Raw genomic sequence first — 102,823 nt, forward strand, 5'->3', positions numbered from 1 at the left:
AGGAAAGATTTTAATTCGAAGCATGAAAAAAGTTAATCATTTATAGTTATACCTGAATATATCATAATGTAGCTTTAAAACAAATATAATCTCATCGTAGAACGATTCAACATTTCTGAGATACCTGTACTCTAAAACTTCCCTTTTTATGTTCATAAATTATTTATATGTTAAACTACATGTTTATATGTCAGTTCATAAATTCACATTATTAAAACCATGCAGAATATGGTACTTTAGCGATACGAATAAAAGAAGTAGTAAATTGCTTTATACACCAAATTAGAGATAAATGGTCTCAGTTAATGAATGCATATTAAATTCATTCTAATTATTCTAATTTGTGAACGATAACGCTCTGAAAGTTACTATGCATACACATATGCATATGCACGCGAGACAGTATGAATTTATTACATCCGTTTTTGAGTTTTACTATATGATTTCAAAGCATCAATTTATATATGTAGATTTATGACGGTTTCGTGCATAAATCTTGTTAAAATGTCAAGACTGACACTGTGATTTTCTCTTTTTAATAATATTTAATTATCGATCGAATTATTACTTCCTTTTATTGACGATTCTTTTATTAGTTTCCACTTTAATTCAAACCAGTAGTAGTTACTTTAAATTCATTTAATATTTTCATCTCTGTAAACACTTTGTAATCAATGTTTCGATAATTATCACTTCGTTAATAATTATTTCTCTGTTAATTTCTACTGTAACAAGTACATGCTCAATAGTAAATTTAAAAATTACGTTGATTATCAGTATAATCTCACGTACAGATATTGTTACTGCTGACGTTGAAAACGAAAGTTATGTAGTCTAAAGTTATTCTACTATGGAAGAGTGTAAACGTGCCGTATAGCACGTTCTTCGAACAGATTGTTTCATGTATGTACGGACAAAAATTTCCATGTCCCAAATAACAGGATTCTCGTTTCATAAGATGTACAACAAACTTGCATAAATCACTCACAGTGAAAGTTGCCCAATTGAGTAAATTATTCGCCGAAGAAATTTGTAGGTTTCCAAGACTCTCGTTTTCTCGATTACTTTTTAAATTAATTGCAAATGTTTTGAAAACAAAGGAACAGTATGTTAGAGAATAAGGCTCGAAATTTGTGACATATCACATGTAATCTAACCAATTAAAGTTAACATTTCACTGAGCTACGTAGACGTTGAATAAATGCGAAGTACAATGGAATTCTACAGGGTGTGCAAAAATTATATTACAAGATGATGCAACATTCTAGTACCAAAAAAATGCGAAAAAGTTCTTTACCAATTTGCAAGTTGAAGATCAAGCATTTTCGACCAACGTTTAAAAAACTTAGACTTGTATAGTTTGAAAGTCGTTGAAGATTATGCTGAAAATCATTGAAGCTTATGAATAGATAAAAAAGTAACATACATTTTTTTAAAATACTTCTAAATTAAACTTTTTGAATTATAGATATAATGATACGTTAATTTTTTAGGATGATCCAATCTTCTAACCGAAGAAGTTTAATAAAATATTTGAATGAACTAATAATTCGAGAATAAATTATCAGAGTATGAACTGAAAAACTGTGATTAAACAAGTAATTCTTACTTCTTTCGGGTATATATATCTAACGACATTCGAATAATTTTAAACGATACTATATATGGAGCTGTTATAGGTTGCTATTCACTAACCAACTTTGTAAAACAGAAACGTGTCAAGTAAACACCAACACGTTACGCGATGTGTTCGTGACTCGTAACTGTTATCGCTTTAAAATCTGTTACAATTGTCAAGGTCAGTGAGAACAAACGCTTGAACTTGTCACGGTTACTGAATAACAATTTTTCAGCGAGACAAATCAAGATCTGAGTAAAACTGGATGCTTTAAAACTTTAAATTGACGAGAATTGGCAATCATATTTTCTGCTGATCTTTCAATGACCGTCACAGAGTACACATTCACAATGAACTACATAGTTGACAAAAAGTGAGACTAGATAATTAGTCCTGCATCTAAACAAAGGATTGGATTAGGTCAGATTACTTTTCTGTAAGTGGAACTGTGCATCCGCAAATTGAAATTGCACTGATCTTTTTTAACAAAGTCGTATGTTTCTTTTTGCGCAAATAAATTCTCCATGTTTTGTAGGACATTCAAAATGTGAATAATTTACGAGTTATTTCAATCGTAAAACAAAAGAAGGGTTCCTCAAAATCGAATTTCACTCTTTTGAAGGCTGTCGTTTTGTTAATAATTGTCCCATATTGTTACAGCTTCGATTCCATTAATAATCATATTTGTATCATTGAAGAGTAAAATTTGTTCAAAGAAATACATAATCCGTACGGAACCCAAATTACTTCTACTTTAAATGGTTATTTTTCATTGACAAGAATAATCATAAAAATGGCCCCTCAACCCCGAGTGGCCCCTATTATTCGAGATAACTATTTAGAATTGTTTTCAAAGAAACACAACTATACGAAGCCTACATTATTCGTGCTTTCAATGGTTATTTTCCATTTCACAAAAGTAATCGTAAAAACGGTCACCCGTGGTCAATCGTAAAAATAGTCGTACGTGAAAGAAAAAGGCCAACACCGCGGTTTATCTCAAGAAACCGTAATTATTGCTCGCCCGTTATAAACGTTCCGCGAACGAGGAGAAAATATCGTTGCAGCTGAGAAACAGATCATTCGCAGCGACCGCGCCTCCAGAGGTCGTGAGCTCCCTTCCGTTAAGCAGGTATTACCTCAGCAACGAACTTTCACACCGGTCGTTAAAGTCTCCGCGGCCGAAAAGGAAAAGCGATTTTCATCTCCGCCGGTGAAGGAACGAAACGCTTCTGTCCGACGCGATCGTAACGGAGCCATGGCAAAAACCCGAAGAGAAAACACAGGTGGTTCCGTGTGCTTAACAAGTTAAGTGCCGACCCCTATCAGGAGAAAAATTCGTCACGAAGAGGGCTGTCTCTGACATTTGTAAAGAAAGTTGGCGAATGACCACGAGTACCTGCGTTTGCACAAACATACAGACGTTTAACAAAACGAGTGTACAAATATTTGAAGGTGAACAATACCGTCCCTGAAGAACGAGGGACCTAGAGATTACACGTTTCTATTCTAGCGTAATTACAAATTTTTTAACCTACTTTGAAAATCTATATTTTTCGAAAAATTATACTTGCGATACAACTCGATTCCGTTGGTAGAGTTTCTAATTTAAATTTATCATTGGAATAATATGTAACGATTCTAAAAATACATTTTAAAAAAATTGAACGTTTCGTGTAGTGGAATTGTGTTCGGTTAGTTTTTATAACATTTGGAAATAAGTAACAATAAGTGGCTCGTTTGCTCGGGGCTAAGAAGAGCGACTGCGCGAACGTACATCTGCGACGTTTGACAAAACGATGGGTGTATAAATGTTAAAACGTGACCGTCGACAACAGAAAATTGCTATGGTGATTATTGCTTTTGTCGATTGCGAAAGGAGAAACTTGTTGTTCGGTGTATTACTTGTATGCCATTTAATAGCTCCGTAGGGTTTCGCAAATTTAACGACGCGTGGAGGTCGTAGGAATTTTAATAACCGTTTGCTTACGATGACTTTTAATAGAGTTAAATAATTTGTTTAACTATTTTGTCGTAAAATATACGAATAATCGGTTAAATACTACAGAACAATTTTTAGCTATCAAGCAATTCAAATTTTTTATTTATGTGGATAGGTAGTGTATGGATGAAAGTTGATCGCTTTCTTTTTTACCAAAGATTTATAAATAATAATGAACGTTACGTTCATTTACAGGTACTCATCGGACGATCTATATCCTTTAATCTTAAGTGTAATTTGTATTAGACATCAACTGTTATACTTTATATATATTCTTCATTTAAAGAAAGTATGTTAGATCATTTAATTAGAACCTGTGGAGAGTTTCATTACGTTTGAATTTTGATTGATAAATTCTTACTATAATTAAAGTCACTAAATTTTGTTTATACAGTGGATTAATTACGGTAATTATAACTTCGCAACAACGATACGTTTGACCTCAAAAATTGCAGTAATTTATACAATACAAACTCAAGAACACTAGAAAATCAGTATGCAAACTAAAATTGTACAAATTACCCAATCTTGTTTTCTCACAATTTATCATACAGTATTATTTCTCTGATAACAATTTTCCACAGGATTACAAGTTGTATTTTGTCACTGGGACTGAAAGAAAAAATTGTTCTTTTGAAAAACAAGTTCTTCATCGTTAAAGAAGACTGTCCAAATAGACCGACTAACAATCAATAAAGGACAAGATATAGAAATTAACATCATACGAAAGAATAAAAGTTGCAACGAGAATTTTCTAAATTTCAAGATCACCATTACTTTTACTTACGAATCGTAGCCTCTTTCACATAGCACTATTGCTTCGTGAAAAACAAAAAGAGTGATCCATATTTGTAAAGATTCATTCTAGAATCTTCACATTTACTCCAAAGATATCCTTTCAAGTTTCAATGTCAAGAAGAATTTATCCAATGTGTATCGTCAAATTAATCCTTAGTAGAATTAGAAATTGTTAAACATTTCTTTATTAACTACAAACCCTTCACATATTTGGAACATCATCTTTCACAATGATCCATGACCCTATTCTTCTAAATTGAGAATCAATTTATCGAACCAAGATGGTGGCAGGTCGAGAGAATTAGTGAACCACTGGTCCAAAGACTATTAACACAATTTGTACAACGATTCTTACGAGTTTTCGAAAAAAAAGGTTAAGCATCAAATTCCTGGTTTTATGGCTGCGCAAATTCGGGGTGCTTCGGGTGTTAACGAAAAAGAAAAGGATGGACACCATCGAAAACTTTCTAAACCGCCGAATAATCGTGCGAACATCTTAATCTTGTCTGGTCCAACATCTCATTAACATGTTCGGAGGACGCTGAAAGAACATGTTCCCCGTGTGTTACGAATCGACTCGTCTGCACTTTCGGCGCGAGTTTCACTTTCGAGAATCGTGTTCGTTGACTGATCGTTCGACACGTGTCATCCTTGGTACATTCGCGAACGATAAAGTCAGCGACTCGTTGGTATCGTTAAAAACGAAATTGCTCTGCACAATGCGGTCATGAGAAGAGAGTCGCGCAATGTCTGATCTCTAATTAAGACAACGATTGCAGATCATTTTCTTCGAGTACTGTTTTACATTTAGATTAAATAATCTCCTCGGGCAATAAAATAACCGTGCACAGAATGTCTGATTAACGCCAACGTTCTGGTCTACTTTAATCGAAATAATTTTCATTCGTTCGCTTATACGAGGTCGTTTATCCTTTTCAACGGAGTCATCTAACAATGTCAATTAGAAATTTTACACGGATTTCTTGAGCGGTACTTATCGAAAGAGAGAAGAAATGCAAAATTGAGGAAAAGTAGTTTACGGATTCGAGAAGTTTCGATGTGAAATTCCCGATGTATTTTACGACGTTATCCGTGAGTGACGTCTTCATCGTCAATCGGCTTTCTACGAGCCGATTTTCCAGAAGACAATTCCCCCGACTCGTCATTTTCCAACATGTGAATGTATCCAGCGTGAATTTCTCCGCGACGGTCGGCCTATTAGAAAATAGCAACAACGCGCAAAAAAGTTAACGGTTCGTAATCGTTGTTCGAAAGTATACTACATATGCAAAGAAAGATGAATGTTACCGATAACGGGAATAGAATATTCGTTAAATGCGAATCTGTGCCATTGAGAACAAACTTAGAACATTGTATAACGATGAAGCGTAATTTCTTAAGAAATGTATTCGTAAAACACTTATCGTACAAATTCTAAAGTAACGTTTCCATGAGAATAATTTTAGAAAAAAGTTCCTAATGACAAAGAATTGTTTCCATGAAAATACCTCAAAAAAATGTATATTCTTTTGAACGAAAAATATAAAATGTAAGCCAACGTTAAAAGATAAAAGTTAAACGTCTCTTTCGATCTCTACTATATATGTGCTCTTTCCTGGTTCAATGGTGGACAATCCACGCGTAACAACAGGTAGGTTAACCTAATCGTCGTGATTCCAATGAAGCGAAAGACGTTGAGATAATGTACTTCCTGAATCTGACATTCTTGGCATCGAAAGCCTTAGTTCGTTGCTTGAATACCTACAAGCCTTTGAAAAAAATTGTCCTGTTGCATCAGAATGCGTGTTCTTGCGTTCTTGCGATACATCATTAACGAGTAATCTGTAATAATTAAACAGGTATCATTGAGCGATTCGCTGACCGATTGGATTAATTATCACGCAATAGCAATCACACTAAACCAGTCAAGATTTTGTGCGACACTTTATGTCGCGCGATGATATCCCACGTTCAGTTTCTTATTGTTGCGGTCGCACTTGGATTTCTTTAAGAGATCATTCTACTGCATCTGCTTCCCACGATCTACTTACGTATGTTTTATTTATTAAAAAGAATAATGAAAAACATTGTTACGTTTATTAATTTCGTAGTACACACAATTAGTCTCAGCGAGCTTCATCGTTATTATTAGAACGCTTTCGAACGTAATTTTTATCTCTTCAGAAGTGTAAAATAATTAGTAATTATGAATAATTAATGAACATAATACATGAACATAATTTATATTAAGTTACTTTACTTATTTATGTACGTAACACGTAAAAATGTTTACATTTGTAGCGTGAAATTGCAACATTATTATTATTATTATTATTATTATTATTTTACGAACTGAGCTTCTTTCTAATAGCATAAGATATATTTGTCTTCTTTGTAAAAATGAAATTTCTCGTAAATGCTTTATTACCACTTTAACTATCTTCATTTATTATTTATAACTACTTATTATTTTTACTTTACTGGAGAGGACCTAACACGTATAATCCAAAACGTTTTAACAATAAAAATAAAATTGTTGAAACTGAATACTATGAAATTTATTTGTTCCATGCAAACTACTTATTAACACTTATTAATTATTTTTCTACGAATGCAATTTTTCTTACACAGAGTGTACAAAGTACATCTTACTTTTATTGATTTTATTTCAGTTTTTTAATTAATTTCATACTGTTATTACAGACATGTTTCCATTGATTAAAAATTTAAGCAAAATTGGAAATAAAGTTGTAGAACACGGTACTCTATATTTTAGCAAGAACTAGAAACAAGTTTCTTAAACCTGATAGAATATTTTTTACATACTTTTGAAATTGCAACAGACATGACTAGAAAGCTGTCCCAAAAATTCATAGAATGACAAATATCTCAAGAGGGAAAGTGAATAGAATATATTTTTCACATCAGTATTATACAGGAAGTTTCAAAATTATAGTTGCAAACTTAAGGACACTCTTACTTCAGTACTTTAGAACATATGTGTATTTTCTCACTATAGTTATACCAAGAATTAGAGCGATAGAAAGATAACAAGTACATGACACTTATTGAAAATAGCTTCTATTACTCAACATTTTTTTCCCAAGCAGATTTAGTTGACACCTATAAGAAGACTTACTTTTTATGTGCACAAATTTAGCAATACTATTATTTCTGTATTCTTTCCACAATCCTCTTATTAACTCCTACATTTTCTTATACAAATGCTTTCAACAGAACTCACAAAATAAAACTCATTGTAAGATTATACACATTGTAAAATGTTTGATACTTTGAATCATCAGTCTGTCAAATAGAATTCCCAGTCTGCGATGGCTTGCATGCTCTCCAGATTGCAATATACATAATAGAAAAGTTAGAAAGAACTTTCTTGAGCACTCTATGCAAATGCAAAGCAATGTGAAAATTTACATCAACTGATACAGCGCATCATAATATAAGATTATTATGAATGGATTAGTGACCTATACCTACACAATGAAAATAAATCTAAACTCGACCTACTCCAACTATTTTCAATTATACATTTATTCAATTTTCATTATAAATACGAATGACATTTAATTAAAAATAACCCAAATGAGATACTGTTTGCACTCATTTTTGTCAAAAAAATCTCATTGCTAATAGCTTTATGAAGATATAGCGAAAAATACAAATATTATAATTTTCGTTAATTAATGACTCGTTCCACGAACACGCATACCACTCTCGATGAATGTAATTCACTTTCTTCAGTTTGCAATCTAAAGTTTGTTATCGAGATATAAACGATCAGCTGACTAAAATACAATAATAACCGATAAATTTTAACTGCTTATATGTTGATAGCAAAGTTTCAGATTATAAAATGATACAAAACGACTTTTCGATTCACCTTTGCACGAAGATTTCCGAAAAGACACCATATTTTCGATAACACCTTGTATACAATCGAGCAGGCCCAATTAAATTTCATATAACGAAGAATTACTATATTTCGCTAACTTCTATTTAGTCTCACTTTGTGAATTTCATTAACCATTTTATCTTACAATCAATTCTTAACTGCCTAATTTCTAAAACATCCCGTGCGTCGCAAACGTTTACCAACTGCTAAAGCTTCCGTCTGATCTTCGATCGACATTGAATTCAATATTTTCGGTCACATGACCGTTACCAAGCAACGCGTTCAAATTGGACTCAATGGACGTGCAACGACCAACTTTCGGGATTCTTGTGGTGGTTCTTGAGATTAAGAGGTGAACTTCGAGTGGTTAAAGGACGGTTAGTGCGGTACGATCGGAAACAAAATACCGTGAGAGATCTTCCTCGTCTTTACACCACGATGCTAAGAGATGGAAGACGTGAAAGAGAAGCCGCCGCGGGCTGAAGGCGGTACTTTCACTCGGCAGTGTGTCGAGGATGCCCGCGCTCATGAACTTGCCAGGCGTCCTCGTCGCTTGTGACGAGCGTTTAAGCTCGATATTACGAGCTCCGGGGTTCAAGTTTTGTCACGTGCAAGCCCGTGTTGCTTCGATGTAACGCCTCTCGACCGCGTTTTTTCTACGATTGTTCGACCAACGAGACTCCGCGGAATTGACACCACGACGCAAGAGCCCCAATTAACACATGTGCACGGGACCGAGATGATTTAAAGACCGGTCTAGATTCTAGACCACAAGATTTTGCGCAAATCTTGCGGAACTTTTTCAAAGTAAATTGTCTTGTTTCAAAATAAACCGATGGAAAAGATGTCCAGAGAGATTTGGCCGAGATTGTGACACCGCAGAAACTAAACGCGCACTTTCGATGAACAAATACAGCAATCCCTCAATACGACAAGTATTTATCCTCACCACTGTTTATCTTTAATTATCACAAGTTACCCATTGACTCATAAAACTGACGGCTAAATAAATCAGTAATGAAAATTAACATTTTATAGATTTGACGATGTACTTTCACGATATTATTATCGATGAGTAGTACTTTCGTTAAGGCCTCGTGAAAAATATAAAATTAAAATATTTATTTTCATTAGCGGATGAACCGATGTGTTTCGGTCTTGGATTGAGAATAAAAATGTCGATTCCTGCAATAAAACCATTATCCTCCTCCGATATAACAACACCTGTGCGCTATTTTATCAAGAGGTTACTATGTTTCGTATTACAAACAGGTTCAGGCAGAAACGCGGAAATCTCGTCTCGAGAAAGTGTGTTTTGACAGTGTCGCCAAGTACGCGGCGATTATACAATGAGTCCTTGGTGTTGAATAATGCATAGTTTCAACAGGGTCGGTAAAAAGATGAGCGGGCGCAAGTCAGATGCAATTTAATTGCAACGCGCGCTACTACGCACCGTATCGCGAGCGACGAGTGAAAGTCGAGGATGACAGGTTTGTAACAACGCCGAAGGAACGTCCTCATTCGGAACAATTTATTGGATAAGGCGTATAACTGGCGGAGAGTACTCGTGATCGATTTGGTCCGTCGAAACACCGATGGAAAGTGATCGAAAAAAGTCGCGAGTGAGAAAGGGCGAACCAAAAATAAACCCTGCATAAAAGTCGTGCAATATTCGAACAAGTCTTTTTAATACAATTGGACAGCTTTGTACCGATGATTGACAACCATTGAATTTACTTACGTATAAAAGGTTATGTTCTACTTCTACGGAACTTGAATTAGGGATTTGAATATTCTTTCACTATATTACTGATGGAATTTATTGATTTCTGATTTGGTTTAACAAAGATATAATATATTTCACTGGTAATTTTCATATGCAGAGTAATACACGTGTGATTCCATTAACTATCCAGAACGAGAATGTACAGGTCGAGCACGTGTGACGGAAAAAACTGCTAGATACAAAAGCACGTTGACTTAGATATCATGTGCTACGCAGTAATTTATACAACTAATAGATGTCGCGATTAGTACAGTTCTGAAAATTATTACCAACGGTTGTGAAGTCTCTTTGTCGCAAATATATCCTCCATCGTTTCGTAACAAACGCTTAGTATGTATTAGGCGCGATCGGTGGCGGCTGATCTTTCTTTAAGATTGGCTTATACGTCATCGCTGAACACGGAAAAAACTTTCTTCTCCGAGCACCGAAAAGATGCCACCTGCTTAAGGTGCAATGAACCTATCACCAAAGAAGACGCGTAGAGTATCCACACCCAATTCGAGGTTCGTCATAAATTCTTTGATAATTACTTTCTCTCAGACGGTGGTCACACAAGGGGCACAGATACGTCGGAACACACTTGGTTGGTACGACTACGTATTAAAACGAAACGGATCGGGATGTGTCCATTTTTCAAACGGCCCAAGTCATTTGTCTTTGCCGACCGTAAAAATAAACGGTACAAACGTACAGTTACGCTTCGAATCACGACTATAGCTAATCTATTTTTTGTTGTGGAATAAACCAAATCGTGAATAAAGTAAGTTTCAAATATATTGAACATCGGTGAAAAAGAAATCTATTGATTATTTCGAAACGAAAGTAATTCCTCAGGTAAAACTCGAAACGATAAAATCTGTAGAAACGCTACTCAAAACATTTCGAAGTTATAAAGAAAGTAGAAATTAGGTTATGGAAATTAGGTATTAGAATCGAACACGTTTCTGGATAATTCAGTGTAATGAACTATGTAGAAATTATAAAATAATTACAATAATATTACTGAATGCAAAGGTTAGAATTTAGTAGAAGAAATATAAGAATGCAATTTAAATACGCTCGATTTGTTAATCAATACCCTTATTGGTTACAAATCGCTTTGTGTTATTTCCTATTGGAAAGCTGTCTTTTGGCTTCAGGATTATACTTAATGAATTTACATTAGGCATACTTTTATTTTTTGTCTTGAAACAGAAACTTGTTTTTTAAGGACAAAATTTCACTTTAAAATTACGTTTTGTACGAGAGCATCTATTTAAAAAAAAAAAATAAAATGAACACTGTATAGATAGTTAATATCGAAGTGCATGCTTTCCACTATTTGTCAAGATTGGTGACAAACAGCTGCATAAACTTATAAAAATGTATTTTCAAAAGACATAGATTTTCGATTTGACAATATGTGATTAGAAAATTATTAATAAGCACAAAAATTAGTCTAGATTAAGGATATTCGCTCTCCACAGTTTTCAAGAGCTCTCTATATTTCTTTCACCAAGTATACGTTCAAGTACTTAAACTTTCAAAGTATTCGAATATGGGAGTACTAAAGCATTGAATATCTGTGCACTCGAATGCTCGAGTATGCAAACACCCAAGTATCTGTGTGTGTTGAGTACTTTAATGCCGAATATTTGAACAATAGCCGAATATTTGAACAAAAATAATCGAGTACTTTCGTGACCGAGTACACGTTCGAGTATTTAGACACTCGAATACTTAATACACGAGTTCAAATACCCGAGTATCCGAATACTCGAGTTCGAGTACTCGAGTACTTGGTCGTTCGAGTACACGAGTGATTAAATACTTGCGTGTTCGAATGCTCGTACACTTGGATTCGTGAATGCTTAAATATTTGAAACCTCGAGTACTTGAGTACCAGATCATCGATCGTTTGGAATACTTTGATATATCGGTTCGTTCGAGCGTTACAAGAAAGTTATTTCACAGATGACCCTACTTGAAAATTACACTCCTGTCGCATAAATCATTTCCGTTTTCGTGTTACAATTCCGTCCTCAAGGTAGAGATCAAGAGTTCCGCAGTTAATGAGACACTTTTCCTTGTTCACCGGTAAAACGACAAACCTAACCAACTATGGTAAGTGATAGATGAAAAGGCCGGAGCCTCAACCGCAGTATTAAGTTTCCATGGATATATACGTTACACGTATAAATTAATAGTATCTGTGTCTCGTGTGTCGGTTCATTAACTCCGCGAAAGCTGTCGTTGCAACGAAATTTATCGATGTTTCTCGAAAAAAATAGTGATCGTTTCGGATTCGAACGACTCGCGTGTTATACGACCGTCAGTAACTCCAGCGTAAAACTAATTCGAGTTTCAATTAACGCGTGCGGCTAATTGCGGGTGCATGCACTCGTACCACATAAGAAATGGGCTGTTAAAATCGTATATCCGCGAAACACGCGCATTGCAGCGATGGAATTCGAGACGGTTCTCGCGACCGATTCCACTACTGTAACAATTTCTTCTTTCGGCAATTAAGAAACGAAATATGTAAGATAGTCATAGGAACAAGTGTGACAAAATGAAAAGTGTCCAGGTAGCTTGGAAAATAACACGGTGGAAACGGAAGACACGTTACGGGAACACGGTGTGATGACCGAAAGAAAGTTTTTAATGATAAAAGAATAAACGTCGCCGAGCAGTGAAACTAAAAGCAATAAGCAATCAAAGGATAACCACCACGAGACATTCGTAGCCGCAAATTGTTTGTAGAAAATCCGATCGACGTTCCTCTACTAGAATTAATTTTCTAATTGAACGTCCCGAATCCTCGACACGCGATTATAAATTATAACATGCTTGTTCATACTCTTTATCTATAGAGGTCATCGATACCCTGGCTATAGAAAGACTTAAATGATACTTAATTAATTTCGAACGGTGACGCCGACATTGAATTAAATACCATAAATTAAACACTGAAAGAGGTGCCGCGTGTATGTGCACACCCGGAGATATCTGAACGCGAAACACACAAATACGGGAGAAGAAAGTCGACTGCACAGAATGCTCATCGGGAACTTCTTCTTGGTAGAAATCTGAATTTTTCCAGCAATGAGTCGCACGCCACAACTAACTTTCGATCGCTACCTCGTTGACGATATTTACATACGATTCTCGATACGAGAACATATTCTTAACAAACGATCGTGAAATTTGAAAATACCCCTATCGAAGGAAAATTCACTATTATCGTTCCGAGTGTTCTAACGAGTATAGTAATTAATGTTAAATCAAGTCCAATCGAATATCGACCTTTTGGAAATAGTAGGAACGTAAATCTTCTTAATACGGGATTATAGATTTATATCACAACCAGATAGAATTCCATTGATGTATTTTCTTTACACTTATTATTTCGGAAAAAAAAAAAAAAAACGACCAACACTTTTACACTTATCGCAAATGGGCGCGATTCACTGTCACACGACACGAGACGTATCCATAGCTGTTGGAAAACATGCGCGAATGTGATATAAAGAGAAACCGGGAACGAAGACGATAGTGAAAATAGAGAAACTTATCGTAGGAGAAGTACAGTGAATGAGTAGTTTCGTACTCACCAAGCTCATGATGCTGTCTGTGCCCACACTCGGTTAGCACGCGGCTTTTACTCGGGAAGATGATCTTCAGGTAGTGATAGTTTTGTGGAAAAGGAGGGGTCCACGATGTTGATACACGTGTATGGGACACATCAGCCATGGAAAAAACGACACGAGTAGGTGAATCCCTTTTCTTTTCGTTATTTTCCAAATATTGTTCAATGTGATCCATAATGTTGCGTTTTGAGACAGCTACTTGGTATTTGTAACATGAAACAAACATTGAATTCTAAATTAGAAGAATAATCGTTTTAACATGCCTTCAAATTTATCGAATAAATATTATATATTACCATGGTAAATCTACTGTAGTCATTTCTGAAATCTGATCTAAACTTAAAATATAATTTTAAAATTATTTGCTCGTGATTTAATTTGGTGTATAAATGTTCGAAGTGTGTATAGATTGAATGAAATAACATTTTGTAAGAGAATAATTGAATTAAAATAGATTTATAATTGGCACACAAATAATTAGAATAGTGTTCTTTACCATACATCGAGATGTTTGTTATTGAATAAATACGTACACTTTTTAAGGAGGGTTAAATAGTCATGTTGCATCATTGTAACCAAATAGGTTCATAAAGCAATCGAATGTTCTAGAAGATCAAGGTTTCGTATAGATCTAGTAATCCGGTATTAGTTGTACCTTTGAAAACATTTACACTATTATTTATTGTCTATGAAAAATAATACAGGATGTTTCTAAATGATGAAAAATACCGAAATTTGCATATTCCTTCTATCAAGTGGAATCAAAGAGTCTTTTACTATTTTGCAATTTGATGTTTCATTTTCGAAATACAAATAATTAAAGTTTAGGTATACTACTTTCGATGCGCACTGTTTAAATTTTAGACGGAAGATCGCGCTACGTTACATAGGTACATGTAACGTACACACACGAGAAATATACGTAAATATATGTCCTTATTCTCTCGCTTAATTTCGTAATAATATAGCATTATTTGTGTTTAGTGTAATAATAATAATTAAATTTGTCAAATTGTGGCATATACATGTACATACCTATGCAAATTGTATACAGTTCTAATTTTTCACTTTTCTAAAGAAAGGTTACACAAAGGTTTCGATTACAATAGCTGGTTCGTAGTAGCGACTCATTACCAAATATGCTAAAATTGTATCTCTTATGTAATGATGTAAAATTATCGTTAGTTAATGTACAATCGATTACTTCCGTATTCGATAATAAAGATCTACTTTAAATTTCCTTGATAAATTTCAAATTACTATCATAGAATTTTCATTTTATTTATTTTTTTAAAGACAATATTGTCGTAAATCGAAGTGGCAATTTTAACAATCCAAGCAAGCGATAAATATTTAATACATCTATCCAAATATATATATATATATATATATATATATATATATATATATATATATATATATATCAATTATTTAAATTTAAAGTTCCACGTTATCGGTACACGTGGTAACGTTTTTTTTTACTTTCAAGTATCTCTTATCTTTACGCTGACGTAATATTTGCATGTAAGGAAATTTGTTCTTCTAAAACATATTGTAACAGACTGTAACGTATCACATGATTCCTCTGAAACTATTACTTTTTGAGTGGTAATATTTTAGGTCTATTGCATCAACTGAAAATATAAGGAAATAATCCATAGCAGCCATTATGATCTTTAATTGAGTCGCAATACAGACAGACCAAAACCATGGCGGCGGTACTGTTGGCAAAATTGTACTTTCGCTGTGTTGTACGTTTTTCCGACCGAGAGTACAAACGTTGAAGGAATAACATTGTGAAAATTGAATCGGGCTAAAAATGGTATGTAAGATGTTGGAAACACTGACTGTCCTTTCATTGTTATTGCATAAAAAGTTTGCTACATCAACATAACCTAAACCAAAGCAGACAACGTCATTCTACGTATCATTTTTCAACGAAATATTTAATAGTTTGTACTATTTACCTGTTTTAGTTTCATTTAATTTTTGTAACGAGAATTCATTTAATGGTTTAAGTAATTTATGCCTATTTCTTTTTTTATTTATATCAATAGAGTCACTCCAGTGAATCTGGTGAATCGGATGACGGTGGAGACGATCAGGAAGGCTATTCTTTTTCGGAATCCAACATCGAGGATGCTTTAACATCTTTTAGAGAACAATGGCAACGCGAATTAGATTTGTCACCAAAACGAGATATAGCCAAAGCTCATTCCTCAAAAACGGTTAAAATTGATGTTGCTTATGATGATGAATCCATTGAAACCAGGGTATAATACTTGTTAATACTTATTTTAAAATAGTTATAAGGTAGAAGAAATTATAATGTAATTATAATATATAGAAGAAATTTTATATTTTAGGCAAAAAATTTATTTTTGAAAGGAGTTGAGTACGAGCAAAGTAGAAAGTTTTACGAAGCAACTCAATTTTACAAACGTGCTGTACAATTAGTTCCTGACATTGAATTTCGTTTGTACGATTCGACAAAACTAAAATCTAACGACGAGAGTCTTGAAGATTTGGATAATGGTGTGAATAATATTGATGATAACAGTGAAAACCACAATGATAAAAGTGAAGAAGAAAGCGATTTATTCATTAAGTTATGCAAAATTATAAATCTTAATAAATGTGTTTGTTTTCCTAAATTTGAACAAAATGTGAGTGTTTATTGTTTGAAATTAAAGAATAATTTTATAAATTGTGTTAAAGCACATTTGAACGCAACATTATTATTATCAAACATCATAGTAACCATTGCAATACATTTCTTATTCCAGACAACACATATTTCTGCCTTGCCTATAGAAATAGTGCTTTATATCTTGAGGTGGGTAGTATCGTCGGAACTTGACTTGAGATCACTTGAAATGTTTTCCAGAGTATGCCGTGGATTTTATATATCTGCAAGAGATTCAGAAATTTGGAGACTTGTCTGTGTTAGGTAAGCCATAAATATCTCTTATGAAATTTCTCTTGATAATAATGAAACAACTATGTAATTAATAAATTACATAGAGTATGGGGGGTAAACTGTGGAACTTATGCTCCGCAATACCAATCATGGAGAGAAATGTATTTACAACGGCCTAAATTAAGATATAATGGATGTTATATATGTAAGATCAGTTATATACACGATGGTGAAAATAGTTTCCAAGATCGATTTTATAGACCTTGGCATCTGGTGGAATACTTTAGGTACCTGAGGTATGAAATTGTATAACTTGATGTAAATGTCTGTTGCTACACGTTTTAATTCTTCTAATGTTTTCTCAATAAACAGATTTTTTCCCGAAGGAAAAGTTCTAATGCTAACTTCAACCGATGAAGCACAAAATTGTGTAAATTCCTTAAAAAATCGTATACCACGAGATCCGTCGATTCTTATTGGCTATTATAGATTGCACGATAATTGTGTTACTCTGGTGCTCAGAAAACAAGAAGTGCAAGAAATTACTACTTACAAAAGAAAGAAAAGAGAACCTATACATGACAATGGGGAACAAACGTTTCACATTGTAAGTATTTTGTAGTTGTAGTATTAAATTAAAATAGAGTACGTATTTTAGGACAATATTTTTGGATTGTTATAGGAATTTGAAATTCAAAATCACTTTAGACGGATGCATTCACAATTGAAATGGCTGAGCTACACTATATTTACGAAATATCGAAATGGACACGAAGTAAAGATGTGCTTAAAGGAACCATCTGTAAAAGAATGGAGGGTATCGGCTATTGGCGGGCGATATCCACCTCTTAAATTCACTAGGGTTAAAAGTTACATCCAAGAAAGTGAAGTTCCATTACAGTAATTGTAACAGAATATAAAATTATTACTCATCCACAGTACGTAAAAGTACAATAATGGAACAAAGATCTAAGAGAAGAGTAAATTCTGCTGGCCAGCGTTATTTCTATAAATTACTCTTGATGTACATTGTGAACACATAATATATTAACATATTTTTTGGCTTCTTATGTATGATAAATACGGTCGTAATAAGAAAATACTTTATTCTTAATTTGTTATTCTATTGTTTCATAAATAATTTTTATTTACCTACTGTACAATTCTCACATTACAGTTTTCTTTTAAATTTTATTACCTATGTTAATTTTTAAATAGATAGCATAGATAAATAATTCACAAATTTATTTTATTATTATGTTATGCACTTTATAGTGCCTTATGTGCTTTCAAAATAGGTGCTTGTATTGGAAAAATTATTTTTATATTTTATTTATATTTATTATCTATGACATTTTTCATAGAAATAAAACGAAGATTAATGGCTTTGACACAGCAGGTTTATTATTAATAATTAATTTTGGTCAAACTATATGCTACTGGAGCATGCAAATGTATATGATGAACAATCGGAACCGCAAGAACACATTTGCATGTCAAATTGTATACAAACAGTATGTATATCGATTCAGTACATGTACTGTTTATTGGTAATTTTCGTTAAGATAAAATATTGATTAAACTGTATTTCTTGCGGTTCTGTTCTATTCTAATTTTATATAGACTCTCACTTAGAAATGTATACACTCAGTCAAAGTATATGAAACAACCGAACATATGATTAATCAAATGCGTACTATTTACTTTGTAATTATGAAAACTATTGAATGGATAAGTCGATCTCTTTCTAATATAATTTCTCAATACTTTAATACGAGTAATTAATCTATATACGAATAATCGAATAGCGACGGAATGGAATGAATTCCGATCGATATTTTGGAAATGTTTTATGCTTTTAAATGGTAGTATTGACATTTATGAAACGATGTATCGAATTAAAGAGATGAGTGCCCTGGAACACATCTTGTATATTGCTATGGATGTTTATTATTACAATTACGATAATAAACGTATTTTTGATGTGCTTATTCCGTCTCACTTATTTCATTCGAGAGATCTTTTCTTTTGTTTACACTGCCTTTATTTACATTATTCTTTTGCCTCTTACCAATGTTTAAATTAGTTTGGGCACTTGTTACTTTATATCATTATTCTCGATATGACAAATTCACTTTTGTACTCATGATTGTACTTAAACTCTTCCACGTTTTTGTAAAAGACGCTCACAGCGTTTTTATCACTATGAAATTTTGATACAATCTTTCATTTCTGTACAATTGTACTTAAAAAGATTTCTCCGCTCTACGAGCGAAAGGCGTTCTGGTCATCGATTGCAAAGCACCTACACAAATAATCGTCGGCTGTCGTAGGCTTAAATTTATCACAGACTACAGTGAAAGGTTTTCACGATTCAATCACAGTTCATCGTGCATCGACGGAACAGAGCTCGACCCGTTGCACGCAGATGGATCGGCCATCCAAGTGAGATCCTGCAGTGTGGCGGCGTGCATGGAACACACTGCCAGGACAACTAGCACATGCATCAGATTGTGAGAATTCAATACCAAATCCAATTTTCCTGGGATCCACTTTTCAGGTATGCGCAAAGCTCCAATGGTTGCTCCAATAACAGCTATCAGGTCCTGAAAAACAATTTATGCGATTCTCTTACAATATTTGATTTCAAGTACAAGTTTCAAATTTTTGTAATGATCTATGGTGGAGGATTTTGGAGAATATTAGGTTCGTTAGAATGAAAAAAAAAAATACTCTCAACAAGACGTTTCAAAAACCATCACCATTTTAAGATCCTTTACACACTTTTTGTATTAATGTAGATTTAAAACAGACTTATATTATCTTGACATTTTTTAATTTACCTGTAGCACAATATGGTGTAGCGCATTTGGAGATCCACCGCCAATTCCAAAGCATCGTAGAGTCATTACCATCATTCTCATTAGAAAAGGAGGCGCGAAACATAATCTTCTCTCCCACGGAGAATACGCATTCATTGCCTATGGAATAAGTGGCGTTCAAAGATCACGAAGATTGGAAACGAGAATTAAACAAATTGCTCGAAATTACATAATGAAAACGGTGTACCTTAAGGAGTCCCCAAATGCTAAGAGAACAGTAGATAAAAATACAGCAGTACCAGAAGCTGTTGGGTAAACAGTGAACGGATGCTGCCATCATGGGTATTGCTCCTGAAAAGATGAAAGAAAGTCTCACGATTAGATCGATAATCATTTGCAGCTGCATTGTTTATCCCTTTCGAACCTGAAACTTTGACGTTTTTAACCCGGTTGCATTAGCTAATAATATTTTTTACGTAAATTTTAAATGTTTGGTGCAAAACATATTAAGATGGAGTATTTATTTATTTATTTATTAAAGAGGTAAAGTGTAGTCTCTACAAATTATAGAAATATAAAAAAAGAACGAAACTTGAATATTAAAGAATTAATAGAAAAAGAAACAAACGAAAGAGTTCATTACATAGTTTCATAAGATATTTAAATAGTATGTATACGCGTGTGTGTATGTGTATATATATATATAAAATACACAAATTTGTTGACTTTAAAATATCGTGCACAAATATGTTGCTATCAGGTTCGAAAGGGTTGTTCGATTTTGAATCGTGTTACCAAAACTTTGACACAGCCATATGCCAATCATGTCTAATTTCAGCAGTTTCTTGTAGAAGACGTCGTCGTAATTTAAGTTCATGAAGAGATGATAAATGAAAGATCCGATCCATGGACTAACGGCGCCGATTAAGTGACACCATGACAAAATTCCCGTGAAGGTACCTTGGGCACTCCATGGAAGAAGTTGCGGTATCGTCAGTAGCATGTATAAAATAGCGAATCCTGGGAAGTAATTACTCGTATAAATCAATTTAATGTCGACTCTCAAGTCAGGAAAGCATACTTATCGAAAATCGACTGTATGTAAACGCAAAAAATATCCACTGGTACTATTGTTACTGCAAATATCGTACAACGATCCCTGTGCAACAAGTGTCTGCTTTTTTTTTTTATCGTAAGTACGCGCGAGTAACGAGACGATTAGGAAGCAGTTCTGGAGATGTTCTCCGTTATCTGTAATCTCTGACTCGATAACATATTATTCCATCTCTTCTGATCGCTGTCACAGAATTTTATCACGTCGTATTGTGTAGGTAGAACATTGCGCACATAACTCAACGGTGTGTTAAATAAATAATTCATCGAATAATAGCGCAACATGATTTTACATTTACGTTCGGTTTCGCGATCACGCTTTCCTCTTTGATTATTAATGAACTTGAATCCTTTGATGTGATCGACGTACTGTGATATTTTCGTTTCAGAAATTTTCTGCACGATGTTCACGCAAATTACTTTCACACGTTGTTTTTTTCCTCGAGTGAATTTATCGATTCTATTAATACGGAGCACTGTTGTCATTTCCATGTATTGGTGTCAAGAGTAAATCCAGGAAGAATAATGTACGGCTTCGACGATCGATTTTTAGTTATCCCGCAATGCGCTGATCCGAATATGAAGATCTTTCGTGCTGGTTCACCTTGAAATCGCGTAACTCAAGGGTAATCCATTTTTCTATTTAATTCAATCAGACTGAACCACTCTCGACGTTCTATAAGGAGCTTACAAGCTACAGAAATCTATTAATATCAATACGAATGAATTTTCCTATTTTATCCTAATTTTCCATATTTTATATCACTATCTATCCTTTGTGTTTATCCTTCAAATTTCAGTGCTATAAAAATCCACCCTATAAACACACACTAACGTTTCTCTTCTAAGAATAATTTATATCATTAATGATACATGAAATTAATAATTTCGATATAACATTCATTTTTATCGAGTACATTACTTTTTTAAAATGTTTTTGGATAAGCACGAGCCCGGGATAATTCGGTTCCTCGAACGTAGCAATAATAAATTATAAATAATTTACTATTTAATACTGCGCATTCAATGTCGTTTAATATTTCATATGTCTTTCCAGGTTCCTCGAATAACACCGATTGAAGTAATCGTACCCGCCAATGGATTCGCCCGGTACAAACGCGAAAACTTTACTACATTCGGACCAGACTCGGTAGGTGGCTCAAGGTCACTCCTCCCTACTTTCACACCGCGTCAATTCGCCCTGCAGTTTGAGGGGGAACGACCCTTCGGTGACCTTGAGCAGTCAATTCGCTTCCGATTCTCGCGTACAACGACTTACCGTGTGTCATGATATTGACAGTCTCATTGTGGATATAAAAGAGGCTACCGAGGCACTGGCGGACGGTCATGAGCGGTCTGTACCCGGTGCGTATATGGGGGTTGAATTGCAGGTGTTTGGGCATGTCGCTCCATCGTCGCAACAGGAGAATTCTCGGTTTCTCCTGGCGCGATGGTTGCTCGTGCATCCCGCCGTTTTTGACGTCCCGACGCTCGAACGAGTCCTTGACGTCGACGTCCTGTAGCGGAGGGTTTGACGCCTCCGCATGATGCTCACCGTCTCGTAGCGACGTCGTGCGGTCTGAATAATGCTTGAGGGATATTCGAAGCACGGGCACACACGCGGGGTAGAGCGACGCGTCCGCGAGCAGCGTCCCAGCCCTCGGTGACGGCGACGGCGACGTCGTTACTGCATCAGTTCTGTACTCGAGGCTCTGTCCACCACCATCCGCGATTCCGGCCTCTCTGACGGTGCCGTTACCACGGAGACCGCATCGATCCTTTTCATTGCCTGAGAGAAAGCGGTACCGCGAATATACACGGCCAGTCTCCACGAACCCGCCAATCTACTCTCTCCCCACCCTCTCTAGGAATGCTGGAGGCGCAATCCCTTTTGCGCCCCCACTTGCCCAATTCGCTGGACGATACCACTTTTGTAACTGGCGTCGCAACGGGGAGAGTGACGCTTTGAAATATATTTCAGAAGGATACATTCGCTTTCTAAATATTTAAGAAGATATTTTAGAAGAAAATACTCGCTTTCTAAGTATGTAGGAAGAGTATTTGAACGCGCACTTTGCCCGATTACGAAGCGCGAAGTATGCGGAAAACGGGTTAAAGAAAGACAGTTCTTTTTGTTCGCTAGGACTTGATGTTGTATGATGACAAATTGGAGGAGAGAGAGATTGCAAGGTTTGCGTTTGAATTTTTAACGGTATCGTTAACAGGATCGTTTTCTTGTAACGTTATTTTTTTTTTTTTTTTTTTTGTTACAGCTCCGTTGCCGCAATCTTTCACAAATGGGTAATGGAAAATCGTATACCTACAGATCCAGTTCCCCAGTATTCTTCGAGTCTGTTTTTGGCGCTTGAGGGATCCGCTCGAATGCCTTTTATAGCCGCGACCAGATTTTTTTAGGAAATACATGGACCTTGATATTCATAGGGAAGTTTAATTAAAAGGACAAATTGGTTTTTGCATTAGTTTATTGATTGACTAACCTTCAGTTTCGTCGTAATCTTGACATCCATTTTATCGGCGACATGTGTGTTTCATACGAATACGATTCACGAAGAATTGGAGTATCTGGTCATATTACCGAGCACTCAAAATTTCACTAACTGGTACGATAATTTAAAGCTTCGGTGACGAATCAATTATTATTATTTGTCATTTTATTACAAAATGTCCCGAGACGTTCGTAATAGGATATTTTTACATGTTTGCAGCGTAGTAGTACCCGTCGCTTTCGCGGGTCGTCAACATTTGCCTTCAAATTCGAATTAACGAACCGTGAATGATGGATAATATTTTTAGCTCGTTCATTAAATCGAGCTTTCGTTCGGGTACGAATGTTGGTTTCGAGCCAACATTGAATAAGATTTGAATGCTACGTAAATTGAAAATGACCGTACGATATTTAACGACTTTAAATTGTTCTCCTAGCAACTGTCTTTTCTCGTTGAACGTCATTTACTGTCTTTCAAGGGGAACAGGAAGCCAAAACCTAAACGGTGAACGCGAATTTTTGCGCGACGTGCCTCCTGCGGCTGCAGTCGCTGGAAATAAGGACAGACGCTCGACTTTAATCAATGGACGGTTTCCAACTTGTAAGCTTATATAATTAATTCGTGAATCATGTGTTTTCGCCTTCCATACGTGAAATCATTTATTCCGTTGTGTTCGTTTGATCGAGCAATGCAATCTAAGAATAGCAATGTTTTAAAGACAATACCCTTTGTTGTTCAATTACGATCAAACGTGACAAATTTGTGTCGCGTGTGGGGTTAGTTATAATACAGCGCAAGCGCCAGACAGTAAAACACGTTACCTGCACGGAGCCCTCTTGGTAAGCTGCAGCTACCCGGATAAGATGGGTGCAGGTTTCGTACAGTGTCTGTTCTATCGTTTTACCACCAGTAGCACATCTGTATTAAGTAGCGTGTTAAAGGATCAGAGCAAATATCTGTATTGTAAACGACAGGTACGTGGAGTGAAAATTACGTGAATGTAAATTGAACTTTATATTCGTTTACGATTTTATTGATTCTATTAATTCAACGATCGTGATATTCCCTCGTTCGCAACGTTATTAGCGTAGTTCCTGTCACATCGCACGATCTTGTGTATGGGGTAATTACGATTATGTGTTGTTATCGACGTGACCTCGTCGGATCGAGATTGCTTTGTATCGAAGAATTCAGTGTATCTTCGATGGTTCCAAAGTGTAGCGTCACGGTACAGCATTATTATGTTATTTCTTTCTTTCTTCAATATTTTGTGATTCTTTGTATCAAGTTTCACGATAAAAATATGATTAAATCAACCGCGATGTAAATCGATTATTGAATTGCTTGCAGCAATCGTACAAAGAATTATGGACGTTCGCAGCAGATTTGATCCCTTCTGTAACAACGAAATACTACAACCAGACTCAGTCTAATTGTAAGCACATGACGTTCAATTTGTTAAATCAGGTGAGCTAATTTTAATTCTTGTTTTTAATTTTCGCGGCTACTTTTCATTCTGCGCAACTCGTGTTGTTAGCCTGTCAAAAGTTTTACCGATAACGATGTAGTTACCCTCTCTAATACCCACTTGTGGTGTGGTGCCACCTAGGATAATATACAGAGGTCATCAACTAGCCATTCGGAATTTACATACATACATCTTTATCTCGGAACCTCGTGAACATCATGATTTGTCTTATTTTCAGTTAAAATTTAAGTATGTTTTGGAATTTAATGACTTTAATCAAATGTGGTGTTGTGCGGCTAATTAATAATTTGATTTGGGGACAGGTATGTAAGGTTTCTGTTACAAATTAAGTACAGTGTAATCGACGCTTCAAATTGAACACAAAATTGTTTTCGTAAATGGTAATTTAGATAAAAATATTGCTTTTATTATATGGTGATACTAGGTGCACAGCGATTTAGCACTGTACAATATCATTCTCGTGTATTTTATGTACGTTATATTTCTTCTTTATGCCATGCATATGCGAGGTTATCAAACACACATCATACATATCTCGAATATTGTACAATTCAATCTAGATATTGTAATCGTATTTCGGTATAGACAATAACATTCAAATATTTCATTTCTATATTACATAATATAATCAATAGAATTTATTATTTATTGTGTATAAATATTTGAATCGTTAAGATCGATGCTACAACACTGATCGAAGTACTGAAACTAACTGAAAAATTTAAATAATATTTTATAATTTCGTTATTTAACTCCAATGTTAACGTATTTTTCTGTGCACCAAAATTTTGAAATAATATTAATGTCTCGAGACTAGGCATACAATTTTATTCAAATAAATTACGATTATTTTTAAATTCAAAAATATTCTTTTTACATTGAAAAAATATGTAGATAAATCTCAAAATAGTATTGTCAATAATCTGGTAGCCGGCACAAATCACGTATGTATGTCTTTTTTGTATCTGCCGGAAGTACGTACAGGGAGGTTAGTCGGTAAAGTTCGTACATACTCGGTTATGTTCGTGGACGAAGTTGTACGAACATAGCCGAGTATCATTCGCCAATCGCATCGATCCGATTTCCACGTCGTTGTCACACAACAGTGTTATACGTAGGACATCGTTTCGCTCTTTGGATATTTTGTGTTTGCGAGTATACTTTGGGACCAATCGAGCCTGATTCATCTCTTCAATGTAAGTTACTTTCTCACAATTGATCGCAATAAGTTAAATTTGAATTATTATCAAATGTTCAACAGAAATTGTGCATGTGTTGCGTTCACTGGTACTTGATGCTTCTCTATCTCCAAGATGGCCGCCGTTTCATGAAAGTTCCCTTATGGCGTACGCTTTACGATCTGTCTTTCTACTTGTATATTTCATCGCTTTCACTTCTCCATAGTTGTTGAATGTACGTGCATCGTATCTGATCACAATGCACAATCTATTGTTCGAGAATGTTAACGTTTAAATTCGACACCTCGTGTTAAAAGGCAAGCATCTCGTTAACATTGATTTTGCTAGCGAGCGTGCCCACGCGTACCCGTTACCTCATTTCCATTTCATCTCCCTTCTCTTTACTGTGTTTGTAACGTGTACATCGTGCTGTCATTCTAACCGACTTCTCTTTTCACATTTCTTGTGAAATTTATGATAAAGAGATTTTGGCGGGATTTCTGTTCCCCTTTTCACGCACTGAATAAATCCTCTCGATTATGTAGGGTTACATTACACTTTCGTAATTCTGGTAAATAATAGGTACTTTTATTTTTCCTTACGAAGTGGGTCGTTTTCTTTCATAGTGCTTAGTACGCTTTTACGATGCGACTGCCCACATTTTGCAGAATTTTTTGAGCTGATGTCTACATCGTTGTCCAAAAACAGTGTCATACCACAAGCATCATCTTCACGTTCCTGGATATCATCCATCTTCGATTTCATTTGGGATCAAGTGAGCCTGTTTCGTCTTTCCAATGTAAGTACATGCAGTCTGGCTTCTGTAGAAAAGGCTCTGGTCCTAATTCCTTTAGGAAAGTCATACAACGTCATCGCAGATACATTGTGTCCATCTATAATCTTCGACTCCTCGATTCGTTGCATCAGTGTTGCTAATAGTTTCGCATCAGTCACTTTTGAAAGACAGTCATAAATCTAATAAATTAATAGCTATTATTCATTCATCTTTAACAGTCAGTTTTTGTGATTCGTGTAATTTGATTTATATTTTTCACTCGAACTAATCAGGTCAAGATAGTTGTAAAGTATTGAGCTATCCATTTTATAAACATTTGTGACTTATATTTTGCATATATAAGTGCATATATAAGATTATTAGATTTAATAAATGAATGTTAAATAAATAATAGACATTAAGTAATTAGATCTAGTTTGTTGGTTTATTTAATTGCGGTATCTTTGATTGTACAAAAATGTTTTTTCTTATGCATGTATGATATAACCCTTGGTTGTTTTATCATTAACGTGTCTTGCATAACCACATTGTTGTAATATCATATATCTTTTTTTCGTACATTGTTCTATGCATCTGATATCTACTACTTAAAACATTCAATGTTTTATTTTATATGCTTTTTGATATTGACCTTGATTTGTATTTATCAAGCATTAAAGACTTTTTTTAAGAAAATATGATTTAATCCTATTACTTTGAAAATAAAGAAATACAAAATAAAATGGCATTTATATTCAATTAAATATGGTAATAGTTTTTGTACTAAATTTCAAAGATTACCAAATATTTCTAATTGATATAATTAACAAGTTAATTAAAACAGGATGTATTTGTAGTAGTAACAAATTGTTTTTATTACTATAGTTTAGTTCTCTGACCTTCCTATGAAACTTATATAAAAATTAGATATTAAATGTATTTGAGTCTTTAATGATGTGTAAGGCAATAATTATTAGGTATGCTAGTATACGATTGTATGTAATACAATAATGTAGAAGCAGTTTCATCATTATGAGTTGAAGTACATTTTTTGGTGCTGGTGAAACTCTGATAATATATTGTCCGATAATTTATATAGAGCTATATCGCTATTAATTAGAACATTTTCAGCCATGTATTGTTCTTCTGTGCAGTAAATGATTTTTAAACTTACATATTGACACTAAATAAAATTACGATATTTGTTCTAGATGCCACGAAGCAGGAGGCGTCACCGTACTCGCAGCCATTCAAGGGCGCGTTCACATTCTGCAGGCTCCCTGCAGTACGAGCACAAAAAACGACGCATCGATTATGATAGTCCACAGAGCAAAGGAACATATAGGTGAGTTTTACAAAAGTGTAACCATTTATGTTGTAACATTGCTTGCAATGTGGTTCTGACTGAGAATACGGGCAATTATTTCTTAACGAAAAAAACCCTTTGTGTTAGCCTTTATAAAAATGATAGTAAACTGTACTTAGTACTCACTCGCACATAACTGTAACCTATTGATAAACTAACTAAAAGATAGGTAGGTAGGTAGGGAGGGATCGATCAGGAAACCTATGGATTACACAGCTTAGATCACCAAATATTTATCAACGTAGTTAAATACTATACAAGATTGTATCTAGTCAATGTGTCTTGAAAAGAGAGTAAAATCGCCGAGTAGTTTTTGTAAGACTTGCGCAAAAAAGATTGAGAAATAAAGGGAGGGGAATAAGTAGAGCTACAACCGAGACCAATGGCGCGAACGGTCTCCCACTCCGAACGCGCTTAGTGCGAACAAGCAATAGAAGTTCTCCATGAGATCTTTATGGCTGTCAGTCGTGGTCGGTGCGCTCAAGCTTCCACGTTCTCGCCGGAAGTTTTTGCGGGGTCTTCCAGACTTACGTGTACGATCCTTGAGTAGCCGAGTTGTCGTTGGCCGTCGTTAAATTGTTCAGAGAACATACGTGAGTGCTGACGTGGATTTTTTCCAAAATGATTTCGTTGGGAAAGAATTGCAAATGTGGGAAAAGGTATAGACGATGATAAATAAGAGGAAAGCAGCGAGTTTATCTCATGGTTTTAGGGAGATATTTTACAATGTATTCACACATGGGTGAATTGTCGGTAATGTTACGCGTTTTTCGAACTTATGTTTTGTTGTTAAGAATCATACAGTTTACTACAATGGCAGTAATTTAACAGAATCGATGTGTTTAATTGTAAAGTTAATGGTTATTTGCCTGTAACAAGATTTTCGTTAGCGTTGTTTTTATAGTTAATTTAATATTTTCCATTTTAGATCCAAAACAGTTTCCATGAATCACCGTTACCGATAACGGATTGTTATTGTTTCATAGGAGAAAGAAGTCTCTGTTAGTTATTATCAGTTTCTCGTTAGTGAAACATTACGATTTATCGAGCATACCGAATTGCGAGCGAACGATTGTTCTGTTTTTTATTTTTCTGTTCTGTATTGTTCTTGTGTGTTTTAGATTTGCTTCTTGTACAGTAGAGCTATTCATCTGGAAGTTGAAGCTATCATGTAATATTGGTTGATTCTAAAATTGTTCCAAGTTCAACTAGTTAGATTGATATATTCAAAATTTTTATTGAATAATTGATTTCTACAGTTTAAGTAGTATATGAAATATTGGAAATTACATGCTATATACTTGATATATTTATCTTAGTTTATATAATATGACAAATTTTCAAAGTATTGGTTGTTAGTTGATTATCATGTTTCAGAGAAATTATATTCAAGTTCTATAGTGAGCTCTGTGAAGAATAGTAATGGTATTTAAAAGTGGGATCAATCTGTAACCAAATGTTCAAATTCTGTTTGAATATATTTTGTAATACTGATAGTTTAGAAAGTATATCGGGTGAAAGTTTCGAGTATCTCAACTTCATGGAATGTTTGTAACTCTGTTACGATTAGAAAACTTGTAGCATCTTAGAAACAGTAGTTGATTTACAATTTTAGTTCTCAGTTGTGCATTTATCATATTTTAAAGTTTCGTTATATGTTGTCCATCAATTAGTATATTTCCAAACTCTGAAACATTTAAACATACCTGAATAACTTTGTTACAACATTTACACAATTATTGGTATATCTTTTTTTGGCATTATATGACAATTAGATTACTTCTACCTCCGGTGTACGCGGTAAAAGAGGTGTATCTATCATTGTGTATATTCGATTAGGTTTAGATATTTGTTTTAAACGATATAATACTCTGTAAATTTACACAGTAGATTGAACAATACTTTGAATCAATGCACGTAATCATTGTAGATTTCAATATTAACGTAATAATGACGTCACGTTCTAAAAAAAACTGTACTTAGTTAATGTACATAGTTGATGTTTCTATAGTATATATACTAGATTTGTAGTAGTCACAGCAACCGAGTTTATTCAATTTTTGTATTAAATGAAATGCACCCGCATCGTGTAACCATTCATATCAATTCCAGTTTCTCTCGTGTGTTTCCCAAATGTATGTATTACAAAATGTCTCGAGCGAGGAAAGATCTCGAGATTGAATCTCGATGTTAGTGTTGATTTAGTTACGTTGGCTCGTCAGCAACGCGGAAGGATTCTTCTATAAATGCACCACGACGCAGTGGCGCGAGGATTAAAGGTGTTTCGCAGAAGTCGTAGCTCGCCGAGACCGCTTAATTAAAATGCCCTCAGTAGGCAATTGCTATCATTCTCGTAAAGAATTCTGACGCTGGAAAGTTGTATAGAACCGCAGTTAACGAGATTTTACTCGGAGCTTTCGCTATCGCAAAATTGTGTTTTCATTATAGAAAATAATTATCGGTACCTTAGACATTTTATACATACAAATTTCCAACAAAAATTCAAGGCAGTTTCATTAAAAATAAATAGACAAAAAGTTCTTTGACCTTCCGATTACTTAAAACGTTTTCTATTCATTCGAGTTCTTTTATTACGAATTTAATTACGATAATTTTTTATCGTCAATTGTAAATCAATATATTATACATTCAGATCGTGGAAGATTAGAATTAAAAAGTTTAAAACGTTTTGTTAAACGTTATTTCATGATTGTTACAAACATTGCGTTTGGTAACCTGGAAAGAATGCTATCGTCCGCAATTTCAGAGAAAACAGTTGGTAATTTTTTATCGAGTCCATCTTGTTTTCATTTATTAGAGAAGCGTATAATTCCTGTTTACACAAATATTTACGAATACATAATTTACGAATCGTGGATCCCGTTGCGTTAAATTTTCCGTACACCGTGAAGCGGAAAAGTAGTTTTTCGCGTCTCTCGTCCCGGAGGAAAACATATAAAATTGCAAATCGGTTTTCGTAGCATCGCGATGAAGGAATTAAGAAGTAGAAAATTTGATGCGAACGCGTTTGTGATGCAATTCAATCAGACGATAGCCTTTCTACAAATGTCTTCGCGAAAAGTAATCGTGAAGTGGAGTGATCATTGATAAGAATCACGAATTGTTTTCGTGTTCGATTAATCGTGCATTTCGCGTATCTACGAGACTGTGAAACACGCAACGCGTGTGGATTCGCTTTGGTGATCAATTAAATTTTTAAGCCTTTCCTCTAAGGTTGCATTAACGACTGGTGGTAATTTCTCCTTGAATTTACTTCCTGCTCTCGTAGGTCGATGACTGATTCCAATTACCCACGATATGTAATATTAAACCCTTCGATCTTTGAATTTCTCCTAAACGTCGATTCGTTTCTCATTGTGTCAGTATTAGGTTGTCGTTGCATATAAAATGGTCGTTTTTATGAACGCGTAATGTTTATCGGAATATAATAATCAAACGGTACAATTTATCGGAGTTATGGAACTCCATTATAATTGCTTCAAAACAACTTCTTTTTGTGCGAATTACAATTATATTACAACGAGAGTAATGTAGTTTTTGGAAAATGTACAGTTAGTATTAATAAATACTAAACATAACTGAAATAAACCACATAACTGACCCGAAGAAGTAATTGATAAAACATAATTTCTTTCAATAGAAATACACGTAGATATATTGAAACGGTTGAATGATTTTTTGATTGGTAAATATTATTTTCAGTAAAATTGTAGTCGTTAACAGTTCCATTCAGAATTCGGTCATTTCATCTGTAACAGCCTAATAGAATGATAGCAATACGTGCCGAGATCGTTTCCTGGTCTTTTGCGAGTGTGATCACACGTTTGTGATCAGTATGAAGAAAGGCACAAGGACGAACGTAGTCACATGTTTGATGATGGAAGGAATTCATCATTGGTTTGGACATTGACAAGCTTTTGACCGAGCCTTTCAGGCTATTTATATTTGCTTCCTGTTAGTACCACGGTTATGCCTGATTTAAATGCGTAGTGGGTATTCTTGAAACGTTTGGTCAGCCTTTGCCAGTCTGCTTTGCTAATTGTAATAATGGAAATATTTTACACAGACCTAATATGGAATGGAAAGCTAGAGTAAACTGAAAATGTTCTCCGAGTAGAATTATTTATATCTACAAATTATTAGCACACTCATCTAATATGGGATAAAAAGCTGAAGTAAATTAAGGATATACTTCGTTCCAGAGTTACTTAAATACACAAAGATCGGGAAAGTATTTAGCATAATTGTAGAAGCAATTTTTATAAACTTCAATACGTTTGTGGTTAGGCTCGTGTATTTAAATTATTGCGCCATTATATCTCAATTCTTGTAAATGGTTTTAGCGAGAAAAAAAACCTTTGTATCGATTTCGAGGTGAATGTGGACTTTCATAACTGAGTGTAGATTAACAAATTCTTTTTTGCAAATTGCAGACTTTTAATACGTTTACCGTTACGTCATTTATTTAGCAGTGACACCAATATTTCTATTAGTGCTGTGTCATTCTCACTGGCATGATATTACATTTTCTCTGTCAGGTTATGACATTTAAGCATCAGTGATATACCACGTTGAAAACCAATGGGTGTTGGATGCATGGCTTTTGCAAACACTTCTCTTGGTTTCAGTGAAATATATATCGAGAGTTTGCAATTAAGTACTAAATTTTTCATTTGTCAAATGGTATACACATACCTTTAATGCAGTAAAGTTTAAGAAATTCAATTGTTAGACATTAAATGTTAAAATTAATACAAAGGCTACGTAATACGCCTGTTTCGAATTAAATCTGATGAAGTAAAATCTTATCATCTGGAATCGAATATATGATTGCATTCTGTTACCGTATCGGAGCAGTGTCACACAATATTTACATGCTAGATAGCTTATTCAAATGTTGGAATCTTTCCACTCAATGCACAAGTTTCAATGTTTACAATTCTGAAGGTGATATACGTGGATCTTGTATAGGATTCCTTTCACGATTGGCAAACTTTTCTGGTGAAGTTTAAGGAAACATTTTAAAGACATCTTGTACATTAAATTATTCCCAAGACTGTAAAAGATACAAGGAAATTATTCTATACGAAAGTAGAAGCCAAATTTTTTCAGTAACGGAAATCAATCTCATTTTCAAATTATAAATTGTAGGTATTTCTATGTTGTTCTATGCTGTTTGCAATTAAAATTCGACTAATTATTTTCTCGATTAATTGATCGATTAAAAATTATAATTGATTAATGCTCAACGCCGATGTGCACGTAACAAAGGTTATTAAATTTGTTTCGAATCATTCTCCTACACTGTATAGAAAAACACGTTTGAAGAAATTGATTACCTCGATTAACGCGAGGAAGAGTACATAAATTAACTTTTTACTGGAATACTATTTTTGTGTCTTGAGCGTCAAAGGAGATAATTAGATGTCATGGAACGTAGTTGTATTTCAAACACGCGTATTCGTTCCCGAAGATGAAGAAGATAACGGAAAAAGGATGTTTAATACTTGAAAATTGCATGTTGTTCCCGCGAGTTTTATACGGCGTACAGAGCCGCAGAAATAATTGCGTGCTCTGTGATTATATTTCATGAAAGTTCTCGGAGAATTCGAAACGCGACATTTGATTCATACACGAAAGATGCACTTCTTTAATTAACTTCAACTTCACGATCGTGCACGAGTTAATTGCCTCTATTATCGTACAATTAATTACAACCGTACATGTTTGTGCGATCGCTGATAATAAACGCTTCGCGGTGTAATTTGCGCGGCGCACATAAATTTATCTACAAAACGATTCAAGGTCGTTGTTAAGAAATATTATTGGGAGCCCTAACTTTTTAATAGAGAAATATTCTCCCTCTGTTATACGAGAGTATTGTTTTGGTATCGTGTTGTAATCGATCGAAGGGCAAATACAATGGCTTTTGACGCGACATTCGCTATTAACAATATAAATGATTTGATTTCGATTCGTGTACTAGTAGAAAGATTACAATCTGATAACACTGGCAACGAAAAACTAAACTTACTAGTGTTCCGCTAGTAAAATAATATTAATTAGGTCCTTGTGTTGACTATTTACGATTGTTTCTCGAAGTTGTTTCAATGTCAATTTTTTACGGAACAATGCCACCTAAAGTCCTCGATAAAGTATTGGAACAATACTTGGAATTAAAATGTTTAAATGGAAACAATCAGGGTCACCTTGGTGTCTTGGAAAATACAAGTTCCGAGAAAAGTGAAATGTTTCCGTTCGAGTTTTATCCAGTGCACACTGTATTTCATATCCGACAGTTATTTCAGATACCAATTGTTACTGACTCACTCGATATACCAAAGTGCCCTTCGGTTTCAAGTTTCCCAGCCTCGTTAATCGTTTACGACTTTACACGCGCGTATGATTGATTCGCTTTCCATTCGATTAAATTTGAAACGCACTCAACGTGGTGCCGTCTCGTTATTTCTACGTTGCGATTGCGATTTACGGGGAGAATCAACAACGAATTTAGCTCGGAGAAAACTGATTAAGCTTAGAATCTAGGTATGTAGGTCCTGTGGTCGTTTATTTTCTCGCGCCATAGCGTTATTTGCGCATCCAGCTCGAGAGATCGTAATAGCACCGATGAACCGTGCGATAATAGGAAAACTTCTCACGGAGGATACACGTAAACGAACGAGAAAGTGAATAAAAGAAAAGAAAAGAAAAAAAAAAGAACGAGTAAACTTTGCGTAATGTAAATTCGATGCCAGATTAAATTCGATTCGTAGCTGTGATTAACATGCTTCGTGACTAAAATAATAAAGAGTAAAGTAAAATGGAGAATATACAACATACGGAGGAAACTTTTTTAAGCGTGGTTTCGAAATTGCCTTTGAATATTTAAAAAGTGAAATAAGAAAGAAAACGTTGCGTGTTTGTAACGAATGTTGAAAAAAATTCGATAACGAAGTGGTTAAATTAAATCAATACGAAGCACTTCATAGAAAGTCGGTTACCAGATGGGATGGAATGTTTTTCAAACGAAAATATAGTGTACAAAATTATGATTACGGTGTTGGTTCTCAAGGTATTGAGCGTACAATAGAGAAAGCGTGAGATGATGACTTCTTTTTTTCTTTTTCCTTTTTTTTTTTTGAGATTATTTCAAGGTTGCTTTCACCATTCATCGAAGTGACCATTTTTATTGTATTTAGTTTATTGTGTGCTCAGAAACGAATTTTAAACGATACACATAAATCATAAGCGATACGTACGAAATAAAACTGTATAGACCAGAGCTATTAAACCGATCGATTTTATACGAGGTATCCATATAATGGACATCTGTACCACGTACGTGTATGATTGACGTCACTCTAGCGCAGTATCGTGACAATACATTTTTATTCAATATTTCTATTAATACTCCTCGCTAATGATCATAGTAACATCGCAGAGGTGCATATATACGTATCGTTTGTCTCCACGAATTTCTCTTGACGAGCTCGTGTTAATTTAGTACCTATTATTTAAGGCACTAATTCACAAATACAATCTTTATTGTTAAATATGTTTTAAATGTGGCTGAAACCATTTTTAGTTCACTATCGATCTACGAAGTTTCGTTAAAGTCCAAGCATAACGAGCTATGATAAAAATACAAATTTTCATGTTTGTTCTATTTTAAGGATTCAAAAAAAAAAAAATGCTTTTAAAATTAAATAATTTACCATTAAAACTAGTCCAAGTGGTATCGTGTTTATACTTATTTTCATCGTGAAAAGAAAAGTACAGCACCTAAGTATCAACAAAGTGCATCAATCGGACATTTTTACGAGAAATATTTTTCTAAGAAGTAATCGTACTTATAAGTAAGATTTATAAGAATTCGTATGTGAAACTCGCAAGTGACAAAATATTAACATTTGCCTCGGTTATATTTACTTTCGAAATTGCAAAGTTAAATTTACCAACATTATGGGTAACTAAATATAACCGGAACTCTGTTATTATTATAACAGAATACGATCGATAAAACTTGGCCAATAGAGGTTCCAATTTTAAATCTTCTCGATTTAGTTAAGGCTCTATATCTTCCACCTCTGGTACGTTCACCTGAATCGTCTCAAAGATTTTCTATCGCTCTGCTCGTTCGATGCAGGTCGTTTCAATTCCTTGGGAAATATTTTCACCCTGCTGGAATGTCTCCCGCGGTGAAATTCATTTCGTATACGGAATATCGATGGGAAAAATTACAGTACCCTCGAGACGACGTATCCTTCCATTTGTACAAACGATAATCTCGAGAAGTTGTTTGTCATACCAGGCGGGGCAGGATTTTTTCTTTTTTTTTTTTTTCCCCCACAGAATCAAGGACTGACCTTTTCAGGGAAGTACCACGGGGCACGATATCTCGAGTCGTACAGAAACGAAGTTGTATTTCGTAAAAACGTACGAAAAGAGCGACGAGAAAGCGTCTTCGAGATGTTCGACCTTCGCGTACGTCTTTCAGCCCCCCTCCCCTCCCCCGTCCCGCCGCCGCTGCGGTCGTGGTTTCCTCTTTCGCTTTGTTCTCTTTCACGCGGGGAAAACGTTCTTCCGAGACTTCAGCTCCTCTAGAATGTTGTTTTGTAACGTCTAACGTGATTTCACGGTTTCGAGCCACGCTGTTTCGTTCATCGAGCGGCGAAAGTGTAACAACGCTTCGTGTAATTTCGCTCGTGGCCATCAGACACGAAATATACCCGAAACGTTCAACTTGGTTTCACGATCGCGCTTTGAACATCGTTGCGGTTGTTCGTCCCGGTTGAACGGTTGGTAATTTCGTAACGATTCGTCGTAAGAAACGAATCGATGGGCCCGTGTCGGGCGTGTTAATTGCAACGAACGCGAGCGAAACTATGAGCGGAGATTCGCTTAAAATAAATGAAGCATCGTCCTCTTCGTTTATGTGTCAGTGAAATGAGGACTAAGGGGAGTTAAATATAGCTGTAACTGAAAACGTTCACTCCTGTGGTAAACTCGGGCGCCCGCGCGCGCGTATAAAATGCACGACGAGGCGACGTGCGTTTCTCACGCGTGGACCGAGAGGAGGTGTGTTGATAAATTGATCCTCGTGGAACTTGTGTACACACGCTTTACCTTTCGTGCTTACTCCTAGCGCGAAGGAACGCCATAGTATTCGGTCGTGTTTGCGATAGTCTCTTTGATACATCGGTGGGGAACGATGATACACCGATACACGTTGCAGCGATTACGATATACTGTTCAATTGTAATTCAGGTCACAAGACGGACGGGAGTTAAAGGATGCCGGTCCTCTACGTCGCCCTCGCTTCCTGGATACCAAGGTACAGTACATTTAAACTCCCCTACGAAAAGAAAAAAAAAATATAATTAATACACCGGATACGTAACGCGCCGACCAACGAGTCATAGGTGCGTGGAATAATGGACGTACGAAGGGAACAACGAAACGATCGAGATCTCGAACGAAACGACGAATTAACGTTAGATTTACCGACCGGTCGAAACGACTGGTTCCAAAATGGCTTTCGTAATGAAATTTACTTGGAACTCCATGGCATGTTCTCCGAAGACGTTACGATTTTTTTTCTCCTGTTCTGTGCGTACGATCGATTTTTTTTTTTTAATCAATTTCTCTCTTTCCTCGTCGATTGTGTGTTTTTTCTTTTTTTTTTTTTTTTCTTCTTTCGAGGTACAGTTTAATATTCCGAAATCTGTCGGTAGTTCTTAATGTTGTAACAGTAACACGAACTGCGATTAAGAAACATTGACACCTGTGTTTGCTCTTGTGGTACAATTTTCTATCGCGTCACACGATTCGCGCACGAACGTCACACAACACACGTTTCCGTAAAAGTAAACAGATGCTTTTAGAATTAATGGTTTGGACGTAGACTGCGATGAACAGTACGCTTGGAATGCTTTTTACTAAATCTATACCTTCTAACAGCTGCAATAATTCCTGTCACGCGGGTGTATTAACGTTTACGGTTGAAATTGTAAGTGCAGTGTATTATTAGAAATTACAGGGCGGTGAAATGAAAATTACTGCGTGAAATAATTTATTTAGCCGGTGTGGGGAGAATGTTCGACGAAGCTTGTCGAACAGAAGCATTTCTTTTTGTATTTTTAGAGATATTGAGTTACCTTTCATTTTTGAAATAGCAGTGACTAGTTTGTTTTCAGTAACTCGTTGTAATCGATCGAATCGGACGAATTCAATGATTTATAGAGAAGAGAGCTCGAGGTGATCTTCACCCTTGCAATATGTATTATTTCTCTTGGCTGGTGATGATTGGTTACTTGTGTTTTTCATTTAATATAATTAGTATGTTCTTTAATACCATTGAATCCATTTCTCGTATCTCCGGTAGTAGAGTATTGCAAATATACGCAATGTTGTTTAAAAAATTCAAGGTCACTTTGATATCACGGAAAACACAAGACACGAAAAATGTTCGTTTGTTCCTTTCAATCGAATATATCGTATTTCATGAACAGTTTCGCGTCGTTTCTTTCAAAATGGGTAAATAAATTATTTCAAACGGTATGTGTTATTGCTACGTAACGCGTAACGATTGATATAAAAGATTGGTAATTAGTGCAAACGACGGTTCAAAGTCTCCTGGATATCTTCAAGTATATCGAATTTTAGACATCTGTCATTTTTCAGACTTGGTAAATTGAATGTTAGAAATCGTAAATTTCCGGTATAAAAAGAAAAGGGTCGTAATCAATGTCTTACTGTAACAAATTTCATTCAGAGATTTCCTTAACCATTGTTGGAATACAATCGACTCAAGGTTACTCGTACTCGAGCTCATTTTTTCGACCGTGAGTCATGCCAACTTTGACTTCTACTTTTATGACCAGACAACGTAGAAAACAAACTCTGTTCGAGAGACAGAGAGCATGTATCTGCAAGTTTGCACGATGAGACGAGAGATACAACGTTGGGGTAGCCAAATGGCATGTTGTGGGGGACTCTTTCGGTGGCCTTGACCGGCCAATTGATTTTGTTCCAATTATGACGCGGTCCTTTCTATTATCGATTTGTGAATGAAGGTTTTTATATATTTTCAATTCCTTGACACTTTAGTGGGACGCGTATTCTGCACGTATAATGCATTATCGAACATAGTTTTCAGTTATGTTGTTAATTTTGGCGTTCAATTATCGTATTATCAAAAGTTTCGATGAAAACTTTCCAACAAGTTCAACAATTTATGGGCAAACGTAAGAATATTGTTATAATATCGTATAAATAATATAAATACACAAGATAGATACTACAATGAACATACGATAGAAGATTCAAACTTAAACAAACTTGATTGGTTGAATGGATGGTGATCAAGCGATTGAACGAATAAAATTGTAAATAGTGTTTCAAAGATTCGAATCGTAGCTTTTAGATAGTATTTGAGAAGCTAAATCGACAAATAACAATTGAATATATCCGTCACAGATACAACTTCGTTAAATATTTCTACTTAATAAAAAACAGGATAATGAATACATACCGTCCAATTTTCATAATACTTCATATTTTGTGGGTCTCTTAAAAAATTGTCTTATTTGTTCTCCCGATTTAAATTTTTCACGAGTTTGAAACCAAACAAATTTAGAATGTTTTCCTTACTTTCAAGGTCAACTCAGGGTCTCCGTGTTTCCCCGTTAGAATGCCATATACTAGATTGTTCGATAAGTTTTGTCGTTTTTTCCATTGTAAAAAAAATACTACGACACTTCGTTTTTGAACAACTGTAAATATACGAACGAGTCGACAGACCTACACGAAATTTCACGCATGTTTATCAAACGATAGTACCATCTTTAGAAAAATAAAACGACGAACCTGATAGCACCATTTGTCGAGCAACTTGTCACTTGTCCCAGTGCGATGAAAGTATGTAATTTAAAAAGTATATCAGTCCCGTGTAAGTTACTCGAAAGCGATCCAAGGTGAGCAGATAACAAACACCATTAAAATTCATTATTTTTCAACGTATCTTAACCGCGTTTAACGAGTGTATAAATTTCAAGCACACATATACCTAAGTGCAAAACGAGGAAATGAGTTCGAACAGTGTCGATAACGTGACCTGGACTGTTTCGAGGTGAGTCGAAGCAATTTTCGTCTACCGCGTTTATTTCGTTCCCGTGCTTGAATTTTCATCTCTCTGATAAAACGTTTACCTAGAAATTGAATTAAACAAATTCCCGGGCGGGGGAAAGAATCGTTACGCGGGATGTACTCGCGGTGACCTTGAGACGACCTTGAGCAATTGGGAACTTCTCCATGTGTATCGCGTATCCAGCCAAGAAATATCAATCCCAGAACGGTCGTGAACGCTGTTACACGGCAACATTTTTCAAACGAAAATAGTCGTTCGAATTACCGAAAGAATTCTCTCGTATGGTTGTTGTCGTCTCTTGCGACGATCCTTCTATTTTTTCGCTTGGCACGAACAAGCACAGGCGTGGGTGGGGGACAGCGTTGCGGCTAAAGGGCGGTCTTTTGCGCATAATCCTATGACCTCTTTAGCTCGAGGATTCTTCGAAAAGGATACACGTTGCGCTATCAATTCCACGTTTTCGCTGGAGTTTCGGAAGGATTTTGGACGTGCTCCAAGACACGAGCCAGTAGGAGAAGCTGGGAGCGCGGTATCGTCCACTTCTCGTCGGTCCTTACTGGTGTAACTTCGTCCTTCCGTTACATCGGATCGCGCACGTTCGTTCCAAAGTGCATTTACATCCAACCTAACATCCGATTCAGTTCGATTGTGACACCTGGCGGGTCTCGACCAACGTCTGGTTTTCGTCCTGTGCGCGATCAGTGTCGGGAATTAACCTCGATAATCACGACTCGACGTTAATTCCATCACTCTGTTACGAGGAATATAAATGGTGAACAGCTGCGTCGATAAGAGTCAAAATTTGCTTGTGGTTTGTATTCAGCGTGATCGTCAGCGCCGGGACAAAATTATCGTACATTATTTTCACTGTTGCGGAGTTTCCTGGAATTTTGAGAACTTATCGGTAGTTAATTTATCGTACATATTTGGCTGTGGTGTTTGGCTCGTCGTTCAAAGTCAAGGCGTTAGAACACCAATTAGGAACCTTGACGACATCCGTAGCTGACTCATCGTGACACTGACAGTGAATTTCGAGCCTTTTTCGACTCGTGTTCCTTTCTCGTGTTGGAAATAATAATTATTTTATTTTGGGGGGGAGGGGAGAACATTCATTTTATTACGAATAATAATTATTTACTACGCGAAGGGATACAGTTAGGAATGTTTAAACCTCATCGAAATTGAATTTTATCAGATTTCTACAATTTTATCTGTTTATGAAACATATTGACATTTTTCTACTCGTGGTGAACAGAAGTATAGAAAATACAAATTACAATTTGGAGCAAAAATCTACTTTGAGCGAAAAATTACAATTTGTACAATTCGTCACTACCTTATTCAGATTATTTTTAATTGTACATTGTCGAAAGTTATTCAAAAGTGATTTGGATCACGTATAATTAACGATAGTTCGAACGAGATCGTATTCAGACTCTCGTTTTCATGGAGAAAACCTCGTTCGTCGTTCATAACATTTTCAAAACTTTATAACGAAAGGTACACAAATTTTTTGTGCATTAATGGTTGGTAAAACAGTACACGTACAACATTGCTTCGAGATTTCGTTCATCTAGAGCATGTAACGAGAGACTCGCTCGTTGTTACTCTATCTCGCTCACTTTCATCTTCATACGATACACGCGTAATTGGGTCTGAGTTCGAGATAACAATCGCTACCTACCCCGTTTTTAAGTACACTCGTGGTCTCGGCCGTGTCTCTTGAAAACGAAAATTAATCTACGAACCTCGCGACAAAAGCAATCCACAGTTTTACGTAACAAATACAATGTACAGGAAGAACATAAAGACGCCTCGGGAACTATAATAACAATTTTAATTCGCTTTTCAAAATAGTAGTGCCTATTGCAATTGACCGTAATTACCCGAAGATACTAATTTTTTTCACAGTAACTCGTTTCTCTAATTTGTAACACAATAGTGCACGCATTGATAACACGATTAATAATTAACAGTCTACCGTCGTGTAAACGTACGGGGTCAGCTCAGACCCAGAAGTCTACTTAGAATCAAGACTGTGAAAACCTAACCTCGTTTGTAATCTAAAGTATCTATCGGAAGTATCGAGTACGCAGCAGGATAACAGCTGCGAGTGTTTAACCTTGAAATTCGGATTTCTGACGCGGCCAACCTAATCAAGATGTTACAGAAGACGTCAGCGAATACTCTTAAGTGAAATGGTCTATTTGAAGCCAGACAGCTTAAGTAGGTCAACTCACTGTTGCTCTGAAATACTCGTACATTTTGTGCAGCACACGCAGCCTAAGCCTGATTCTCAGTCAGCACCACATTACATTCGAATTCGCTATATCGAGCGTTTCGAGTAATCTGTGTGACACAATAATGTTTGTCGTGTCGTTTGCTTCGCGTTATCTAGGGGATAACTACAACTGGGATAAATATTTGTGGTACTATGGAAGACGGGAAAATATTTAACAATTGTCAGACCATTTCTCGTACAACGTTAATTTGTTTTTCAATAAAATATCTACGTAATTAAATTCATGGTCCAATATTAACTTTTAACTTGGAAATACACAAATAGTTATCGTATCTCGAAGAGTGATAGTAAATCGTTTAATTTTCGTTACATAAATATTTTTGTATCTCCCGCATCTATGTAGTTACTGGACTAATGTATACGTTTGTTCTTGAGAATATAATATTAACGAAACCTAGATTAGTGTAGAAATTGTACGTGTAAGAGTTTGGATGATCATTGACTTTAAATGTTTTTGTGGTTCGTTAAGTTACGAGTAAGGTACGAAATACAATTACGCGAATCAAGTTTACTACAACTATAGTTCACACTGAGCTCAATCTGTATATTTAGTATTTATCGCTAATGAGTATGACAATAATTCAAATCTATGTATCGTTTATTTAAAAAGAAGTGAAATTTGAAATTTCGAATATTAATCCGTTTACAAGAGTATCTATATCATTTTCAAGCGAAACTACTATTTGTATCTTTGGTAGTATCGGAAATAATTGACTACGTAAGTTGTGTATCTGTATGGATATTATTGCATTAACAGCTCGGTAATACTTTCATCTCTGATATTCAGTTGATTCTCGCGAATTATCCCGAAATGTAATCCACCATTGCTCCGATCAATGTGTTAGAAAATTGTAGGTTCCCCTTTCTCTCTTTTTTTATCGCTAAGTCATAGGAATAACAGAGTGAAAGTAAAATTGTTTCCAACAATTGTACTAGAATTTCTAATATCAGTTTCACCATTAGATATGCCAGAAAGTTCTGCCTAGGTTCAAGAAGAAACTGAATAATAAATATTAGAGCACTCGTGACTGTCACCGTGTATGATTCAATGCACTTTCTACAGCCGAGCAGTTGAACTGTAAGGTGCATCAGAAAAGTCTGTTCGAGTTTAAGAAACGCACCAGTTGGTACCTAATTTTAATATTTTTCAATTCGAATAAAAATAATCCTGGTTCCTTTACTCTATTTTTTCACTAAACGATACTAGTTCATTTAAGGAGGATAGATTACTATTATGTTTGAAAGAAACAAAATACAACGAGTAATTGTGCATAATTTTTATGAATTTGCGTATAAAAAAAAAAAGAAGATTATATTCTGAAGATAGTTTTTCTATCCATGTGACTATCTATCGAAAAACCATTATCTTTAATACGTCACAGTACATTGATTACACTCGATCGATTAATATGATTACTGGTACACTTTGTTCCATAATAATTTCTAAATTAATTACATTCGTGATTTTATTATACAAACAACTGTAATGTAAATTATTGTGACATTTTAGCTTTATATTCCCCAAACTTGGTATCAATAGCGAAAGAATTATCCTCCCGTAGATTTCTTATTTTTGGATTTACCTTGCAATAGACAGAAATCAGAAATTCTAGTACAGTCCTTGGAATCATTTACACTCTCTAGCTTTCTGCTTCTGCAATCTATCGATAATACACAAAAAAAGGTCTTCCTCCTAGTCTTGTGTTATCTCACTCCTCTTTTGTACGAATTTCATTTCATTTCTTAAAAATTGTAAAAAGAAACTTCTTAATTGTTCACACGTTCGGGTACTAATACCCAAATTAAACAAGTGCCTCCCCCTCCCCCCTACAAGGTTACCGGACACCTCCGTGAGAAAAGATTCCCAAAGTTAGCGAATGAAGTTGAGGGTACGAAGCGAGAGCACTGCGATGGTAAATATTAATTCACCAGTACCAGACGATTCGTTGTCTTGAGAAAAAGGAACGAAACGCTCCAATCGAACTGTCCCAATAGTCTCAGCTCCTCGGGTCTCCTCGGGCGTGAACCTAATGCTCGTAACCAAGCGCAGTTACATTGGAACTTGCTGGTTTCGTACACGCCGGCCCGGTTGTCGAGCAACAGAGCGACACGGTGACGAATCGGACGATTTCGTGGTGAAATTTAACGACGAATCGTTTTTCGAATTCCAGCGGAGAACGCGTGCTGAGGTCGCGTCAACACGACCGCGGAACGAGTCAGGAGCGACGGTACAAGCGGAGTCATCGACGATCACCGAGCAGCGGCCGACAACACGGACACCGTGATCGTGATCGCGACCGCGATCGTGTAGCTCATCCGACCTCGTGGCGTCCCAGGATCTATCGACACCATGCATCGTCGTCGACGAGCCAGGAACGCCATCGTCATCGTTCGCCGTCCTCCAAAAGTCAGGTGAGTCTAAAGGTGTCAACGACTTGTTAACAATTCTTTGCCTACTCGGTCGTGCGTCTCTCGCACGGCTCAAGACTATACGGTACTCTCGAGTAACATAAGAAGGATTGTCCTTACACCAACAACTCCCTCTGGACCCGTTCCCCACAGTAATCACGTACACACAGTTGGCGGGTGCCAGCGGTACTCCATCGGTTAGGGTGGTAACGTTAAAGTTGCGCAGAGAGGTCTTGTCAGGTTGCATCTCGTCCTCGGTAATTTTAGAAGTCTCACGGGGTCAGTTCGGGGGAGAAAAGAAGAAAAGAGAAAAGAGAAAAATTTACATTTTTCCTCACTCTCTCGCTCTCTCTCTCTCTCTCTCGCTCTCTCTCTTTCTCGCTCTCTCCCTATTTCTCTTTCTCTCTCTCGCTTTCCGCTTTCCGTTATCGAGAAAGAGAGAAAAAAGAAAGAAGTATGCAGGGTCCCCGGATATAGAACGAGTGAATCATCCCCTATAAACGAACATCGGTGAAACGGTGTGTCCCGATATTGGCGTCGTCCCGCGTTATCTGTCGAGGATCTCCTCGCGGGTTCTCGATACCCGTGGATCGGCGCCGCGATATAAATACGCGGTTCGGCCCGACGGAATGGTGGAGAAACGTATCGAAAGAAGAGGGAAGAAGAGGCGTGAAGCAAACGGAGAGAAAGAGCGGCGGATTGGTACGCCGGGAGAGATCAGTCTCTGGAGAAGGCCGCGACGCAACTAGCACGACGTGTACCCCGGAGCAAATGCCGATGATTCTTCTTTCTTACCCAGCGTCGGCTATTTTCGACCGACGACTATTTTCGAGGGGGACTCGTCACGCGGTTTCGCCGCGGTTTTAGTGCGAGTTCGCGCCAGATGGCCAGCGCAACACCGTCCGGCATCGTCGTCGGGAAACGCGCCGGCAGGGAAGCCGGTTCGCCGGAAGCTGAGACGCGCGCGCGACGAGTGTTGTCCTCGTACGGGGAGTACCAAGTTGACCGCGATCGGTCACCGAAGCCGCGATCGGGTGACATCGGTCCGCGGAGGATCCCCAACGACCGATGAGGAACTGCCCCTGGAACGCATGGAGGAGACTCGGGGATTACTCGTTGGATAAAGTGATCAAGAGTAGTAGTAAGACGGTAGGAGGAGTCAACGAGTACGGTAGTACACCTTCGCGATAGTGTTCACGGCGACCGTTCAAGGTAATCCCTCGCCGCGAAAATCGAGCCTCGTGCATCTGGTGACCCAGAATTTATCAGCCTGGATTTAGAAATACACACCGGTCCCGGTTGGCAAGATGCGACTGCGATAAAGGCGCGGCACTCCTCCGCTATCCCAGAACTCGAAATCGTCACCCGGGTTGTGCCCATCACTTCAACCTGGATCATCCTGGCGGCTGGTGTATGCGCGGCGGCGGCCTGGCCGACGGTGGACCACCCTCGGCTTCGTCGTCGTCCGCCGGTCAGGAACTGAACCTGCTGATGCCGGGGAGCATATCCTGGTGGCCACGGCGCGGCTTGGAGCCATGGTTGCAGGAACGCAACGCACCCGAACCGGTCAGAGAGTTCGCCGCGAAGCTCGACGTCACGCCGGAGTCCAACGGGACATCGGCTTCCGAGGTAGCATCAACGAAACGGAGTACGATAGCCGTAGAAAGGGGCGACGTTGATCGTCGTCTCGGAGTTATTGTGTACTAACGCGCCCGATTCTCGTGGAGTTTCTAGATGTGTCGCGGGTGGAACGCTAGATGGCGCGACGAGGACGGTTCTTGTTCAGTAACCACCTGGGTGGGGGTTGTTCCGCGAATCTTTTCGTGTTTAGATAGTACCGAGACGATACTCGGTGAACACCGTTGCAATGTTTCGAGGCGGTGTTTTGCACAGTAGGATTCGAGGGCTTTGATGGAATTATTTGGAACAAATGGATAATATCGTAAATAGAAATCGGACGAAAAAGGATAGTAGAACACTGAAACGCAATAGAGTCGATTATGGTACAGTGTCTTGCCAATTTATTGAAAAAGATGGCAAAACTAGACTGTTAGATTAAAAACACAATAGAGTCGATTATGGTACAGTGTCTTAGCAATTTATTGAAAACAAAAATGGCAAAAGTAGACTATTAGATGAAAAATACAATAGAGTTAATTATGGTACAGTGCCTTATCAATTTACTGAGAAAGGTAGCGAAGCTAAAGAAGCATTGAATTAAAGATACAATAGAGTAGATTATGGTACATAGAAAAGATAGCGAAGCTAGAGTATTGAATCAAACGTGCAATAGAATCGATAATGTATTGCGATGAAATCGCAAACAGTTTTGTCGATCGAGCTTGGGTCACTTTTGACCCACGCTCGCGAGTCTCGTCGATCTCCTCGACTCGGTTGATTCAAGCCTGAGAACCGAACGAAGAAAGGTAGAGCAGGGTCTATACTGATCTAGGCACGGTTGACAAGGTGTTGAAACACGAATAGTAGAGGGAATTATTTTGTCCAGTCCTGAACTAATAGTCCATTCGGTAAAAAGTTATTCAAGCGAATTTTCACAAATAGCCGTATAACATAGTCGCGGAACACAGTAACCGCTTGTAGATTAGATGTCTCACGTTCGAACCGCTTCTTCGTGGGATCTGCGCAGTGCCATCTGACGTTTCAGTCGCGCACCAACTAGAATAGTAACGAGATAAGGAGATACGTCAAGCGGGTACCGTATTCCCCTCAAACGCCGGAGATTAACGCCACCCGGTGTACATCACCGTAAATCCTTGGAGTGCACACGCGACGCTGTAACCAAGCTTTTCGTGCGTTGATGATATCACGTCCGGCTCCAATCGCGTTTACGTAAGTCCAGTCTTGGATACATTCGCGATTAGTATTCCGTGTATCGTTGGAAGAAACGCAGAAACACTCCGGAGGTCGCAGAACGTCAATAGGCATGGTTGTTCTAGTGGCTGGAATTTATGAACGGTCGTATATACATCAGTCGGGGAACGGTTGATACCGTTGACAAATATCGGGATAGAATGTACCTAAGCCTGAACTTACCCTAACACGCAATTCGCCTACGCATGTATCTGTTTTTGTTGGCCCTTTGCCACGCAGCGGCAACGGTGACGCGAAACCAGCGAGCAGTAAGCCAGCTAGCCGAGCGCTAGTTAGCTAGGTGCTCGCCTTAACATTTAAACGCGCTACCGACTCGCGACGACCGCTCGCGCACCGCTCGCGGAGCAATCGTAGCGCACGCGTTTCACGCTTCTTGGTTATATTTGGCAACTTCGTACACGACCACGATAAACACACGCGTACGTCGGTGGAGTGCGATGGACACGCTGATCTCTCGTATCTCGCCCTCTTTTTTTCTTCCACCGTCTCTCTCTTCGACTCCTTTTGTCTCTTTTAATTCTTTGGAAAAAGAGCAATTTTAAGTACGATCGCTCGATGGATTCGGACTGTCTTTTGGAGCCGTTAGTACGCAATTAACAATATTATAAAAAGTGTTTCATTAATTAATTTTCACTCTTCGACTCCTGTTGTCTCTTAATTCTTTGAGAAAAGAGCAATTTTAAGTTCGGTCGACCGATGGATTCGGATTGTCTTTTGGAGCCGTTAGTACGCAACTAACAATACCATGAAAAGTATTTCATTAATTTATTTTCACTCTTCGACTCCTGTTGTTTCTTTTAATTCTTCGGAAAAAGAGCAATTTTAAGTACGATCGCTCGATGGATTCGGACTGTCTTTTGGAGCTGTTAGTACGCAACTAACAATATTATAAAAAGTATTTCATTAATTAATTTTCACTCTTCGACTCCTGTTGTCTCTTTTAATTCTTTGAGAAAAGAGAAATTTTAAGTACGGTCGTTCGATGGATTCGGATTGTTTTTTGGAGCTGTTTTTACGCAACTAACAATAGTATAAAAAGTGTTTCATTAATTTCTTTTGTTTTAGTACAAATTTTATTCTAACATCTTACTTTATATTATTTCGTAATAATTGCCTTTACCAAACAAGCATTTGTCTTCCTTGTTATTAGATTTAAAAGTATTAGTTATATTGTATTTATTTGGCTACATTCGATCATCTTGGAGAGACGTAAAGTTTTACACTTGTACTAAAATTTGCATCGATTTCATCGGGAAAATTTCAATTTTACCGTTACGGGCGGAATATTTTTCAAACTAATCGTGTTTTATATATTTTACAATCGTGAAAATGCTTCTGTTGGAAGATGATGATAGATTTGAGTTCTTCTCGGAGACTTAACGTATCGTTAAATAACAGATCTATCGCCAGACGCGCGATGATTCTTTTGTAAAAATAACCAATTAGTAGATCCACTAATTACCAGTCAAACTTGAGACGTGACATTTTATTTTCTTCTTTTTCTTCTCTTCATTCGTCAAATGTTATGCGCAAGGAAAGGTCATCGGTGACTAAGTATTTATAACTCGGCTGGGCGATTATACAATGACAAAAAATTGTACAAGAACAATTGCAAAAACGGAAATACATAAAATAATAGATCTTTACGTAACGTGTACTCCGTCTTGTTGAAACAAGACTATCATTTCACGACTAAACGCAAGTACTTTGATCGCGTTAATGGAACGGAAAACCGATTATTACTTGGACAAACATTGCGTGTGTATGACAATTAAATATTTTCTATCTATTTGCGTGAGAAATATATGACACTAAATTTTTCCATCTTTATTCTTAGATGACCCTGTATATGGAAAAAAAAAGAACCATTCGAAACAGGGAAATGGAATAATAAATAAAAGCGTGTTGTTCCGCATATGTGAAACAAATATAAGAAAAGTAGTCGAAACAAACATACTATACTTTAATATTTGGCTCGTCTTCGTGACAAAATTATACTGGTTCGTATCTAAAATACAAAATTGTGGGCGTGTAAGAGTGATAATTTAGTACAAGCGGGACCAAACATACATAGATCGACATAAAAAAATATACTGTTAATATTAACTAGTAAAAATGAAAAAATAATAGTTTTTTTTAAATTTGATCGTGAAATGTTTTCAAAGTCGATAAAATGAAATAAAAAAATTAATACTAGTTCTAGTTAGATTTGACAACAGTTGTGCAATAGTTTCAATTACATTTCTCATAATTAAATCAAAAATAGAAAAGATATTATTGCGAGCATTTTAAGGTCAGTAGCTCATTGGAATTGTGTTTTCGCGTGATTAAATTTATAAAACTAAATAGAAACAAATTTATGAAAATTTACATAACTTACGGACGCACTATTTTTCCTGCAAATTTATTCCGTACAATTTTTGTACGTTTACCTGTACGATACCTACTCATCGCTCGAAGACTACGTTTAGGGTCGAAACGTATCAGTCTGAAATCGCTCGGTGGTAGTATCCTTCGCTCGCTGTAACATGTCGACATTCGTCTCTAAAGAGTGTTATACATGCCATCAAACATGGTACACGGATTAACCTTTCCTAATGTGCCTTTCAGCGACGACGAAAGCGGAACGAAGCGGATACGCTTCCCGCTTCTAAGAGAAAACGCGTTGTTCCGTTATCTTCGAGATGGAAATTGTTGTACATAGATATCAATTATATGCACAGAGAGAACGAGAGAGAGAGAAGTGTACACACATACACACACGCACGAGATCAGGGTATAAAAACGAAAGATGTACCTAACGATAAAGTCACGAGATTATCGATTATGCGAACATCTGACACATCTCTCTTTGATCGTTTCGTGTACATTTTCGACGTGCTTTCAATTTCCTTCGAAACGATGGTCCGCAGCAACGTGGTGGTCGGTCCTTTGACCTTGAATTCGTCCAAGGTCGTTCACTCACTGAATCATCACGCGAGTTGATTTCCTCGGACAACTTCCTGTCCTGTTTCCGGATACCAATCCGGCGCAACACGAATCTTCGCAATGATCGATGAGACGTGGATCGCAGACGTTTGGTTTGCAGTGTGTGATAATCGTTGGAACGAGTATCTCCCTGGTGTGAAGAGAACTTGGTCGAGACGCGGATATAATACGCTCGTGGGCGAGCCGCGTCGCTATTTTCTAAACGCCGTGTATTTATACTCGATACTCGAATTTGTGGAAAATCCACGATATCGTTGAATCTTCGCGACCTTGACGACTCTTGGTTTTATTAATAGTAACGGGAGTCCAAAGACGTGCCCATCGGTGGTATGCTGACCATGTTCCGGGCGAGCTTCCGCGCGTCTAGAATTTAGAAAAATGAAATGGAAAAGGGGACGAAGAAAATAGAACGTATATTTGTACGTATAATGCATAACGAGCATGAACAATCGATGAACAGAAAATAAAAGAGAAAGAACAAAAATAAAGATGGAAATGTTCCGATATTAACATTAGATACTTCTTTAATCGAATACAACGGAACGAGTATCATTTTTACTAATTCGCATAGTTTATTGCTACGAAGCTCTGTTTGCAAAATTATTTAAAATTGCGAATAAATACGAATTGAATATTACGGTCTACTAAAAATTGTTCCCGATGTAATATCGAGCAATTTGAAATTAAGGTTTCGTAAGTTCTCTGGATTAACTGTTCAAACGAATGTTTCTGTAAGGGGCTATGGACATAACGAACACGCGAGAGTAAGACTGAAATCTAAATAAAGTTAACTTGATGGAATTAAAATTTTTCTCGAGAGGAGGGTCGCGTGAAAATGGTGAAATCGCGTTTGCGTGACAGCGGCCGTCAAAGTGTTAATCACCGCTCGCTATCTGCCGATAAGCGCTCGATTAATGCGAGGATAAGTCGAATCGATCGAATCTACGTCTGTGATTCTCGTCTTTAGGACTGATTGTCAAAATTGAGGCAGGAATTCGTTAATTTCTCTTTTGGTGGTGCTCGAAATGTTCATGATTTTGTAACTGGGCCAAATATTGTTTACTGACCGTACTCTAGCTTTTCGAGTCATCCACGAAATATACGACGCCGGTTTTAATGAAACGTCGCAGATTTGTAGAGCGGCTACAAATAAGTAACAGGTATTCGTTTTAGCTAGAGAAACTCGTGCTTGAAAAGTGAAACTAACCCCCAAAGTTTTCCCCTTTTGATTCTATTTTAGAGGCTATTGGACATTTTCGGTCGAAAAATAGCACGGTGTACTCGTTGTTAACTAAACTGACAAGGAAGATGATCACTTTGGCTATCGGAATCCTCGAAAATGTTGAAAAGCAGAAATTGCGAGATCATTTGTTCTGCAGTCTCGATCGTGGATATTTTTATTTCACTCCGATATTGTAAACTTGTGTCATTAATTGGAAATTGATCTCTTCAGGAACGATTATTCCGTTTCAAATCAACAAAACTTAATACTGACATTGACCTATAGCATCCATTAATCTTTATACGTTGGCATGTTACGACACTGGAAAATCAAATTATAAATATTCACGGTTTCTTCCGTGTTCCTTCAACGAATAGGACACAGTCTCGTCTTTGAACTTACGTATATTTTCATTACAAATATTTGCTCGCACGAAAACATTCAAGTCACACGTATTGCAAACTCTTCAAAAATTACAATTGAACATTTGCTCATTTATCGATACATGTCTATAAATACGTATCGGTATCTCTCAAAGAGGTTAAGTCTGGGGTTAGGTAAATTACATATGTTACGAAACTCTTGAAAAATAACAATCGAACCTTTAACCTTTTACCCTTTTGACACATGTGCGTATAAATACGCGCGAATATGCCTGAAAAGGTTAAAAAGACGAAACGCAGGTAACGATCCCTGTTAGCCACGAACAACGTATCCAACAATGGCAAAAGTTTCCTAAATAACTGTTTCTTCGCCCATGTGTATCCATGCCGCGTTATGTTCGATCAGAAATCCCGAAGAATTCCTCTTCGAAAGATCGTCACGGTGCCTCGAAACAACCACGAGTCCTCGATCTTGTCCGCTCTTCGGCCCAGTAAAAGTGTTGGAGGATCAACGTCGTGCACATCGCGGATCGGGATTCTTTTCAAAATAACCCTGTACCGAGAGCACAGGAGATTCTTCCGATATCACCCTGTAGAGGATTGATGGGGGTTCGCGCGCGAACGTGTTCACGTTCGATTCGATGGCGACGAACGGGTGGATGATCAACGTGGCTCGTGGCGCGATCGTCGCCACGTGTATCAGATTCGGGCTACGGTTTCGATATCGGCCCGTTCTAATTATGCGACGCGTCTCTCCGTCTCACCGTTGGATCGGAATTTCATCGCGGGTACGCGCACCGCCAAACTTGCTCCCGTTCGAACACCGCTCTAGCGCACCGACAATTTCGTAATTTCTATATGTGTCAAGGTGCGGAGAGAAGAGGCCGCTTCTTCTTCTTCTTCTTCTTCGCGAAAAGCTCGCCGCGACGCCGAAAACCGGTCGGTCGGTCGGTTTCCTCGTTAACGCGCGCACCAACGCGAACTCGACGCGAAACTGTTTCCCGTATGGCGGTGTTGCGTGCACCAGGAAGCGCGGCGTTGCCAAAGTCCCTGTGTATACCCTCGCTTCGTGACCGAACTTCATCCCGAACCAACGGAGGGACGAGTTTACGTAATAGCGACTCGACTCGCTCTTTCTTCTCTTTTCGCTCCATTCGTTTCGATTTTCTCTCTCTCTCTCTCTCTCTCTCTCTCTCTCTCTTTCTTTCGCTCACTCGCTCGAGCGAGGGTTCTCTCTCTCGGTCGCTTCGCATTCGATCGCGAAGTGTTCATTTTGAGAGAGGAAGACGAGAATCGTCGGAGCTCACCACCGCTCCTCGGTATTTTTAGTGCGACGAGAGTATTTGGCGGGGCGCGCCGATTCGCCTCTCCGTGAACCGAAGTCGTGGTCGTGTAGTTTAGTGGCTTCGGCGGCGTCGTCCCTCTTGCGCGCGATCGATATGTCCGCGCCTCCGCGGCGATAACGCACGGTTGCACTTCGATCTCGGTGGATATATCGGTGGTCGGTGATATACCGCTCGCCTGCGCTCGTTCGACCCGATTGGTGGCGTCGAAGCGAGTCTGATGCGTCACGATCGCGGTCGGGGCGCTCGGGAAGGTCTGGCGGGACGACCTTGAGCGGAAAAGTTACTCGATTCCAGGAAAACAGCCGCGCGACGACCGAGAGGGGGGAAAGAAACGTGATCGAGAGGGAGCGCGTTCCCGATTCGCCGGAATTCTCGGAGATCCGAGTCCGAGGAGCTCGATCTGGCTTTCGCGACCCTCTGGAACACCATCGTGGTGTTACCGACAGCCTCGCACGAGAGTCCGACCACCCAGGGAGGATAACGTCTCATCCCCCATTGGCTCGGTGAGAGGATTCGTGAATTGCGCGGGAGCTACCGGTCTTTGATGTCATATCCCCGCCACGTGATAACATGTCGACGTCTCGTCAGAGCACGGCGAATCAACGAAATCGTTACGCACGGTCCTCGACGACCACCAGCATGACGCAGATACTCAGCGACTCCTGCTCGAACCTGTTGCAGCGACTGACCACACGGGTACGCGGAACGTCCACGCTGAGCGACAATGTGACGAACAAAACGGCACCTCCGAGACGTTCCCCGAACCCTGGTCAGTTGAACAGCACGAGCACCTTCCTGAAGGACACGTACTCCTCGATCGTGGACAAGTACATGAGAAAGAAACGCCAAGAGCGGGTCGATCGCGGCTCCGTCGACTATAGACGGACCCACGAGCGAGATCACAGCTACTATCGCTGGAAGGACACCTACTTCGTGCGCGACGACAGTACCCTGGAACCGTCCGTCAGCCGCAACAGCGTGGTGTTGCCCGACAAGAGTTACGGGAAATCCGTCGCGACGAAGCAATTCAGGCGCGAGAAAACTCCGGGCTACCATCGATCGGAGAGACAAACGTTGCTCAATTCCGATTCCTATAGACGTTACGGTAGACACAAGTCCGGTCACGCCGAGACACGCACGTTGAAAGTCAGACCGTACAGAAACGGTAAGAGCGAGCAATTGGAGACCAATTCGGCCACGTTGAGGCTGGCCAGGTTCGCGAAAGGGGACATGGCCAAGAAAAGTGTCGCCGTCGATCCTGACAAAACACCCACGGCCAGCGACACGGAGGATCCGGCGATCATCGAAAGGGCAGCGAAACGCAAAGAGATTCAGAGTCTGTTGTTGAAGTACGCCGCGATGGAGGAGACGTACAGCGAGCTGGCCGCCGCTGGACAAGGGAGAACGCGGATGAGCATCACGGACATTATCACTAGCAAGTATAGGAAAAGCAACCATCGAAACGAGCGAAAAGATGCGGCCCCGATCTCGAACGCGAGTGTCGTTAACGACGTGAACGCGATCCAGCACGCGATTGTAAGTTGTCGAACCGCGCGCCTGGCTAACCATGCCCGCCGTTTAAGCGGCAGTGTTGTTTCGTTCTGCAGAGCGTATACCTGTTGTTGCTGTTGCGCCCCAAACCCTTTGCCTCCTACTCACGCGTGGCTGTTTTGCGTTTACGCGTTAACCACCCCAGGGTGCATCCGCCTATTTGGCCCGCAGGCTTTCACAAGACGAGAGCAGCAGAGGTTCACTAATATACCTGTATGTCCTTTCCACGGATGTCATAGACGTAATGATTTATCGTAGGTGGTGTTGACACGAGGTGCGGTGACTCGCTCGACTAAAACTGTACCTGTACAATAGATCTTGACTGTGACACTCTGGGGGCTACGGAGATAACGATTCGTGGCATGCAACGATTGTTAACGTACCGGAGACGCTGGAGGATATGCCCCTGGGGATGGGGATTTTTGGGAAAAGTTACGAACAAAGTAATAAGATTGCTATGAAAAAAGGAATCTTTTTTGTTTTTGTTTTTTTGTTTTTTTTTTCTGATACTGCGAACCCCAGGCGCAATCTTTGCACTTTGCGGTAGCAATGTGTCTGGACGTGTTAAGATTTGTCGAAAAGTAGGATACTCTATTGTAAGAAGACGGTAGTGGTCGGTTATTGGTAACGATGAGATAGGGAATTCTTGCAACGATTCTTGTATCGGTACGGTGGTTCCCGCTTTCAAGAAACAAAATAGGAACCCGTGATACGCTTGAAAGCGGGGCAGTGATTTTTCCGTTACTTGAATCCGGGGAAAGACCAGCCTCGAAAGCGGGAATTACCGTGGAAGGTTTTTGCGAATGAAGGGTGAAAGAAGAAGGTAGAAAGATGTAAGATTTTTTATTTTATTTTTTTTTTTTCAATATTCGTTCCAGTAGAAGGTCGATACAATTTCTATTGTCTATTCGACTGCAGATTGAGTATTGTATTTATAGACTATGACGTTAAGAATTTTTCTTTTTTTTAAACATGACTGCGCCGCGCGACCGATTGCACATCTCTGCTGAAACGATTCTATCCATACTACTCACAGATACATAAAAAAAATACTAGGCAAGTTCCGATTTTCGATTGGTAGAAGAAGACGTACAATACATCTCTAATGGTATGGACAGAATTGTTTGGATCCACTGTACATCAACCCCACAAGTATATTACAATTATCGTTGAAAGAGTTGTATCAACCATAGTAGTGCAACTTGTTGTTCGATAGGTCGTTACGTCTGTGACCCCTCTTACGCATCTTTGACTGGTGTCAAAACGCCCTTGAGACCTTGAGCACCCTTGCCGTGAGAGTTCGTCTTGGACACCGGGGATGATTCACGTTCGAGCTATCTTATCGAGGAACCCACGTTGCCACTGTTACGTTCAGTTTGCGTTATTCTTAATAATCGATAGGTTGATCGTGTCAATGGTACATCGCGAGACCAGATCTTGGAGCGATTATAACATTACACGTGAAAAAGTATAGCCATAAGTAGCGAACAAGAGGCGAGGTGCGAGCTCAAAGTGCTATAATCTGATCTCGACTTCGTTCAAATCTATTTTCGATTTACCGCGATTTTATTATCGCGTTTCTCGTACTTGAATGATTATTCGAAGGAGATTGAAATAATTGATTTTAGGGAGACTTCGTCGTCTTGTTTACAAATGATCGAACTAACTGAAAGAGTACCGTCCACCCTGCCCTAATCTTTTCTATCGAGAACATTTCCGATTGAAAGTATCAGGTCGGTCCGCGCTCTATCCTTACATCGATAAGGTAGGCTCGAAAGTGTCGATCGATCGATCGACACTGTCGTCACGGTGGTGTCGCGTCACGAGAATCGATCGACGTATCGATCATCGTGGAGCCGTCCACCGGGCGCAATCACGTAAGTACTCGAAGTTTCTGCAAACGATTGATAATTAACAAAAAGTAAAGACCTCTCCGAGCGTGTTAGAGACGTATATAACGAACACTCGAAAGAAGCTGTCCGACGACCATACTTCCTTGTTGCTCATTTTCCAAAAACGATGAACTTTTTTATTCGCCCGCGTGTTTTCCATTCGTTGTCGAGAAAAAAGCAAAACGAAAAAAAGAAAGAAAAAAAAAAACAAAAGAAAATTTTACAGTAAGTACGCTGTACAATTGGTTTCGCTCGTGGTATCTGCATCCGTAACGTTGTCGCTCGTTGTTCGATCTTTTGCCTGCCTACGTGTACGCTAGAGATGTCGGTTCAAAATCCTCGGGATGTTCATCGCGCGGATAAATGCATCGGGACGGCTCCTTCGAGGCGATTACAGAACCTAACTTTAACACAAGTAATAGGGTAATACGAAATCCGAACGATTAAAAATCTAAAAGTAATAATTTCATACACAATATGAAAAGAGGTAAAAAATGAATGAAAGTAAAAGTTTAAAAAAAAAAAAAAAAATTAAAAAAATTCGCTTTGTGCCAATGGTAAATTCGTAACCGCAACTTTCTGACTTGGCAAACCATTTTGCCCTCTCCCCTTTCTCTCTGATTGTTGGGTTACCATCTCCGTTGTAATGGAATGGAATGGAAATGGATATGGCACACGGATTGGTCACTATGGTCGACTGGGCGCTCGGATCGGGTGGTTCGATGATGATGACCGATGACGATGATGTATGCCCCTACTTCCTCCCCACCGACACACTCGTACGTTCGTCCGTGCTTACACACGTCCTCTACCGCGTGTTACACGGGTCTCCGCCCTCGCGGTGGTGGTGGTGGTGGTGGTGGATGACGGTGTGTGGCAATCGGTTGATGCGACGGCCCCGTTGGATGGTGGACCCCCGACCATCTTCTCTCTGCCAATGGATCACGACCCGACGACCTCTGGTGGCCTCCCAACGACGCTAACCCGGCGATGAATCGACAACGACCGGTGGGGAACCGTTCTCTGGTCGGCGACCATCACGAAACTGAAACACACGTGGGACGACCGATCGTCGACGCAATGAACCGGACCACCAAACGGTGCTCTCCACACTGATTGGGTCCTCTGTTGGCACGCGCCGCTGATACCGATTCCGCCGGCCCATACGTAGAGCCCGCGACCGCTCTCCGTCGAGGACGACGAAGAGGGCCACCTTGTTTACCAATCCGGCGACATCCTGGAAAATAGATGTTCGTGAATACGTGAATACACTCATTGTAGTAGATTTAAGCAAGCCTCAGATCGATCGATCGGTCGATCGATCGGACGGTTACCTACGGTATCTGCCCATAGTCTCTCTTTGTTTCTCGCTCTCCTTCACGCGGATCGCTCATCCTCTCTGTCTCGATTGATTTAGTTCCCCTTCGTCCTTTTCGTACAGGTCTTTTTTCAATCTACGCGCATCTCATCTTCATTTTCATTCTTTGCGTTCAACGTCAAGTTTACAGGTTACCAACGAACAACACGCGGCAGATTTTAGGTCATCGTTCGTTAGTAAGCGCTACGCCAACGTTCAACGCGTAGCTTCGTTCATAGGCGATCACGACGAGGACCGATGTTTTCCAGGTTGTTCACCTTCTCTACGGGTGATACGTATTAACTCAAGTGGCATTTGCTAGGCGCGAGTCCTCTTCTTCGCGTTGACCGTCAACTTGATCGATAACTCGAGACTTCGGTGCTTCAGCGGGCTTCCGATGACAGCTCGCAGAGACCTTACAACAGGGGTCACTCTAAACATCGAACGTGCACGATGATGTACCTTAGCTTCGACGATCGAATTAGATAGTTAGCGATTTTCCGTCTTCGTTGAACAGTATTCTATTTGATATTTCTCTCTACCGAGGTGTCCTTTCCATTTCGTACGACTCGTAAACGCTCGAAAGCAATAACGCTTCGCATCTCGTAGAAATGGTAACCCATAACTTTGGGACCGACATTTCGTTCGGTATACGAACGCACGCATACACAGGGTGTGCACGTTGTAATTACTTGCTATTTTTTTTTTTTGCAACGATACCAACGAAGCAAAAGAGAAGAAAAATCTTTTATGCGAGATTCTCAAGGTCACGCGATGACCCGACAGAGGAGGCGAACAAAATATTTGACACGGTTCTCGAGAACGAATTTACGCAATCGAGTCGAAGATTTGTTTTTAAACGAAATTTACCTTGAAATTTAAAGTCAACATTTTGCTCTATCTCTGTGTATACTGCTCGATAAGAGGATCAAACCTCGTCTGAGGAACTATATGCGCATATAAGACGTTTTCTCGCAAGAGATTAATAAAGTTTCGACCAATCAGATCGCGCAGAAGTGCTCTTGGATGAAAATCGCCCCCCTCCCCCCACACTAGTTTTCCAGTTACTATACGTAGCGGTACTATCAATGGGTGGTCGGTTACACCGTCTCGCGCCATGTTGCGCTTAAATGTGCGCACATAACACGATATCACGTGGTGCGTAATAAATGGTGACTAAGTGGCGGAGCGTTTTTCTCCCAGGAATACGAATACACTAATTGATTCAAACTTTGACAATATCTTGCGAAACAACGATTAGTTTACGACACGTGGTTCTTTCGGAACTTATCGATTAGAACACGAAGGTAAATAACAACGACTTGGAAAATTTCACGGTAAATATTCTTCAAACCTCTACCGACCCAGATGCTTAAATTCATTTGCGAAAATCTTGACAAATATTTTCTTTGTATTCTGTGTAGACTTAGCGAGATTACAGTAACATCAGTTTTTCAACGTTTTACATTGTTATTAAATATTATCGTAACTCGAAAGTTGCTACAAATTTCGAAACCTTTGAAAAGAACAATAGTAAAATTCTATCCATTCTCTTTCGTCTACGAGAATTATGCCTAATAACGCTCACACCGTGTAGATGCCCTGTAACAACAATCATCGCGAAATCTCAAGAATGATCGCGCGTAGCGCGATTGTTTTCTCGGTACCGTTCCCATGTGTCTCTTCGAGTTGTAATAGTAAGTTCCGAGTAAACCTAATCTAGAAAAAATCGTTCAGTTCCGTTCGCTTCAGAAGCGTGGGGGACGCGTTAGGCTCGTCGCAGTTCCCAAACGTGCGTTAGCTTTGATCGTTCAGGGAATTTGTCGTAAATTGTTCTTCGAATTTCACGGTATTCGTTACCACGTGATCGCCGAAGGTGAAACTGGACCAGAGAGACAGAGAAGCGACGGAAGGAGGAGAGATAAAGAGACACTACGCTTGCGCTATCTCCTCGATACGTCTTCTCCGAGATGACGTGCTCTTCTCTCTTTAAATAGGCCGCGCGAGGACATTCGACATTCGCTCTCAATTATCCCGTACGATTTTTCCGCGCAGCTTCTTGTGGCCAAGTTGACGATTTTAACAATGTTGTTTCGTTGCTCTCGAATCCATCCTTCCAATTGGCCCTGTCCGCGTAAGAACCGAAGGAACGGTGACCACACGTCGTCGGGACTGATAGTAAATGTCGTGTCCTCGGCCGCCGTTTTACTGTTAGGTGTACCTCAGCCTTTAGGAGAGCAGCAGTTCCGATCGATAAACAAGCTCTATGATACCGTTTTTTTTTCACTTTATCATACATCCGTTCACGACGTTATGGCGTACAAGAACGATCGGCCGAACGTCCATTCTCCGGAAGCACGTCCACCATTGCTCCTTCCGTTGCTTTGTGTCCTCCGTTTGAATTCCGGGCACACCTGGGTAACGTACAAACGTACGGAGAACACGGATATCACCGGCGAGATGAAACATCTGTACAACGCTCGGGGTGTTTCGTCTCGGCCGGTATCCGCGAACGAGTAACGCGGACGAGCTTCCGTGGACGCGAGGTCTTCGATCTATCCGTGTACTTATCCAGCTTTTTACATTGCAGATATAGTACTGGCCACCCTAGGAGCGGGTACTTTTGGAAAAGTTGTCAAGGTTAAGGACTTGCAAATGTAAGTGGCAGCTCACGTAACTACTACGTAGGTAAACCTCTACAATCTCGGGTCTGCGTTCTCTCGTTCTCTCTGAGCAACCCCTACCATCTAGCTCCGTCTTTTTCTTCCTACCTATTACCATGCACAGTGTGCCTCGGTCCCGACACACGCACTGAGGAAAATCCTAAAGGTGCGTGGCGCGGCTCCGAGTCATAGCACGGTGTCAGAAATAGCCGTGGCCGCACTGTCACAAAATGACGCGCAAGTAGTCGCAATAATAGGATGGCCTTGCACTTTGTTTTACGGGCCAGGCATCCTCGGCGACCGTCGCGAGAGCGAGTCGAATCTCGCGAAATTCGCGCCGAGTTTGTGAACCACCTCCCCCCTCGTGCGGGGACCCGAGAGTTTACCCTTTCGTTTACACCTCCGATTAGGCGCACTTTTGCGTACCGTGTGCCGCTACGCACGACGTGGTATATCGGAGACGGCTCGGTGGACGCGTAGAGTCCGTCTAATAAAAGTACAATGACGTTTGCAGGGATCACGTGATGGCTCTGAAAATTATCAAGAACGTAGAGAAGTATAGGGAAGCCGCGAAGCTCGAAATAAACGCCTTAGAGAAAATTGCGACCAAGGATCCAGAAGGCCAACAGTTAGTATAATACACTATGATGATTCTTATTTCATGGACGCTAGACGAGTTTTTTTTTTTCCTTGCGTGTTCGTGCTTGCGTTCTTCTTTCTCAACTGAACGTAATTTCGAGTGCATTTCTTTCTTTTTTTCTTTTGCAGCTTGTGCGTGAAGATGCTTGACTGGTTCAACTATCACGGACACATGTGCATCGCCTTCGAAATGCTTGGACTTAGCGTATTCGATTTCCTGGTGCGTATACTTTGCACGCTAGACGAGAAACCAATCGGTAACGTTACCGTTTCGTGTTTACAGAGGGACAACCATTACCAACCCTATCCATTGGAGCACGTCAGGCACATCGGATATCAGCTTTGCTACGCCGTCAAATTTTTGCATGACAACAAACTCACGCACACCGATCTGAAGCCGGAGAATATATTGTTCGTAGACTCTGATTACGAGAAAATATATAACAATAAGAAGGTGAGGAATCCGCTTACTGCGCAAGGTTACGACGCGAGATCAAGTAGGGTTTAAGTAGGGTGTACGATAAAGTATCATTGTTTGAAGTATTCGAAAGAAGTTTCTTCTTTTTAAGCGGAAGGAGATCAAACGTATAAAACGGACGGATATAAGGCTGATCGATTTCGGTAGTGCCACGTTCGATCACGAACACCACAGCACGATCGTTAGCACAAGACATTATAGAGCGCCTGAAGTAATTTTAGGTAAGTGAAACGGTGCGGTATCGTCCGCTCGTTGCGACACGCCCAGCCACTGACACGCGGACACTTTTATTTTTGTAGAATTAGGTTGGTCTCAGCCCTGCGACGTTTGGTCGATTGGCTGCATCCTTTTCGAACTGTACCTGGGTATTACCTTATTCCAAACGCACGACAACCGCGAGCACTTAGCGATGATGGAGCGTATACTTGGCACGATTCCACATCGTATGGCTCGCAAGACTAAGACCAAGTACTTCTACCACGGCAAATTGGACTGGGATGAGAAGAGTTCGGCCGGCAGATACGTTCGCGACAATTGTAAACCTTTACACGTGAGTGATCATCGTGGCATTTACGTAGACAATTTAACACAACGAGTACATGTGTTTTTTTTTCTCTTTCGTGCTGTACAGCGCTGTATGCTCTCGGACGACGAAGAACACCGGCAGTTGTTTGATCTCATTCAGAAAATGTTAGAATACGAACCAGCCCAGAGGATAGTACTGAAGGACGCACTGGCGCATCCGTTCTTTGACGCGTTACCAGCGAATCAGAGATTGCCAGACCTTCGAGCAGCTGGTGACTCTCAACAATCCCATGAACGATCGCACTCTCTCTCTCGATGAAGCTAGGAAAGGGACCGACTTCCGTGCTGGACAGACACTCCACTAACGACACTACTGCTCTACGTTACTATACTTGCATCCTTAGGTCTCACAAGACTGTGTCTTGTCCGCGATAACGAGATCCGATGACGTCAGTCGAGACTTAACGAGATATAATATTGAATGAGTAAAAGAACCAAGAGTCTCGAAATTTTGTGGGTTAGATGATATGATCGAATCCGACGTTTAACCATGTCAGTTAAAATATCAAGTAATCGTATTGTTTACCACAACGTGAAATAAAAGCAGTAGTGCAATTGGTGCTGTGGAACTCGGACACTTAATCGAGTATGTTATATGACGGATCGTTAAGATCTGCGTGTCAGAGTGACATCGGCATATTCTCATCTCCGATTACGCACGTCAAAATTTAATAGATAGCTGAATTACTGACGAGATCCCTTGTTACTGGCGCGCAAAGGCCAGTGTGTCTGCTCAGCGTAGCGTAACAGTGTCCCAATACTGTAAACATTTTCTAAATGCTCTTCTGTACATTTTATTCTTTAATTTTATTACGGATGTTACTATGCAACAAAGTTTGGAGGAAAGCAAGGTCGCAGTTTATACTCTGTTTGTTATAGATTGATGACCACGACGTGTCTAGTAGTAAGAATCAGATTAGTGATAAGGCAGTAAATATATGCGTACGTGTTGAGATAATTAAGATAACTAAGGAGAGAAAGTGAGAGCGAGAAAGGGAGGGAGTGTGTGCGAAAAACTTTAGGAACGCCAATTCATTGTCGTAATCATACGTATGTTAATGTTCTCAAAAACCGTAAGAGGATACGTGATTATTTTATTTTAGAAAACGCAAATGTACTTTTTTTGACATTTGGATAAAGCTACTGTGAATTAGTTTATGGTTCGGCGTATATCAGAATTTTTGTTGTATTGTCTCGTGTTGTTGCAGACAATCATGTGTGTTTCCTGTTTCACCAATCCTTGCAAAATCTATAGAAGGGTGAGGCGATTTTATTCTCTTTCCAAATACCCACGGATTAGCTTTACGCGTATATCGCATATCTTTTTAAAAAGCGCAAGCTTACGTACGTACGAACGCGCATCTGCTTTTATTTTCTCAAATAGGGAACGCAACCTTCAAATCACGAAGCTCTACCATTCGTGTACGTCTTGTTTGCTTTTTAACTCTTATAAATACGACATGAAGGAGGTTCAAATGATCCGGCTGCTCGTACAAAGAAGAAAATATGCCTGAGCGCTGAGAAAATGCCGTTTCGAGTAGCAATAAAACACATTTCTTTCAAATAATCGTCGCAAATTTATTATTACATTAACCAGTAAATTAAACTTCATCCCAATAATTTAAAACGATCGATGATTCATACAATCTGAAATATACATCTTTTCTGCTCGAAATAGATGCTTTTCGTACATACACATACACATTCGTACTGGATTTATAGTCATCTATATATATATATATATATATAGACATATATATATATATATATATATGAAGCCTGCTCAACAGGCTCTTACAATACCATGCCAAAAAGAAAAAAAAGAGGCATTAGACACTGAGAGTACTCGACGCACTCAAATTTTATCAAAGCTTCCTCGTGTGACGATAATAATCAAAATTATATTTCGGGCCAACTGTATACTGGTGGTACCGATGGTTTGTAACTTGTATCGTACAGCTGCGCCTTGATGAACTCCTTGTAATCTTTAGGCTGTGGATGAACACTTGCAAAGTCTGCACAAAAAGAAATTTTAGTTCGTAAAGCAGCAATCAACGATGTGCCAATCGCACAATAAAAGTCACAAATTCTTACTGTTTTCGTAAGCGTACTCCATAACGGCGATAGCTATCGTTAACGAACACTTCTGAATATCTTGTAACGGTGGATACAAGTTTCCATGGTCCAAATCTTCTTGCGAAACCATATCGGCCAAGGTTTTAGCGGAAACAAGGAATGTGTCTTCGGGAATTGTACGCATACCAGCGCACATAACGCCTAGCGCGACCCCAGGGAAGATATAACTGTTATTTCCTTGGCCAGGATAGTAAGTTTTGCCATTGTATGTTACCGGTGGGAACGGTGATCCACTGGCAAATATACATTTTCCCTATGGACAGTAAAATTCGTTATGCATTATTCTGGACAAGTAGACTTTAAACATTTCCTAGTGTCGCTTTAGTTTCGTCGGAGATCTGAGAATGATTCGATTTTGTCAATTCGCTTTACATTCTTAGATCCCTCGTAACATCAAAGGATTAGAAACGGATTTTCTATTTGGAAAGCTCGGTTGTAAACTCTTGGTAATTGACTGTTTCTAGATTGTCGTTCACCTTTGTAGCGATGTATGCTTCCTCAGCGGTACATTCCGCTTTGCTCGTTGGGTTACTGAGAGCAAAAATGACGGGCCTCTCGTTATTTTTTTCCATTTCCTCCAATATTTCAGTTGTAAATGCACCGCCAACCGCAGCTGCACCGATGAGAACAGTGGGTTTTGCGGTCTTCACCACTTCCAGTAAAGAACTTATTGGTTTGTCGTTGCGAGCAAATTTCAGTTTGTGTTCCGTCAGCCCTCCCGATGGACGATTCTTCACTATTAAACCTTTCGAGTCTACCAACCAGATCTTACTCTTAGCTTCCTCTTCACTGACACCTTCGCTCATCATCGTCATAAGACACAACCATGCGATACCTAACGAAGCCTAGAAAGTACAGATGGTGTAATATTTACTTAATCGCATAATTCTGCGCACTTAAAAGTATTTTTTGTTCATTCGTTATCCTGTGGCATAGCCCAAAGGTAAGATTATCTTAACAATATCTCAGGTGTTTCGGTTATGTCATACGTGTACTTGTATACCTCGAGTCTTTGCAGTTTATGAAGTGGGACGAATTGTTATAATAGTTTAGTCTGTGTATATGTGTAAATATTGAAGAACTTAAATCGGGATTCGATCAGAGTTTTTTGGATGTTCAACTTTTAAACTCCTCATAGTTTATTAAGTGTTATTTACCTCTCCAGCACCCTGGAAAACGATCACGTTGTCCCCAAGTTTCGTATTCGTGACGCGTAGAGATGCCAATAATCCAGCAACAGCAACAGAAGCAGTTCCTTGGATGTCATCATTGAAAGTACAATAGTGATCGCGGTATTTAAGCAATAAATTGAATGCATTTGCATTTCCAAAATCTTCAAATTGAATTAAAGTATTGTGCCCGTATCGTTTAACGACAGCGGTCATAAATTCTTCCAAAAATTCATCGTATTCTGGTCCTGTGACACGCTTATGTTTGTGACCAATGTACAGAGGATCGTCTAACAAACTCTAGAACAGAAAATAGTATTTAAACTTTCAAAAGCAAATAGAGCAATACAATAATCTCTACTAATTTCTTAGTTCTTACTATTACTTTAATATTTCCTTTATTTTCAAGACAGTTTAAGAGAGAAGGTAACTAGAGGTTTCAAATTTTTACTGTACTCTCGTGTTTAATTTTCCAAAGATGTCAAAAAGCTATTTTCAGTAGATATCGAATAAAAATTAATCACTTTACGTGTAATATCAGAAGAGGAGAGGTGACAGTTGTCAATTTTGTATAAACAAACAAGTCTTTTGAACGATATTACTAGTTAATAGAATATTCATTTAAGCTATCTTTATTTACTGAAAATATAAAATCTTTGAGATTTGCTTCTCTCAAACAATAGACTTTAAGCACTATGTTTAATTTAATTTGTCTTACAGCTTTGGGTGTTAAATAAAATATTTAAAAATGTAAAATAATGTACAAAATAATATTGCAAAACGTATATACTTTAACTATGTGTATAATAAAAAAATGTCCCAACAACCGAAGATAAATTCATATGTAAAGTTATTCTAAAGTTCAATGTATAATATTATGTAAACTCGAATCAAAACAATTCAGAATACATTTACCATACCTGGGTATTTGTACCAGTGTCCAGAGTAATAGGCAAGCATTGGCTGGGCTTAATGCCAGCCAATGCAGTGTACAGAGACAATTTTCCAACAGGTATTCCCATTCCATAAGCGCCTAAATCACCCAGACCCAGTATTCTTTCACCATCCGTGACAACGATGGCTCGTACATCGTGTTCAGGCCAATTTTTCAGAATATCGTATACGTACCCTTTGTCGTGTATACTTATAAACATACCACGTGGTCGACGATATATCAGACCAAATTTCTGACAGGCCAGACCCACTGTAGGTGTATACACCAGGGGCATCATTTTTTCCACATTATCCGCGAGCAAGCGGTAGAAAAGCTTTTCATTTCTATCCTGCAAAATGTGAAATAGTATCTATTAGAACTAGTAGAACATCAAACATTTGTAAATTAAAATTCCAGGGACATGTAAATAAGTCGAAGGGTCGTACGTTTCTGAACAATTTGGAGGAATATGTATACAGTGCAGTCATAGCTTTTACCGAATATAAACGATATAGAATGAGTTTCAAGCTATTGAATAAATAACTTCAATTGTAATCAGTTAACTGTAATTATCAGAAGCAATGTGTTTTTCAATCCAAGTTGTCGATCTATCGAAGTAGAAGCATGTGGTAACCATTTGAAAACTTTAAGACGATTTTAAAATACATAGGATAACATATATCAATGAAAAAAGTCATTTATTGATACAGATTGAAGATTTCAAAATGTAATAAATAAAAGAAAAGTATCTATACCTTTAAAATGAAACGTTAATAGACATTTCTGATTAGTGAATAAAAAGTGCATATAAATTGGTACATACAAGTAGACCTATAAGGTAGATATATTTTGAGAGGTCATCAGGGTAGCGATCTATATTCAAGCGGCAGAGTTCCAATTGTTCTTCTTGAGTTTTCACAACTACTGGCAGGAGACCATGTATACCCAAAGTTTGCCTTTCCTGAATGGTAAATGCCATTCCCTAAAATAAAAAAAAAAACACATTTTTTCTCAGTGTACTTACGAGAATGTCTTGCATTAGAGGAAGGAATTATAAACGAAATTATTAAATATAAAGTAACGTAAACGAGACAGAAAATATATTTGTTTCCTCAAATAAATTGATCACAAATAATACATTTTCCCGTTTTCGGTGATACTACAAATGCAATAAGAAGATATGATTTACACGATGATCGTCACCTTGGCAAGCATTATTTCATTCCTCAATGAAATAGGTTAATGGAAACGTTCTCGTTGATTGGTAGTGAACGTGAGCGAAAGGCGATCAGTTGTTCTTTGACTCGACTTTACATCATAGATCGATAAATTACTTCTGTTCATCCCTTTCAAGTCGAGACATTTTCCATCTTACATTAAATGAGCTAAATTTAGTCGAATAAGTATCTAACATTGAATAAATTTTTCTTTACTTCTTCTATACTTCGAAAATGACAAATAAACCTAGTACTTATTTTTTAAATAACTACTATTTTTAGATAATTTTCTTTCTACTTCTTTCGTTTCTTGAATTACTTCTTTCATTTGAAAAATATTACTTTTTTATTCAGGACATTCAGTTGACGTTGAAACTGACGTTGAATTAATAACACATACTTGACGTGAAACAGCAAGAAATTAAAAAGTAAAATGACAGATCATACCAAAAAAAATTGTGAATAAAGACGAACATACGTATTCGAATTAATAAATGCCCCCAGAGTTTAAACTTTCATGTTCCATATCCATTTTATTCAAGGACCTATTTACTTACAAGCAAAATGCTTGAGGCACTTAAAACGATAGAAGCATCTTGATTAACGGAGAAGAGAACCTTCCAACTGCATAGTAATATCCTTCATAAATCATTTTAATTCAGATAGCCAACAAAAATTCGTTAACAAATTACATAAGGTATAAAGATATTAATCAATAAACTAAAAAAAAAAAAATACTGTTATTCTAGACTTCTATCTCGTGTACCTTTCAGAGAATGAATTGAATTAATTCAATCTCATTGAATTTACATTCTACATATTTTTAAAAGTAGCTTTCTCCTGCACTTTAATATACAAAAAAGTGAAAGACCTTTAAATCACTCATTTTTTTCACTTCTATTCGATATCTAATCTATCTAATCCATTATGATATCACATCGATATATGCTCGTAGTTAGGTAAAGATTTTTTATCGATTTATATTACTCGTTATAAAATGTGCAAATAGGAATTTATCATATTACATACTAAAAATAATTAAATGCTAAAATAAACACTATAGATTAAATTTTCAGCTGTGATGTGCTATAAGTGATCGGTTAATATATAAGTAGGGTGTATCGATTATCGTCACCACTCTAAATCCGCCACTTTTAATGTTAAAAAAAAAAGGATGATAAAGAAGTATTATTCTTCAATACGAAACATATTTATCATACCATTTACCCCTTAGAAACAAACAATGTTCTTTTAATACACTGGTTCGTATCATTAATAGGAATGAACTGCTGTTATTAATTTATATTCTTGGTAAAATGCAATGAATATTTTTCTTGCTTGGAATTGAATACAAAGCAAGCGTATTAATCTGAAGTCGTCTGGAAATTAACAAGAGTATCTCTAACGAATTATTAATAAAATTCAGATTATATGTATAATCGGTATTTTATCACTGTCATGAAAAAGACAATACGTATTCTTGTCCTGTTTACGTCGCTATAGATAGATTACATAATGGCGTTTAATGATTTTCATTTATCGAAACTGTTGAATATTTTTCGATAATGACAAATAATAATTTACATAATAATTACAAACGAATAATATATCAAGTAGAATTCAAAGCTTACGAATTTTATAATTCTCAAATTGAATTCTTTTGTTTAGTCCTTGATTAAAATTCTATTACACACGGAACTTTGTCATTTACGGATATATATAGTATAATGTATTGTAATACGTTAGGTATATATAAAATATAGTATATGTGTATATGCTCTAATATATGCACAATCTTAAATAAAACGTAATTATAAATAAAATTTTCTTTCTGAAATGAGGAAAATGACGTACTTATGTTAATATATATGGCATTTTAATTAAAGTAGATTAGATTACGTATAAATCCTTTGAATAGGCAATACGTGGGCTATAAGATTATGTACATAGCTACAACGCTAATACATGAAAAACAATCCTCGTTTATAATTTGTGTATTAGCTAGATGCGTTTAAAAAACCTTTACTTGAAAGTTAATATTGCTTACTGATACAATGGAGTAGCATTGACGCGACCGTGAATAAAAATAAATAAAGATAAATATATTTTGATAACGAAGTAATCGACTTGAGAGTCAAAGCTTTGCTAAATTTGAATACATCATATTCTTTGGAGAAAAAAAGAAGAGAAAATTCACCTGCTGTATTGATTCGAGAACAAAAATTCTATATAATAAGAAAAATTTTAATCAAATTATTATTAAATATCTTTATAGTATTGTTGGTGAAGAGATTTACAGATTGTTGATAATTTATCGAAAATAAAATACACGATGAAATTTTTAAATAAAAAATATATATTTTTGGGTATAAAACATATATAAAATAATATGAGAGTTACATATATATCAAAGATTTGAGTAAAATAAGGAATATAAATTAACCAACGCTAAGAACCTCTATTTCTTATTAAATTACGATTGAAATGAACTAGATATTCACGTTATATTAAATATTAATCCTAAATAAATGAATATAAGTAACTTTTTAAACAACATTCTATATAGATATATCAGTATATTGGTTTGTCAGATTATTTTTATTTTAAAAAAAATAAGATTAAAGAAGGAATAAAGAATTATTCATAATTATCTAACTAGTCAGAACACGATACGAAGCGAACCATCTACAATAAACGTGTTAACAGCATTAGTCATTTTTTATTTGCAGAACAAACGATATGCCATGATATAGTTTTTGCAGGGAATGAAACGATAATTTAAATGACAAACAATATACCGAGACAATTATTCAAATTGCTTTGATTATTCCATGAATTGTATTGATTTACGGTCGACGAACCGTACGTTGATGCATTTGCTTCGATGCATTGAAAGGAATTTGCTAAACATTATGCATTCAGAGTGCAGCATAATGTGCATCTATTAATTAAGCATACCATTGACTTAAAACTGTCTATATCGTTTCTTATCGCGACTAAAGAATTCTTGTCATCGTTGGTGGCTATAAATGATTCAATATCGTGATCTCACATCATTGATTATCGAATAGTTCTATTAATTTTTGTAAAATTAACGATTCTTGGATATACCTTCATAAAAGTAAAATGCATATTTAATCTTTTGGATGCTGTAAGCACTTATAAGCAGCGCATGTGTTTTTATTTTTTCAATAATTGACGTTTGTTTAACGCGTATATACTTATTAAGCATGATCATATTTTATCCTTTTATATTACGCGCATACATAACTTATTTAATAGCAGTCATTGACGCACCCTTTAAAAAAAGTGTGAATATGAAGAGCGTAGTTTGTCGTTTAGTACTCATTTGAATTTCTTTTTAAAAGATGAGAAGACATTTAATCCCATTCAATAAAATTGATATTCGTAGAACCTGAGCTACTGTAAAAAATATAATACTGTATTCCCTCGTTAAGTAATCAAATTATTTTCGTCGCTAATTAATTAAATTGTTTCCCCAAAAACTAAACCAAAATCATCCCCCACTTCTTCTTTCGATTATTCGCTAATCAAAATGTACAATTGTTTCAAAATTAGGGACTCAAACATAATCCTTCTAATTTTACTTGTAATTTTTGTTCTCATCGACTGTCTTCACATTTTTGATCTTGTAAAATTAATTGAACCAACAATACGGGAACGATAAGAATCAGGAAAAAATGAAGGAAAGTAACTATAATTTAATATACATGAATTCATTATAGTTACATCACGCCACAAGAAGACTTTGCGCCTCGTATTTTTGCAACATGCAAATATCTTTAGGAACGATTTACCTGCAATCATTTTTCATCCGATCACTGAGATATTACTACTGTTTAAGATTGATAAGCATTCACAGTGATATTTAGCAAATAATGAAAGTGTTCATGCTATTAAATATATTTAATTTGTATCGATTTGGAGAAAAATCATATTCATACAAAATATTAAACAAATTTGGGAATATGTTTAATATTTGTTTTTATGAAAAGATAAAAGTACGTCTAGAATAAACCCCATGAAACAAAAATAAATATAAAATATTATATGGATACAAAAAATCAGTAGGTACTTGCAAATTTTTAAAAATACTTAACCTCGACTTTAGTAAAGAGTAAAATATTATTAAATATCTGTCAATGTTGTAGGATTATAACGATCAAATTTAGAAGTTCGGTGTTAAATATGAAATAATATATGATACAAGTTGCAAGTACACACACACACACACACACACACAAAATAAAATGACAGTAGGTATAATTGTACAGACTTAATTTTACATATGTATATAATAAGTTCAGTTTTGCACACAGAATCTTCAAACTATTTGTCTAGTTGATTATTTGTTAAGCTTCAAAAATTTTATTACATTCGTTACGATCAATCGTTCGAAAACTTGTTCAATTACGACAAAAGATTTAAAGTGTATTCGTTAAAAAAATTCTTTTCGTAACGTATCGACGTGTTTATATTACACCATAATCGGCATTTTTTGTAATTAAGCCTCCTTTTTAGTGGCATTATTATTTACAAACGACTCATGTTGGGCAATGTGCGCCCTTGTAACTGAATTTAACTAGATAGAAAGGTCCAAGCATTTGTCGAAGGTAGTATTTTTCTTCGGAGGTCGTTGGTAATGTTTGGAACATCATAGTAACTAGTAGAACTGTGGATGAAAGTAATTGACATTTATAAATTGTTCAAATTATGATAGGGGGCAGCGAGAGACAAGCGTTTCAGCTTCTATCTGTTCATTTCTGTCTTTGGACATTCAATGGTTTTCAAACTCTATCGTATATTAATAATAGAATTTTAATAATAATGAAAAATAACCCTTTGTTAATAATATTTTTCACTTGTCGAGCTTTACTGAAATTTCTAAAATTATAAATTTAGCTTCTTAATTTAAATTTAAATATCGTAAAGACACTTTGTTATTATTAAAATAGAAAGCGACTCTCGTCGCTTAGTTAAAATACTTCTGTGCGCAAAACGAGCTAATTACGAACAAATAAAGTTTCATAATATAGGCAATGTTCCTTGATATCAAAAGTACAAAATTTTGGATCAATTGTGATATTCGTTTTCGAATTTTATTTGAACAATGTTTTCAAATGATCAATTCCCTGTAAAGGCACTTCTGCATTATCGGATTTTGTATTATCATCTGACCTAATTAAACAAAACAATGCTTATTAAAATAAAAGTTATAGGGGTACTTATAGTTGAGAGCCTTAACAAATATTTTCCCACTTTCGTTATGTTGAGAGTTGGGCGATAGGAAGATAAAATTTACAAGAAACATTAATTACTGCTTTAAGGATATTCTAAGATTACAAATTATGCCTATTTTACGATAAGTTTTTTTCCAGACATTTTTAAGTAGTTGATTGTAAAAAGATATCATCTGTATATGCACAGATTTAGATACATACTTTATGAAAAATATTACAATTACAAGTTTAAAACTTTAACTATGGATTTCCAATATGCGTATATTCAAAACAGCCTATCCTCGTACTCTGAAAATTAGTGGTTTTTACAAAAAATCTTTTTTTTTATAATTTTCACGAAAAATACAATTTTAGTAAAAATATTAAAAAATTTGAGTAGTTGTACATGAAACATTCAAATACAACCACAGAGGCAATTTTTAAATTAAAAATATTCTTAAAACAGTAATTAATGAATTGTGCAAACTTTATTACAAAACTTTTGCAGTGATAATATCTACAAAAAGGCAAGCTATGCAGTCTAGCATTACTTAGCTGTTATAAAATCTCAACCACATTCTTATACAATAAGTACCTCTATACTTGTACGCGAAGCGCATCTGTTGCATTGTGTTGACAAGTGGGTGGACAGTTAGCAACAAGTAAAATTAGAATTGAAAATTTTCCATTTAGGGAGAAAGATACACGATTACGTGTAAGGTTTAGTATGAGTCACAGATGGTGTTACGTTCCATAAGTGGAGATCCTTCTTCTTGGATCGCTTACCTCGATAGTTGCACAAACTTTTCATCCTGTTTCCCTGCAACTACCAAGATCTCACTACAACCATTACGAATTTGACATTACACCAACCCAATAAGGTTGACCTTCAAAGAGGTCAATCAGAGGAGATATTAGAGTTTCCTTAATCTTTATTTTTATAAATTATCAATATAATTAGAGTAACGTCGCGACGTACTTACGTATCAGTAAACAGATAACCGCAATATTTCCGCAATTAAGGAACAGCAGACATGTAAGAAGACAGTCCAAAGGCGGGACGTGGTGTGTTTATGATGTAATCGCTTAGTCTCTCTCCTTGAAACTAATCGCCTATCAAATTACCATGCACGCGCTATCAGGAGGCAGGAATTTTGTTCGATTTACCTTACTTCGAGTCATCGAAATTTTTAAAAACCGTCGCGAACCTTTGTTCGAAACACTACAATTTTGTTCAAACGGTCGCTGAAACCCTACTTGCCCTCGTTTAAAGAACGATATTGGGTAATAATTTTGTCAGTCGCGTTACGCAACAATCGTTAAAATCATTCTTGTACTGTTTCTTTCTTCGGTGCTACGATTGCGTGTACAGTTCAGAGGTGATTAAAATAAGTGCTTGTTAACGATATTTCGAAAGGAATTGTCGGTATAATGTTTGAATCTCTACGCGAGATTCTGGGGTGAGCCATAGGGTTCATCATAATTTTCCTACCAGGAGATTAGAAACAAAGGTCCTAATACCTAATTGAGCAATGCAGTGTCAGGATTCTCTCTCAAACTGTATCATTCTTTGTCTCTGAATCTTTTGCACGCGTACCTCCAATAACGCACTCTAACACATGCATCTTAAGAATCAGAACCCTCGGGCGTTTCAGATACTGTTATCTTTACTTTCTCGAAGCCACGTGAAATAGCGTCATTATGTTAATAACGCTGTCGCTATCACGCTGAACATAAAAACGAAGAATTGAACACGAACCTGAAAAGCTAACGTGGATCAATATCGGTGTTCTGCGCGGAGAAAGATCCACGCAGAGTGGTGAAAGAGCTTTGAATTATCACTTGATTACTTTTGTACACATTTTACATTTTAGATGCACTTTGCAGTATTAGACACTTAAGCAGATTAAAACTCCTGGAGAAAAGTACTCGATAACGCTTGGAAATAGAAAAAGCAATAATGGACGTGCAACCAATATAAAGAAACGTTAAAATCGACGCAGGAAAATATTTAAATAAAATTCGTTAAATGTTTAATTCGTATATCATTGGACACGTTTTCAAAATAAAATAACCACCACTGGCTTGGCGTCTTCTGCTGTAATAATAATAATTAAATGTTATCTACGATACATTTAATGAACTATATGACACTTAGTTGTTACTGCAGTAGACTATGATTGATAACGGTATACTACAATGCATAAGAAAGTGTTCTATGAACCGTGTATCACTTTATCAGAAGCTTGTGTATTGGCCAGCAACCCCTTTCAAAGTCAAGAACCCATTGATCTACACTCGTAGCCATAACTTTAACTTCTAGGGCTCTAGTTCAATCACAAGTGTATATCCTCTTAAAGCAAACCTTTCCTCGAACCAAATCACAGAAGGACTACCGAATCACAATCACAATGGCAACTCTACACCTATCCACTACACTCTTGGCCCTCTCCACGTATCCCAAACCAATATACACCCAAACTATCTACCAAACGTTGTTAAACTTTTCCGCGGATATCAGCCGAAACAGAGACGGTCAAAACTCCACGAAAACACTATTTTTTTCAACTACTCTTCGAATATCTCAAAGAAATTCCGATGAGCACTACCACAAAGGCGTGTAGCGTGTTCACGGTGCGACAGTGATCGAAAAAGAATAGTGGGTTTGAACGAAAAAAGAATAATCGATACCCTTCCATCCAGAGCGAGCAGAGGCTCAGGGATACGGTGCGTTCTGTGTAGATCCGGTACGAGGTCCCACCAGTCCGTGTCCATCATTTGGTCCTTTCAACTCTTGATTTTGAGCTCCATGTCAAACAATCGGCCGTAGGAACGGTTGCCAGGGTCCTCGACTTCTAGCAACGCTACCGACCCTTCACCTACCGCGATCAATACGCAGCCCTAGGAGTTCTTGAGTGCAAAGTAAGCCACAACCTACTGCGAGAGAAGCGTGAGTGCATTGCACTGCAGCGGTACTTTGCGTATCGCGCGTGATCTGACTGCGTCCTTGAGAGGAAAGAGAGCCAGAGACCGAAAAAGGGAGAGTGGGGGGGATACTGATTTATTTTCGTCGGGTCTTTTGCGAACGTTGGGTACGTAGATGCAACAGAGCGGTTAGCTCGTTATGTGACGTAAGATATTGTACAATAACCGGAAGGAGAGCTGGAGGAGACAAACATTGTTATGCGATCTGCGTTTCTTTCTTTCTTTCTGTCTTTCTCTCTCTCTCTCTCTCTCTCTCTCTCTCTCTCTCTCTCTCTCTCTCCTATTGTCTGTACTGTACAAGGTGTATTACGCAGTTAGGTGGGGTGAATCTTCTGTTCGAAGATAGACAAAATTGAACGGTTCAAGATTTTGATATTTCTTTTTTTCATAAATGCAACGATGCATTTGGAGAAGTACTTAAGGTGTTCGTTATGCGATGATCGAAGATGGTAATGACAGAGAGTGAGTCATGGGAAAAATTCAAGTTGAACAATGTGTAACGTTTTCACACTACTCTCGATGGAATCCTAAGTCCAAGTTCGGGGGTCTGTGTTTGCTTCTGATACTAATGGTGACGCGATTAGTTCGACAGTGTTCTTTGTTGTTTGTTTCTCCTAGTTCAGACGGTGTCATTTGTTCCTATTGTGTTGATAAATAGTTTTCCTTGAAAGGGAACTTTTACGATTGTCTTGTGCGTGTCGTTAGAATCTGAATCACTAGTTTATTGAACTTTGAAAAGGTGATCGCAGAAACGGGGGAAAAGAAAATGATAGGGATATCTATCACAGTGCAATATTCTTTACAATACGAGTACCTTATTCTGAGTCATTGGGGTTCAAGTCTGAAGCTCAAATTTCTTGTCAAGAATGACGAAATGTTCGATTCGCAGAAATCACGGATTACAGGTGGTGTCACAATTTATCCTGCTAAGAACATATGTCAATCGTAAAATTCCAAAGAAATTTCGTAATAGTGAATGCATCATTTGGTGCATACTTTGCACAGTCATCGACGGGAATATTACCGCAGTCTAATCTCTATTCAGACGCTGCCTAAATAATACATTTAAAAAATGAGAAACGAATAAAATACATTTTATATAGAGAAACATAATTTTTTATACTGGTCATATAATTTTCCTAAACTGAAGTTCAATTACATTTTACTTCAAGATTACTGTTCGCTTGATAGATTTTGTATAATGCATAATGGCGTTCTATTCTTGTGTAAATAATACATGCAACTCGAGAAACTGCAGTTTTTATGTTCGACTAATGTTTTTTCTGCATACTAACTGAAAGCAGTATGTATCTTCATTATGTGCTCATAAAAGCTTGATAATGTTATTTTTAAAATAATTAATGTGACCTTGAAATCTTTTGAAAAATTGTCGAGTCATTGTACTTCATTTCTCGATTGACTGCCATTTGTGTTGGATACGTGTTTAAAGTGTGTTTCGTGTTGTAATATTTAATAACATCAATATAATGGTCTTCCAAATTGGTAATATAAAATTCTTTGATGGTAGTACAGTTACTATAATTAGTACTAGTATTATTAGTACATAATAATAGTACGGTATAATTATATACGGATAATATAGTACAGAATTCTAGTAAACTATTACTGCATACTACTATACGCGTGCTATATCATAAGGTCAGTATAGTGTTAGTACTTAGAGCAATTTAATAGGAGTAGTACTAGTATTAATATTTACAGTATAGTTATAACAGTATATTAAAATTATGTAGTAATTATCTAGTAGTAAATACATTATACCAACACTAGTAGTTTTATAATGGCAAACACACTATACTAGTGCTAGTAACTATCGAATAGTAATTGTTACAATAATATTAGTGATTATCCAATTGTGACAATGGCATACTATAGCTATTTCTTAAGCAATATCGGCAGTATCCTAGTGCCCACTAGTAGTTTTCTAATAGTAGCAATAATATACCAGTGACAGGACTAATAGCAGACTGGAAATGTTAGTAGTTAATACTGCGTGCTAATACTATCAGTAGTATAACAATAGCATATATTAATACCAGCAGTGATCTGATAATACTAATAGCTTGTTAATATTAATAGTAGCTTGACAATAGCAATAGTAAACCCCAAATACGGTAAAAAGTAAATAAATTACTATTACCAAAGACTCGTGATAGCTATCAAAATATATTGAGATTCAATATACGTGCGCAAGTAGATTTTGCAGTCAAGCAACATTTCATTTTAATGAAGAATTCAAGAAATTGATTGGGTGTGTAAAAAAAAAAGGATCAATTATTATTTTACGTGACTTCCAGTAGGAATTTGTTCGAAATACGTTTCAGTTGTCATTCAGATAATCGATTTTGCATATCTTTTAAAAAACGCGATCAACGTAACGATACCCGATTGCATACGCAAAACGTATATTTTCGTGTTTCGTTATCATGTTATCATGACACTACTTTGGTTCCGTACTTAAATTGCTGTGCCATGAAAACGAATTTTACGGAACTAGGATGACTATAGGGCTCGCTGGACGCAACGGAACGAATATTCTGTTTTAAAATGCTTTTCCTGCATTTTTTCTGCATTCGCACGATTCTGAATATAACATTCCCTATACTTCTCCTCGTTACGCATAAAATCCATTAAAGATATCTCGATAAAGCATTCGTTTCATTTATTTCATTATCAATAAGAAAATTATTGCAAACTAAAAATATTATCGAAATTGGCGCTTGTGCCCGATTTCAAAAATTTCTTATTTGTCTAATGCGTTAAAAATAGAATGTTACACCTTGAAAAAAAAAGAATCTATCATTTAATTGCATTTGACGCATCGTGTATCGTAATGGAAAATTACCAGTCTCCCGACTCCCGAGACAATACTTGCATTTAAATGCGAAGTTTGCAGTTAAAAATAAGAGTATTATCTAAAAAGTCTTTTCATTGATTTCCGTAAGAGTGTGGCTGTTCGATATCTACGAGCGGCCCATAGAAACGGTGATAGTAAACACGATAATAAATAACTAACCGCAATATTACTTCGTATATATTGTTCAAACATTGTTTCGCGTTAATGTACCGCTGACGTTTATTCGAAACGACAGAAATTGTCGAGCACTGAGCACGTCGATATTAGACGACGAACTGTCAGTGCATATACCGGTGCCACGGACCACGCTACATCGTACTTCACACGTAATATAGACGTACCTTATTTAACTGTGGATTCTTTAGATGATCGAGGCCTCGAAGCAGACCCGAACACACAGCATCTCCATGACCCCTCTGGCCTAGCTGATCCCTCCCGAGACTCGACATGCTCGAAGGTTCCTCGTCGCAGACTGAATGACTACTGCCTCGGATCCTGCAAACGACCAGCAAAGTTTAAAGCTGACGAGGAGTAATGTCGATACAGTAGAACGCATTAATGTCGAGCAAAGGTGAGGTTAGGGCGTGGGGTTAAGCTTCGGTAACGTATCAAACTCTATGAGGCAATCTCTGATTCCGTACACTTTATGTCTAAAAGATTGTAACCACAATTTCATTTATCGGAATCGTACCCGATTAATGAATCTTTGCTGGAAAATAATTTTTTGACCAAATAATTCCTTGGGTTGGCGAGCACTAGACTGATTTCAGAATATTTCCCCATTGACACTTACTAAATTAACACTTATCGAATATTAGTGTCTTACGTCCACGGAAGTACCAATTTTATCGGTATTCGTACCCAAGTGGTAATGAAAGCCAGGGGAGCAACGTGAGCTTATTACGTTACTAAACGTGTACCAAGAGCGCAGTCGCGCGTGGTCGCCCATTGAGCGAGGATCATTCGATTTCTATTGTTTGACCGTGAACAGTACCATGCGTAGCGGATAGATTGATTTTTGAAATGATTGCTTTCGTTAATCTATATCTCGCGTATAACACGATAACGATAACAGCCAGATTAAAAATACATTCATTTCAAGGCATTCTTTATCTTACAGAAAATTCAAAAAATCAACGAAAAACTGGTCGCGCTGTTGTAACGATATTATGTAAATAATACATTCTTTCCAAATGAAAGTAACGACAAGAACAATTGTAGAGAATTAGAAGCATGATCGATTCGTTCGGCTCATTCTTATAACGCAACGGTCACAGCTATTACGTGGTGATTCCATGTACTGTAGGTTCACAAATGCTCGATGTTGCACAATTGTCTAAGAATTATGCAAGCTATAGTTTTAACAATCGACGATTAAACTCGAGTATTTGCGCATTTATCGTCACGTCTATTCTTTGTTCACAGTACGGCAGGCAATATTGATCGTGCAAACATTGAATCGAATAAATCGATGCGAATTAAATATTTTTATGGACTTGGCTAGGTCGCGTACGAGAATTATTATTTCGAAATATTATCGTCGGTGAATTACAATTACTCGCTTTACAATGTACTCGAACGTACATTGTAAAGAGACAATTAATAATGGCACAAAAATTTTCCGTTGCATCATTATTCCAATACGTGAAAATTCAAAGTCCACTCTACCTATCGTGCAACTGATCACGCTGGCAAGTGTCAGGTTCAAGGTCTTTGGTAGTACAACGCATGCAACTCGACTGACGGAGAAAGCCAATAAAGTGACACTCAGCCCGTTTCAAAAAACTTATTGAAGACATGTTCGCCATTTCCGTAAACGATCGCTTTTAGGCAATCTCACATCTCTCGATAACTGTTGTGCCCATCGCTATGATGGGGGTTAAACTGTCCTCGGATGACCGTCACGTCATATCGATAAGTAGCGTAAATGTTCACGTGACATTTGTCGTAGAACGATAAAATAACTAAAATCACTTTACATATGACTGTATATACTTAGATACGCTTCGTCAACAATTTTTACACGTTCGAACCAATTCGAAATCAATTCCTCACTATCGTTATAAAATAAAAAATTACTCGATAATAAATTTATTCGATCGTATTATTCAGTTTAATTTAGTAAATACATATATAAAATAATATGACGTAGACGTTGATTGTAACAACAGAAATTTATCTTACTACAAAAGAATAATTTTCTGAAAATTTACACTTTGCTCGTACATTTGTAAATTTTAATAGTGTCGAGTTAATTGACATTAATGTCGCGTCAAATTATTTCAAATTTATGTTTTTATTCTTGATACGAGATTATCGGTTACAATTAGCAAAAGAGGATACGATAGTCAAATTTATCGTACTGTTTTAAGCAATAGTAATTGACTAAGTAAAACTGGTGGTACTCTTTGCACATGTCGTACGATGATACGTGGTGCTTATAGGTCAGCAACCTGTTATCGCGTGATTTGAAATCGAAATAAATGTGATAACGTAGGAAAATTTTGTCTCCGTTATTGAACGTGGAAAACCTTGAAATTCCTTGCGAATAAATAAACAATGAAAAATGTAAACATTTACGGTAATAAAACATATTTGTTTAGCGATATAAAATCATAGTAGGTATTTATCAGGTATTGTGTATAATTTGACAACAATAACGTAGTAACAGTGGAAATATATACCAGTTTACATTGTTGGATTAAAATCTGTTGTCATTCAATAAACTGCAGACAGAAAAATATCTCACTAATTGATGAGTCATGCGTCTCTTACTATATCGCTCAACAAAGATACAACAACATAAACAAATCGTCACTTTAGTTGTGTTTAGAAAATTGTGGATATTCATTGATTAATATTAAACAAACATTTATGTTCTGTAAAGGAACATAATCGCTTGTACATTTTTATCCATGGAAATTAAACGAATCGTCCGATAAAAGTGAAAAAACAAATAAATAGAAATGGAAATGTGCTCGGTAAGCGAACGACTATGTGCATTTTAACTTACACAATAAGTTTATATAATGACAATACGGAAATAAACATTTCCAGGGAGGTAGCAATTTCTGTGTCATTGAATTAATCGGACTATAATTTTTGTGTTATTTCGAAAGAAAGGACCGAAATATATTTTAAGTTATCTGTTGTTTTCTTCGTTAATCTTTAAACAAATAATTCGAAGTTAGTGTTTTAACAATTTGGCAGTAAACATTACACGATAACATTTCCAACAACATACGCCAGAAGGGCAACGTACATCTACTTGTCGTATCTTTGTTTTGTCTGAAATGTCGACAGCGAGACATTTCGATTTATCGCTTTTTTCCAACAGATTGTAGACACGTACAATAAAACCTTCACGAGCGTATCTATTCATTGGGTAAATTCTATCACGAGTAAAGGGAACCACGCCACAAAGATTGCACATACTAACTTACATTAATTTATCAATTTTCTAAGCGTTTACTGGGTACCATTGCGCAGTGATGAAAATATTGCAACGATTCGTATGAAATTACAAATTCGTTTGCGCCCGGTATTATGTCCTTGAATAGATTGCCTTAACGTTGTAAATTTCAAATCTTGTCTTGGAAATTTTTAATTTCACCACTTACGCTTTGCGAGTTCGTAGTACGGGCATACTATCCTTTGAATGCGGACTACCCATTGGAAATTAAAATGATTCGATCGATAATTCAACGATAAATCTCAACGAAAACAACTGTTCATTTCTTTGAGGAATAAAATTCGATTAGACAAAAAAGTACACTTGGCTAGTTTCGCGCAGAGAAACAAGAACGTTTTCCTCCACACAACTATTATACTTTCGTTAGGTAAAATCGATCCTTCCGAACACGACCAGATCGCAAACGTAACTGACGTGCATACGACAAAGAACGTGTATACGTGCTGTCCATTCCTTGCAACTTCCTCGATGGTAGAAATCGGCCTTAAGACCGAAGTTTTTGGGGCAGAAAGGCGATTAAAATCTCAAGGAAAGCCATGGAATTATGCAATATTCCGATCTACTATAAAAACAGGACGTTCGGATTTAATCATGGAAGTTATTACACGGTGCTCTAATATATAACGCAGACATAGATATTTCTTTTTGCATCAATGTGAAAATTGAACGCTTTCGTATTGTAAAATTATTTCTACAGTAAGGACGCACATTACCTGATAGTATGAAGGTACATTCTTATAATTCGTACGATTGGAGGGACAATTTGCAACTTTTATTTATTTATGATTGACAGTTCATTCGTGACGTCTGGAAGTTTGTTCTCAAGGATATTATGGCTATAGAATCACTTGGATGAACGGATAAAAATGAAAACTGTTTACACGTCTTGTTATCGTGTATGGTTGTTTTTAATAGCACGAGAGGAACGTGGACCTCGCGTTTATCTTAAAAAATAATTAAGTGCTCCATTAATTAAATTAAACGATCAATTTTAATTACGTCAAATTGATAGTATAAAAATGTTAATAGACAATCGTTGTGTACATCTATAAGTGTACACATGTATGAAATACAAATTGAGGAATTCGAAAAAAGAAAGGTTAAATTAAAAAGAGGTTGATACGTCGCACGAAGAGGTTCAAGTGGTTCATTTTGTATAATTATACTGATGTATTATTTTCGGGGGTTGACACTTATTGCATCAATAAATGTTTATATAGTCATTGTGGGATTTGTAGCGGTATTGCTCGCATTATCGAGTTTCCTTGTCACGCAATTAAGATTAAAATGGAAAAAAAAGATACACACGATGATAATTACGTTCGACATCACGCGATACAAATGTAGCTATACCATTTTGTTTTTACTTATTCAGATATGTAACGAAATATTTTCCGCGTAAATTATTTATACAATGGTACGTCGAATCGTGTTACTCACTGTACAAGAGGAGATGTAACATCGTCGAGGCAATTGATGGATTTTGCGTACTTAAATCTGCAGAAAAGTTAATCCGTTGATTTTTACATTTCTTCGAGTTAATTAATTAATTTACCGAAGATTCTCCTTGCTTGAGATTTTTATGCAACGAACAAATCCTTTCGCCATGGATAACCTGGCATTCGTTCTTGACAGCAACAAATTTTTGTTTTTCGTTCATCGATTTTCATCAATAGAGAACAACTGCGAATGAGAAAAATGTTTATTTGTTTCGTAGACGAGAGAATATGTATTTGTTAAAATTTGAAACTATATAAATACGGATTTTTGCAAATGTTCCAACGTTTAAATATGTATTTGTGTAGTTGGTTCTGAAATATTACCGTGCCATTGACCCTCGTCCCTCAAAGTGTAAATAAAGCAAAACTCTTTTTGAAATAATTTTAAAACCTTTTCATCATTGAAAGAACGTAAATTATATTGAATAATACGAATGTATAACTCAAAATTGTCCACTAAACAAACATTTCAGCCTTGGTGTACGTGTTGCTTTTGTTTGTTATTGGATATAATTTTCATAACGACGAGAATGTATACTTGTAAAAAAAATGGTTGAACATATGTTCTTAAATGAGCATATAAATTTATTAAATTTGTTTATTATTGGAACTCGATAATAATGTGTATAATATGGCTACAAGCGTGTAGGCACGCAGCCAGGTATTTATTTTAGGAAATGGTAAGCGTAGAACATTAATAAAGAAGGGAAAATATAGTTGTTGATGTATTATACATAATTATAATGTACATATTACTTATTTTGTATATATTTACCACTCTGTATTTTTAATACACAATGTACAGCTACAACGTTATCTGACCCCAATTTTTGTTATTTCATCACCACCTCGTTGTATCCTTAAGTAACTGCAAATCAGAATACAACGTAGTCTATTCTGCACACAATGATCTTTTTACCATTGCGATTTGTGCGAAAGTAAGCCACGCAGAGCGTTCACTTTCACCTCTATATTGATAATTGCTCATTAACCGCGTAATGAGTTCCTATAGTGAAAGTTGAAACTGATTGCAAAACACTTCTTTTATTCTAATTTTCCTGATATTTCAACCATTTTTATCAACATCTTTAGCTAATGTTTCTTCAAGGAAATTTCAGACGTACTTATGGTGAACGTATCGTTCAAAAAAAAAAAAAGTTAAAACTTTACATGGTAAACTAAGAACTGTTAAGAGATAACTGTCTAAGAAAGAAAGTTGACACTTTGATAATTTGTGAATAACATCTTCAATAGAAAACGAAAACGAAAATTAAAAAATTTATCATTTATCATTTTGCGTGTCATCATATTTCTCTTGAATAGAATTTGCTTGATTTGCGTGTTTTTAATATGTGACAACCTGTGTTGGAATAACTCACGGATAAACTTAGACAGTTGTTTACAAATTACAGAAATTATTTAGTTTTTCTATTACCTGTCAATTTTTTCCTATTTATTACTAATAATTTTAATTCGTTTTTCTTTTTACAGGAGAACGGGATATAATAATATTTTCTATCGACAAATACAAATAAAGTAAGTACTGCTCGGATAACAAGTGTCTAACATATATTAAACATAAATACATTAGACTCTTTTATGCTAGGTATAAATAATTAACTGGCATGTTAATAATTCGTATTCGTACATATCTTGTGATCGGGAATCTAATCAACCAGGTCCAAAGTTCAAGGTGAATTCGATGCAAGAAATCATTGTATGTATATACCGCATGTAAATCAATTGATTGCAAATTGCATGTATCAGACTTCAGAGGCGAAAAATTCGTACTTTTTAGGTATTCTTAATATTTATCGATATTTTACAATATTTGATATGTAAAATCTTCATTTGTGGAAATAACAAAATTTTCATAGTTCTTTGGAGTCGGTGTGATTTAGCACCACAATTTATATCATATAGCTAGAGCAAAATGCATCATTAGTGATAAGACACTACACGAAAAAATTTATAATCTTGATTGAATTTCTTTACATTAAATTTTAGTTGAGTTTTTGAGAAAATAATTTCGAAAGATCCACCGAGTATATACGCATATACTTCCTTGATTGCAACTTCTTTGCGAGAGATTTGTAAAATTTATTGGAAGATGTGTCCCTAATGATTAAATGGAAATTAATTTTTTAATACCGTGCAAAATCGAGTTTCTTGCGAAACAAATTTGTTCTACATTTTTTACATATTTTTCTATAAAGATTTAATTTTTTTTCATGTGTAATGTTAATTATAATTAAGCAATAATACTACTGTTGAAAAGGATCTCTTATATGGCTCGTTGGTCTAGGGGTATGATTCTCGCTTCGGGTGCGAGAGGTCCCGGGTTCAAATCCCGGACGAGCCCACGTTGATTTACTTTTTGTCCTTTTCCTATATTTTTTAATTCTAATTTAATTTGTTTATTCTTATTACATATTCTTATTAAAATAATTATTAATCTATTTATTATTTATATTTAAGTAAAATATCTTTAATTTATAATATAAATGTTAAAGTTGAGAAATTATTGACTCTCTCATAGAGATATCGAATATATCAAACATGGCGCTGGCGTGGAATGCATCGAAGAAGCACAGTGACCGCGAAAGGTATGTTTATTAAAACATTCAACTGTTTAGTACAATATTTTATGTATACTATTTTGTAAAACCATCTTAAAAACTATCTTTGTATAATCAGTTTTTTTCAAGATGTACGTTGTGCCACTACCATCTGCTACATAACCTCTCTGACGTGAAACTGACAGTTGTACAACTCATTTTGATTGCGTTACAGGTGGATCTGTATTTATCCAGTTTACATAAACAGTAAAAGAACTTTAGCGGAAGGACGAAAACTCACGAAAGATAAATGCGTGGAAAACCCTACACTTCAAGAGATCCGTGATGTTTTGGTAGCAGCTGGTTTCAATGTTGGTATAGAAAATAAGCTTCATCCAAGGGAACGCAGCAAAGAACTATTATATCGCGGTCGTATTCGTGTACAATTAAAAAACGACGATGGTAGTCCTATCAAATCTGAATATCCTACTAGGGATTCTGTTTTGATTTACCTAGGTACTACTATTCCAAAATTAAAGACTCGTCAAGGAAAACAGTCAATGGGTGAGCAATTCTCTCAATCTTCGAGTTCATCATCGAAAAAGGGAAAGGGAAAAGGAAGGAGGTAATAAAATGAAATGAGAGTGGAATAGAGTATAACCGTATATAATATGTACATCCAATTGAATATTGTATAACCGTATATAATATTGCACATCCATGTTATTATTTAATACAGTTCTTAAATGTTTAACGTTATTCTGTGCTGTTTATCCTTTAAAGCTTCAAATATGTCATATATTAAAACATGACATCCTTTTTGTTTTAAAATAAGTGAGCAGTGTTTTTATTTATCGTACAAAAATGAATATATGTTATTGATCCTTCAATGGTAGTGGATTTAATTGCATTTACTATGTGTGAAAAGTTGCTCTCAAAGTTTATAGTTTCTGTTTGTTATTTAATCACTATTACCGTTTTTATCCTATGTTTCATTCTTTTGAATTTTCCTATTTATTGTTAGTATAATTTACTTTATTTTCTTCTGTGTTTGAATTATCTACGGAAGTAGAAAGTTGTTGCTGTGATAAACCAACTGAAGATGATGGCAATGTTTTAGCATGAGAAACAAATTTTACAACATATCCAGTAGGTTGAAGATGTGGAAGAAAATTAGTATGAATAATATTTGATAGTGGAGTCTGTAAATTTAATAATGTAATATAGTCCTTATGAGTTGAAAAGTATATGATAATATAATACATACTTTGTTTTTGATGCTACTGAGAGATGCTCCAGTCATAGGTGAATAGGGATCCATTAAATGTGTTAGATGACTTATAGGTTTGATGTTAGTTTTATCATTATTGAGTAGCTAAGAAAATAAAACAGAAACAAAAATTGTATATTAAATGTAATGGAGATATATGCACAATGTTATATTATATTACTCACTGAGGAACGCAAAGTTGGTAACAGTGCTTGACGAAGGTCTGATCGTGCCTGTAGTAAACTATGAATTGGTACTCTTGCGGCTTTAACTAGAGTATGAGGAATACTATGTAACCTATTAATATATGGGTGCAAACGAGGATGAAGAACTGAATGTAATGCACTTTGTTCAGGAAGAATATGTGGCAAAGCAACTAGAGAATTTAAATGTGGATATAACATAGAATTTAGTTTGCCACCAATAGGTTTGTATAAATCAAATGAATGAAATGCAGGAGCAGTTTTTTGTATTGAATATAATGGAGGAATATGTGGCATACTGACATTGAAATCAGACAAATTTGTATTTAAAGGTTCTGTATTCGTGGATGAATCTGTATCAGTTTTATTTGTTCCATTTGTCATTCCAACTATGTTAGTTTCATCATTATTTGAATCACAATTTGATGATCTTACAAAATGGTCATGACCTTTTAATGGTCCTCCATTGATGAAATAATTTGCTACTTGATTTGCATCACCTGAGGATTATCAGAAGTACGTTAGAATATATGTGCATTAATTTAATCCTGTGTTAGTATCTTGTTTTCCTTACCCAGTTTTAGATGTCGTCTGGATCCTAATAAACCACGTGATATTCGATTTTCTTCTGTTAAGTCATTAACATCGATATTAAAATCAATTTCTTTTAATTGTCTCTTAGAATATACTCTATGTTTAGATTCTGAAAGAGGACAATCATTGAAGATGGTAAAACAATTAAAGTAACTTTTTACATGTAAATAAAATTTAATTTCTTTACCTTTGTGATCACTGTGCACATCAGAATGCTCATGTTTTATTAATGTTAGTGGTTTAACACTATTAACTTCGGCACAAGAAACAGTATATGTGTACCGTCCAATGCAATATGAAGTCAAAATTACTAAAAATAATTGATTTTGTTTCATATTTGCACTAAGCGATCGATATTTAAGAAACTGAAAAGTACGAGTAGCTAAAACCCTTTGGAAGCGGACTCGATACTGGAGTCGTGCATAATTTTACGTGAAGTATATCATATTGACAGAGAATTTGCTGACAATTTATGACCTCATTTTATTTATGTGTTACAATATAAACGCTTATTTCAATGTGCAGGATTATAATGAATTGCATTGAAATTTGAGTATACCTTGTGCAATATGGATTTCTGTTCCATACATATACATTTCTGAACAGAATTTAAAATATATTATTGCTTACTTTCAAATGTCAGTCATCAGCTCTTTAAGTCGCTGTTTCATAATATCATATAAATTAAAAAAAAACATTTTTGCAAGAGGTAATACAATTTTGATATAATTTTAGAATTTATATATGCATTAAAAAATATTTTGTAATGTAAATAAAGTTATAATTGGAAATTTGGAAAAGTGTAAAAATAAACACCTTTTTCGTGATAATGTTTTTTCACATTGCCGTGACCAGGATTCGAACCTGGGTTGCTACGGCCACAACGTAGGGTCCTAACCACTAGACGATCACGGCTATTGAAGGTTATATCAAACACTTTTTCATTATATAATAAATATAGTTAATTTATTTCATGGTACGCAACATCTGTGTTGATTTAATATGTAATGTTATGATTAACCATTTATGCATCATTCGGCCAATACCATCATTTTCCATTAATTCGCTCAAGTGTACAAAAGTGTAAATAGCTGTGTTTGCTGTATATATTTTATAAAGTATAATTTTGTTCGTAAATAATAAGCGGCATTCAACATTAAATTAATTCGAATTGTTAGTACAAATTCTTTTCATTAATGTAACTTCTTTATCAGATACGTGTTAGATATATTCTCAAAACGCAATCATAACAAAAAGAGTTTAATGCGTGTATTGATAATCTGTATGACCATACATTGGTAAAGAACATGAATAATCTTCTACAAATTTAGGCGGTTCACTGTTGAGAGCACCACCTGTACTATAAACCACCTGTACTTCAAAAGAAAAGTCAACCGATTACATTGCGCGTTAGTAAGAATTTGTTATTAAATGTAATAATTTTGAAATTGTTATATTCATATATTTACATTAATAAACAATGAAAATTACGAAAATGGTAAGTACTTATTTACTTGATTCATCATTTGTTTCATGAAGTAAAAATAGTAAGCAATAAGCAATTTATAAAGAGTCATATAATTTTAAAAAATAATAAGAATTTAAATGCAGAAAACGCTTAAAAACGACATATATTAGGTTATTTTAAATTTTCTTTCTTCGATATAATACGTAACTAAGAGAGAAGAAACTATGCATGTGCTGAAAAATAAAATGGGTAGCTTAAATAGAAAGAAACGGGAATAAACAGTTGCATTTCGAAATCGAGTGAAAGTAATAAAAAGTAGAAGCTTCGAGCTTTCATTTGTTTCCTCTTGTGTACAACTTCGATAGATGTTAATATAGTTGCGAAACTTAAAAATTTGATCATTTTTCTTTTGTATTCAAGTGATGTAATAATTTTTCCAGTGGTCCCTCTACTTTGATATAGTACAATAAATTTGTTTCGAATAACGCACATAGTTTACTTTCTCTTTTCGCTTTGTTTCAATTTTCTTTATGTAATCATAAATTGTAACATGCTAAACAGAGGACTGGTATTTTACGTGGCCGGTATTTCTTCATCTAAAAGGCTTTGCTATTTCATACATGGTTCTAATTCTTACAACTAATAGCGCTGGAAATTTATTTCAGCCAGATCGATAACATTGAAAGTGACACGAAAATGGTATCGGGTTTCATTACTGCTTGATTCGTATAACGCGAAAAAGTATTGCTTGCAAAGTCTATCTTATATATCATCTGTCTCTGTACATCATTTGTGTCTATCATTACACAGGATAGATGATAATAAAAAAGTAAAATGACAATATGTGAACGTGAATTGAAACGTTGATTCGTATCTTTGTGTTTTTATTGTACAATCTTACTACCTGAGGTACCCTTACCCGCTGAGCGTATTATGAATGTCATTCGAATTACGAGCTCGGTGACGCTTAATACTTTTCTTCGAAGTACGTATCACAGCGGGTGGTTAGACCTTCCCCCACTCATTGCCAAGGTGGAAACTGTCTTACAGCGCGAGAGCCTCAGTTGTTTCGTAGCAGTCGAAGGGGTAGGGTTTGTTGATCGATCTGCGAGCATCGAGGTGCGTGATCACTTCCAATCGTTATTATTACTCTCGTTTACTCTCTACCAGTACTTTATCTAATAATAATATATTTCTGATCATAAATTCAAACGACGTAGCGACAAAATTTCGTTCTTTCTCACGTTTTTTTTTTCCATTCTTTACGGTAATAAGTGATACGTATTTGATCCGTCTCTCCGGAATAAATTATACTTTTGTTAAAAATATTTCAAGTTAACTTATTGCTTAATTACTATACGATTGTATTTATTTTAATAAATATTTTCATATTTATTATTCTCTCTGATTGCAGATCACCAATTGTAGGGCTGGTATCGTATCATCGGAGCCATGACGTAACGATCCGTGATCGAATCGAATGGCATTAATGGATTATTGGTAAAATCATTGGAGCAATGAGAATAACTGGTAACACTTATGCGTATATTTTCTTTTTATTGTACTTGATTTAATTGTTGCTACATGTTACATGTGTACTTGACTTCATATTCGATCAGTGCAAAGATTGAACGAGGAGGGATTAACCAATACTTTGTTTTAATTTTGTTACGTATTGCAATGTAAAATTACATTTTAATCATAAACTCGTGACGTGTTACGTCAATGGAATATTGGACTGGTTCGTATATTACTGCATTTCGGTCGTGGTTTAATATTTTCTCGTATTGTTCATAATTCTATCTTTACGAAGTTGTCGCAATTGCTTTTGCGAAAAAGTTACAGAGGCGAGTTTATATATACGTAGAAATTACGCAATTTTACATTATCGTGCTATTCAGACACGAGTAACTAACATACTTTGACCGATGCAACGAGTTTGTAATAATCACGATTATTCACGTTCCTTGAAAATATTTCACGAATGCGAAATACTGATGACAATGTGCAAATATTAAGTGAAAGCTGTATTTCCTTTACTAACACTCGATAAAATAGAAGAAAAAATAGTACCATTCCATCCCACCCGTCTTTCTTTTCAGATATTTTAATGGCCGCGCGCAATGCGGTCGGTAGAGCCAGTGTTTGCTGCGTAGATAATTGTTAATGTTTTTTTTCGGGACACAGTGGTCCCGAGTAGAGTACCATGGAGACTTAGAAACACGCGCAATGTTTGTGGCGCTTTTTAAATTCTCTCTGGGGCATCGTGGCTTTCAATCGCGAGAATAGAATCACTCTTGTTCGTCGGCAACGATCCTCGGTCGCGTTGGTAGTTTGTTTTATTTTTCTATTTTCTTTTTTTTTTTTTAACAATCTCTAAAATTGCTCGTCACCGGTATTAGAGTCATTGGCATCACTGAAGAGGAGTATTAATGGGCGATGCTTTACCAGCAAGGAAAGTAAGTACCTATCAACTTTATTCGTATATACGTGTAATAAATTTTTCGATCGCAATCGAGACTATTCTGTAACTTTGATGAAAACGAATTATTATATTTCGCGATGAAAATATTGGATGCATCATAGTTTCAAAGTTATCGAAAATTTCTTAGTAGTGTACTTTATCCCAAACGATTCTATAACTTTAGAAACAGATTGTCACATTTTTTGATTTTTTTTTCCCAGATTCTGAACGCCATATTGGGTCACCACGTCCACACAGAGATATCCAGAGACTTCTACGATGACATCTGGCTGGGACATCACCAACGAACAACGTGAATACCTATCAATCAGTATTGTTCTTAAATGCTTGCTAATTAGCCATTGTGGTTTACTATATCGATTTGCAAGTTTCAAAATTATTCAAAGTTTCCTTTTGTCACGAGAAAATAATACCAATGTGAAAATGATAGTCTTGGAGAAAGTAATAGTTTTCAATTGGAATTGAAACCATTCTGAAACTTTACAAACACAGATTGTCACGTTCTCTGATTTTTTTTGGTTCAGACTCTCCACCTTGGGTCTTCTACGATGACATTTGATTGGGACCTCCATCTGGTGGACCAACATCGTTGAGGTTCTTGCTGAGGTACTTATTCGTTCGTGTTCTACGATCGGTGAGTCGTATGCAATTTTGTATTCCTCTGGTCCCCAAGCATATCGTAGGACGAAAGGTCCGAATCGACACGAGTGACCGGTTGTATTTATAATTGTTGATTTTTGCGAGTACAGTGACCGCGAGTATATTTACCATATACCTCGCGAGCAATGATATTTCTTGTTTTACTTGTATGTATTTCTTAGTTCAGGTTATAGGGCCTTCTTGAATACCGCGTTTCTTTTAAATCGGATAAACGAATTTTCTGTAAGATTTCTAGTCGAGAGTATATTAAATAGTTGTAGAATTATTATATTTGAATTAGAATTCGGCACATGTGAAAATATGTATATCGATTACAACGATACGATCATTTAGCGAAGAAGTCGGATACCCTCCGACTTCGTGATTCGAACAATTAGTATTATACAAAGACGATATTATCGAATATTTGATTATTTTCTATATTGTTCAAGTTTCTCGTTAAAGTATTATTTGACGATTCTCGGTCAATGATATTCACAGCATGTGTTTCGAGCATTAAAGTTTATCCGTACTTTTTAAGAAATACGAGGACGAAAGACGAGGAAATCGACCAAGGGTTAGTCAGTATTTTAATTAATAATTTAACGAATACGATTCAATAATTAAATAATTTATCTTACATTTTCACATTCGATTATTTGCAAAGTCTCGATCAATCTTTTCTTACGAATGATTCTCTTTCAATGACAGTAATATTTTTCGTAGTAGAATTTTTCAATTTTCTCTTGATTCTTCACGAATAAAAAGTCGAGTCATTTTAAATGAAATAAGAAGGAACGAAAGAATACTATCTCGTTAGACACTATACGTATTAATCAATCTTTCTAGTTCAGGATTTTCAGCATGATTTTTCCGTGTTCGTTGTCCGAACTCGTTCAAGGGTCCAGGCGTTATTTGCTCGAGCGAAGGTAATGAGCACGATGATTTAGTCGATAAGATTTATAACGACAAAATACATAAACGGTTGACAACGCGCTGGTGTATCGTGCACGATGTAATTTCCACATGTGTGGTGTGTATGTGTGGTTAGGCTGCGGAATTGCGTCGGTTTGAAAATATTAATCAAAGAGTCGATAAATTAAATTACATCGATTACATTAAATATCAATTTTCCATTATATCTGTACGACAATTATTCACATTATTACCTATCTATATATTCCTTTGCACATACAAAGACAATATCACACATTATACGAAATATAGTATGTGCAAGTAGCTTCTCGAATGAACGTATATACGATTCAATTTTATTACAAACATTTCACCAAAACGTTGATACGTTTGTACGTATACGCAATGATCGCTAGCCTTTGTCAACCATATACAAAAAACTGGTACGTACCCCTAGAGTGTGAAAGATGTTCGACAAGCAAGGGTGTCGGAGGTGTCACGTAATAATTAAGGATTTCATACAAAAAAATGTTGATCTCCAACGGGAGATCGAACTCTTTATTATTTTCTTTTGTATTACACTTTAATTGCGGTACCGTCGGTCACAGATTCGTGCGGATCTAATCACGGGTCAAGACTGATCTGTCTCCTATTTGTCGGGTTTTTATATCTGTTCTTGTCCCGAGTGTCCTGCGTTACGTAAGGAGTGCGTCATTATGGGAACGGAAAGAGTCTCGTGAGTTGTTATGGGAACGTATGCAAAAGGAATTTCGGTTATCAGCGGTCTGTCGTATGGAGTGTCATGAGTTGTTATGGGAGCGGAAAGAGTCTCATGCGTTGTTATGGGAACGTGTGCGAAAAGGAATGTTATCGGTTTTTGGTATGGTTACTGTTGGAATACAACGACATTAAACCATGCAGTACTTGAGAAGTCAAGGAATGGTGGATGAGCTCGATACCGGCTTTCCTATTTTTCCGTTGATGTGACGACGTGATCGATACAATCTATTCAGTTGTTCATAACCATACTTCGCTGCATGACTGTAATATATTTATCTAAAAATAAACGTCCTATTTACATTTTTCTCTTGTGCTAAACAATTCCATAATCCCACAGTTACAGAGGCGTCCCGGGGTTAGGACGCCTCCCTAGGTTAGCCTCATTGCACCCAAGCGTTATGCATGAGAATCGTGAAGTGGTTGTGTTTGAGAGATTGTTTTGCCACTTTTTTAAATATAGGACTAGGTAGGTAGGTAACTTATCTTCTGGTGTATATGTTGCTTACAATTAGACGTAAGTAGGTAGGGGCCAGGTCAGGTTGGTCACAGTCTCTGTTCGGGTAGGCGTGTCTTTCGCGTGATTGACCTGCACCTGTAACTCAATTCGAAGAAACGATCGCGAAGCTGGCGCGAACAAAGTGTCTCGTTTGCATCTGGCGTTGCTTTTTATTCTTCGGATTTCTCTGCTTCAATTGTTCGCGGACGCGGTCGCATCGGTTAGGGCGTCGAGACGAACGTCACGCTCGAAATTCCTCTTCACGCGTGCATTGCACGACCAACGGTTTCTCGAATCGTTTACACATTCGCACGCGTGTTGCGCGTGGTTTTCGCGGGTCCAGGGTTTCAGATAGGGCAACGCCGCCCGAAGAGAGAAGAGGCTTAAGAAACTATAAGTCGAAGAGGCCTAGACAAACTGTCTCAAGAGCGGGCTCTCCATCTTCGAGTTTCCATTCGACGATGGAAAGTCATTACTATTAGTGTTTTGTCACTGTACTCGTTTGTAGTTATGTATTGGGTTGTTCGGAAAGTCATTTCGTTTTTTTTTTTTGGTGAAAATGAAAGACGATTTTTTCAGAGCGTATAAACATTTAATTACATTATATATGTTGTCATTTTGTGTCATTTTGGAAAACGAAATGACTTTCCGAACAACCCAATAGTAGTTAGTGTGTTTCTTCATCGGCACGATACATTGGTATGTATCTACAAGTATCGCATGTGCCACTCACTCAGTGATGCTGGGTAATTCACAGTTTGAACCGATGTTGCGAATTGATCGCAATTCAAACTAGTGCTACGGATAATGTAGCACCATTAGTGATTTTTATTGAGAATTTTTACATTTCATATTTAATAGATTAGTGTTCCGGGTAAAGAAGTACTGTTCGCGACTTTTATTGAGTATTTTTCCATTTTATATTTAATATTCAAATTCAGTCACGAATAACAAAGCGCCCTTTGTGTGGCGTTTTTGATTCCATATTTAATAAATTAGTGTTGCGAATAACGAAGCACCGTTCGCGATTTTTATTGAGAATTTTTCCATTCCATATTTAATAAATTAATGTTGCGGATAAGGAAACACCGTTCGCGATTTTTATTGAGAATTTTTCTATTCCGTATTTAATAAATTAATGTTGCGAATAACGAAGCACCGTTCGCGATTTTTATTGAGAATTTTTCCATTCCATATTTAATAAATTAATGTTGCGGATAAGGAAGCACCGTTCGCGATTTTTATTGAGAATTTTTCCATTTTATATTTAATATTCAAATTCACGCCACGAATAACAAAGCGCCCTGTGTGTGGCGTTTATCATGTTGCGTTTTTGATTTCGTATTTAATAAATTAGTGTTGCGGAAAATGAAACGTCCCCGCGTAGATGTTCCCGGAAATATTCTTTTATTTTTTATTGAATAAATTAGCGTTTCGAAAGAACGAACGGTCCAACCACGGTTTTGTTTCCATTCGTGAGGAATGGATCGACGACTTTGTTTCAGATCCATTGGAGCTGCCTCGTAGATGACCAGGAGTGAATAATATTGTCAATTGAATGAAAATTTTGTTGTCATTGTTTTATTGCAAATCGAGTGTTTGACATTGGAAATACAGCTAAAACGTATAATCATATTCGATGAACGAATATTCTAGTTTTCAAAATATTAATGATAGAAGGTGTCATTTTTATGAACCATATATTTTTGCTACACTTTTGACGTATTTAAGTAATATATATCACGATGAAACGATGTTGATGATAAATTTAGATGAATGTTTGATCTTATGTAGCATTGGCTGTCATTATTAGAGTTGTTACGGAATATAGTCATTTTTTCAACCGTAGTTAACTTGCAACAAAGTAGTGTATATTTTCGTAAATATTCAGAATTTCTTGCATCGTTCAAAGTTTGTTCGCGATTGTTGTATAAATTTAATGAAAAAGTAAAAACCTTGCACTGAAAAAATATGCAAACAGCAATTCGATACTTTATACTGATAGTAAATTCTCAATTAAAATCGAAAATATCGTATGCTCGTTATTGAGTTTTTTCTGGACGAAAATGATTTAGATTTCAATGGAGTAATATACAATTATTTCAATATTTATCCAATATAAATGCATTTTAGAATATTTTTGAATGACGTTAGCGTATCTTACAATGGAATATGTAACTGATTTAATAAAAACAGAATATGTACATCTATCATAACTGTTTTGCAATGAATGAAAGTTTTTGAAAAACTATCTAATGATTAAAAATTATTTTTTAATCTATTCTTCCTTTATCTTTGCACCGGGACAAAATATATTGCTCGTTCAAATCTATTTGAATAATATGATAATATACATTTTTATGATATTCATTTCTTTATTATTCATTTTTATGATATTCGGTTTTCTAATATTCATTTTTATGATATTTAGTTTTCTAATATTCATTTTTACATATATGATAAAGAAATATTATACTTTGACATTTTTAATATCAATTTTACTATGACTGCTATCAAATATCTCATCAGTAAATGTATATTATGTTGTATGTCTATCAACATATTTTCCTTATGGCTTTAATGAACAGGTTTCTGTTACAAAATGTATATACATATTTCTATTATAACTATAGGTAATGCCAAATAAAAAATCGGATGGAATCATAAATGGATTATGAAAAGTTCAACCATGGAACTTAATATAGGTCTGGAAACAAAATGGGGTAAAAGTATATACAATATGAATCTTCAACTTGATTATTTTTGGAAAGCTATTTCTTGTGACGTTAATTTAATATTTTTGAGTTTGTGTTTTAGGAAAAGCTTCACGGCATCGATGACAACAACAGAAAAGAAACACATTGTATTTTCTTTAATATTTCTATAGGTAGGGTGTATATACAAATAAATTTATACTTAGGCAGGTTCTCATATTCCAAAGTTTATGTTTCAGGGAAATCTTGGTGGCATCAATAATTACAACAAAAAGGAAATACATATGATGTTTCCTTGTATTTATCTAGCTATTTCTATATTCAGGTTGCAAATTAAATTAAATTTATGGTTAGGTAGATTCTTATATAGTGGCCACATAGGCAGGTTGCAAATTAAATTAAATGTATGGTTAGGTAGGCTCTTACATAGTGGCCATATGGGCAGGTTATTTATAAGATAAGAAAACACTGTAGTGTTTAATTGTGTATATTATGTAAATAGGTTGTTATTATTAAATATAAGCGCTTATTTAAGTAGAAATAATTAATATTTAAGTATTACTATTTAAGTGAGTATGGAGGTTTCGTGTATGGTATTGCAACGTTTCCATTTAGTTGTTGTAAAACATGGTGGTTTAACTGGTATCGATTTCCACTTTGAATCGACTTCCATTTTGAATTGACTTCAGTTTGAACTGGTTTCTCTTTGAATGGGCTTCTTCCAAGCAGATTGTTCCCGAGAATCTCCTCTTTTGTTAGTTGTTCGAAAAACGATCCAGACGCGATCGTTTTTCAATCACATGTTAGAAGAACTTAGGTAGATAAAAATTTTTTAGAAATGGAGGGTGGCTGGGATGTGGTTAGGTGGGTCTTCAAACGTGGCAACTCCACGTGGTGAGACCTGGGCAGTCGATATTATTTATTTAATTATGTAATTAATCATCGCAGGTTATGTAGGGTAGGGTACGGTACGTTTAATTCATTTTATCAGTCTATAAGCTGCTACTTGTATTTGAATAAGTTTCATGCATAGTTTGATATGGATTTTTAAAATGCTCGCTAAATCCAAATTGATTTTAATTTCAACTTTTTTCGAATAAGTAATAATGGGCATATATAGTTTTCATTCTTATAGTACTGTTCTTAGCGTTCAAATTTCATATTTTACTGAATCGATAACAACAAGACATTGAAATGGTAAGGGGGACGTCAGAACTTCGTGACACGAAGTTTTGCTAAAATTTTTCGCCGATTTTAAGACTTTTGGTACCAGGAGAGCATGATAGCCGAGGAGGTGGCACGATTCCATAGATTCTTGGAAATGACGTCATTTCCAGGAATTTCCGCGAATCGAAGCTTGGCGGGAATTTTAAATGAACTTTTGAAGTTTTGCTAAAATTTTTCGCCGATTTTAAGACCTTGGTATCAGGAGAGCATGAGAGCCGAGGAGGTGGCACAATTCCGCAGCTTCTGAGAAATGACGTAATTTCCGGGAATTTCTTCGTGTTGAAACTTGGCGGGAATTTTAAACGAATTTTCGAACTTTTGCTAGAGTTGTTCACCGATTTCAAGACTTTGGTATCAGGAGAACATGATACTCGAAGAGGTGGCACGATTCAGTCGGTTCTTCGAAATGACGTAATTTCCAAGAATTTCCGCGAATTGAAATTTTGCGGGAGTTTCGAATGTATTTCCGCAGTTTTGCAAGAATTCTTCGTCGATTTTGGAGCTTTGGTATCAGGAGAACATGATACTGGAGGAGTTATTCCTATTTCGAAGATTGTTGGAAATGACGTCATTCAATCGTTGCTTAAATGATTCATAGGGATGCAGGATAGGCAAAGGAAATTACAAACATATTTCTACTTTTCATTCTCATACTTCAAGTATCATACATTCTTATGGGTCACAAAAATTTGTCTATGTTACAATATACAATTTATTCGTATATATAAACTAACTAGTGTAAATACACAGCCGATTAACTCGGCATTATTTGTGATGGACAATTTTTCCAAGGAAAAAGTTTCGGACATATACCTTCGCGTCAGGAAACATGGAAAGTAATGATAGTTTATTCGGTAGATTAATTTTACATTTATTTAATTCTTATAATGTAAATGATAAAAGCTATTCTAAATTCGCAGGCAATTAGCTCGGTACTACTCATGACGAATAATTATTGTTCGTTGCGAGTAATACCGATTACCAGGTCTCACCACGTGGAGGTTGCTACGAGCGGAGACCCAGAGAGAGATAGACGCAATTAAAGTTCCATCGATCTCTCTCGATACGCAATACAAACGAAATTACTAAACCAAGGACATGGAAGGAATCAAAGTTCCTTCGATCTTCTCGTTTAGTTCTGTCAAGGAATTACATTGTCGAGCAAAACGAAGCAAAATTGGGAAGGACGCGACGTGAACCGTACAGTTGGTCCTACTATTATAGATCGGTCCCGTTTCCCCTCAGTGGGTCTGACTCCAGAGAAAACGTGCGACGCCATCCACTCCGCTAGAGGAGTGCCCCGTTTCTCCCAACTCCGCAGCTAGGAGCCACGCAAAGCGTGGACCTGACTCATGGAGGATTACGAAGAGAGGGTCTTATGGAACAAGGGCTTCCGCAGGGACCGGTGCGAACACCTGCCCCTGTGTTCGCAGCATGTTCTCTCTCAAAGCGGACGCACCAGAAGAGACGGCGATCGACCGTTCGGTCCACCTCCACGGCCGGTCACTTGCTTATGCAACAAGCAGAGGTGGCCGGACTGAGAAACGAGCAACCAAGCAAAAATAAGCTAAAGATTGGATAATTGCTCGGCAAATCACAGATATTCGTACATGGTGGCCTTAAAATTAACTTAGTCTGAGTTTAAAACTAAAGATTCCGTGGCGATTGCGATGAAAGTGTCCTCTTCTTTCTTGTTTCGTCGATGTGCCTACCTAAGAGAAACCTAAAGTCAAGGCATGATAAAAGATAGAAAGTTGGTTAGTGATTAAATACAGTTATGCAGTAACAAAGAAACTAAACATTGAAAAACAAGTACAAATTAAAGTCAGAGAATAAATAAAATAAATTGAACAAAGAAAAAGCTGAGAAAAAGAGGATTAAGAAGATGGTCGCCAGTACTGACCACCGCCTATCGGCGGTCAGTACCGTCAGTTACCAAGAGGGCAACCGGCGTTCATGTACGTAAAATGGAGACATCCTTCCACCTCGCAGGCTCCCTGTGGAATGCAACTTTCTGCAACGGTGGCTCCTTATATACCCACCACAAGGTCACTTACTGTTACTTCATCTGTCTTTGTTCGATCTAATCAAATATTTCGAGAAATTGATGGCTTTTTAGCCATTATTTATACTAGAACATTGTTATTAATTGTTTAAACTACGGTCCTGCAACGGTTGTTAATATGTATAATAAATAAACATCAAGATATTTCGAAATCTGCGAAGGCAAAGGGTTTCGGTGAATGCTTGTTCATTTCCGCGATTGTTATTAACATTTACGCACGTTCCAAACATTTATGATACATATGCATCTTATTTATGCATTAAAAATGATTAATTTGTCGATAGAAATTAATTTTGATCGAGATTCGACGTAAAATCGTGTTTTGTAAAGTTTTAAAACGTGGAAGGTAATAATTGTCTGTTTGCTACATTAATTTAAAATTTGTTTAATTCTCATAATTTACACAATGCGCGTAGAAGTTGTATTTTTTACTTAAAAACGCCGAAGTTTAACTAATCGCTTTTCTAGATAGAAAAGTCATTGTGAAGAAACTTCTTTCGTAAACAACGAATATTTTAACGAAACGATTTTTAAGCCATTATTTATACCAGGATTTTGTTAATAGTTATTTACATTATGATCCTGCAACGGTTATTAATATTTATTGTAAATAAATATCAATATATTGAGAAATCTGTAAATAATAGTTTTGTTCAATGTCTTTTCCGAAACGCGAATGTTATTAAAATTTAATGCATGTTTCAAACCTTAATGTTTACAATATGCGTCTTTTTTGTGTATTGTAAATGATTAAACAGCCTACAGAAATTAATTTTGATTGAGACTCAATATAACAGATGGTTCCTGACGTGTAGTTTAAATAAGTAACGTATTAAGACACGAAGAGCAGTAATTGTTTTTTAGGTAGATTAATTTAACATTTGTGTAATTGTTGTAATTTACACAATACTCGTAAATGTTTTATTTCTTATATAAAAGCTGAAGAAATGTAAGAAATTACATGTCGAGACAGACCAATCATATTTAAGTGCAAATGTGAATTGATAATCGATACTAACGTCTTTAATAATCTGCGTTCGATCTTTTCAACGAATATTTCATCAAAATGAAATTTTAATCCATTATTTAC

At 36.6% G+C, this 102,823-nt stretch overlaps 6 protein-coding genes, 3 long non-coding RNA genes and 2 other non-coding genes across 27 annotated transcripts; 6 read left to right on the forward strand and 5 right to left on the reverse strand.

Annotated features, from left to right (window-relative positions):
* The first annotated feature begins 10,485 nt into the window (after positions 1-10,485).
* LOC143149773 (F-box only protein 9) lies at positions 10,486-18,654 on the forward strand. Of its 3 annotated transcripts, none has more exons than XM_076317398.1 (8): positions 10,486-10,617; positions 15,364-15,565; positions 15,801-16,016; positions 16,110-16,409; positions 16,530-16,693; positions 16,768-16,959; positions 17,036-17,270; positions 17,346-18,654. In XM_076317398.1, exons 2-8 carry the CDS (start codon positions 15,563-15,565, stop codon positions 17,565-17,567), a joined length of 1,332 nt encoding a protein of 443 aa, XP_076173513.1. In that variant the 5' UTR covers positions 10,486-10,617; positions 15,364-15,562; the 3' UTR covers positions 17,568-18,654. The 3 variants fall into 3 exon arrangements, with proteins under 3 accessions (XP_076173513.1, XP_076173514.1, XP_076173515.1); XM_076317399.1 differs by lacking the exon at positions 10,486-10,617 and adding an exon at positions 13,725-13,862; XM_076317400.1 differs by lacking the exon at positions 10,486-10,617 and adding an exon at positions 15,246-15,267.
* On the reverse strand, positions 17,797-23,287 carry LOC143149775 (progestin and adipoQ receptor family member 4). Its single transcript, XM_076317403.1, has 7 exons — positions 23,097-23,287; positions 22,919-23,026; positions 21,878-22,387; positions 20,281-20,505; positions 19,733-19,836; positions 19,507-19,644; positions 17,797-19,269 (listed from the first exon to the last, which is right to left on the reverse strand). Exons 3-7 carry the CDS (start codon positions 22,062-22,064, stop codon positions 19,042-19,044), a joined length of 882 nt encoding a protein of 293 aa, XP_076173518.1. The 5' UTR covers positions 22,065-22,387; positions 22,919-23,026; positions 23,097-23,287; the 3' UTR covers positions 17,797-19,041.
* Positions 20,333-23,073, forward strand: LOC143149777 (uncharacterized). Of its 2 annotated transcripts, none has more exons than XR_012992867.1 (3): positions 20,333-21,224; positions 21,656-22,788; positions 22,872-23,073. It is a non-coding gene; the product is annotated as an uncharacterized LOC143149777 (long non-coding RNA). The 2 variants fall into 2 exon arrangements; XR_012992868.1 differs by having other exon boundaries at positions 21,656-22,400.
* Positions 23,288-23,672: 385 nt separating the features above from the next.
* Doa (CDC like kinase darkener of apricot) lies at positions 23,673-64,356 on the forward strand. Of its 10 annotated transcripts, none has more exons than XM_076317388.1 (12): positions 23,673-23,705; positions 24,456-24,572; positions 27,759-27,892; positions 44,556-44,796; positions 58,239-58,317; positions 61,015-61,081; positions 61,602-61,715; positions 61,856-61,946; positions 62,010-62,180; positions 62,296-62,425; positions 62,504-62,754; positions 62,836-64,356. In XM_076317388.1, the coding sequence occupies exons 1-12, from the start codon at positions 23,688-23,690 to the stop codon at positions 63,046-63,048; spliced, it is 1,626 nt and encodes a 541-aa protein (XP_076173503.1). In that variant the 5' UTR covers positions 23,673-23,687; the 3' UTR covers positions 63,049-64,356. The 10 variants fall into 10 exon arrangements, with proteins under 10 accessions (XP_076173503.1, XP_076173501.1, XP_076173502.1 ...); XM_076317386.1 differs by lacking the exon at positions 23,673-23,705 and adding an exon at positions 23,954-24,079; XM_076317387.1 differs by lacking the exon at positions 23,673-23,705 and adding an exon at positions 24,295-24,333.
* LOC143149778 (uncharacterized) lies at positions 46,866-53,808 on the reverse strand. The gene is made up of 2 exons (XR_012992869.1): positions 47,848-53,808; positions 46,866-47,753 (listed from the first exon to the last, which is right to left on the reverse strand). It is a non-coding gene; the product is annotated as an uncharacterized LOC143149778 (long non-coding RNA).
* Positions 64,344-83,216, reverse strand: Men (NADP-dependent malic enzyme). Of its 3 annotated transcripts, none has more exons than XM_076317395.1 (8): positions 81,017-81,171; positions 79,690-79,843; positions 67,852-68,010; positions 67,015-67,377; positions 66,083-66,394; positions 65,402-65,770; positions 64,884-65,178; positions 64,344-64,804 (listed from the first exon to the last, which is right to left on the reverse strand). In XM_076317395.1, the coding sequence occupies exons 1-8, from the start codon at positions 81,154-81,156 to the stop codon at positions 64,689-64,691; spliced, it is 1,908 nt and encodes a 635-aa protein (XP_076173510.1). In that variant the 5' UTR covers positions 81,157-81,171; the 3' UTR covers positions 64,344-64,688. The 3 variants fall into 3 exon arrangements, with proteins under 3 accessions (XP_076173510.1, XP_076173511.1, XP_076173512.1); XM_076317396.1 differs by lacking the exon at positions 81,017-81,171 and adding an exon at positions 80,040-80,146 and having other exon boundaries at positions 64,345-64,804; XM_076317397.1 differs by lacking the exon at positions 81,017-81,171 and adding an exon at positions 82,969-83,216 and having other exon boundaries at positions 64,346-64,804.
* A 3,393-nt stretch (positions 83,217-86,609) lies between these two features.
* Trnap-cgg (transfer RNA proline (anticodon CGG)) lies at positions 86,610-86,681 on the forward strand. Its single transcript has one exon. It is a non-coding gene; the product is annotated as a tRNA-Pro (tRNA).
* Positions 86,682-86,858: 177 nt separating this feature from the next.
* Positions 86,859-87,636, forward strand: Srp19 (signal recognition particle 19). The gene is made up of 2 exons (XM_076317404.1): positions 86,859-86,925; positions 87,113-87,636. The coding sequence occupies exons 1-2, from the start codon at positions 86,879-86,881 to the stop codon at positions 87,504-87,506; spliced, it is 441 nt and encodes a 146-aa protein (XP_076173519.1). The 5' UTR covers positions 86,859-86,878; the 3' UTR covers positions 87,507-87,636.
* Positions 87,506-89,329, reverse strand: LOC143149774 (uncharacterized). Its single transcript, XM_076317401.1, has 5 exons — positions 89,132-89,329; positions 88,925-89,053; positions 88,333-88,850; positions 88,145-88,252; positions 87,506-88,079 (listed from the first exon to the last, which is right to left on the reverse strand). Exons 1-5 carry the CDS (start codon positions 89,277-89,279, stop codon positions 87,888-87,890), a joined length of 1,095 nt encoding a protein of 364 aa, XP_076173516.1. The 5' UTR covers positions 89,280-89,329; the 3' UTR covers positions 87,506-87,887.
* Positions 89,330-89,787: 458 nt separating this feature from the next.
* Trnah-gug (transfer RNA histidin (anticodon GUG)) lies at positions 89,788-89,859 on the reverse strand. Its single transcript has one exon. It is a non-coding gene; the product is annotated as a tRNA-His (tRNA).
* Positions 89,860-91,491: 1,632 nt separating this feature from the next.
* LOC143150034 (uncharacterized) lies at positions 91,492-102,217 on the forward strand. Of its 3 annotated transcripts, none has more exons than XR_012992919.1 (5): positions 91,492-91,531; positions 91,827-91,942; positions 98,361-98,450; positions 98,545-98,614; positions 98,681-102,217. It is a non-coding gene; the product is annotated as an uncharacterized LOC143150034 (long non-coding RNA). The 3 variants fall into 2 exon arrangements; XR_012992918.1 differs by having other exon boundaries at positions 98,545-102,217.
* Positions 102,218-102,823: the final 606 nt, after the last annotated feature.

The sequence above is a fragment of the Ptiloglossa arizonensis genome, chromosome 8 (genome assembly GCF_051014685.1).
Source record: "Ptiloglossa arizonensis isolate GNS036 chromosome 8, iyPtiAriz1_principal, whole genome shotgun sequence".
NCBI lineage: Eukaryota > Metazoa > Arthropoda > Insecta > Hymenoptera > Colletidae > Ptiloglossa > Ptiloglossa arizonensis.

What these genes read in the sequence shown, in the direction of transcription:
- LOC143149773 (XM_076317398.1), top strand. An exon ending in TGGAGACTTGTCTGTGTTAG is followed by an intron (nt 16,694 to 16,767) that starts GTAAGCCATAAA and finishes TAAATTACATAG; the next exon opens with AGTATGGGGGGTAAACTGTG. An exon ending in GAATACTTTAGGTACCTGAG is followed by an intron (nt 16,960 to 17,035) that starts GTATGAAATTGT and finishes CTCAATAAACAG; the next exon opens with ATTTTTTCCCGAAGGAAAAG.
- LOC143149775 (XM_076317403.1), bottom strand. Translation starts at nt 22,064, where the DNA reads ATGCACGAGCAACCATCGCGCCAGGAGAAACCGAGAATTCTCCTGTTG. An exon ending in TGTCAATATCATGACACACG is followed by an intron (nt 20,506 to 21,877) that starts GTAAGTCGTTGT and finishes ATTACTTCCCAG; the next exon opens with GATTCGCTATTTTATACATG. An exon ending in ATGGCTGTGTCAAAGTTTTG is followed by an intron (nt 19,837 to 20,280) that starts GTAACACGATTC and finishes TCATCTTTTCAG; the next exon opens with GAGCAATACCCATGATGGCA.
- Doa (XM_076317384.1), top strand. Translation starts at nt 54,195, where the DNA reads ATGTCGACGTCTCGTCAGAGCACGGCGAATCAACGAAATCGTTACGCA. An exon ending in CGACATCCTGGAAAATAGAT is followed by an intron (nt 58,318 to 61,014) that starts GTTCGTGAATAC and finishes TTTACATTGCAG; the next exon opens with ATATAGTACTGGCCACCCTA. An exon ending in ACAATTGTAAACCTTTACAC is followed by an intron (nt 62,755 to 62,835) that starts GTGAGTGATCAT and finishes CGTGCTGTACAG; the next exon opens with CGCTGTATGCTCTCGGACGA.
- Men (XM_076317395.1), bottom strand. Translation starts at nt 81,156, where the DNA reads ATGGCGAACATGTCTTCAATAAGTTTTTTGAAACGGGCTGAGTGTCAC. An exon ending in CGTGATCAGTTGCACGATAG is followed by an intron (nt 79,844 to 81,016) that starts GTAGAGTGGACT and finishes GGTCGTTTGCAG; the next exon opens with GATCCGAGGCAGTAGTCATT. An exon ending in ACACTGGTACAAATACCCAG is followed by an intron (nt 66,395 to 67,014) that starts GTATGGTAAATG and finishes TTTCTGTTCTAG; the next exon opens with AGTTTGTTAGACGATCCTCT.
- Srp19 (XM_076317404.1), top strand. Translation starts at nt 86,879, where the DNA reads ATGGCGCTGGCGTGGAATGCATCGAAGAAGCACAGTGACCGCGAAAG. An exon ending in AAGCACAGTGACCGCGAAAG is followed by an intron (nt 86,926 to 87,112) that starts GTATGTTTATTA and finishes ATTGCGTTACAG; the next exon opens with GTGGATCTGTATTTATCCAG.
- LOC143149774 (XM_076317401.1), bottom strand. Translation starts at nt 89,279, where the DNA reads ATGAAACAAAATCAATTATTTTTAGTAATTTTGACTTCATATTGCATT. An exon ending in CAGACGACATCTAAAACTGG is followed by an intron (nt 88,851 to 88,924) that starts GTAAGGAAAACA and finishes GATAATCCTCAG; the next exon opens with GTGATGCAAATCAAGTAGCA. An exon ending in TCAGTAGCATCAAAAACAAA is followed by an intron (nt 88,080 to 88,144) that starts GTATGTATTATA and finishes TTAAATTTACAG; the next exon opens with ACTCCACTATCAAATATTAT.